The following is a 144,179-nucleotide window of genomic DNA, read 5'->3' as shown; positions in this document are numbered from 1 at the left end:
TATTAAATCTGTTTTCTGAGGCTCATTACAAGCACTGATGACCCGCGAATGTGTTTCTAAATGCGCCTTTTCGATCTCGCTGGAATGCGGGGGAACCTTCTATTGCATGTGTCTGTTCGTACCTTTTTATTCTTCTTTCGCTGCTTGATCCCGACTCAATGGTCCTTCCGATTTCTTTCTCTCCTTCAGCGTCTGTGTCACCGTTCGATTTCCGTGTTTTGGCGTCTTGAGTCCGCGCTTGGCGTTTGACGTGTCTTTTGATTTTTGTTGCGTGTCACGTGGTGTTCTGGATCTCTGGGATTTGTAGTTTCCGGTTGCAAATAGCACTTTTCGCAGCGATTTGTTCTTACATGGCACTGTTAGTTCGTGAGGATAATGGCGATGTGGTGTGAGTCCTCCACTGTCTGTTGTTCTATTTACCTCTTGTTAGTATTCATACAGAAAACGAGCGCTTTTTATTCTTTTGTGTGGTTACCTCTCCCAAATGTTTATCACATGAAGATCTTATGTTTTAGGTGCAATTCGTCAGTTCTGACATCTCATTCAGACCATTTTCTGTTGTTCCCAGATACAAGATGATTTTAGCTTCATATTTAGACATAATATTTTCCACATTATTTCCCACAATGTGTTTCAGTACTGTCCATTTTATCTCTTTTTCTGAGTGTCCCATCTCGATGTAGTGGGAGACCATTGGTGCGTTTGTTGTTTTATACTTGATTCGCGACCGATGTTTTGTGATTCTTTTCTTTATTTGTTGGCTGGTCTTTCCTATATATGCCTTGGAGCATGGGCATACTGCACAGTATATGACATTCTGCGTGTTGCAGTTGGTAAATTCTTCGTGGTAGATGTGTTTTTCCCCTATTGAAATGTTGTACCCTCTATTGTATTGGCACAGGAGACGCAGTTTCCACATTTTTTATGTCCTTTCACAGGTGGTAAAGCCAACATAGACCTCAGTGATACATTTTGTTTTCTTACCGATGTGTTTGCCCTCACAAGTTTCTTTGATGCTTAAATTCTTTTTTAAAGCAAAAATAGGCAGATTATTGAATTGATCTAGACTTTTTACTGTGTTCCAATTTTTTCTGATTATTTTCTGTATTTCATTTGTCACGCCGGAGAAAGTAGTAACACATACCAGCGGTGTGTTAGTATCTTTGCATCTTGGAGTTAGAAAGGTCGCTCTTGGAGTGTACCATGCTCTTTTCATAGCTTTTTTTAGGAGCTTCCTTGGGTAACTTCTCTCTAGCAGTTTTTAAAGAAGCAATGTGGCATTGGCAAAGTCGTCGTTGATTTTGGTACAATTGCGGCGTATTCTTATAAATTGGCTCAGAGGTAAATTTTCTCTCAGATTTCTCTGATGAAAGCTTTTGAAATGGAGGAATGTATTTCTATCTGTATCCTTGGTGTATAGGGTTGTGTATATATGGCCTCCTTCATGTCGGATTAGGAGATCCAAGAAGTTCATCTCTGTTTTGCTCTTATTTGTGGTGAATTGGATGCCTTGGTTTCTATCGTTTAACCATCTTGTGAAGTTTGCTAATTGTTCTTCACTGCCTCGCCACAACATGAAAACGTCATCAATATAACGGTACCACATTTTAATGTGGCCGTCATATGGGTTGTTATAGAAGATCCATCTTTCTTCAAACATTGCCATAAACATTATGGCCATTTCTGGAGCAAAAGGACACCCCATCGCGGTGCCCTTCACTTGGATGTATTTGGTGCCATTAAATGTAAAAAAGTTGTTTTTCAAACATATCTCAGCCAGCTTTAGGAGATAGTCTGTCGGTACGTTCTAAGGGCGTTCTCTTTTTTCTAGAAAAATTTCCATTACTTCTAAGCCTGCTTCTTGTTGGATGTTTGAATACAGGCTTATGATATCTAGTGTGACTAGAAATTCTTGTTCTTCTTCGAATGGATAATCTTCCAAGATTACAATTGCCTGCATTGTATCTTTGATGTAGCTTGTTGTCTCTGCCACTAGAGGTTTCAGGAAAGTGTCGACATATTTAGCTGGACGTTCTAATATGGAGTTCACACCTGATATTATGGGCCTTCCTGGAGAATTCCTTTGATCTTTATGTATTTTAGGTAGTATATACATTAATGGTGTCCGAGGATTTTCATTAATCATGAATTTGGCTTCTTTTTTTAGATAGCCACCCTCCTTCTTCTCCTTTATTTTTGAGTATCTCTAATTGAGATTTGATTTTATTGTTCCAGTCTTCATCAGTCTTCTGATAGTATTGCTCGTCACTCAATTGTCTTATCACTTCTGCTTCATATTGTTCTCGTTGGAGTATCACTAATCCACCACCTTTATCAGCAGGTTTCACAATAATTTTATCATTCTTTTTTAGATTTTCTAGCGCCACTTTTTCTTGTTTGGGCATATTCCATTTTGTGTAGATTCTCTTATTCTCAAGATTAGACAGATCTCGCAGTACATTTTTCTCCAATGTCAACAATTCTATTGGCATATTTGTAGTGTTTGGGTAGAAAGTAGACTGGTTCTTTAATCCCGAGTAGTTCCTTTCTGTATATTCTGGTCGATCTGCAAAGAAAATTTTTAATCTCATTTTTCTAAACAGTTGTATAATTTCCAGTTTGTTAAGTCCTATATCTGGTTTAACTGTTGGAATAAATGAGAGCCCTTTTTGTAGCACGCTTGTTTTCTGGTGTAAGTTCATGATTGGATGAATTATATATAGGATTATTCGCTCTTGTTACCAGCGGTAGACATTCCTTCTCGTGGTTATTTGTCCTTGAAATTGGTTGGATTGCGGGTTGTACCATCTCTAACCTCTTGCTCTGTCCCTGGCTCGGCGATTTCCTCTGTCTAAAAAAGGTGCCGGCTGGTATATTTGCCCATGTTGGTTTGTGGCTGCACTTGCCGAGGGGGTGTTGTCACTTGAACTATCCGATGAAGATGATGCATTTGAGAAGGTCAAAAATTGTCGTCTGCTTCTTCCTCCGTATGTGCGTAACACTCCTGTGTTTTGAGGTTGCTTGAAAAATCTTTATCCAAATAGGGGTATGTCTTTTTTTCTGAGAAATTACTGATATCCTTCTGGAGTTTTAATTTTTTAGCTTCTGTGTTTTTCTTGAAAACGTTGTTTTCTTTTTGTATTTTGAGAAGTAGCGCTTATGCGTTCTCAATAGCTGTGTTGTTCAACAGGGCTTCTTCTAGTTCTTTAATCAACTCGAGTTCTTTTAGGCTCAGACGTTCTGCGGTTTTAATTGAATGGAACATCCAGTCTCTGGAGCACTTTGTTCCTATGTGGCTGAAGCCATCCAGGTATTCTGGTTGGTCTACAAAAATCACTGGAACATTCTTTATTTGTAGAGCAGCTGGTATAGTTCCCGCTTTCAAATGTTCAAAGAGGACTTCCCCATGTAATGCGGTCCTTATCTGTTTCTTTTTTAATCTGGTAATCTTCTCTAGTTCTGATTGATGACTTAGAATGGTGGCTGTGTTTCCTGGATCAAGTGTGGAGGGTCGTTTGAGAAATTCTTCTATATCTTCTTGTCTGAAGCTCAAAGTTTTGGGTTCTGCCATTTACTGTTGGTATATCTAAAGAAATTTTTGTTTTTTGTTAGTACTCTCTTGAATGTGCCCTTGTTTATGTGAAAACTTTGTTTATCTATTTTTGTTTATATAGACTATTCTTGTTTTCGGTCAATTGGACATGTCTTACGACTTCCTCAACCTGGATCTGATTGTCCTGTTGGGAAACGTTAAATTATTTTCGTGCACTTTCCTAAATTCCCTTGTAGACTTGTTGTCTACTCTGAAAAATGGTTTATATAAATGGGGATGATTCCTTAGGGGAACAGGGGCTTGAATCAAAAATATACTTATCACCAAACACAATTGCCCCTGACACCATCGATTACAAAATTCTTTTTATCACAGTAGTCCCTTTTATTGACTCTGTATGTATTCAATGATTTTACTTTTTCTTTTAGTATTCGTTTATCACATTTCCAATTTTCCTCTTCACTTTACATATAATTCATTTACAATATTTACAATATTTATACTGTACATTCATATACGTAGAATTTCAATCTCTTAATGTGCATTTACAAAACACAACTAATTACTGTACACAGTGTCCTACTTGCTTTGGGGAGTCAAGGTATAACTTTTTCTTGATCCTATCTACATTAACTAGTGATGGTCCTAGCTCATATGGTCAAAGCAATATGTCTTTTGATTTAGCTTTTCGTGTTTGTGGCAGAAAAATATATCTCTTTTATATGCCGTACAGCAGTCACAATATCTGACTCTTATTTACACATTATTCAAAAGATCTGGGTGTGAGTGTTTTGATCTTTTGACTGGGTGTGAGTGTCACCCAGATATTTTGCTGGGTGTGAGTGTTACCCAGATCTTTTGACTGGGTGTGAGTGTTACACAGATCTTTTGACTGGGTGTGAGTGTTTGATTGATTCAGATGCTCTGTCCATCACCACTCCCTTTTGTACCGCTTTTGGCCGCCATAAGTGTGGCAGGGTATGCTCAGACGTGAGTCCCTTGCTCACTTTGCCACTGAATTCAAGCAAGCCGGGCTGAAGACGGCTGGAATGCCAGAAACCGGTCCTCGGAAGCTTGTTTCCGGTCCAGGGAAGACATGGCTTGGCAGTTCGGGCTGGACTGTTCCCATGAGGCACAGGGTCAGACTGATTTGCATATAGCCATGTCGGAACTGGGGTGGCAGAGTGGGCTAAAGAACGGTGATGGATTAAACCCAGATCTTTTGACTGGGTGTGAGTGTTTGATTTATTCAGATGCTCCATCCATCACCACCCCCTTTTGTACCGCTCAAAGTGGCAAGTGGCAGCACACCATAGTATTCAAGCATCCTGTTGCGAAACAGTGCTAACTGCTCCAGCTCATTTGCGAAGACAGGACGGACATCCATTTTGCAATAAACAAAACAGTAACAAAAAAACAGCAGCCAGTGCCAGCAAAACAGGAAGTCCACCAAATAGACTGGAGAATATTGAGTGAAGGAAAGCAGGAATAACTCCAAATATTTTCTGGAAAGAAGTCACTAAACCACTGCTTACTACTTTAAAAAAATTAGCCAGCCCCCAAGTGGAGGATGCGTTAAAAATTGTGTGAATCAGCTCACCAAAATGTAAAGGAAGGCAGTATTCAATAAGGCATGCACTTCTGTGCGGGTGTTAGCTACGTGAAGGACAAATGTTTCGCGAGCAGATGTTAGGGCAACTTCTTTTTGTGACAATAAGGCTCTTATTCTGCTCATCTTTTTGAACTCTGACTTCAAGGCCGGAATTCTCGGCCAGATGGAAACATCTTGGTTCCCATGCGGGTGTGGATAAAGCACATTCTTACAGCAAACAACATGCTCATTGACTGTTACAACGTAAGCTATGCCTTTCAATAACCCACAGCAATCCTCATTGTTTAAAAGTAAATAACTCCCGTTAACTAATAAGGTAAAAGTCGGGACTGTAGCAGGCACCGGTGTACCATTCAAAACACATGCTAAATTAGGGCGGTTCTGGTTACATGAACCATGCAATTGGATGTGCCTACACATCAACGAGTGATCTGGTGTTTCTGTACACTCATCTCCATTCAGATATACCTCTTTCCCATCCCTAAGGCATCTATTAGTGAAAGGGAGAGACCAGGCTTCATGCAAGTAGGAGGTACCGAGCCGCTCGTATCTGCCTATGGCAAAACACTTCATGCAATTTGAAAACTGAAAAAGGGCGAAAGGTAGAGTAATTAATCCGTGGATTAGCCATGTTGCAGCTGTGGCTTCTGCCACTGAAAAGGGCACAGACTCTAGCCGTTCAATGTGCAACATCGAAAAAGAAGCATCTCTCATGGAAAGCAAACGTTGTTTCTCAGTCAAATTACAGGGTGCAAACAGACAGGAGACATTAACATAGGTCCAAGGCACTTTTCCATGTTTCAGCGTCTGCAAGGTCCACGCAAACTGCATAACAGAAAGCAATTGATTTTGACCATGGTAAAAAACAGACACTTCATCATGTACAATTTCAACAACAGATGAAACAATATTATCTAATGTGTAAATTTGGGAGGAAAGGGTATTAATGCTGTTGTCCACAACTGCAAGCACTTTTTCTAAATTAGCTTGGTCGATAGCCCTAAGGCGGGTAGCTGCTTTTATCTGTGATGTTTTCCACAGTTCATTATAAATGGCATAGATCCATCTTTTAGATTTACCGTTAGCCGGGCCCTTTATAAAATTATTCAAGTCAACCTCGTCGGTCAGTTTAGATAAATGCAATTTAACTGACTCCAAAGTAGAGTGCTTGAGCCAATTCTGACATAGTTTGCCCACAGAATAAGTGGTAACAGAATGGTCACTCTCAAAACGGGGATCTACTCTGACTTGTGTAAAACCCTCAGCTAGGCCCAAAAAACGATCCTGGCACGAGTCTGCACTTCGGTGCCACATTAACCAACCCTTGGGATCCAAACTGGGAATGTTAAAGGATAAATTTAGCAAAAGGGTTTGTAATTCTCTAATTGAAAATGTAGTTGAGTTTTCCCAACCCAAATATTCTTCCAAATCTGGGATGAAAGGAGAATTTAGGGGCATATTACCAAGCAATAGCGATAATTATCGCTATTGCTTGGTTAGAGACAAAAAAATACCGCTGAGCTGCGGCGATTTTTATCGCAGATAAACCTTGGTATTACCAAGGTTTATCGCAAATGCGAAAAAAATCGGCCGCAATGCATGAATATCGCTAAAAAGTCAGCAATATTCATGCATTACCGAGCTAATGCTCTTAGCCATGTTATCCACCTCCCATTGGATAACATGGCTAAGAACTGCTCAGGGCAGGTGTTAGCTTTTGGAGATATTCGCGCTTAGCGCGAATATCTCCAAAAGTTGGTAATAGGAGATAGCGATGTTAGTGACTGTTTCCAGTCGCTAACATCTTGGCACGCCCACTTTGCATGTCATTAGTGATAAATATCACTTACATGCACAGTGGGGCCCAAGATGGTCGCTATCTCCTACTAGCTGTCGCTAACTGGTGTTAGTGACAGCTAGGTAATAGGGAGATCATTTTATCTCCGCTTTCTTGGCTTTTAAAGCCAAAAAAGCGGAGATAAACCCCCTTGATCATTTGCCCCTTAATTTTTTAGAAGTAGCCAATCCAAAGCATGTTGTCTGTGAGATAGTAGAATTCGAAAAAAACATATGATTTGGGATGAGATATGAATGGTGCAAAGCCTCATTGCATTGTACCTGCCAACTTTTAGAACCTCAAACTGATTTAAGGTCAATAGTTTCCTTCCACAACTCGTAGCCACCAACAGCTAGTCGGTCTAGAAAGGACTTCGAATACAGTAACTTAGAATCAGTAAGTCTAACTTTGGAATTGCATTTGTCTGTCATTTTAAAATAAAACGAAGCGTGATTGGACTGATTAAAATCAGTAAAATATGTATACCTTTTCAAAAATGTGTCTGAGCTGCCTCTTAAAGGAGCAGGACAATGTTCCCACTGGGTATAATTCACAGTACTCCTCCTATAATTAGTTTTGTGCAAGTAGTGATTGCCAAAATGTTGGAAACAAAACAAATCACCATAGTTAGCAGAATCTAAATATAAATCGACAGCATCAAAGGCAGCATAATATTTCAAATCAGCAAAAAAAGCCTCTACGGCCCGAACTTCCCAATCATCAGAACGTATATTTTGTTGAACCACATCCCCCCTATTAACTCTAAGTACAATAGGAACAATAACAACTTCAGTCGGGCCATGGATTTGAAATTTAACTGTAGCCCAGGCTATTCCATCCAGGACAGGCCACGTGGTGATGTTAACAAAGGTCAAGTCTCTCTTCAATCTGTGTGCTGAATGTGATGAGGAGTGAGGAGCTAAAGTTCCATTCAGATGTCTAATGCATGTTCTCTCCTCGACATAATGTCCATTGACAAATCGGAAAAAAAAAAAAAAAAACAATTGACATAAAAATATTGAGAGCAAAAAGCCCCAGCCAAATGTAAGTCCAAGGGGGTATTAAAAAATGTTTTTTAAACAAAGTCGCATAGGCACTCAGCCTTGTGAGCATCTCTGATTCACGTGACACAGTGTCAAATGAAAATCTGGATTCTGTGGCTAAACGAGTTTGCAAATCAGGCATCGACAAGTCAGATGGATAGGTGTCCTATGTATCATCAAGGTGAGCACCAGGCAAAGCAGTCAATAAAGGACTGGAAACTGCAGGCATCTCGAGGGCCATCCCCGGTACACAATCCAAAGCAGAGGTCAAAGCAGAATTTCTCACCATCGAAGGACATGAGACTGCTGGTGTAATGCTAAGAAGAATCGGCCACTCTGTGTATTTTAACATTGTCAATGGAGACCTGGAAGAGGTGGTAAAATGACTGTTCTTGTGCCCTTCACTCCAAGCACGGGAACCGGAGCACGGTACGAGGTAGCAAATTCTTTTTTGTTATCGATCTTCTCCCGAACCTGTTCTCAAACTTGGGCTAGCCAGCCAACTACCGGGATCTGCAAGGCATCATCCGAGGTGGAGGGGAAGTGTTCCTTTGCGAGACTGTCTCTGGTCTGTTGTAGAGTCTGTAAAACATTGCAATGTTCATTTACGTCAAAGGAGACAGCCGAACCGACCGTGTCTAGACGGTCAAGGTCCGGGACATACATTTTGATACCAAAGAGCATTTCGTATGGGGTCCGCCCACCCAGAGACCTTCAAGGGAGATTATTAAGTGCACGCTGCATGCTATTAAGATGGGCCAACCAGTTTCTGCCAGTGCCCATAACTCAAGCTGTCAGTGATTGCTTTAAGTCACAGTTCATTTGTTCTACAACACTATCATCCTCAGGTCAGTATGGAGACGAAAACTTGACTTGGACACCCATCGAAGTCATGGCATCCCTATACGCCTTAAAGGCGAAAGCAGGACCCTGATCCGAATGGAAGGTACCACAGGCAAAAATCCCTACAAAGACACGCAAATCCCTGATGACAGTGCGTGTATCAGCGCTGCGATGAGGCCAGACCCAAACAAAGCGTGTGCATGAATCAACTGCTACTAAGATGTACTTGTACGCAGTATCAGAAAAAAAGGACCGCAGTGATCTAAATAAACACAACCAAACGGTTTATTAGAAATGAACAACTGTGTTTGGGGTGGACGCGCATCAGTTGAAGGCTTATTCTGCTGGCATATGTCACATTGAAGGACATAGTCACGCGTCTGTCTGTGCAGTCCCCGCCACCAAAAACGTTGTTGTAACTGAGACACAGTTGCAGAAATGCCAGCATACGCAGACGCAACCCCTTCATGGGCCGCTGTGATCAGTGCATGTCTGCGATCAGAGTTGGGAATCAATCTCTCCCCAACTTCAGGTATTTTCACATAAGGAAACTTATCGGGACTTAAGTGGTATGTGTACTTCAAAGGGAACCCCGTAGGATATTTATCTCCCTTCTCAGTGGCAGCAACAGCCGCCAAGATGTCATTATCAATCTTACTTTTGGACCGTGTGACTGCTGCAACCAAATATGTTGATACCGCTGACTTCGCTGCTTCATCAGCAAGTGAGTTGCCAACAGCGTGGACTCCCACGCGCTGGTGACCGAGAGTATGAATTACAAACACGAGTGGCAACTGCTCTTTAAGCTCAGCCACTCGGATCCAGATCATTTTATGTTTTATTGTGCTACCCTTGGAATCACGAAAATCCTTCTGAATCCAAAAGAACAAGTTCTCATTGTAAGACTCGACACAGTAATAAGAATCACTTACTATAAGTGTTGTCACACTAGGATCAGCGTAATCCAATGCAAGCATCAGAGCACAAAGCTCAGCTAATTGTGCGGTGCAGTCCCCTAGAGTCTGCTTTTGCACGACTCTGGACTTGAACTCCTCATTCACCATGGCACCTACCACAATGGCGCATGCAGAAACGTAGGCATGTTTAGAACCATGCGCAATCATCAGTGTATATGATACAATGGAAATCCTCCAAAGGCCGCATAGCCAAAGGTGCCGGATGAACAAACTCATATTGCAAAAACTCCTGCGACCGTAAGGAGGCGTAAAAAATGAACGTGACATCTGGAGACGTCAATGATGCCGCCCATTGTATCCACCGAGGGTGCAAAGCTTTAGAATTCGGTACACTAGCTTTCGTAACTGCTTCCAAAGCAGGACACGGGGTAACAACCAACATGCGTTTTCCCTGTGACAGAGCGCGTTCCTTAAGAATCGCCATCTGTACAGCTGTCAAAACCTTCTCCACAGTGGACAATCGCATTTCAGCCAAAGTGTACAAGTGTGAATTGTAAGCAATAGGTACTGTATCTCCCTCGTTAAAAGTAAGGTACGTGAAACCCACAGTCCCAGGGATGATTCTTATCACCAGGTTGGAGTGATTATCACGAGTCAATAAGTATTTAGAAGCGAGCAGATCAGCCCGCAAAGATTGCAGTATAGGCGAGTGTTCAGGCAGCCAGTTTCATTTCGTAAAATTTGGTTGTATCAAAGCATACAAGGGATTGATGCGCTGGGCATTTTCAGGTATGTATGTCCTCCCGAAATTTAAAAATCCCAGCAAAGACTGTAACTTTTTCAGAGTTGTCGGAGCGCGCAATTGTGCACATTTCTCCAAGAAGTGAGGAGCCAATCCTCGACCTTCCTTATTGAGCTCGTAGCCCAGGAACAACACTGTGTACTCTGCAATGTGAGATTTAGCAAAGTTGAATTTGTAACCGAAGTCCGCAAAGCTACAAATCAAGCGGTCAACTCGACACAGATGCTCCCACAGTTCATCATCTGTGAGATAAATGTCATCCACATATGAACAAGCATCCGGGTCAACTCACTCTAAGAGAGAGACTATGCGGGCAGCAAACACTCCAGGACTATTCTTGTAGCCCATCGGTAAACGTTTGACATTTTATTGGACACCGCCACAAGTAAAGGAGGTCCATTGGGAACTAAGACCATCCAAATGGTGGGCATAAAAACCGTTGGAAATGTCAAGCATGGTTTTAAACCGCTCACGCATGAGACTATCCACTAAAGCAGAGCCGTGAGTATTCTGTACTGCACGGGTACGGCAATGCGAGTTTAAATGCTGGTAATCCAATACCAAATGATATGAACCGTCAGGCTTGGTTACAGTAAAAAGAGGGTTATTCATTGGTGACACGCAAGTTTCAATAACACCCTGATATTCCAATTGTTCAAGGATTTCCGCAACGGAAGCCTTTGCTTCACGCTTCAAGGGATATTGAGGTTGAGGGTGAGGCATAGACCGTAAGGGAATATCGTGGTGATGGGCAAATTTATCCCATCCACAGTGAGTACGGTACAGAGCCGGTGCAAGGGCCTTAGCCCACTCTTCTGCAAAATTCAGCGCATGCTCCTTCAAAACTGTGTGCGCGAAACTAGGGAGGATTACCTCCTCCCCTCTCGGAGCTGCGAGCACAAAAGGAGGGGGCCAGTCAGCCTCCGCTAACAAAATGTCATATTTAGTCGTAAGATTCTCCCAAAACACCCCTTCTATTGTACGTTAAATGTCACCCTCAATGAATAAGACTATTTCATAAATCCTGTCAGGGGGAGCTACTCTAGTGTCAGCTGTCTCAACAGCAACATAACGATCAGTCCCTGTCACCTTCAGTAGTGGACGCAGGGCCTCTCGCACTATGGTCATCTCCGCTGCGCTGTCCAGCAAGGTCAAAGCCCATGTCTGATTCCGAAGCTGGGTTCTCACTATCTGTGGCATAACTGTGTGCAGGTAAAGCAGCAACTTTCTTTTTCTGAAACTGGGGTCTCTTCGATGAAGAATCGTCCTGCTTGCCTTTGCCGTCTTGCAGGCGGGGTTGGTCACATCCTTGCTGGCCACCCTGACCCCTGCCGCCTCTTCCACCACCGGTTGAAAGGGCCGATGTATCCTGAAAAGAACGAGGAGAGCGTTGGTCAGGAACCTGAAAACGATCAGGTGACTTTATCATCGCGCGATCGCGCAAGTCATAAACACGTTCTGTGGGCGCAGGCAATGGAGACACAGGACGAGACTCCTGTTTTTGCTGTTGCTGTTGTTTTCCCTGTTTCGGTTTCTTAGGCCAATTTTGTTTTTTGGACTTGGGCTGTTCGTCACTTTCCGACTTCTGCCCTTGGGGTTGTTTTTTCTCTTTAGTAGAAAAAGACTTGAGACCCCTACTATTGCGGCCCACGGTTTTATAAGCCGGCACAATAATTTTTGCCAAATGCCGGGGTTTATCTGCATCGGGAACCGCCTGCAAAGCATTTGGCAACCTGAAAGTTCACCGCATCCCCCTTGACATTAGCAAGTATGAGATCGGAAACCACATCAAAGGAGCCACAGAGGTGCATACCCAATTAAACCGCAGCCTCCGGTCCGTGGTCATCCTGAACACGTTTAAGGACCGTCGGCAGGACAGTCATAGACAGAGTGCCGTAACACCTTGCGTAGACCGCCGCAAATGTTTTACCCCAGGTCTCACAGTCACCAATTTCGGGGGTCAAATCCTTAGGGAAGCTAATTGTCAGAATCCTGTGTTTCTCACCAGGAGAAGTGTTAGGAAATACTGCTTCCAGCTGGTCAAACTTCTCTGCAAGCCAGAAAGGAAAATCATCTTGTTCCTGGGGACGCCTGCCCATCACAGCGTTGACCATAACGGGACTGATCTTCATACCGCCCTGTCCGGCAGGAAGAGCCGCACAACCCTGGGCCCCGCCCGGGAGATTGCGGGTGATGTATTGCACTAACGACCTAATCACGCTAATTGCGACTACATGTAGTCGTCTTATCTCAGCTACGGCACATGCTCCGTGCTGAGGCGTAAATCCAGCCAAAACAGGCCAAGTTGCGCCTGGAATTGACAAAGGACCTAGCCTCGAAGCTGATAATGAATGGGGTAGGGCGCCATTAAACCAAATGCGGTGCTGCCAAGTATCAATAGGAATTTCCTGTGCCCTATACGGAGTATACTCATTTGGCACAGCAGTGGGAGTGTACGTATGGAACACACCTGAAGTTCGGTCCACAGCCGGGAAGGTCACCCACGAATAAAATATTTCGTAAGGGTAAGCCACCTCTGCATTTACCACCATTATTACTGCCATGCCAGCCACGGGAACATTATAATTTTGCAAATGATTTCTCACCGCAATGCGACTATGCTGCGGAATGTCCACCGCAGCAATAGTGACACAGAAAGAAAAAGGTACAAAGTCAACCCTGTAGCACAACTGGGTAGTAATTAAAGGAAACCGTTTAGAAAGATTCAAGCTTGAAAAGACCTATACTAATTTAGGTAGGTTAGTCCGACACCACCGTTAACTGAAAACTACAGTGAAGGAGTTAAGGACTAAATGATGTACTACTCAAGTATCACGCTATAAGACCACCAACGATTGGGCGCCATGTCACAGGGATTCCGTGCTCAGACAGAACTGTGCATAGAGGCTTGGAACCTCAGTGAACTTGGATGTCCCAAAACTAACCTTAGTACCCAAAAATCCTCTACCAGACTAGCAATCAGTGTCTCATTGGTCATCATAAACTCCCATGCTTAGACAAACCAGAACATGAACTTAGTACACCTCAGGTAACGTGGAACACATGAACACTCTTTCTTTATACAATCATTTCAGTCCAGAACAAGGAGTAAAATAGGACAGGTGCATATTTGAAATGTTTATTCACTAATGCTGTGTTCTCAAGCGCAGTATCTTCGCTAATACAAGCAAACATATTATAAGAAACAAAGTAATCAGCATAGTCACTAGTTCATAGAACACAAACGGTGCAAGCATAGTACTATGCTAAAGTGAATAGGGTTTAACAAAACCTTATTTCTAACCCTCCCTAGTTAGTATATTATATTATATCTAAGAAGGCCTCTTGTGGGTTTTAGCAGAGTGGCCCCATACCTCAAGATCCTAGTGGTTAGGGATCACATCATCAGCAACCAGCTCTCTGCATGCGAAGCACCATCAAGTGTGTTTGTATGCTCTTGTGCAAGGCAATATAAAATGCGCCTAAAGCCAGAACTTGGCTGCAGACCTTTACTAGAATGCTAAAATCCCATATGTGGATGGTAGGTGTGCTGTGAGCGCAGCGCAACTGGGCGTGATCGAATGAAATCGCAGTGGTGAACTTAAAACTACCTAGTGGAGGCAAAAAAAATGATTTTAGCTTGCTCGCACTGGTAGGAATAAAAGGCAGTGCAAAGAGTAGTATTGTTTTAATACTACTCTATAAAAAAGGTTGACATGTTTCAGCCTGAGCGATCAAAAACAGTATCTAGGATTTGTTCAGGACCAAAATGAATCAAAAAGTTGCTGCTGCTAGTGCAAAACGTGAGAAAGAAAGAAAACAATACAGATTCAGTAATACTATATGTTGCTGATGGGTATTACTGGAGCTATCCACAACTGTAGGATAAGTAGCCACACCTCTACCTGGCGACAGCACAGTACCTCCATCGGTACCCCATCGTGGTACCTCCGGTCGCAACTCGTGTACCACGACAGGGTGTTCTACTAGTGTTCTCTGGTGACAAGCAGGGGAGCACCCCTGCCCACTGGGTGGAGGGCAACACCCCTAAAGCACGACAACTTCCTCTAAAGTGTGGCATAGTCTAGTCCTAGAAAGCACTATTCTCTCAAAATCCATCATAGCTGAAATTTCAAGCAAGAGATAACTAAACCAAACTCAGAGTATGGCTTAATTCTATAAACTCCACCCATTCACATCTGTGAAATCCTTCCATGAACCTCATATTTGGCAGGCAGAGTGGGTCGCCCTGGCTGACAGGCTTTCTTGACCTGCTTAGTCTTTGAATGATATATTCCACACTCCATAACGTCCACAACATATTCCATATTAGCCTATGAGGCCAACTTTCTTCAATGGGAACAATTTAAATATGACATTTCTTCCACCAGGGTTTATGAAACCTCTTTCATAAAGACACTGCTCACAATTACTGGACCCTGACCCCTGGAACACCTAGGGGAGACATGGGAGTTCCTAATATGCATAAACAATTTGGGTTATTATTTCACAGTGCTCACAGCAACAACGTGAAAATTGTAGTGAATTACCTGCACTGGGGGAGACAATGTGCATCTTTTACTCACCAGTGTTTATAAAACCTATTTTATGGGGACCCTGCTTATAGTTACATGACCCCCCCCCCATCCATGGAACACCTGGGTGATACACTATGTACAATGTACAAATAATGTAGATTATCACTTACAAAGTGCGCATACCACCAAAGTTGAGTTTGCAGTGAATGTTATTTTTAAAAGCAGTTCTGCACCACAGGGTTGCTTTTAAATGCCTCAGGCTCTCAGCAGTGCTCACATGCAAGTGCAACTAAGACTGATGACCTCTAAACTGCCATGCCCTATTATACAGTTTTCATCCCCTGCCCCTATTATGTACTAGGAACTTATAGGGTAGGGCACGCCGCAAATGTTTTACCCCAGGTCTCACAGTCACCAATTTCGGGGGTCAAATCCTTAGTCAAGCTAATTGTCAGAATCCTGTGTTTCTCACCAGGAGAAGTGTTAGGAAATACTGCTTCCAGCTGGTCAAACTTCTCGGCAATCCAGAAAGGAAAATCATCCTGTTCCTGGGGACGCCTGCCCATCACAGCGTTGACCATAACGGGACTGAGCTTCATACCGCCCTGTCCGTCAGGAAGAGCCGCACCACCCGCGGCCCCGCCCGGGAGATTGCGGGTGATGTTTTGCACTAACGACCTAATCACGCTAATTGCGACTACATGTAGTCATCTTATCTCAGCTACGGCACATGCTCTGTGCTGAGGATGAGGAGTAAATCCAGCCAAAACAGGCCAAATTGCGCCTGGAATGGTCAAAGGACCTAACCTCGAAGCTGATAATGAATGGGGTAGGGCGCCATTAAACCAAACGCTGTTCTGCCAAGTATCAATAGGAATTTCCTGTGCCCTATACGGAGTATACTCATTTGGCACAGTAGTGGGAGTGTACTATGGAACACACCTGAAGTTCCGTCCACAGCCGGGAAGGTCACCCACGAATAAAATATTTCGTAAGGGTAAGCCAAATCTGCACTCACCACCATTATTACTGCCATGCCATCCACGGGAACATTATAATTTTGCAAATGATTGCGCACCGCAATGCGACTATGCTGCGGAATGTCCACCGTGGCCATAGTGACACAGAAAGAAAAAGGTACAAAGTCAACCCTGAAGCACAACTGGGTAGTAATTCAAGGAAACCGTTTAGAAAGATTCAAGCTTGAAAAGACCTATACTTATATAGGTAAGTTAGTCCGACACCACCGTTAACCAGAAACAATAGTGACGGTGTTAAGGACTAAATGATGTACTACTCAAGTATCACGCTATAAGACCACCAACGATTGGGCGCCATGCCGCAGGGATTCCGTGCTCAGACAGAACTGTGCATAGAGGCTTGGAACCTCAGTGAATTAGGATGTCCCAAAACTCACCTTAGTACCCAAAAATCCCCTACCAGACTAGCAATCAGTGTCTCATTGGTCATCATAAACTCCCAATGCTTAGACAAACCAGAACATGAACTTAGTACACCTCAGGTAACGTGGAACACATGAACACTCTTTCTTTATACAATCATTTCAGTCCAGAACAAGGAGTAAAAGAGGACACGTGCATATTTGAAATGTTTATTCACTAATGCTGTGTTCTCAAGCGCAGTATCTAAGCTAATACAAGCAAACATATTATAAGAAACAAAGTAATCAGCATATTCACTACTCCATAGAACACAAACGGTGCAAGCATAGTATTATGCTAAAGTGAATAGGGTTTAACAAAACCTAATTCTCACCCTCCCTAGCTAGTATATCATATTATATCTAAGAAGGTATCTTGTGGGTTTTAGTAGACCGGCCCCATACCTCAAGATTCTAGTGGTTAGGGATCACATCATCAGCAACCAGCTCTCTGCATGCAAAGCACCATCAAGTGTGTTTGTATGCTCTTGTGCAAGGCAATATTAAATGCGCCTAAAGCCAGAACTTGGCTGCAGCTGCATGTATGTTATGTCTAGGGACGTGCGAAGATCAGTGCTCATAACAACTACTGTGTTGAGATATCCTTGAAGATTTCAGCCCTCACTGTACAGACCCAGCTCGCCAAGCAAGGCTGATATCAGTGTAACAACATATTGTTCTCGTATGAACCGAAAACATTTTACTAGGATCAAAGGTAAAGCAGCAGATGTGAGTTGTGTGCAATAAGCAGCAGAAAGGAAAAATGGTGTTTAAACTCATAAAAAGCTCATGCTAACTTAACACAGTAATCAGGCTACATCTATCCATATATCAGTATCCCCAACTAAAATACAATTGTAACACAAGAAATCCTCGGGTCTATACTTGCTCACAAGAATGCATCAAAACAATGCGCATCAAAAGAATGAAAGATTGGAGTCTCACAATGTGTCCCATATACACAGGGGGATAATCCCATTCAGGACAAAAACCCTCACCCACCATAGGTGGCATGCTTCATTATATGGGTTTCTCCTCCTAGTGGGAGACTTTGTCCCACTGAAGGCTACAACTCCCTCACTGTGAGGTAGGAGCTCTGGGATGTTTTCAAGATGGTAAAGACCTTTACTAGAATGCTAAAATCCCATATGTGAATGGTAGGTGTGCTGTGAGCGCAGCGCACTGGGCGTGATCGAATGAAATCGCAGTGGTGAACTTAAAACTACCTAGTGGAGGCAAAAAAACGATTTTAGCTTGCTCGCACTGGTAGGAATAAAAGGCATTGCAAAGAGTAGTATTGATTTATTACTACTCTATAAAAAAGTTTGACATGTTTCAGCCTGTGCGATCAAAAACAGTATCTAGGATTTCTTCAGGACCAAAATGAATCAAAAAGTTGCTGCTGCTAGTGCAAAACGTGAGAAAGAAAGAAAACAATACAGAATCAGTAATCCTATATGTTGCTGATGGGTATTACTGGAGCTATCCACAACTGTATGATAAGTAGTTTCTACCTGGTGGCAGCTCAGGAAATGGGGCCCTCTCTCTCCATTGGTATCCCGTCGTGGTACCTCCGGTCGCAACTCGTGTACCACGACAGGGTGTTCTACTAGTGGTCTCTGGTAACAAGCAGGGGAGCACCCCTGCCCAATGGGTGCAGGGCAACACACCTAAAGCACAACAACGTCCTCTAAAGTGAGGCATAGTCTTGTCCTAGAAAGCACTATTCTCTCAAAATCCATCATAGCTGAAATTTCAAGCAAGAGATAACTAAACCAAACTCAGAGTATGGCTTAATTCTATAAACTCCACCCATTCACATCTGTGAAATCCTTCCATGAACCTCATATTTGGCAGGGAGAGTGGGTCGCCCTGGCTGACAGGCTTTCTTGACCTGCTTAGTCTTTGAATGATATATTTCACACTCCATAACGTCCACAACATATTGCCATACCAGCCTTTGAGGCCAACTTTCTTCAATGGGAAAAATTTAAATATGACATTTCTTCCACCAGGGTTTATGAAACCTCTTTCATAAAGCCACTGCTCACAATTACTGGACCCCGACACCTGGAACACCTAGGAGAGACATGGGACTTCCTAATATACATAAACAATTTGGGTTATTATTTCACAGTGCCCACAGCAACAACGTGAAAATTGTAGTGAATTACCTGCACTGGGGGAGACAATGTGCATCTTTTACTCACCAGTGTTTATAAAACCTATTGTATGGGGACCCTGCTTATAGTTACATGACCCCCCCATCCATGGAACACCTGGGTGATACACTATGTACAATGTACAAATAATGTAGATTAACACTTTCAAAGTGCGCATACCACCAAAGTTGAGTTTGCAGTGAATGTTACTTTTGAAAGCAGTTCTGCACCACAGGGTTGCTTTTAAAATGCCCTCAGGCTCTCAGCAGTGCTCACATGCAAGTGCAACTAAGAATGATGACCTCTAAACTGCCATGCCCTATTATACAGTTTTCATCCCCTGCCCCTATTATGTACTAGGAACTTATAGGGTAGGGCATGTCTATCATAAGTGTACCTCAATGTATGTGTTTGTGATTAGCAGAGCCAAGGACACAGTCAGAGTCATCTACCACCATTTTCATTCAGGCCAAAAAGAGTGACTTTCTAAAAGTAAGGAAGCTGAAACGTAGGCTGATAAGTGTTCATTGTCCCTCCCGTAATACTGGGCTTCAGCTTAGGGAAAGGGAAAGAGCTTAGAAAGAAAATCCACGGGAATAGAGGGAGTGAAATATAGATAGAGTGTTTGTGTGTAAAGTAACCATGTACATATATATGTTTGTGCATAAGCCTTAGCTGATGATTCCAGATACTGTGCATTCTTCACAAAGTTCTGACCATCCCTTCCATAATGCTATTAAAGGTATATATGTAGAATGTACCATTGAGGTGGCATCTAGGCAATGATGCTCGATGGTACTCATGTAATCAAAAACAGAATAATTAACAGCTAATTGGATCTTGTATAAGAAACAATTCCCAACAGGTTTCAATTTAAGGCAGTTCATTACATAAGAAAGAAACAAGGAGACTCGTGCAAGTTAAGAGATTGGAATTCACCAATCTAAAAGAAGGGGCGTTTCACATCGGAATACAGTTAAGCAGCACTGTACAGAGGGACTCATGTGACAACCCGAAAGCACTTGGTGAATAGTGATATATCCAATTGGTGAAAAGTGATGATGCAAGTGCTGACCGTGACCAGCGTGAACGGCGCAAGGTGACAAAGAAATATACAGTGATGGCTCAACAAGACTTGGTTTTAGTCACTTTAGTCATGATAACAACATTTTTCAGGAGCCAAAAACGTTAGATGCGCCATAAAGTTGCGCTGCGATGTCGACGGCGTTTCCATCCCCGTGAGTCGGGATCGTCTTCAGGACAGGGTTGTCAGGATCAGGGAGTGCTGCGGGGAGAAAGGGTCAAGTCAGGGAGGCAATGAGGAGGAAAAGGGGTTTTGTAAGGGGGGGGTGTTTAAGTAATCGGACTAGACGGCGGAGAGGCAAGGGAATTAAAGAGCGATGCCTAAACAGAGTATGCATGCATGACCTCACTGGGGAAGTCTAGGGTAAGTTCCGTGAGTGGTGAGGGGAAACAAGTGAGAGATAGGGAGTGACAAACCGGAGGGACAGGAGTCCGCATACCGGATAGCCACGTGAACTGTTGACACATGAGACAGTGAGCGTATAGAAGGTAGTAAAATGGTAGTGAAGGGGGGACGTACCCAATTGCGGCAAGAGGTGAGCGCATTGTGGGCCGAGCGTGGCATGGGGGGCTGAAGCGGAGGTCTGTGGATCAGAGTCCGTATTTACAATGAGTGTGTAGGGGAGCTGCACTCCCCGCATTACGGAGCACATGCCCACACCTGTAGTTACACTGTTCCGGACTCACTGCACGCTTAGGTACCTACACGCTTGATGAATACATTAATAAAAATTCATTAAATATAATGATAATAATACAGAATTGTTAAATAGCACAAATTTACCAAGAGGAAATACATGGTCCCCCCCGCCATCCTAATATGACGGGGGAAATCTAGTTATGATATCGGGCGGATTGCCTCCACCAGCCTGGCGGAGGCAATCTGCCTGATATCATAATGAACCCCTTAGATCCTAGTGTTGCCAGACCTAAATATGAAGGATAGTGGAGGTGCCTCCCAAAAACAAAAAGTACATTGAATTTAGAGCTCTTAATCCAAAAAGGATGTCCAGATCCTCTCAAACTTCTTAAGTTCCCCAATTCATAATGCATAGACTTGTTCGCTTTTTTTGACTACGTTCATTTTTTGGACCCACTCATAAACAGATGGTATAAGATCTGATCGCCATCTTTGAAGCAGAAGTGACCTAGCTAGAGCCATTGCAAAGTACAATAGTTTAACACACTTATCTGGAAGAAGAAGGTCTGGGTCAAAGCCAAGTATTATTAACCAAGTGCTGAATCCTATTACAATACTGCATTCACGTTCCAAATGAAAGAAAATTTCCTTCCAGAACTTCTGGATCAAAGGGCATTGTAATATACTGTGTGCCCAATTGGCTGAAGGGCGGTTAAGGCAGCTGGGGCCAGATGTAGGTAAATTTTATTTTCCGACCTCTTAAATACCGAGTCATACCGACTCGGTATTTCAGAGGTCGGAAAATAAAAGTACCGAGATGTAGGTAAATGCAGATGTGCAATTACCGAATCGGAAACAGTCGGTATTTTCCGATGCGGGAAATACCGACCAGTTAATGCCCATTCATTCCTATGGGCTTTGAAGCCCATAGGATTGATTGGGCATTTACCGGTCGGTATTTACCACATCGGAAAATACCGACTGTCACAAGGGTGCAGGGGGTGTCACTTTGACACCCTCTGGCACCCCCAAAAGAGGCTCGGGTGCCATGTGGCAGGCATACCTGCCCTAAGGGCAGGTCTGCCTGTGCATGCACACCAGAAACGGTATTTTACCATCAAGTAGTATTTGATGGTAAAATACCGATTTTGTACTGCTTGTGGGACTCAGAAGAGTCCCACCTACATACCAATTTACCGGAATCCGTAATGATACCGGCTCGGTATTTTACATACTCGGTAAATTTACCTATCGGTAAATTTACCGAGTCTGTAAAATACAGGGACCTACATGTCAAATTGCTCTAACCGGTCGGTAACGGCCAAATTCAGCCGTTACCACCCGGTAAACGCCTACCTACATCTGGCCCCAGAAGCGCTGCACTGATTGGTTGGTATTATTTTGGATCAAAAAGAGGAGTTCTATGAAGTTTCTATTTACTGAAAAACAACATCCTTTGCCAATTGGCTTCTCTTAACGCACAAAAATTAAGATTGTTAACTGATGACCAGATATTGCAGGAAATTTCCAACCCCTCATGTTGAGCTCATTTTGTAATGGCCTTCTGCTCCAAGTTGATACCGTTGGTTGAGGCGAAACACTTTTTCCTTTCCCCAGTATCTTAAATGCGGTATCACCTAATATTATATATGCTACATGTTTCCGTTCACATGTCTGGGCCAAATCAAGTTTGCTGAGGAATTTACTGAAAATATTGGATGACCCAAGAAGAAAGAAGTAATTGACGGTTAAATGAGACATTTGAGCTATGCTTATCATCTATCATTCGTCCAAAAATCTGAGAATCCAGGAATCCAGCATTGGCCCATTTTTGTTTTGCTACTAAAGATTCTCTGATCTCAGATAATATGATAGGGCCAGATAACAGGGTTGAGGAGTTGATTGCGGGCATGGAATATCTTCTATAAAGAGCCTGCCGCTTTCGGAAATATCACTGTAAACACTTATATCGTACTAATTTAAGTGATTTAACAATTGGGAATGGCCAGTGGATCTGATTTTCCTTGCAAATTAATGTTGTGAATGTATCTAGGACCCTAATTAAATATTCCCGATTCATGCCCTTATGCGGTTATAATAAATCATATCCTTATAAAGGCATAAGAATCATATCCATATTTAGTCATAGCCCATGCAGTCCAAATATGGCAAGGCTACTTCCCTAGACTCCTAGAAAGTACAACACATTCTTTAAACAAACCAAACCTCCAGCAGCCCGGGAATTCCCCCTGCTTTTGTTTTGATTTGTCCTAGAACTCATGAGAGTCCTGAAAGAACTGCCAGTTCTGAGTGACAGTTCTTAGTGACGTCTTATGTCCAACAATACGTCAAACACAGCACCTTCCAGGTACAAATATACCAGCATTTGCCTTAAGCAACACACAGTATTTTGGAGCAGAGCGGCTATCTACTTATCCAAAGCCCAGCTGATGCGAGTGCCGAAGGAAGCCGACCCTCCTATTTGATGCACTGAGAGAGACGCTGTCTTTTCTCCTGCCGAGAAAATCCAGCTCCAGTATTTCCAGTCACCTTTGCGGGTTACTGGGAGATTGAGTCCTGAGAACGAGATACAAGACCTCCTTCATTCTATAACCAAGGTACGGAGCTGATTAGATCCTTAGAGAATTCTTGATTCAGATTCTTGGCAAAAACTAACTTAACTTAAACTGCAGCTAACTTACTCCTTCCCACGTACTAGGCTTAGGTTAGGTACACAGGGGTAGGCGTATTTTAGAAGCACCAGTTGCGTACATTTAGTCAACTTTTATCATTGTATTTATTGTATATAGTTTATCCGTTTTAAGTATCATATGGCTCAGAAAGCATATAAATGATTTTACAGTATTATTTCATAATACTCCTTTTACTGTACGCACTTTACTGCTCAATAAATAACAACTTTTATTGAAAACGCCTGTCTCTCTATTTCTCTGCACTCTGGTGAAACTAAGCATGCATGATTGACTGAGTGAAATAGGTATCTATTGTTTTCACACGACTCTGGAGATATAATCCTTGTTCTAGGGGGAGCAAAGTTGTCATGTTTATGCGGTTGTCAGAAACTAATCCCTTCCTGTCTAATCAGGAAAGTTAACTCCTTCCTGTTCATTCGAGAAAGATTCTAGTGACCTCTGAGCTAGCTGGCATACCTAATTAAGTCTAACATATTCAATAGAGACCTAGTCGACCTCAGTCCTACGTCTAAACTATTGTTTATGTTATTCCAATGCGCAGAGCCTATTGGGAATATAGGAACTACACTACATGGCGCCCAACGTTTGGTAAGGCGATAATCTAACGCAAGATACTAGAGTAACTCAGTCGTGCTTTTCACACAGACCCCTTTTTCCCGTAAAAACTCCAATAGACGTCTGGAGTGGGTAAAAGTTTACTATCCGCCAGAACTTAGTAGGATGAGAATCCTATGTATTGGTTTTTGGTATAGTCAATGTTGAAGGATACAGTGTTCCAAAATATTGTGCACCTAATCTTTGTTTCCTTGAAACTTGCTCTGCAAACTTTCATTAAACAATGTCGGTTAACGGCAACAACAACGAAACCGGTGGAGTTGCAGTAGATGCAAATCAACCAGGTGCAGATGTTACAGGGTTCTATTCCTGGATAACTTTTCCAGCAGCACATGCTGTAACACGCAAGTTCCACTACTACAAAATAGAGGAATCTCCAGAGGCATACTCTCCTTTCGAGGAAGTTGAAATTCCACTAACATACCAAGAGCACCTGCTCTGGTTTAATGGCACGCTAAAACAACAAAATCACATTACCAGGCTCGGTCCACTAGGTAGACCAGGAGCCACGTGGCCGGTTCTAGCCAGCCATACACCACATCCCAACATTGAAAAAATGTCAAGCGGAGAACTTTTAGTTCAGCTAAAACAACTAATTAAAATACATAGACAATTGGTCCAAAATCTCATGTGGACTTCAACAGTCAAACCTGCAATTAAAATTCACAAAACACCCCTCAACAGGGGAAACAAATAAAATTACACCACAGAATATACAATCATGTCTAGGTAAAACACCCGATAAACGGGAACAAATTCCATTCTGGTTAGCTCAAAAAATCACTCAAATAGAGGCAGTATTTCTTAATACTACCCCTCACGAAAAACACAGAATTCTGACTATCTGTCTCCCAATGGGGATCGCACCACATGTGGAGGATTGTGACACTTAGGGTACAGTCTTTGCTTCTTTCTACACAAAAACACATGGTGTTACGTCTATGGCGGTTATACCAGACGTACTAAGACAGATTCAAAATGAATACGGTCCAGAACCTGCTTTAACTCTAGGTATGAAATTACTGAAAGACTTTAAGCAGGTCTCGGCTATATTACTAGCCAACATAAAAGGAGAAGCAGCATCTGTGACGATCCGCCAGAAATTGAAAGAAACAGATATAGCAGACCAACCATTGAACTTGCCAGAATAATTGAAATATCCTATGAAGAATTAGGTAGAGATAGTTTGGGTGGTAAACCAGTAAAACCCCAACTAATTGAAAATCCTGAAAATACTTTCATTAAAAATAATCTCAATTCTCAAAAGAAGAAGTGGGAGGGTAATAAACAAACCTCTCCCAGAGAAAAACAGTTTCAGTCCAGAGGAAGGTCTCCCCAATGAAGAAATAGATCTCCAGAAGGGGGGGGCAAGTCTCCCCAACGGGAGCCCTCTGAAAAAAGATACAACCCTAGAAATAGGGACAATTTGAGAAAACCTGACAGATATCAAGATATTGATACATGTCCCTCTCAATCTTTTCAGACTTCCTCAAAGAAATCGGAAAGAAGAGGACTGTCAGAACATAAAGAAGAGCACGTCAAGTCCAAAGACAAGGAACTGCTCATCAAAGTAAAAAATTACAATTTCCCAGAAAGAAGGTAGCCAGTATTAAAGTAAAACAAGCAGAGAATTCTGAGTACACAACTGAAAAACGGAGAGTGGGCCCATACAGTGCTAGACAACGCAGCAGAAGTGACCCTAGCTCGCAATCCTGATGAATGTTCTGGAGACAGTGGACGCGAATGAATACATTCAAGTGGAAATTACAGACCCTCGATTTAGCGTGCCCCATAAACTATATGAAATAACATTACGTATAGAGGGAGATAAAACTAGGAAAATAAAAGGTCTCTTTTGGGAGAATCTATCTAAAGGCTATGATATCCTTCTAGCAGAAAAAGACTGGCCACCAGAGTTTGTCAGGGAGTGCCCACATGGCGAATAAATGATTAAGCCTGCATTCTCAAATCACATTCCGATTCATAAAAAATACACATTTGCTAGAAAATGGGCGGTGGCCCAAGCCCCTGCATTATATAAAAATCATGTAGGATGGGATGAGGATTCTCCTCACCATAAAATCCAGGTAAAAAATCAACCTACTGCACGAAGGCAGTATCCTGTTAAGCAAGAAGCTAAAATACAAGTCAGAGAGATCTTAGATCAACTCTAATATCAGGGGGTGAATGAAACATGCACCTCACAAATGAACAATCCTTTGTTTCCTGTCTCCAAGCCAGACGATTCATATCGTCTAGTTTTGGACTATAGACACCTAAACTCCTGCTGTAAAACCTTTGCAGTACAAAATTCACACAGTGCAGCACTAATGAATAATATCGTTCGCAAAAAATATAAAACGACATTAGATATTTTAAATGGTTTCTTCTGTCAAAACATAGCACCTGAAAGCAGATATTTGACCACTTTCTCCAGCATGGGGGCCCAAAGCAATTTTGTCGTCTCCCACAGGGATTCAAGAACAGCCCAGGATTATTTTCAGCCAGGGTAACAGAGGTACTATGAATATATATTGAGGCATTATCTTATGTCGATGACATCTATCTTACAGACGATAACCTGGAGACTCACTTGAAAAGAGTGAACACCATAATACATCTAAAGGGTACAAATTCAACTTTGAAAAATCACGAATTGCCCATTTAACTGTCCTATTTTTAGGATATGAATTATCAAGTTAAGGCAAAAGCCTAGCAGACAACTTCTTATTGAAGTGTGCAGTACTCCAAGCTCCAAAAACACTGAAGAACTTACAATCAATTCTAGGTTTCCTGAATTTCGGAAGAACTTACATTCTAAATCATGCAGAGAGGGTTAAACCACTCTATGAATTAATAAAACCTGATTTTAAACCAATTAATTGGACTCAAAAACACACAGAAATTTTAAGATCATTACAAACAGACATGTTAACTAAAACAAAAATACAAACACGAGCAAAAAAACGCAAGCTTGTAATCTGAGTCATCCCAGGAAGATGCGGATTCACATTCCTGACCTCTAATGAGGGAGAAACGGTACCGATAGCTTACAAATTACACTTGTACACACAAGCTGAAATGAAATTCAGTTCTACTGAAAAAATTCTAACTGCGGTTCAAACTGCTGTAGCAAAAGAAAGAGCCCTAGCCCAAGGCAAGAGCATATCTGTTTTAACAGCAGTATTAGCCCTTGAGGCAGTAAGAAGACCAGGCATTCCAAATGCTATAGCTCTAGATCCAAAATGGATACAATGGGTTAATTCTCTTGCTGCACCAGACGTAGTATACGAATTTTATACTAACTTAAAAACACAATAATTTCGCCAATACGAATATGAATGTCCCCTGCCGACCGAAATCCTGCCTCTCGAACATTACGGCTGTATAATATATACAGACGGCTCAGCACAACCCGCAGTTGGGGGTAAACAAGCTTATAGTGCTGCATGCGCGATTGTTAAAGGTTGTTGGCACGAAGGAAAACTGAAACCAATGGTCACTAAAACTGAATCACTCAGAAACTGTACAGCTCAGCGAGCAGAAATAAGATCTCTAAAACTGGCGCTTGAAAATGCTGATCGCGAATTTCCCACACTAATAGTGTGAGATTCGCATTACTGCGCCCCGGTCTTACAATAATTCCATGCAGACCTGGATAAAAAATGGTTACAAAGATTATACAGGTGCCACAATAAAGCATTAAAAACTATGGGAACAAGTAGTTCTCTTGCAGAAAGAAGTACGAAAGACTCACGTGATACATACGCAGAGTGTTCAACGTGATGGCATTCACGTTGCAGGGAATTCATTGGCTAACAGAGCCACAGTGGCAGCTGGTAAACAGGCTTCCGTAGCCACAAAAAAGCGTTCTAAAAAACAAATAGACAGAGAAACGCTACTAGCAGTGAAAGCCTCAATGGAAGGCAATTATACGGTGTTACCTCTAAACTATCCACTCAGACTTTTGTTTGGTACTAGAATGATCATTCAGGATCTGGATTGTCACACTTCAGTGGTGAAAGAAAAAACCTTTGATATCAAAGATCGTTTGGCTGTTTTACAGGACTTAAATGAAACAAGAAGAAGTCTAAGTAACGAAAAACTAAAGCCAACGACCACTGAAGAAAAAACACCTGTCCCAGCAAGACCTGTCTGGATTCCAAAAATTGGGGATCTGGTCAGAGAAAAGATTGCGGGAAGAAGGAATTTGGGCCTTCTTACAGAAAAACAGTACTTGTCTTAGCTGTCAGCGGAACAAGATCAGTAGTACTACCGCCTCTTGCTGGTAAAAAGGACAACGAAGTTGTATCAATCGACCTGGTGAAACCACAACCATGTGGCCAATAATAAGTAGTAGACCCAGTGGACTCCCAAGAAGTAACAGAAGACCAATTCTTGCTACAATCCAAGAGGTTCAAACTGAGAGACTAATCACATTTGATAAACCTGCAGTGAATAAAAAAGGACTATGCAACAAAGCCAAGGCACTTGTGCCTCTTGGAACCCAAATTGCAACAGTTTCTCAAGAAACACCTGTCTACAACGATGTAGCCTCAGACTATACAAATGTAACAAAAGAAAATCCAAAGATCAATGGAAATCCGGAAGCAATTCCACCAATTGACAGAACTGCATCTGGCTACTTTATCAACTTTGATGACTTTTCCAATGATCCAAGTGAACATGGAGACAAGCCAGCAACAAAAACTTTCAAAAAGAAAATCACAGAGCTTCTTCATAAACTCAGAGAAACATATCGAGGGCCTTATTTATGAAGGCCTTGCGTCAGTTTTGCGCCGCCGGTGCGTCGCTTTTTGTGACGCACCAGCGGTGTAAAAATGCGCCTCGTTGCGCCATATTTAAAAAGTGACGCATCTAGGTAGATGCGTCACTTTTTAAACCCCTGCGCCACATTATACCTGCGTCAGGTATAATGTATGCAGAGGGGGCGTTCCCCCGCAAAAAGCCTCGTGATAATGACGCAGTGAAATCTATGAGATTTCACTGCGTCACTTTTAGGACGCTGTTGCGTCAAAATCTTGCGCCTGCCTCACAGCAGGTATAAGACTGACGCAAGCCCTTTCACATGGGGCTTTCCCCATGTGAAAGGACGCATTGCTGTAATTGCGTCACTTTTGTGACACACTCCAGCAATGCGTCACATTTGCGCTTACAGATACGTCAGAAATACTGAGGTATCTGTAACTCCTTGCGACATGATGCGTCATACATTAAATATGACGCATCAGGAATGTCGCAAGGGGTACGTAGCGAAAAGTGACGCATCGCTGTTTTCACGCAGCGATGCATCACTTTTCATAAATGAGGCCCCAAATTTCACCATGGATTAAATTATGGATTGTGTTAGGCATACTTTTCCTCCTTCTCTGGCTCATCTTTGTTTTAAGTTTGGGTAGATTCATTGATGGAAAATATAGTACAATGGACACAGCAAGTCAGAACATCAACTTGGTCCTGAAACCGCACAGATCCTCTTACATCGAAAATAGAGAACTATCATCCGTGAACATCATAGCAATCCCTATACCTGGTGGTATAGCATGGGACAAAACTGACTATGAAATCTATGGCCCGGTTGAGCTCTTGAAATATCCACACCAATTCAAGATCTCCTTAAGTGACTTTGTATCACCTAGTACTTTCTCTGATGATTGGAACTTTGAAAATATTAATAATATGGTGTCAGATTTAGAAATGTCAGCAAAATTTACAGAACATGATTATTTACAGGGTTCATCGAATTATGAAGAAATGTATTGCTACAATCACTTTGGGCATCATTATCTGCATAAATCTGCTAATCCTAGAAATGTATTCAGTTATAATCAGTGGGAACATTGTCCAACTCCACCAAAATGCAGTTCAAAAACATTATATGAGAAATTCCAATACTTCTCATGGTTTAACATCACGGATGCAGAAACGTTTTATTTCAAAATGTTAAATAAGACAGGAATGAAAAACATGTTGACAAATACTAAATTGATTTATTCTGAAAAATGTTATGAAAAAAAGTCTACATTTGGTTTTGAATTTTGGAAAAAGAACATTGAGACAAAAACCATCTGGGGTACAAAAGAGTGGCAGGTACAAGGTTTAGAATCATTATTTAGAGCCTACATGATCCCAGAACAAATAGTGTTCCTGAATGACCCCATTCAGCAAACCACCTGTCTTGGACTAGCCAAGATAAAAGATGTAAACAACCCGTCTAAACCAAAGCCTATGCCTGATAGAAACACCACTATAGATAAGGGGTTAGACGTGTCCTATATTTTAAAACAAAACAGAACAATTCCTGATTGGAAAAAATGGTTGATCTGGCCCACAGACACAAATAACTGTCAAGATAGATTTCTTAACAAAATACAGGGGTTCAAACAGAATGGGCCAGACCCAAGATATTATCAGAGATAACATCCAGGGATAGTTACAACATATAGTGTAGGAAAACTATGCCTCGAATGGCTACAGAGATCCTTAAAGAAGGTGCTGACTTGAGAGATTTCATAATGGAACCTCTCAGACAGCGTCAAAAACGTTTCATATACGCTGGTATATAAGCAGCTTACAATGAAGCTTGGGAATTATAAAAAATTGAAACTGCTGAAAAAATACGAGAAATTGATCGTATTAATTTGGAAAAATCACTTTCTGTAGTGGACAATGGGTTAACGACTCTGTCCTCCAGAATCTATTCACTGGACAGCATTGTATCATCTGCTATTAATATAAAAGAACAGGATATGCTAATGTTACAACATGGCCAACCCCAATTACGTTCTATTGTACAGTTAGACTGGACGTTGCAAAACCTGCGTTCAGGCTATGTGCCATGGCGTCTAATCAACATAACGTCATTATTTACTATCTTTAACCTTACTGATAGACAAATCTCTTTTGCACAAAGAGGGGCAGACTATACGATACTGAGCATTGAAAAACTAGAAAGATTACCATTGACAATGCCAGAAAGACCTGTCAAAGTCAAAAGATCTTTATTCGGATATAAAAACCATCCATAAAAGTACAGGTACATCACAAAAATTCATCCTAATAAAAACAATAAAACAATCATTTAAAAAGCTGATAGGAAGTGGCATAATTAATTTTATAAGATAGGCTTCCAGTACCATTATTTTAAGGTACATTGTATAATATGTTTAGCCAGGCATATACTACAATAGAGGCAATACACAAACTAATTAACTATAATATGTGCAAAAATACAGCCACTAGTGAAAATATACAAGAGTGCAAACTATGCAAAAATACTGCAAACTTTATCAGGCCATATTCATTGTTGCTTGAGAATGAACAGCGGATTGGAAAAATCAGCTAACTCTGAAGATTACATTATCTGTGCCTAGCATCAATAAATCTCCAAATGCTAAGTTAAAATCCATCACGGCATTCTCTCTAAAATATGGGATTAGGTAATATTTAGTATATTTTACATAAAATGTAAAAGGCTTTGTTTACCGCCTAAATTACAGGGACAGCTTAAATTTTCCAAATTTTTATTAAAGCCTAATGGGAAACAGAGTAGATTTTTAATGCTCCCATCCCTGAAGCGAAACAACAAACTCCTATTCCATCTGCCCAATTTTTTCCGCAAGTAGCCCTGGGGCAGATTGTTAGACTTATCAAATGTTTCAAAAAGGGGTATATACTTTATAATAGTAGGCTTTACAAGCTCGGTCCTTTCCCTCTCCTTTCTGTACTGGTCATACAAAGCCCTTTTTACTAGGTTCTTATGGGAGCAGTCAATAGTTAGGGGTGATGAAAATAGATGCCCCTTCTGCACACTTACTAAGCTTTTCTCTACTGCCCTAAGCCTGGGTATGTAATTAGCTCGCTCGCATTTTAAACAGTCCGTTATAATTTCACGGGTTAAAGAGGCAGCGGGATTCCGCCATATTTTCAGCCAAAACAAGGCGGCCCTAGATCTTATAAAATCCTCTACATATGGGAGATTCAATTTCATATGGCAAACATAAGTTGGAGCAGAAATGTCCCCCCCAGAACCTTCCTACAGAATCTGTTCTCTTCGGTCTGTATGTTGGTATAATTCGAATAGCCCCACACCTCTGCACCATAGGTTCCTGTTGGTAGACATTGGGTTTTGTAAATTTGTAGCAGTGGTATTATTACCTCTGCGTGTTTGGGTTGGCGGAGGCTAATAATGGAATTGATGGCTTTGCCCATTTTGTTCCTCCCACTGGCAACATGCGGCTGCCAAGATCCAGAATCTGAGAACAACAGACCTAAGTAAGGCAAAGCGCTAGTGCTTTTTAAAACATTATTCCCTGACACAATATGACAAATTGTATGCTTTTTTTGGCCACAGGACATTATAAAGGATTTACTAAAATTAGTGCATAAACCAAGGTCGGCCATATATAGGACAAAGCCAGTTATTAAAGTGCGTAATGCATTGGGTGTGCGGCCCATAAGGACCGCATCATCCGCGTAAAGAAGTGCGGGAAGTGGTTTTCTATTAATATTCGGGACATCACTAGTCAATTTATACAAAGAGTTACTCAATTCATTTATGTACAAAATAAAAAGCAGGGGGGCCAAGACACAACCTTGTCTGACCCCCCTGCCAATTAAAATGTCCCCTGAGACTTCACTGTAATTATTTATTCGAACGCGGGCTTTCAAGTCACTATGTAAGTGAGCTAAAAAATAAACAAGTGACTCATTTAACCCATAATTTAACAAAACAGACCATAAGCGGGAACGGTTAACGAAATCAAAAGCTGAACTTAAATCCATAAACCCCAAATACAATGGGGATTTTTTGGCAATGGTGTATTTAGCCAATAATAAATTTAAATTTAAGCATTGCTCAACAGTCCCCACATTGCTTCTAAAGCCTAACTGGCATGGATGTAAAATCATCTTTTCCTCTGCCCAGGTCCTGATCTTGTTAAAAATAACCCTTCCTAGAATCTTCAGGGTGTTGTCTATTAAGGATATGGGGCGATAACAGCCAGGATCTAGTCTATCGCCTTTCTTAAAGATTGGCACGATAATGCTGTTTGACCAGGTTGCCGGGACTTGGCTGGTAGATAAATTGTTAAAAATATTGCACAATAAAGGTGACCAAAAGTCAGGTTCTGATTTAATTTGGTCGATGGATAATCCATCGGGACCAGGTGCTTTTTTACTTGCACTATGGGAGATAGCATCTTCCACCTCCATTATTGAGATGTTCAATGCCATAGAGGGGTAATGTATTTCCGTTAATGGGTGTGGTGCAGCGTAAATGCTTGAGAAATGGTTCACCCACCTATCCCCCGATATATTGCAGTTTATGGGGGTGATGTTTGATCCAAATGATCTCAAATTCTTAACCTCACCCCAGAATCCGGCGGCATCTCTCAGTGCCGCCGTGCGTGCAAGGGATTCACAGTGATCTTTTAATAGCTCTTCTGTTCGTGTTTTTACGGTACGCTTGTAACTTGACCTAAGTCTCCTCACCAAAGGCTGGTCCCGTGGATCAGCCATAAGAGCAGCCCGTAAATCACGGTTTGCCTTGGAACATGAAGTGTCGAACCCTTTGGGATTTTTATTAATATTTACTGGGGCGGGTTTAGAAATCCTCTTTTTTATGGCCATACACAACCCTGTAAAAGCCTCGATAATGTCATGTCCAGAATTATCACAAGATAAACAGACAGACACTAACAAAGGGTAGTTTTTAATTGTACGGGCCAAGACCTCCTTATTGCTACCCTAAGTTTGTCCTTTGACGCCACTAGATTTTTTGCCCCAGGTTCCTTACGTTTACACAGTTTTTTTAAAGATTTAAAAGTGAACAGAATAGGGTTATGGTCAATATATATGGTGTTGACAGCCTCAGCCTCCAATAGACAGTCCCCGAGCAGGGAAGATATAAAGACATCATCTATTGTGGTTGAACTCCCACGTCCAATATAGGTGGCCACAGGTCCTGTGTTCACAGTATTATTTAACTTCTCTAAAACATTGACTAAGTCTTGTGTGGCTAGATGACTCAACAGTTCTTCCCCTCTTTTGCAAGGAGTGGTTCGAGAATAGATGTGAACATTAAAATCACCTCTAACACAAATGCCATCAAATTTACCATACTTTTGCCCATCCACAATACCATCAATAAAATCAAACAATCTTATTTGTATTTGGATGTGTTGTGAAATCATTATTATAAAAATTAATTAAACATAACTTTATCCTATTAGTATAAATTAAGGCCTAGAAATTCATGTCATTGGTCTTCAGGGGTTCAATTTTAGCTTCTGATGCGATCTTAACCCAAATAGATAGGCCCCCACTCGGTCCGCCCATGGCTGGAACGGCTGCAGTTTGGTTATGGCAGCTATAACCCTCAAGGAGCAGGGAAGTAGTACACTAAGTTTCTTGGAACATTAAAATATCATAGTTAGTAACCCAATCTAACCAGTCCCTAGATTTCATTTTTGTATTTAAGCCAGCAATGTTCCAACTCAAAATTGCTACTTTGTCAGACAATATAGGGGTGACAATGGCATAAGTGGTTATTTTCGGGTCAGATGGCGAATTAACCTCGATATTACCATTCGACGTCTCTATAGACGATAAGATCATCAGTCCTTCAACGGATCCAGTTGCATTCAGGTAATCACTGCATGCTATATCTGTAGGGATAGCTGGTTGTCAGTCCTGGGTCTCTAACTCAGATAGTATGCTGTATCTGTTAAACAGTGGGTAAGGTGGTGGACCAGGGCCAGGTAATCTCTGTGGGGGCCTGTAAAAATAAACCAGTGGTAGTGGAGTTACAACAGTTGGAGGACTTGGATAGATGTTGTTGCTATTGAGTATGAATCTTGATGTTGAGGGGTGCCTAAAATTAATTACGATGCAATCTCCATTAATGTTCTTAAATAGGGGACCAACCCAGCTCACGCAGAGGACTGACAGAATTTAACTCGCAATATTTGGCCCTAACCCTTTAAGCTTAACCAACCAATCGATGCACTTGTTATTTAGCTGGACCCAGGACTCACCTTGTCCCTCCTTAAGCAAAGGTACACCTGCTAAGATCAGAACATAGGGACAAGCGTCTGGGGGCAAGTGCAGTGCTGGCCTGGGATGTTTTATGGGCCTAGAGTCAGCGACTTGTCCCTTATCTGAACCCATGTTAGTTGTATTCCCCGTCTTTGCTAGGTCCTCCTTTTGCGGTACCAGCAACCGCACTAGCGGGGCAAGGTGGACCAACTGCAGCAGCAGGAGTATGCTGCAATACTGTTACAGATTTACTTTTGCCTGCAGAGGCATCCCTGGGTACAGTATTAGTTACTGGTGTGCTACTCGTGGTAATTGGCCCACCTCCCAAAATGCCCTTACTAGCAGTCTCCAAATCTTTCAATAGCCGTTCTCCCCTCAGTAAATCAAGACTGATTACCCCTTTCCTTTTTGCATCTTCCTTTTTTACCAGATTTTCCAGTCTGTCTAATCTTTTAAAAATTGTATTAAACTGTTTGATCATTTGACTTTCCATTTCTTTAAAAATTGTGTCCACTATAGTCTCAATAAAATTCCCATGTAGCTTTTTTTGAGTAACACTTTCATTTATAGGCTCAGTCTGTGTACAGGCAGAGTTAAGTCCTTCATTAGGGGGAGTTATAGCTATGTCCCCCTCAGCTAATTGCAAAGAGTCATTGTTGTCGGTGCCACCCCCTAATGGCTGTTTCCCTCTATTCCACATACTCTGAGGTGTGGGTTAACTCTTGTTACGTGGAGGTTGTTTCCTTTTATTTAATGGTAGTTTCGCAGGGCCTCTTTCCCTTTTCTCTCCAAAAGTCTTGTTACTCGGGGTCAGGGAAGGGTTAACAGCTGGAGCATCAGAATCCAGCTGTGAGTCAATAATAATGGTTGTACAACTGCCCCCAAGTTGAGCTATCGGTGGAATGGCCGACAAAGAGGGATTAGTAATTATGACCGTAGGAGATAGTGGCACAGCATTGATGGAGCAATCTTGCTGGGGCTGTGAACTCATGAGACCCATTGACATTCTCCTCTCAGTATTAGCAATTTCCGTGCTAACTAAATGGAAGGCATTTTCCAACATGCTCTCAAAGGTGGGTGGAAGAACAGTAGGAACTTCAGGGGCCCGAGTGATGGTGCTGGTGTTTCGTTTCCCCATGATCTGTATATGGGCTCACCTTAATAACGTCTTAGAGGGGTAGCCCGCCCGTCCACTGATGTCCCCTGAGGACCACAGAGGGCCCGCCCTTTGCCCGGGCTTCGTTCGGCGTCCCGCGACGTGGGGGTGTTCGCTGTTTTAATGCGCCTCCTGGCGCTCTCCTCGCACCTCAGGTGCGGTAGTTGGTGGTGTCCGGTGGCGTCTGGACAAGGAATGACTGGCCAGATATGGTACCCCCCTGCGCTGTCTCCAAAGGGTCCCCTGGCGTCTTTCAAGCAGCGTTAGACCTGTCATTGAATGGATAATACATGGCACCATTTCAATCCCGATAACAGCTTTTCAGTTTCAATACAGCAGGCCTGTATGAAAGGTTGGGTAAATGATACACCAAGTCAACCTGGAATTTACCTTATACACATAGATGTTATAGTGAAGGGAAAAAAGAGGTATTTCTTAGTGGTAACAATTGTAAAAAATCACTAAGCGGTACACTTCTGTGTCAAAGAATTAACTTGCATGGAGCAGGCGAAGGTTCATCAAACAACCTTTCATGTCATCTGCATGGCACCCCTGCTACACAGATAGAGCCTTTTTTCAGACAACTTTCCAACGGTAGCTACGTTATAATTAGTGACTACAGCTGTTGTGGCATGAAGCCAGGAAAAGCCTATCTTGTGAGCGTTACTTCCAGGGTTATTTGTTGTATGCAAGTATTGCATCCAAACAGCAATCCAGACATGGAGGCAGCAATATGACCTTATGTGAATATCTCTTCTATTCGAACTGATACTTTAAGCAGAATGAAGTCTATTCTTTTACAGACAACTGTGCCTTTAACCTTGTCCAAAGGGACGTATGATCTGCAAGTTGCAAGGACAGCGGCAGAGATACATACCCTAATATTGACAAATTGCCCCGGCATTTCATAGAAATGTTAAGCCAAATCTTAAACATGTCAGATACCAGTGGCATTGCACATGGATTTAAGACAATTTTTTCGGGACTGTTAGCACCCTTTAAAACAATTCTGGGCATTTTCCCAAATTTTGTGCATTCTCTATTCGGTGGCCTGCCTTTTATTTTGGGACTCGTAGCAGGAAATTTATTTTTGTTCCTTCTGCACCGATATGGCAAGCCTGGTCACAGACAAAACTCAGGCTACGATGGAAGAAACGATCCTAGCAATACGATACCGAGAACGTTATCACTAAAGTCCTCGGATTGGGCCGGCTAAGAGACCTGAATACTACCTGGTTTCTTTCATTCAGACCAATCTGGCAAGATTGCATCTTACCTGTGCTTCGATGTCTGCTATGCGGAGAAGAATGCGTGTTGGACGTCTGTCTTACACTACCATCAGCAGTATCTATGGATATCGATACTTTGCTTGGTTCGGTAACAACTCATGAAACGTGTTGTCCCCAGCGGCTACCTATTCTGATGACGGCATTCGTTGAGACTTCACCATTACAGTTAGGTGGCGGGGAAGTACAAGGTGAAAGCGGCACCAAACAGGTACAACCTTCGGTGAGCATTGCTGATGTAGAAATCGATGATGGCAATGATTCTCACATATGCACTATTTCAGCTTTTTCAAACTTGGTAGAACTTTCACCTACTGTTGTAGACACATTTTTCACCAGCCTATCTGATCCTAACAACGAGAATAACTTTTGAAACAGCGAGCACACAGCATTCCCTGAACTCTGAATTCGGCCTTCAGTTTTTATAAACACTACTGAAAACATTTGGAATTATTTTTTCCCATGAAAGCGAAATTATTTTTTCCCAATTTCCAAAATATTTACCTTTTTTTTGGCACATGGTACTCTGCTTAAAGTAGAACTATTCTTAGAGAACAGAACTTCTATTTTTAGAGACTCTAGAGACAATCTTTTGAATCAGCCTCTAGCACATGTACAATCTTGTATAAATATGTGATGAAATTGTCTCGACCTTGTCTTCTGTATTAAGAGCCATTTCATAAATGTAAATGTCGTGATTCATTCAGTGAAGATTATAATGCACTACATAAATTTTATCTGAATGATACCACTGCTTGAAAACGTACAGTATAATACTAATTATTCGTGTATCTATACCATTTTAAATGCATTTTATGTATTTTGGGTTGGGCTGGAAAACACATGCATACTTATATGTTTATATATTGCTTAGTATTTAGTAATCATGGACATTATACGTGGAGTGGGTGTTGTGAATGTATCTAGGACCCTAATTAAATATTCCCGATTCATGCCCTTATGCGGTTATAACAAATCATATCCTTATAAAGGCATAAGAATCATATCCATGTTTAGTCATAGCCCATGCAGTCCAAATACGGCAAGGCTACTTCCCTAGACACCTAGAAAGTACAACGCGTTCTTTAAACAAACCAAACCTCCAGCAGCCCGGGAATTCCCCCTGCTTTTGTTTTGATTTGTCCTAGATTGCCTGAGAGTCCTGAAAGAACTGCCAGTTCTGAGTGACAGTTCTTAGTGACGTCTTATGTCCAGCCTTACGTCAAACACGGCACCTTCCAGGTATACATATACCAGCATTTGCCTTAAGCAACATACAGTGGTTTGGAGCAGAGTGGCTATCTACTTATCCAAAGCCCAGCTGATGCGAGTGCCGAAGGAAGTCAACCCTCCCATTTGACGCACTGAGAGAGACGCTGTCTTTTCTCCTGCCGAGAAAATCCAGCTCCAGTGTTTCCAGTCACCCTTGCGGGTGACTTGGAAGATCGAGTCCTGGGAACGAGATACAAGACCTCCTTCATTCTATAACCAAGGTACGGAGCTGATTAGATCCTTTGAGAATTCTTGATTCAGATTCTTGGCAAAAACTAACATAACTTAAACTGCAGCTCACTTACTCATTCCCAAGTACTAGGCTTAGGTTAGGTACACCGGGGTAGGCGTATTTTAGAAGCACCAGTTGAGTACGTTTAGTCAACTTTTTTCATTGTATGTATTGTATATATTTTATCCGTTTTAAGTATCATATGGCTCAGAAACCATATAAATGCTTTTACAATATTATTTAATAATACTCCTTTTACTGTACGCATTTTACTTCATGATAAGTACTGCAATTGTGGCAATTCATTTCTCTTGCATGAGGAAGAAGGCGGCTCAATAAATAACAACTTTTATTGAAAACACCTGTCTCTCTATTTCTCTGCACTCTGGTGAAACTAAGCATGCACGATTGACTGAGTGAAATAGCTATCTACTGTTTTCACACAACTCTGGAGATATACTCCTTGTTCTAGGGGGAGCAAAGTTGTAATGTTTATGCGGTTGTCAGAAACTAATCCCTTCTTGTCTAATCAGGAAAGTTAAATCCTTCCTGTTCATTCGAGAAAGTTTCTAGTGACCTCTGAGCTAGCTGGTATACCTAATTAAGTCTAACATAATCAATAGAGACCCAGTCGACCTCAGTCCTACGTCTAAACTATCGTTTATGTTATTCCAACGTAAAGAGCCTTTTGGGAATATAGGAACTACACTACTTTAAATTAATAAAATAGTTAATAAAAATATGCGATTGTTGTTCTGGCTTAAATCTGGATATATATAGGGCCAGAGTTATGGAGTTGATTGCTGGGATGGAATATCTTCGATACAGAGCCTGTCGTTTTTGAAAAAAACATTGTAAACACTTATATCCTAGTAATTTAGGTGATTTAACATTTGTTAATGGGCAGTGGATCTAATTTTCCTTGCAAATTAAATTCATAAAATAGTTAATAAAAATATTCGATTGTTGTTCTGGCTTTAATCTGGATATATATTATATAAAATATGCAAAGTAATAATCCCTGAGATTCGGAAGAGCTAATCCTCCATGTTCCAGCTCTTCGTATAAAGTGCTAATAGCAATTCTAGGGGCCTTCTTTACCCAAGGGAAGGTTGTAAACTTAGACTCTATTTTAATAAAAAAGGAGCTTATTAAAATACATGAAATCACCAAGACGAGGAAATTGAATAGTGGAAGAACAGATATTTTAATCAATGCAACCCTACCCAGTCCTGAACTTTTCATAGAGGTGGGGCAAAATTCAGGTCGTATAAATCAGATATTTGTTATAAATAAACACCCAGATACCTCTTAGGTTTAGTATTTAAGCTGGAAAAAATATTGGGGTGTAAATCCATACACGCAACGCCACACTGTATAATTTCTGGGTTTTTTAATGTTTATTTTAGATCCACCTAATGTCTCAAGTTTCACGAAGATCTTAAAAGTTTTTGCTTGGACCTCCTTCTCAGTCTTTTTAATAAGCATGATATCATCGGCGTATTATTTCAATTGCACCATAGTTGAAAGTGGGGGGCAGATATTAATACTATTCCTAATTGCAATCGCTAACGGTTCGATAAAAAAGGTGAATAATACCGGCGACAGAAGGCACCCTTGTCTAGTTCCCGTTTAACCTTCACCTGGTCAACCTCAGAGGTGTTAATAATTACGTTGGCTTCAGCGCTAAGGTATAAATTCTGAAACAATTCCGCAATTTTAGGTGGTATGCCAAAATTTAGCAGAATGAAAAATAGGGTCTTCCAGACGACTATGTTAAATGCCTTCTCGGCATCTAAAAGGAGGACTAGAGCCAGTATCCTCTGAGTCTCTTAACAGTCCAATGCTTTTGTTAAATAGTCTGTATTTGTGCCAAGCTGTCTGGCAGCGATAAAACTATTTTGTATATATATATATATATATATATATCTTTTGATTAAAACTATTAGCTAAAAAATTGAAGATTATGTTATAGTCAAAATTCAATAACGTAATTGGGTGGTAAGAATTTGGGTCTTCACTATCCTTTCCCTTTTTCAAGAAACTGACTATGTTTCCATTTCCACCTTATAAAATTGAATTAGGGAACAATAAAAAATAATCCAAAATGGCACTACAAACGACTTAAAAACATTTTGTTGGGAAGCCATCCGGCCCGCAGGCTTTTCCACTTGGAAGATTTTTTTGGCATTTTCTCTATATCCAAGAGTGCCGGTAATTCATTTCTCTGACGGAACCCTCTCAGGGATGTGATGTCAACAATCTGTTGATGGCCATACATAGACCTATAATGTTGTAACATTATATCACCTATTTTTACCGGGACATCAGTACTGGAAGAAGTTTAGGGACATTTTAATGCAATTATCTGGTAAGTAGCAGCCTGCTCCCTTGCCTGCCAAGCGTGAAACCTACCACTATAATTAAATTTCTTCATACATTTTTTATCTATGAAACTGGCAAAAGGATTCACTCTTAAGACAGTATCTTTCACTAAGATCCCATTTAGCCTGATCAAGCAGCAGCTGATTAGAAACTGTGGGGCTGCAAAGAAATGCGTCCAGAGTCAGCATCTTTTCCAATGGCCAGCCTTCAAATAAAGGCCTTGAGCGAGTCCCATATCACAATTAATGGTTCAGAGTCATGGTTTCGCGTAAGGAATTCCCTAATCTCTGTTTCAATAAGAAGCACCCAATTCTCTTCTGGTTGATATTGCCTATTTAGCATCCATCTTTTAGGGGTCCTAATATCATTAAACTGTAATTCAAGAATCAACATCACCTGGTCTGGGAATGTGTTCTGAAGGAATCTCTGCTCGGCTGAAACTCAGTCTCCTAGAAGTAAAACATAAATTGATGCGTGATGAGGTAGGAAATCTGCCTAACAGATAAGAATAGTTGATCTTAGTTGGAAAGGCCACCCTCCAAGGATCCAATACGTCTAGAGTCACTGCATAATTTTGTATAATTCTTGGAGTTTTAGGTTTTAGCTGTTTTTTAGACAGAACAGAGATGTCAATTTTAGGATTCATAAAAAATTAAAATCCCCCCCTAGGATCAGCTCACCAGGTACTTGAATTAGGGATTGAAAAAATTCCTCATACAGAGTTGTATTGTCCTCGACTGGGGCATACATGCTGGCGAAGGTTATAATTCTGTGCCCTACGTTGCATGTGACCTATTACTATCCTCCCCTCTGATTATTTGCAAAATTGACAGCTTCCGCCCGAAGTCTTTTACTCAAAAATACTGCTGTACCCCGATGGGATGCTGAAGATGAGGAAAACCCTCTATAAGACCATTATCGTTGAAAGAAGCCTCTTTCAAAATGACCTGTCTAGCCATTGACAATAGAAAAGATAATTAGACGCCTAAGCAGCATTGAATTGCAAACTGATGGAGAGTAATTCTGTTGATATAAAATGGATGTATATGTATATGAATTTGATAAGATGGACTTCAGTATTCCGCTTGTGATCCCGCCCACCCCTAGCAGCCACTATGAACAGAACACTGCCTCTGCTCACATCTGACATGCTTCACCCCTCCCCCTTAACTGGCACTATAACTTGGTGCCTGATGTCCCTGGCATTACAACCTCCCCCTTCCTTCTTCGCTGCCTGAAAGGACGTCAGACATGTATCCTCATGGGTTTGAATGTGGAACATTGATTGCAAAGGCGCCTGAAACTCCTTGAAATTCAGCAGGAGGGAGTAAACAGCTCGAATGCAAGGCTGTGCTGAGAGGCTGTGTTAAGAGGCTATGATCTCCCGTGCGTGTCGGCACTCACTGCCACATTTTTCAGCTGTGTATCATACTGAGCTGGCTTACAGGCTCACAGGCTTATAAATCAATACACTTAGAGGCTGTTCTCGGTGTCTCCTGGCAGCTTCCTCCTGTACCACCACTTGGACTTCTGGGAGCGGTAGTTCTTTCAGGCTTCTGTTCCTGCTTCTAGACCTTTTCAATTCCTTTCTGTTTGATCCAGCAGGTTTCTTGCCAAGAGGGGGTAAGTGCATGTATCATCCTTACCCACCGATGCACAGGAGTCCACCTATGCAGCTTGGCTGAGGGTCGCTGGTGGGGTCTCAGGCAGCTACTTTTTGACTGTTTGAATAAGCAATTTATGCCACAACCACATTATGCAAAATCTTGCTAAAGGGGTCAAAAGCACAACAACAATCCACACAGATTCCCCAAGCCTAGGCCAGAGGGTGAAAAAAAGAGTTGGCCAAGCTGCTGCCACTGCAAACCGTGCGGCGGCCCTTAGGAAGGATCTGAATGTAAAAACTGAAAATGTCAAAATGGCAAACCTAAAGGTTACGGATCAAGTTGATAAAGGGGATCCTCTGCAGATTTGGACTCAAATATCAGCCCTTGTCTATTGCTATCAGACTCAACCAAAGTTAAGACACCAACGCTACCAGCCTAAGTTGGAGCACCCAAAAATCATAAAAAATACCCTTTGTTTTTTGAGTTTATGCATGTCTTGCCATCAATGGAGCAGGCAGTGACAGGGAATGAGCCCCCCTAATAAACAATCCTATAGACAATTCTTTAGACAACTCTATGGCTCTGGACACAGGCAGGAGTCTGAAAGATCCTTTAGATTGTAGTCAATCCCCACCTTCCTCGGCTCTTCAGGGGCTGTTCTCAGAGGGGAGGGTCCTTACCCTCATCGGATCTTCCTACTCTTGTGATCCCTATTTTGTCCATTCCAGTTGAGTCTACATCTTCATCTGGAGGACGTTCTTGTTCAGATCTCTCTGCTCCTGCGGGATATGTCCTGTTTGCCTCAGAAGAATCCATGCTCTCTACTTAGCCTGCACATCCCGAAGACACGTCAGAAGTATCCCAAGACAATCTCATACAGGAAAACTGATCCTTTCCCATGCAATGGGATGCCAAGAGTCTCCTTGATCTGATCTCGGATGCAATACGAGAGCTGAAAACCTCCCAATCTGTTGAGATAGCCGCAATACATCTCCGTTTATCCAAAATTGGGGAAAGCATGGCCCAGGTACTGGCACAGCTTCTTGAAGCCCAAACAAGAATTTCACTGCTGGAGGACTAAGTCTTAACTATGAATAGCAAAGTTGCTACCTTTCAAAGCCAGAAAGCAGCATTGGATCATAAAATTGAGAAATTAGAAATTCATTCCTGGTGCTCTAATCTCCGGATCCTAGGTATTCAGGAAGGCCTTGAGGGGTAGCAGACTCTACAGTGGGCAGACTCATTTATCAAAACAACAGTCCTCCCAGAGTTTAATTGCGATCTCACACTCATTAGAGAACATAGGGCACCTGCCCATCGAATAATAATAATAATAATGAAGCCATTTCTAAAGCGCCTGGCTACACTCCTGTCCCCGCGCTAGATTGCTACTAGTTCCCAAAAGGCAGATGTTAAAGAAAAAGAAAGCCAAGGCCAAAGAGGAGAGGGTGAATTAGATGAATGGAAACAGGTGAGTTTTAAGTTTTGCGCAGAATCTGATTTCTGAAGGTTCCATTTGGATGTCAAGTGGCAGTTCATTCCAGTGTTTAGGAGCCAGATACCTGAAAGAACGACCACCCATCCTGGCTCTGCGGGTACGGGGGAGTTTAAACAGCATAGCTCCGGCCGACCTAAGATTCCGAGTGGGGCAGTGAATTGTGAGAAGCTTTTGCAGATAGCCTGGGCCTTTGCCCTGGGCGATGCGGTGTGTAAAACATAAGGCTTTGAATTTAATGCGTTCCTTGACCGGGAGCCAGTGAAGTTTTGCCAGAGCCGTCTTCCCAGATGCTCTACAAGGCAGGTTAAGTACCAGGCGGGCAGCAGCGTTTTGCACGCACTGCAGTTGGTGCAGGCCTTTTTTACTTAAACCTAGAAGCAGGACATTGCCATAGTCAAGGTGGGGTGTGACTAAGGCGTGGACAAGTGTCTTCCTGGCGTTGATGGGGAGAAGGTCAAGGACTTTACAGAGGGTTTTCAATATGCTGAAACATCTTCCCGTAACTTTACTAACTTGAGATTTGAAAGAGAGGTCAGAGTCAAGCATCACTCCAAGATTTCTGACAGAGTCCGTGGGAGAGGGAATATTGCCCAATTCAGTAGGCCACCACATGTGCGACCAGGCAGAGGGGTATTTACCAACAACCAAAAGTTCTGTTTTTCCGCCGTTCAGGCACAGACAGTTGTTATTCATCCACGTTGCCACTGATGACAAGTATTTGGAAAAGTTAGTAGCATCTTCCGTGTGGTCGAGCGTGAGCTTGATCATCTGTTGGGTATCGTCAGCGTAAGTGACAATATCCATCCCGAAAGCTTCAACTATGTGAGCCAGGGGTTCCATATAGCGATTGAACAAAGTAGGGCTCAGAGTAGAGCCCTGTGGAACCCCATGTCTCAGCTTCCGGGGGGAAGATTTGAAAGGGGGACAGTGCATCTGAAAACTCCTATTTTCCAGGAAAGATTTTAACCAGGCATGGGCAGATCCCTCCACTCCCATATCTGAGAGGCGGGACAGCAGCGTTGTGTGCAGCACGGTGTCAAAAGCTGCACTGAGGTCTAATAGAACCAACGCTGCTGTCTGTCCTTCATCCACCATTTGTCTAAGACACTCAGTGGATTAGAGGACGGCTGACTCCGTAAAGTAGCCGGCTCTGAACCCCGATTGTGTGGGGTGGAGGAGGGATTCCTCCTCCAGATATTTCATGAGTTGCCCATTTGTCACTTTTTCCACTATTTTCATACAGAAGGGAAGAAGGGAGATGGGATGAAGATTTTGAAATTGGGAGATGTGGACATTAGGTTTTTTTTTCAGAGGGATAACCTGGGCTGTTTTCCATACATCAAGCACATGGCATTCTTGGAAAGATAGAGTGACGATATGTGTAATCTGATCGATCATACTCTCCAAGACTCCCTTACAGCGATTGGGAGGACTCACGTCACAGGGGGAGCCAGACTGTATGCTGTTAGCAATGTTCAGCAATTCCTGCCTATCTGGTACTTTAAAGCATGTTAGACGAGGTTTAATGGTAGAGTTGTCTCTTACTTCCACGTGTTTATTCGAAGGATCAACGTCGTCTGTAAAGGTGGCATGGATTTTGTCAACCTTGCCAACAAAATAGTCAGCTATGGAGTCACATAGCTCGCTGGAATAGGTGTCTTGGGCTTCGAGTCTGGTCGGGACCGTTAGTTCTTTATAAATGGTAAAGAGTTCCCTAGTGGGGTTGTCAGCAGATTCTATTCTACCCTTAAAATGAGCGCCTTTAGCTGATCTTACAAGTTTATACATTTTTTTTAGTTCAGTTCTATAATGTGACTTACAATCTGTATTGTAAATTTTCCTCCAGCATCTTTCCAAGTTTTTGCATTTTTCTTTGGCTTCTTTGAGTTCTTTAGAGAACCAAGGGGCAGTTTTGGTCTGTCTTGCGGGAGGTTGAGTGTCCAGGATGCTACAATATCCACCGCATTGGACACCCATTTTTCGTAACTATTCCACGCCTCCACCAAAGTGTTGCTAGAGGGCGGGGGTTTCTCAAGTAGGGCAAATTTAAAGGTCTCCTGCTTGAATTTCTTCCAGTCTCTACGTTACTGGGGTAAGGGTTTGTTAGTTCTAATTTCTGAAGGGATACCTTCTATTTCGAACGGAATGATAAAATGATCAGACCAAATCGTTCCGATCAGGGAGGAGACCTTAACACCCTGCCAGTTAGCAAAGATAGGGTCCAAAAGATGCCCTAATTGGTGCGAGGGGGACCTAGATTGTAGGTTGAGCTCTAGGGATTTCAATGCTTCTGCCACAGCCTGTGCCTCCCCCCATTCAGTATTTTCAAAGTGAAGGTTTAGGTCACCCAAAATAAGAAATTTTTTGTATCGAAGTGCCGGCTGGGTTATCAGTTCTGTTAGTTGGTCACAGAACTGTGCTGCCCCTCTGGGCGGGCGGTATATAAGCAGTCCGTTAATGATGTTTTTGGGTCCTGCTTTTATTGTGAACAAACCACTCTCGCTATTAGGTAGCATAGCCTTCTGTAAGGTACATTCTAAGTCTGTCTAATAGATAAGAGCTAACCCCCACCTCTCTGTATCTGTCTGTCTAATCTGAGCAGGCTATAGCCTGAGGGAATGGCTTTGCGAGCTTCAGGCGACAAAGCTTCCTCTAGCCACGTCTCAGTTAGAAACAGCACATCAAGACCACTCTCCATCAGTAAACCATGTATCTCTGTCTTATGTTTCTTCATGGATCACCAGTTTAGTAGCTACATTTTTAACTTAACTGTCTCCCGCCTTTCCCTCTTCGAGAATTGGGAAGTGTAATTGCAGGTCTCAGAAAAGAGAGGTAAAGAGTCAGCCTGTAAAGTATGGTAGCCGCTATCTTTAAGTTTTGGGCATAGAGATAGTAGTTCCTGTTTAGTATAGTGTGAGCTGTACCTGTTAGTTCCCACCATGTCGAAGGGTACAAATGGTCCAGGGGGTCCAGCCCAGAGCCCCGTCCGGTCGTGGACGGGCGCTGACGGGCTGGACTCTGGCTTGACTCCGGCTCGAGTACGGCGCGCCCGCTGAACGCGTCCGCTGCGCGGAGTCATGGCCGTATGCTTATATAGTGGAGACTAGAGCGCCAGGAGTGGGGAGCCCTACCCAAAATGGCCGCCGCTGATTCACTCAGCCTGGGACCCGTGGAATATTGGCCTTAGAATCGGCCAGTCACCACAGGAAAGAGGAATTTAAAACTGCCAACACAAGGCAGAGTGCAGTGAGTGAGGTTAAAAATTAAGTAAGTCCATTCACCATAAAATCGGTAATGAGGGCCATCTCCATCCTAATTCTAAATTCCCATGAACCATGTTGGATAAATTTGGGGATTATAGGGTTAAGGAACAAATCTTAACCAAGGTAATTAAACAGCGACAATTTACCTCAACAAAAGTTCCACTTTGCCGCATCTTCGCTGACATGTCGGCTTTGGCAGCCAAAAGGCGGAAGGAATTAGTAAAAATCCTAAATCTATTTAAGGAACAGAGGGCACATGCCATGATCTAACTGAGCAAGCTAAAAGTGCTAGTCAAAGGAAAATTCTATGTGTTTTGTGATGTTTCGGAAGCACAGGAACTATTGCAACAAATCTATGTAAGAAATTCCTAAAAGCTTACACTTTTTCCAGTCTAAAGATTTGAGTTTATGTCAATATTAGGCTTTTCAATTTGCTCTCAAATGTTTCTTGTATGTTCTGATTTTGCTGGTCTGAATCCCTATCTGGGGATTTGCCTGTTTCTAGTATATATCTCTGAGGCAGATTTGTCATCTATTGCTTTTTTTTGTCTGGTGGTATTGGTAAAGGTGGTTCCCTTTATCTACTTATCTTAAAAAAGAAACATGTTTTTTTTCTTTTTTGGGGGGTGGGGAAATGGGGCAGATACCTTGGCCTATAGTGTCTTGGAAGATGTGGTAATTACTGCAACAAGTTCAGACTTTACTGACCTGCAAACATTGTTGGGTTGGTATGGCTCGTAATAATTCAATGGTGAAGGGTAGTCTTTAGACTGGAGGTTATTTTTTATCTATGTCCGGCGTTCCCATGACTCTGCTACTATGCTGCTCCGCTTCTCTGTTTTGCTGTAAGCTACCCATCTATAGACATTTGTGATACGCTAAATAGGCTAAATGGGCAGGATATCTTCTTTCTATTTTGTCTGTTTTGTGATTTGCTCTGTTTTTTGTCTTTCATCTTTTCTTTTGCTTTTTCGTGTTCTTTAGAATTTTAGGTGTGTGTTGTGGACTTAATAGTGTTAAAGAATATGTAATCAATTATTGTGTATTATCTTTTTTTATTAATAATATATTTTAAATTCATTATTATTTTATTTATGGAAATTAATTTCAATAAAATGTTGATGCCTTTTTAGGTCTGACCTATCCCATTCTGCAAGGAATGTATAGGGGAGAATTATAGTGGGCAAAATAAGTTCTCAAACCATCGGGCCGATTTCAAAAAGTTCATGTGAACACAAGCACACGCTTTTCCTTCGCTCCCGAGCCGCCTGCCTCCGAGAGCTTCACTTCAAAGGGCTCCGCTCCCCGACCCACTGCTTCACACTTCACGGCCGTGTCTCGCATTTCTCCTCCCCCCCTCCCCACAGCAATGCCAAGAGCTTGTTATGGAGTGCCTCGCTATCCGCTTCTATATCTGCTGCTGCCCGTCACGCCCTGTCTCCGGGAGCCCAGCACAAAAGCCACAGACGGCATGACGAAGGAAAATGTCTTGCGGTTGAAGTAATACAGTGTACCCCAAAAACATGGCAGTGAATATTACTGTACGGTAATAGCCGTACCCGCGCGCCACAGCCATGTCTTCCTTACTCTCTTGTTGTGTAAGTTGCCATCTTGTCCAGGGATGTGATCTGTCCCACTTGACGCTCCCTCCTCGTCAGACTTTGAATGGCACCTTGAGGGTGAAGAACTCCCTGAGGTTGTCCTTTGACTGATTGACTCGGAGTATTCCTTGTCACTGTGTCTCTCCCATTGGTCAGACTTTGAATGACACCTTGAGAGTGAAGAACTCCTTGAGGTTGTCCTTTGACTGATTGACTCAGAGTACTCCTTGTCACTGTGTCTCTCCCGTTGTCTTTTCATTGGTCTGCCTTCCCTCTCCCTCTTTTTTGTTTTGTCTGTTTTCCGAGTTTCATCTGTCCAGGCATCTTGATAATTTGCCTTCAGATTCGGGTCCTTTGATCTGTTTCTTGCCTTGACGTGCACTCCAATTTCAGCCTTCCTGATGATTTCTTCTAGCGACCACTTTCCACGCAAGATCTTGAGCTTTGTGTCGGGGTTTGCGCAGCCTTCAATTATCCGGAGTCGCACTGCGTCCTCATTCGTAAAGGTGTTGAAATGGCAGCCTTGTACCAGGTTTTGCAACCGAGTGATGAAAGTTGGCAAAGGTTCACCTGGTTCCTGCCGAGCTGTGTTGAAAGCGATGCGCTCTTGATCCACTTCCGCTTGTGCGGAGAGACGGGCACATAGCTTCTCTTGGAGTCTTTTATAGATTTCTGTGTCTTCTTTGGAATATGTTTTGATTGGGCATCGGCCCTCAGGACCCACCAAATGGAGGAGCAGCAATAGACATTTCCTCTCTCTTTGTTCACCATTGGCGTCCAGGAAATCACCCAATGTCGCCAGCCATTGGTTCCGTTTGAGACACAGACACCAGGTGTCCGTCTGCACCCCTGGGGGTGGTATTTCAATGCAGGGATTGAACCGTTGTGTTGCCTCTTCCCCCGCCATGAGAGGAGGATTTTGATGGATCATACTTGCAGGGCACGGGCTGTTCACTCGACTTCTCGTCTTCGTAGTTGATCTTCTTTAGTCGAAACCTGTGGTCTGATCATGTGCTGGGACGTTGGTAATGTTTTGCGATCATCACGGTCTGTGCCAGTGGATCACGTGGAGTTCGTGCGTTCCGAAGTGTCCACTACCCAGTTGCACTTTGCTAGACACAAGATTCCTTTTCTTTCGAGTCGCATGCTAGTGGCAGGTAGTTACCAGCTCTTCCGCGGTGATGCTGGGCACGTTTGACATCTTTGTTCGTTCGGCGTTCCCTGTGCACCGACGTAAGTCCTCCAGTCACTTCAGTGAGTGTCGTGCACTTGCCCTCTTCCGAACTCCGTGCGGCTCTGTCCAGCAGCTCTTCTCTTGTACGCTCTTCAGCGTGTATTCACCATCACCTTTACCCGTTGTTTGCGTCTGCTTGTGCTCGTTTTCTTATTATGCTCCTTGCATTTGCTCGTGATTATTGATGTCCATTTGTTGTTGTTACCTGGCTCTTGCATGCATCAGTGCTCGTTTCTTTTCTTCACTTGCGTTGGCCAGTGTTTGTTGCATCACCTTGTAGGTGCTCGTGCTGGTTTGTTGTTTCTCGCCAATGTTTGTTTGCTCGCTTTTCAAATGCTTGTTTGTTTCTTTTCGCCACTGCTTGTTGGTTTCTTTGCCAATGTTTGTTTGGCCTTCGCCACTGCTTGTTTGGCCTTCGCCAATGCTTGTCTGATCTTCGCCAGTGCTTGTTTGGTCTTCGCCAATGCTTGTTTGGTCTTTGCCAATGCTTGTTTGGTCTTCGCCAATGCTTGTTTTGTCTTTGCCAATGCTTGTTTGGTCTTCGCTAATGCTTGTTTGGTTTTCGCCAATGCTTGTTTCTATTATGTTCGCCAATGCTTGTTTGGTTTTCGCCACTGCTTGTTTGGCCTTCACCAATGCTTGTTTTCTTTGCATGTATCAATGCTTGTTTTGCTTTCATGTATCACTGTTTGTCCATTTGCAGGTATCAATGCTCGTTTCTTTGCATGTACCAATGCTTTTATGCTCTTCGCCAGTGTTTGTTTGAATCGTCTTGCCAATGCTTGTTTGTTTGCTTCAACCAATGCTTGCTTATCTCTACTTGCCTGACTTCAAGATGGCCGCTCTATGACAATCAGGGTTTGTCCTGACAAGCGCCTGACTTAAAGATGGCAGCCGTACTCGAAATCTCGTTTTCCGCGAGATTTGGTTTCCTTCACTGTATTCCAGTCCTCGGCCGGCTTCAAACGCTCACCGAGCAGATGAGATCCACGCCGGGTGCTGGGGTCTTCACTGTCCACCGCTTCCTTTAACCTTCTGCCAGGTAGGACCGGCGTGGGCTCCCGCAACGCCCCACCAGGCTCCGCATTCACCCTGCGACCGCGTGCTAATACTCACGCATCGGGGTGAGATTTTCCGACGTCAGAGCCGCTCGAGCTCTGTTGCAGGCTCCGCTTTCGTTGCGCTTGTTGGGGCCTGGCCGCAGGTCCTCTGGGGCACTTTCCTTCCTTCTGGGCACTGTTTCTAGGTGCAAAGCAGAGTCGGGTGGGCACCCGACTTCTGTTCCACTGGGGGCACGTTTATTTACACGCATCCAGCGTGAGTCGCGTTTTGGCGCGAGTGAGCGTTTCCTTTCTTCCGACGCTCGGGCACTCGTTTTTCGGTTCTTTCGAGCCTCCGCAATCCCCTGGCTTTGGGGAAGATAGTTACTCGCTGCTGGCCTCTCTTCCTTAGGCGGCAGCACGGCTCCACACAGCAGCGTCTTGCTTCTTGGGACGCTGCACGGGACAGGGTGCTTTCAGCAGGGTTCTGTGGGCACAGGACATGCCTATCCCACCCTCGTCGCCAGTTGTAGCATCCTGCTACAATAACCACAGACGCTATGGATTACTAATACTGGAGCTTTATTATTATACATCCAGCCTGTCTCCTGTCCCTACTCTAACTAACCCTGGTTCCTGTTCCCCGGCTCCTCCTGTTCCTGCTCCTCCCTCTGACTCCACCCCCCAACCACTAGACTACATCCCACAATACTACAGGCATGTGCAGTTGATTAACCCTTTCTTTCCTCCTTGTTATTAATGTAAAACAGTTAAAACAAGGGTAGAGTCACTGCTCTTATGAAGCAGACCCTATAGTTGTAAATTGACATTCACACGTTTACAAGTATTATTTAGTGATGTCATTGTTGACTATAGATTTGCTTCAAATACGGACTCGTCAGGAGCTCAGAGTAAATATTCGAAGCGCGTCTTTAAATGTAATCGACGGCATAGGACTGTAATGCACACAGCTGTGTTTCAACCCTGGTGTACCCTTACTGCTAGTGAACTTACTAGACTGCATGCAATTGATTTGACTATCAGCAGCGTTCTCTCGTCCACTGTGCGTGTGTGAACCATTTTTTAACTCAGAAGAATGCCACTGCTTTTTCTTTTGTTCAGGTAAGGCTGTTTTTTTATACTTTTTTGTATTGCGTACAGAATTGTACGGTTTGTGTTTAATTATAGTGCACTGTAGTTGCGGTTTGTATTTAATTATAGTGCACTGTAGTTGCATGCTCATGCATTACAGTACCTTGTTGAAGCATTCACTGTGCTGTGTGAAGTCTGTTGTGGGCCTCAGAGATCCCTCCATGCCCAGCCCTGAGCTCTCAGCCTACCCTCCCTCCTTGTGTTTATAAATAATACATTCAAAAACAGAGCATGTTTTCATTATTTCATATTGCCAATGCTTGTTTTCCCTTCGCTTGCCCTGCAATCACTTTAGCAGCGCCCCTTTGATGTTCTCCTTCAAAGACCATCCTTTTAGGGCTGCAACAACCCGCCCGCCCCCCTTACCCCCTTCCACTCCCTCCCTCTCCCTCTCCCCTCTTCCTCGCACAACTCGCGTTATTTTTTTAAAAAATGATTTCATATTGCCAATGCTTGTTGGGCATGCTCCTAAGTGGCCCTTTCCCGCGGCACACATCCGGCTTTGTACTGTTGCAAGGGCTTGCCAGAAAAGCGGTTTGCACCGCTGCTCCATTTGTGAACTCTTTTCAAGGTAATAGCCTGGTGTTTCCCTGCTGACCACCATGACGCAAACCACTGACCGCCTTCCCTTCCCCGTATCTTTCCACCGCTTTTGGCGCCCCTCCTGTCTAGCACTCCACTATTTGAGCACATTCAGGTATTTTTTAATATGTTAATTATAATTGAACACTTAATTCTGGAATCTTGCAAATAAAACGAGCAACCTGGAAGCAAGCCGCCAGTAGCCCCATCGCTCAGAAACAGGGGCTCTGCTAGCACGTGCACAGATAACACCAGTAGTGAGTCCTTGAAACCCTTATCTCAGCTGGCAGTGCGCATTCCAGTCAAGCTGATGGACCAGGCTGTCGGGAGGGGGCAGTTGTGGGTGTAGACAGCAGAGCTGGAAAAGTGCACTGGTCAAATGCAAAAGAATGGCCACAATGTGGTTGGTTACAGTGCTTAATTTGAGTCGGTGGTTTCCGGGGCTCGGCACCGGCTCTTAATTATCAACACCGTAGCTTGTGACAGTCTGCTGCAAGGGGGCACTGTCTTGATAATTTAAAGATGACCACAGCAACAGGTAATCAATAATGTAATCTAAATTAAAAAAATTACCATTAGCCGTTCTTCTAGCTTTGGGGGCCTGAAATAGTCCGAATGATCACACTTGTTGGAGTGTGATGGTTAGTAGTCGTGTTGTTACTATCACCCCTGATGAAAACGTGTGCTGTACCTGAAAACAGGGTCAGTAATAAACCAAGGAAGATGTTTACAATTTTGAAGGTCCTCATTTGACAGGAAGCCACCCCCAAACATGGCTTTGCAGTCACAGCTCAGCAGTACCAATGACATTTAAGCTCTGTGGTGGAGCGGGCGATTGTATTGAAAGACCAAGTGCCTCGTTGAGCAAGTGATAGTCTGTTTGTTTCTCAGGCAGCTGGCCATTATAGGTGCCTGGTGGCAATGGGCTTCCCAGAGGCCCTTAACTATTTGCCAGCTGTGGGCACATAGTTGGACAACGGGAGTCCTTACTTCTCTAGTACTTGGCTCAGACTTTGCACCTCAGTCCAGCCAGGGGGCAGTGGTTCTCTGATCCTGCAGTACTTGATTCTCCTCTGCTCTCTGGTCTTTACATACATATTCTTGAATTATTTCAATAGTGTTTTAATACTGGATTAAAACCAACCGATGGACGATTGCTTGTCTTATCGCCCCATCTCCCTCCTTAATGTGGAGGCGAAACTGTACGCCACGATCCTGGCACTCCGCATGCGCAGGGTGATAACGGGGTTGGTCCATCTGGACCAGACGGGGTTTAGCCCGGAGCGGGCCACAAGATATATTTTGAGGCGGACCCACAACTGGCTCAGGGCAGTAGAGGGTAGGGCTGAGCCCCACTGGTTTCTTTCCCTGGACGCTGAGAAAGCGTTTGCTGCTGTGCATTGGCCGTTTCTGGAGGGTGTGCTGGAACGTATGGGCTTCGGACCCAATTATCGAAGTAAGGTGGGTCTCCTGTATACCGGCCCTAGTGCTAGGGTTAGGGTTAATGGGACGCTATCAAAGGCTTTCCCAATACAAAGGGGCACCAGGCAGCGTTGCTTTTATGTCCCCCCTGTTGTTCGCCCTCTCAATTGAGGTGTTGGCCTGTGCGATATGGCAAAATGTAAGGATCAATGGTTCCGCATAGGACCAGCGGATGAGACTGAGAAGAAGGTGTCACTATACGCCGACGACGTCCTGCTTTATGTCACACACCCTGAAACCACGGTGCCGGCCCTGTTTGAGGAGTTGGACAGATATGGTGATAAGTCAGGGTACCAGATTAATTGGCACAAGTCAACGTTATATGATCCACAGGGTCTGGGGGAGTGGCCCACGCTGCCTGAGAGACTGCTCACAACCCGGGAGGGGTTTATGTACCTAGGGATATTCATCACGACCAATAGTGCCCTATCGTACGACTGTAATATTAACCGGGTCGTGCACGACTTTTTGGAAGACGCCAATAGGTGGCAATTGCTTCCCCTGACGATTCTGGGATGGGTGGCTATGTTTAAAATGGTTACGTTCCCCGGATTTCTGTACGCATTCCAGAATGAATATTTCCCTTTGACGTGTAAGGTGTTCCGTGATATTCACGCGGCACAACGGTCCTATTTATGGCTGGGTAAGCAGCCAAGGGTAGCGCTCTCGAACCTCCAGAGACACCAGTATGATGCTGGAATTTCTCTGCCTGACCTGGAGGCCTATTACTGGGCAGAACACCTGGTGCCCATTAATGAATGGCTGCACATGCCCGCCACACACCCCACTTATGTCTTGGAAAGGCACATGATGGGCACCCACACTTGTCTTTACTACCTGTACGGAGTTGGACAGATATGGTGATAAGTTAGGGCACCAGATTAATTGGCACAAGTCGACGTTATATGAACCACAGGGTCAGGGGGAGTGGCCCACGCTGCCTGAGAGACTGCTCACAACCTGGGAGGGGTTTATGTACCTAGGGATATTCATCACAACCGATAGTGCCCTATCGTACGACCGTAATATTAACCGGGTCGTGCGCGCCTTTTCGGAAGACGCCAGTAGGTGGCAATTGCTTCCCCTGACGATTCTGGGACGGGCGGCTATGTTTAAAATGGTTACGCTCCCCAGATTTCTGTACGCCTTCCAGAATGAATATTTCCCTTTGTCGTGTAAGGTGTTCCGTGATATTCACGCGGCACTACCGTCCTATTTATGGCTGGGTAAGCAGCTAAGGGTAGCGCTCTCGACCCTCCAGTGACACCAGTATGATGGTGGAATTTCTCTGCCTGACCTGGAGGCCTATTACTTTGCAGAACACCTGGTGCCCATTAATGAATGGCTGCACATGCCCGCCACACACCCCACTTATGTCTTGGAAAGGCACATGATGGGCACCCACACCTGTCTTTACTACCTGTACGGAGGGAGGGGACAGATTGGATTACTGCCGGCTACGAGAATCACGCGGGGAGCATGGAAGATGGCGACAAGGGCCATACAATGGGAACACAAACTGACTAAGCAAACTCCACTGTGGCACTGCACCTGGCTGAAGGAATTACACAAACTAAAGGGGTTCCAAGGGTGGGACGCCATAGGCATCTCTACTCTAGGAGACGTAGTCCAAAAGGGGGCACTGCAATCCTTCCCGTCGCTCCAAAAAGAGTATGGGCTCCACCGCTCCCAGTTCTTTAAGTATATGCAACTTAGGCATGCTTGGAGGGCGGAGGGGGCATCGCTAGAGGAACTCCCCGAATATGCCCCGCTCGTGGGCCGCCTCCTGCAGGAACAGATCCCAGTAAGGCAGTGTCCCTCACATATAAAACCATCATGAATAATAGGCCAAACAAATTAGTAGGACTTAGGACCACCTGGGAACGGGAGGTGGGAGATATGGATGATGTAGATTGGGGTGTCGTACTGATGCACCCCAGGGAGGTGGCGATTAAATCACGCCTCCGATTGATCTAGTTTAAGATTTTGCATAGGTCATATTTTGATAGGGTGAGGCTCCATAAACTGGGGAGAATACCGGACCCATGCTGTCAAAGGTGCGGCCTCGACAGGGGGGACTTCTTCCACACTATTTGGTCCTGTCCACAAATTCAAGAGTACTGGAGGGGGGTCCTAGCTGGACTGGGGGAGGTGGTGGAGACGGCCATCCCATTGGACCCGAAGTTAATACTTCTAGGGATGACTAATGATGTAGACCTGGCACGCCCACTCCTGATCTTTCTAGGGCTCGCCCTGGTGGTGGCCAAGGGGGACATAGCCAGGAAATGGGGGGCATCTGATAACCCACAGCTTGAGGAATGGAGGGGGGGCATGGACCTTTACATGGCAGCCAAAAGGGTCACATACAAGGCGAGGGGATGCCTGAAGAAATTTCGCAGAGTATGGGGCAAATGGAGACAATATCATGTTCTTGATGGGGGACTTGGAGAGGTCGCTAATTCTTGATTATTTGCATGGTGGGAGAGGGATGGGCGGCTGGGGTCTGGGACGGATGCTGCAATGGACTCTGCTGAGCGTGGCGGTAGACCACTTGGTTGTTGGACTTTGGGCCTCTATTCGTTGGGAGGGTCGGGGGGTAAGGTGGGGAGGACGTGGGAGTGCTGCTCAAAATTGACATGCTTGTTTTGTGTTTTCTTTGTTGCAAAAGACAACAAAAATGGTTATAATTTTTTTTTTAAATAAAAAAATACTGGATTAAAACCTACAGGTAGGTGCATTAGCTACTTTGTGGATGCTTAATTGAATGTCAGAAGTGTTTCTGTGAAAGCGAGATAGAATCACTAAATATTTGCAAAGGAGCATACATTTGGATAGTCAAAATCTTGCCTCAAGAGAAATCTCTGGACAGTTATGATTGAAAGCATTTCCCTCTTCTCTTCTCTTCTCCCGTGCTGATCTGCTGCTCTCTTCCACCCGCCTCCTTCTTTAACTCCCAGTTTTCTTCTCCTGTGCTGATCTGCTGTTCTCTTCCAACCCGCCTCATTTTTAACTTCCTGTTCTCTTCTCCTGTGCCGATCTGCTGCTCTCTTCCAACCCACCTCCTTCTTTAACTCCATGTTCTCTTCTCCTGTGCTGTTATGCTGCTCTCTTCTACCCACATCCTTCTCCAACTCCCTGTTCTCTTCTCTTCTCCCGAGCTGATCTGCTGTTCTCTTCCACCCACCTCTTTCTCGAAGTCCCTGTTCTCTTCTCCTGTGCCGATCTGCTGTTCTCTTCCACCGCCTCCTTTTTAACTTCCTGTTCCCTTCTCCTGTGCTGATCTGCTGTTCTCTTCCACCGCCTCCTTTTTAACTCACTGTTCTCATCTCCTGTGATGATCTGCTGTTCTCTTCCGCCCCCTCCTTTTTAACCCCCTGTTCTCTTCACTGGGGCCGATCTGCTGCTCTCTTCCACCCCACCTCCTTCTTTAACTCCCTGTTCTCTTCTCTTCTCCTGTGCTGAACTGCTGCTCTCTTCCACCCGCCTCCTTCTTTAGCTCCCTGTTCTCTTCTCCATCGCTGATCTGCTGCTCTTTTCCACCCCCCTTCTCCAACTCCCTGTTCTCTTCTTCTGTGCTGATCTGCTGTTTCCTTTCACCACCTCCTTCTCTAACTCCCTGTTTTCTTCTCCCATGCTGATCTGCTCTTTTCCACCCACCTCTTTTTAATTTGTACCCCTCCACTATTCAATACTTTCCCTACTGTTGCACTCACTTGAGTGGGAATAGTAATTTTTACTCTTCCGCTATCCAGCACTTTCCCTACAGTTGCACTCACTGGAATGTGAATTGTCATTTTGAACCCTCAGTTATCCACCACTTTACCTACTGTGATTTTTAACCCTGGAAATCAAGCACTTTCCCTACTGTTGCACTCACTGGGGTAGGAATAGTCATTTTTACCCCTCTGCTATCCAACACTTTCCCTACTGTTGCACTCACTGGAGTGGGAATAGTCATTTTTACTCTCCGCTATCCAGCACTTTCCCTAGTCTTACATTCACAGGAGTAGGAATAGTATTTTTTACCCCTTTGGAATTCAAAACGTTCCCTACTGTTGCACTCACTGTAGTGGGAATGGTAAGTTTTACCCCTCTGCTATGTAATACTTTCCCTACTTTTGCTCTCACTGGAGTGGGAATAATATGTTTTACCCTTCCTCTATCCAATACTTTCCCTACTGTTGCACCCACTGGAGTGGGAATAGTAATTGTTAGTCTTACACAATCCAGCACTTTCCCTACTGTTGCACTCACTGGAGTGAGAATAGTAATTTTTACCCCTCCACTATCCAATACTTTCCCTACTGTTGCATTCACTGGAGTGTGAATAATAAGTTTTACGCCTCCTCTATCCGACACTTTCCCTAAAGTTGCACTTACTGCAGTTGGAATAGTAAATGTAATTGTTTTGCTATCCAACATTTTCCTTACTGTTGTATTTATTGTGTTGCAAAATGTATGTTTAAATTTTGTTTTAATAGTTTATTGTTTTAATTAATTATAGAACTTTTTTAATTTTAACTTATTGATATTTGTATATATTTTATTGTTATATGATTTAAAAGTTAAAAAATGAAATAAAGATAAGAGTTCATAAATTATTTTAAAGTAAATATATGTATATGTATAAATTATTATGTTTGCGTTTCTTATATTTTTTTAATTAAGTTTACTTTCTATGTTTAGGTAAAATGAATATTAAATGTACTTTATTTTGTTAACGGTAATATTAATATTTTATACTTTTAATATATAGTATTTTACGTTATTAATATTTTTAAATCAATTACATCTATCTTTTTAACTTCAATATTTTTCATTCAATATTTTTGTACATACAGGTTTAAGTATAGGGAGTTGATATTTTAACTGTATATATTTTTTTTCAATATTTTTACTATCGATATTCTATCAGTGAACTGACATTTAGGCATTACTTTGTCAAAGCCAAGGCCCATGCTTGACATTTAGAGACCATTATTGATGTTGTCCTAGTTAGGGCCCGATTCTGATGCGGTTTGGAAAGCTTTCCAACCGAATGTGTGTGGGAATGGTTTCCAAACTAATTGGATTGGGAAAGTCCAACCGACCGAGTAAAATGCATTTGGATACTTACAGATACGATTTGGTTTGGACTCCCATTGACTTAAATTGGAGCCTTTGTTTTGACCAAAAGCTTAGGCTCCCATTGAAGAAAGGGGTGGCTGGAGAAAATATGGCACCCTTTGGCAGGCACCCCCTAGTGCCTGCTGCACTGTACATGGATGGTAAGGGAAGCCCCATGGGTACCCCCACAGGCCCTATTCAGAAGGCTCCATGTGCAGGGGGGCCCACTACGGGCTCCCAAATTATGATTCCAAGTACAGATGCGAGTTGGATGGCACAATTCAGAAAGGCTGTCCAAATCCAGCAACCAACTCGGTTGTTTGTAACCATGGCCAGTAGAGACGTACAATTCTGTTCCGTACAGCTTGTTCATCCCAAGTGCTGTCGTGTTTGGATTGGGATATTCCTAATGCCTAACTTGCATACTTGGCCAGTTGGAAACCTTTCCAAGTTAGTTCGAAAGACACATTCCCGATCCGATTTGTACTGTGTATATGCTTTTAGGAGGCCTTCCTTAACACATAAGCATCAGGTCCTTAGTGATTATTCTTTTTTTTTTTTTAAATCTCTACTGGATTTTTAACGTCTGATATACTTTGGAGTCTAATGTATAATATGAGACAAATATATGATTTTTGCCACCAGAGAATAGCTAATTTTATGAGTTTTAAAAGTGCCATGTGCTAATGTCACTCAAGTAAAAAGGTATTCATTTTGAAATTGGCATATATATTATAAACCATCAAATCTAACTGAAACGTAACCCTGAAACTTGAACTGTTGTTAATAATCCTCTGTGCTATCTTGCCAGCAGATTAAATTCATGCTGGTCATACATAGTTCATTCCTCAAATTGCAAGATACCATCAGGAATGTGCTTGTCACCTATACTTACTGCTATGCAAAGCCCCACATGGCCCCTTTATCTTGTCCCATTCAATGTGCACCTGACAAGCATTATGTTTTATGTATGCTTTAGTGCAGGAAGGTGTTCCTTCCTGTACACAAATAATCCTGCCTGCCATTCAGGTACCAGTTCAGTATTGTGCAAGTGGGCATGCATTGTAACTAGGCAGCCAAAAGTGCTCCAGAACTTGAAAGGAGCAGGAAAGCACCCTATCTTCGTGAACTCGTGTAGTTTGGCCCTCTACAACGTAGAGAAACAGTGTGGCTTGCTGCATTGCATTGCCTGAAAAAATTATACATATGGCTCCTCGTGCATAGCTCCTTCATATGAAAGAAATAGCATGTTTGCGAATATCAAGAATAAAAATGGAATTTCTAGTACAACATTGAAGACATCGAAAAAGCTATTAGATATGGTTTGTAAAAAATATATTAGAATATGTTTATATCAAGTGAGTTTTTAAAATTAAAATAAAGCTGCAGTGGATCACAATGTGTAGAAACATGCAGAAAGATTCCACATTTTTAATTACCTAAGGAGTGAAAAAATAAACATGTTGCGATAAATATGCTTTGCTTGTCAACGTAAGCTAGAAACAGCAGTTCTCACATCAGACCGTCTACTGTAATTCATCATAAAAGGTGACTGGGTACGTCACTACTCACCTAATAACACGAAATTAAAGGCAGGTTTTATACAAGGATTGTAGAATCCCATGTATTACAACACACTTTTGCTTGGCCCCTTTCTTTGCTACTCAGTGTTTGGTTGGTGGATAATGTTTATGGTAGGCGAGATGGGTTGGAGTGCTTTTCTTTTAAAATATTAGGGACTTTTAGAGAGTCTCTACATGCCCCTACTATTCAGAGAATAGCAAAGCCAAAAGTGGATTTATCGTAAACACAGTGGGCTCGATTCACGGAACTAACTTACGACAAAATCCTAAATTTACTACTTTTGTTATTCACAGAAGGCATTTAGTAGTCTTATGGTAAAATGATGTCTTAAATTAGGATTTTATCCTAAATTAAGATTTCATCTTAAATTAGGATTTTGTCTTAAGTTAGGATTGTGTCTTAAATGAGGATTTTTAGGATTTTGTCCTAAATTAGGATTTTGTCTTAAGTTAGGATGTTGTCATAAATTAGGATTTGGTTTTCAATTAGGATTTTGTCCTAAATTAGGATTTTGTCTTAAATTAGGATTATGTCTTAAATTAGTTTTTTTGTCTTAAATCAGGATTTTGTCTTTAGTTAAAATTAACATGCCTGTCCTTTCTCTTGCACTGGTGGCCTTTTGGCAACCCAGCGCAGCCACCCTTGCACCTTCCTGCACAAAATCAATCCTGTGAGGCATATTCCTCTTTTTATGTGTGTTGCAGTGCAGCACACATAGAAAGAGGAGGTAATGATAAGAAATACAGATATTTCTCCTTGTTATGCTTTCTTGGGAAGGTGTAACCTTTTGGAGCATTCCCAGGTTTACTAGACCTTGTAAGTATGACTATGTGTCACAATCCATGGACGTAGCATGGGAACACCCAGGCAACACCCATGGATTGCTTGCCAATGCAGAATAACGCAACACAGAGATTTGCAAAGTCTTGCGTTACTCAAGATTTTTTAAGCCACTCAGAGCCATACAAAGTGGCTTTGCGTGGCTTTAAAAATCTGACTTAGAGGTTTGCGTCACATATGTACCAGGTTGTGTGGTGCAAACATGATGCAATCCTCTCATTCAAACAAGCCAAATTCGTTCTTCACTAATGGAAGAGCAAGGAATACATAGTGCTTTGCTGCCCCCTGGTGGTTAAATTATTTTAATTCTCTCAGGAGAGTAATATTTTGAAAGTGTTAAGACAATACATTTTCCTTTGATAGTCTATGGTGGAAATTGCCTTGGCAGACTGTGCAGGTGAGAAGTCACAGTCTTGTGAGCAGCAGCTGGTTTCCTTAGTGCCCAATCCTCACAGATAAACGTGTTTCACTGAAGGTATTTCTGGTCACCTTTGGATATGACAACCACCAGGACACTGGTCTTGAATTGGATCCAGCCCTGCCAAGTACCACACATCAGAGGTTAGACTAATGCATTTTAGTGTGGTGGTCCTCATCACCGCACTGAAATGCAGTGTTACGCATTTATAGCACCTCCTCAGCTGTCAAGTCGCGCAATCGCTCCTAAGTAGCACCATGCACCGGAAGCTGGCAATCTGGGGTCCACTCTGCTTGCAGCATACTTGGGGGCTTGTTCAGCTCTCTCTGTGCTGGTTTTGGGGGCTACAGTGTGCCAACTTCATCCGCGGCACCTCATTCAGATTCACTTATGTTGCGGGTTGACTGGAGTGATTCAGTATCTGCATGATTTGCCCTGCCCAATGGTTTCTTCCGACAGGCACTGACTAGAAAACACACATTGGCATGCCCAGCACCCCCGGAGGGAGCAGGCAGTGCAACAGTAAGTACAAATTTGGCAGCTGGCACCCTACGTTGTCGTGCCATGAGGCCGTAATGTGATGACAGCCGCAACTCAACCCAGAATGTGGTCACTGCCGGAGCGGCCATACTTTAATTTCAGCAGACAGCTGCACGAGTCATCAAGTCCTGGACAGCAGCACTGTCTGCAGCCCAGGCCATTGGTCCAATTAGTTTTGAACCAGGCATGCCGATGCTAAACCCTGTTCACCCATACCAGACATGCAGTTGAAGCAGCCCTATCATTGCATGCACTCTATCTTAGCTTGCTTAGTTTGGTGATGGGGGCCATAACTCAGGTTGAAGACCCTGAGGATGATAGACCCCCCACCTAGCTGAACGTTTTCCAGATCTGTGGCAGTTAAATAACCAAGGCACACATATTGTTTTCATTGGGATTCATCAGCGCCTCTAAAATTAAAACTGATATCTTACTCGGTTTCAAGAAAATATTTCTTCTTATTCGGTGTTTTTTCCCCCCAAATGCAAAATGAAATCTTTTACACATTTCTTAAAAAATATTTATTTCCACAAAGCATACATTGCAAAACCATGTTTCCCTGTATTTTAGGTGGGTCATGAATGTATTTATCAATTTAAAATTCAGCTGTCTTTTAATCTTATAAGTAGTGTTTAAGTTTAAGCTCCTCTGTGTTGATCACTTTATCATTCCTTCATATTATTTGGCAAGTCTAATGCATATGTTAAGTTTTAATTAAAAATAAAAACAACCAAATGCAATGGAAATTATTCAATAATCCTCATTAGATTTACAAGAAAGAAACAGAAGTATATGTTTGACTCCACTGGGACAAGCAGATATTTGGTGTCAGTCAAAAGCAGTGGACTTAAAGTTACATTCAAATGAGCCAATTTCCCCCCAAAGTAGAGCTGAACAGTAACACATTAACTGTCATCCAATAACATGCTTTGGAAGTGATTTAGTGATGTCACCTGAAAGAAACACATTTTGAGCTGCTCTGCTAACTTACCCCATTGGAGATTTCACAGCTTAACCTCATTTGACAGCTCTGCAGAAACAGTGTAATTGCAGTGTCACAGATGAAGCTAGACAGCAGTACTCTCAACAAAGCTGTCATGGGTGTTCGGTGGTTGGGGCCCTCTCATCACTGTAATGCATTGAAGACTCTATCCTATCACTAAAGTATCCATAAGTAAAAAGGCAGATTTACTGGATATTAAGAGCTCTCAGAGGCAGTTGAGGCTCAGTGAGATGCTGTACCTTGGGATAAGGCTGATCTTAAAAGCATCTATCTCCACAAAGGGCTCCAAGTTTCAAAGGTGCCATGTCCAGGAACTATGTTTTCCACTTCATTTTCACTGGAAAAGTGTGTGAGTTCCTCTCCAGCTATATTTAATTTTACATCATTAAAGGAGTCACTCAAAGGGTCACTCGTAAGGCAATGAAGTGTCCCACATGATCGTAATGCACGCACGGAAATACATTTCACACATATGCAGACAAACTTGGCAGCTATGATCGCCTCCAATGAATCCTAATTTAATTAACTAACTTAGAGCATTTAACCATGTGTCTAAGTTGAGTCATTTGAAAAAACTACAGTGGGGCACCAGGTTTGCAACTTTCTGTTTCTGGTGCTTTACAGTAGTTCTAAGATCTTCTTAGAGATTCTTGTTGCTCAAATGAGTGTAACTTCTGATATTTATATGTTTCTCTCATATGCATTGCTTGGGTAGGCTCAGAAAAAAGTCTTACCCATAGACATTGAATGTCACTCATAATTACACTGAAATTATGAAAATGTCAATCATAAGCAATCTGAAACCTTGGCCGTTATGTGGGTCCCAAGAGCCAGTGCAGAGGCACCACTGCCTCCTGTTGATCTCTGGGTGGTGGTCCTGAACATCGTGCAGAGGACTTCATCTGCTGTGTCTTACCTCGCCTGTGTCACATTTCAGTGTCCCCTCCACTATCTCAGTAGTCACATTCTGAAATGGATCATCTGTTCCAAAACAGACAGCACATGAGTCTTCTGAGGAAGTGCAGGCTTCATGTTGATCTTTGAGTCACAGTTCTAAGCCTCATACAGAAAACTCAGGACGTCACTTACAAGCGGGCTACACCGCAGATCAGTTGCAATGTTCAACACTCCGTCCATCATCCCCTTTGGTTTTGCTTTGTTCGCCCTAAGTTGGCAGGGTATGCCCAAATGTGGGTCTCTTGCTCACTTTACCACTGTATTCAAGCTAGTCGGGCTGATGATGGCTGATTAGCCAGAAACCGGACCCAGGATGATTGTTTCCGATCCAGGGAAGACATGGTTTGGCAGTTCGGGTTGGACTGCTCCCATAAGGCACAGGGTCAGACTGATTTGCATATGACCATGTCTGAACTGGGGTGGTAGAGTGAGCTAAAGAATGACGATGGATTCAACACAGATCAATTGGCTGGGGTTGAATAGTTTGAATGTTCAACACTCTGTCCATCATCCCCTTTGGTTCTGCACCTCTGTTAAGTCACTTTTTTTGACCCTACAGCTGCACAAGAACTTCAATCACACCTATGAGGTGAAGCGAAGCCACTTTGCATGCCTTTGCATGGCCTCATAGATATGGAGTAAGACAAAGCCGCGCAAGTTGCTGCCTTGCCTTACTCTACTTCAAGGAGGCATTCCCTGGGCATTGATGTGGGTTTTCTCATGCAACACCCATGGATTTTGAGGCTGCCCCAGATTTGTTTAATCAAGTCAAACTGCAAAAAAATACACCTCCCCAGAGCAGATGTAACAAGGAAAACATTTTTTACTTCTCGTTTTTTCTGCTTTCCATGTGTTGTGCATTGTGCAGCACACATAGAAAGAGTAAAAAGCCTCTCAAAATGTTTTATGTGGAAAAAATGCTGCACACATATAAAGAGTAAAAAGCCTCTGAGCATGTTGTTTGTGTGTATGTTTTGTGTGGGAAGGTATGCTTTTCCAGCTCAAAAACAATCCCATATTAAATGGAGGCACCCTTGCGCCATGGTGAAAAGGTGCCTACATTGGTGCTAGGCAGCAAATTGTGTGCCACAGGAGGGGGAAAAGGACAGGAACGCACCTTACTTCATAAATACGGTGCATTCCTGCATTGGCGTTGGGAAGCACAGCAAGAAGGCTTGAGGTGCTGCCTTACGTCAATTCCTCATAAATTAGGGCCAGTTGTAGGTAGGCTTTTACCGGTCGGTAACGGCCGAAATCGGCCGTTATTGACCGGTAAAAGCCTTTTCCTATGTAGGAGGCTTATTTACCGATTCGGTAAATTCCGAATTGGTAAATGTTGATTCGGTATTTACCGAATCGGTATTTACGGATTCGGTAAATACCGAATCAACATTTACCAATTCGGAATTTACAGAATCGGTAAATAAGATGTTGGAAGCACTTAACAGAGTGCTTCTGGCCTTTAAGAATTCGTTATTTACCACCAACTACTATTAGTTTGTGGTAAATAAGGAATTCCTATGTAAATGCATAAATGTGCATTTACACCTGTGCCATGTGACAGACATACATGCCCTTAGGGCATGTATGTATGCCACATGTGCACACCAACACTAATCAGGGGTGCAACAGGGTGTCAAAGTGCCACCCTGCCACCCTTGACTAATTCACAATTTTACCGAATCGGTAATTGACCTTCATTCCTTCAGGCCCATAGGAATCAATGGCAAATACCACATCGGTAAATACCAATTCGGTAAATACCGAATCTTACCGATTCGGTATTTGTTACCGAATTTTTATCTACATTGCAATTACTGATTCAAAAATACAAAATCGGTAAAATTCAGTATTGTCGAATCGGTAATTGTAAATTACCTCCATCTAGCCCTTAGTCCCTTAATCTTCCCAAGAAATTCTTAGATTTCATATACACTGGTGAGAAAAAGCTTTAAGTCTTTTTAGACTGAAAATCCATTGGTTAGCGATTTAGCCAGATGTATTATTTGTTGAACATACACCAACTTTATTTCATTGTCCCATCCCACCAAAATACTATTGCATGCTAATTTGAGCCTTGAGAAAGCTCATTGGGTACACACTAGCTCAGTGGCACAATGATTCTAATGCCACACTCTCTATGACACATTCAGCCTCCTATACAACACTCTTAAGCCTAGGCCCATTGATTTCCTCTTGGAAGCTGCTTCTTAGCTTTAAGACACCATAGAAGCCAGCAACTAAATGGTAACATAATGCCTAGTGTTGCTGACACCTCCAGTCAACACTTAATCACACCTGTGTCAGAATTTCAGAAAGGTTGAAGACCTGCTCGACCACTACCCCTTGGCTTCTCCAGGGATCAAGTTCTCTATTCAACAGCCAACCAAATGAGGGCTCTAACCTCCTCAGAGGATCTGCTCTGGAAACAGTTATATGTCACAATATAATTTTTAAAGTATTGGCTCAAAGAAAAAAACAGGAATTTACTCTGATATAGCCCCATTGGGTGTAGCTTTTCTTTATTCAACCCCAAAGAAGTAATATTTTTGTAAAGTACATTTAAGATACAATACTTATGTCAGTCAATATTCTAGTGATGATGTTCTAGGTCCACACCCTGGAATCTTGGTCTGCCAAGTATGAAGCTGGCATTGAATGAATGAATGAAAATTGCACTTGTATAGCGCTAACTACCCGGAGGCCTCGTAGCGCTTAAAGAAGCAGAAGTCTTCTTCCCCTGCACCAAACTGACTTTGTATTAGGACTGACTTTTCATCATCTCCCCACCTGAAAGAAACACATGACTGCTTTCCTATTAATCACAATGTTCTAACCATCTGTGTGTGTCTACATCTTAGTCATGAAGGCAGTGGACCACCGACACACCTTATTGATATCTTTCACCAGACCCACAACAACATGCCTCATCCCTCTTGGGGCAAAGTCATTGTATTAAACTGGATACATGTGGTGCTATCTACTAGTGACATCACAATTAAATTAAATGTGCTGCTTAGTGGTATACCCATTCTAACATTTTTATAGAGGGGAGCACAAGCACTTTTCCACTGGTTAGCAGTAGTAAGTTGTACACAGTCCAAAGGACAGCAAAAACAAATACAGCAAAAGAAGGCAAAAATCTGGGGGAATAACACACAAAATATCAATCAATCTATCAATTAATCATGCCATTTATAAAGCACACTACATACCCGTGAGGGTCTCAAGGCGCTGGCGGGAGGGTGCTGCTAGTGATAAAAGAGTCAGGTCTGGAGGAGTCTTCTGAAGGCTGATAGGTCTTGGGTCTGCCGCAGGTTGGTGGGGAGGGTGTTCCAGGTCTTGGCGGCGAGGTGGGAGAAGGATCTGCAGCCAGCGGGTGTTCTTCGGATGCGGGGAAGACTGGCGAAGGCAAGGCTGATAGAGCGGAGCTGGCGGGTGGGGGAGTAGAAGTTGAGTCGTCTGTTGAGGTATGTTGAGCCGGTCTTGTGGAGACCTTTGTGTGCGTGGATGAGGAGTTTGAAGGTTATCCTCTTGTTGACAGGGGAGCCAGTGCAGGTCTCTCAGGTGAGGTGTGATGTGGCTGCGGTGGGGGATGTTGAGGATCAGACATGCCGAGGCATTCTGGATGCGTCTCAGGAGCTTGGCCGATGTTCCTGCGTAGAGGGCGTTTCCGTAGTCCAGCCTACTGGTGACGAGGGCCCGGGTGATTGTTCTTCTCGTCTCGGTGGGGATCCACTTGAAGATCCTGCGGAGCATTCGGAGGGTGTTAAAGCAGGATGAGGAGAGACGACATTGACCTGTTTAGTCATGGAGAGGGTGGAGTCAAGGATGATCCCCAGGTTGCGTGCGTGGTCGGTGGGTGTCGGGGCTGTTCCTAGAGTTCACGGCCACCAGGAGTCATCCCAGGCTGAGGGGGTGGATCCGAGGATGAGGACCTCTGTTTTGTCCGAGTTCAGCTACAGCCGGCTGCTCCTCATCTATTCTGCGATGGCCTTCATTTCTTCATGGAGGTTAGTTTTGGCGGTGTGAGGGTCTTTGGTGAGAGAGATGATCGGCTGGGTGTCATCGGCGTAGGAGATGATGTTGAGGTTGGGTTGTCGGGCAACATGGGTGAGCGGGGCCATGTAGATGTTGAACATCATCGGGCTGAGGGAGACACCCTGGGGTACTTCGCAGATGATTTTAGTGGCAGTGGAGCGGAGGGGTGATGCGGACGCTCTGGGTTCTGCTGGAGAGGAAGGATGTGGTCCAGACCAGGGCCTTATCTTGGATCCCGGCGTCGTGTATGCGTGTTCGTAGTGTGTGGTTTCAGACTGTGGCGAAGGCTGCTGACAGGTCCAGGAGGATGAGCGCAGCTGTTTCAATGGTGTCCTTGTTGTTGATGTTGGTCCATGAGAGCAGGCGCTTCGTGCAGGTGGTGGTCGGGGGGTGATGGTTGTTGGGGAAGTTGCGGCATTGAAGCTGTTGTGGATGTCGGTGATCTTTCGGTGGAAGAAGGTGGTCTGCGCGTCGCACAGGTCTTGCGAAGGCAGAATGCCGTTGGTGTTGGAGCTAGGGTTGGAGAGTTGAAGAGCTATTTGCTGTTGTGTGCGTTGTTTTCCAGGCGGTGTCTGAATGAGGCCCTTTTGGTGGTTTTGATGAGTTGATGGTGTCTGCGGGTGGCGGTCTTGTGGGCAGTGTAGCTGTCCAGAGTTCGTTCGCGGAGCCATTTCTTCTCCAGTTTTCGGCATGTTCGTTTTGAGGCCTGGAGGTCTTCGGTGAACCAGGTGGCTTTCTTGTGGGGGTGGCTGTTGGAGGGGGTCTTGAGCGCGGTGATGGTGTTGGCGCAGTCGTTGATCCATTGTTTGAGGTTGTTGGCGGTGGTGGCCGGGCCGCAGGGGTCGGTGGGTGAGCTATGGGCAAGGGTGGTGGTTAGGTGGTCTTCTGTGACCTGGCGCTAGCAGCTTCGAGGCATCTGTTGGGTGCATTGGTGCGTGGTAGGCTTCCTGAAGGTGAAGTGGATGCAGTGGTGGTCGGTCCTGTGGGGTTCGGTGGTGTGGTTGAAGGAGACATGGGGGCTTGCGGTTAAGATAAGGTCCAGTGTGTGGCCGGTGGCGTGGGTTGGTGTTGTCACATGATGTTTGAGTCCGAGGTTGGCGAGGTTGTCGATCAGGATGGTGGTGTTGGTGTCGTTGTTGTTCTCGAGGTAGAAGTTCAGGTCCCCGAGGAGGATGTAGTCCGTAGAGGTGAGGGCGTGCGTGCTGATTAGGTTGGCAATGGAGTCGCTGAACTGCGGTCAGGCTCAGGGGTGTCTGTAGAAGAGGGTTCCTCTAAGAGTGGTGTTGGGGTCAGTGTGAATCTGTAAGTGCATGTGTTCAGCAGTGCTGAGGGCATCGTCGGTGTTGGTTGAGACTCTGATGGTGTTCCTGCGGACGATGGCGATTCCTCCTCCTATGCCATTGGTGTGGTCCCTGCGGGGAATGGCTATGGCGATGATGGGAGCAGAGGTGTGGTTAAGCCAGGTCTCCATCAGGAAAGCGATGTCAGAGGAAGTAGATTTGAGGAAGTCCCATAGTTCGACGGCTTGTTTGCAAGCGGAGCGGGTGTTGAGGAGTATGCATCTGAGGTAGTTGGGTCCTTCAGTAGGTGGTTTTGCTGGCCGACTACTGGTGAAGCTGCAGTTCCGGCAGGTGAAGGGTCCTTGGGTGCGCTTCACGGAGGCCTGGTAGAAGGAGTGTTTTCATCTGGAGTGCGTGGAGGATGCTGGCATCATAGTGCTGTCGGTCGTTGTGGTGTTTGGGGGGGCCATGGGTTCTGGTGCTGGGCGCGGTCCAGGGGCGGACGGGTGCAGATGGTCTTGCCTTAGGCAAGCAGCTGCCTCCATATAAGGGGAGCAGGGAGGGAGGAGCAGCTGGGAGGTGGGAGCGGGGCGGTCTACGGGAGAGCGAGGGGGTGGGCCGGAGGGAAGCAGCGGCAGGAGTGGGGGCAGAGCGGGGTGCTGGAAGCAAAAAAGGGGGTCAGGGACTAGTGACAACAAATAGTGGAAGACAAATGGCAGAAGAAAAAAACACTTAACAATTCCAAGGGGTACTCATGAAGGTGCAAATATACATGAAGAAAGCTGCTTCCAATTTCCAAAGCAAAAATGTGTCATGCTGCTATCACCGCAGAAGCCAGGTACAAAAGTATGAAAAGTATCAAAGTCAATTTAATGACAGATTTCTTTGCCTAGGCCGCTTTCCATGTGTTAACTTTTTACCACCCACAAAGCGTGATGTGGTATAGTATGATGGAAAGTCCCACAAATGTAAGTTCATTATGTGTTGCACTGATGGGGAAAATTGGTGTAGGGAGACATTGGCCAGAGGTGGAGCAGAACATGGGGATGATCAGCTACAGAGTTTGAACATCTGCACTTTTCAGAGTACTCTCTCAGAGGTGAGCGGGCCTTTTCTTGCTAGTCGTGGAAAGGAGCTGTTCAAGTTTGGGATGATAATGGGAAGAAAGGGATGGGGTTATCTAGCCATGCAGCCTGCAGCATATTTCAAGGTTTACCAGCAAAATTAATAAGGATCAGCCATGGTAACTGTAGATCATGTAGTTCAGGTAGAAGGATAACGCAAGGCAGGTTTGAATTAGTAAGATGTAGGTTTATTGTAGAGTAAGAAGCTCCCCTCCAGGCAGGGCAACAAGTCAATCACAACTCCAGTTACATTTTCAAACAGTAACATATAAACTCATACCTATCAAGCATTGAGCAAATGCATTGTGACATTACATTCTCCAGTAACTATGACTACAGTAAGATGTCACATGTGTAAGCAGATGCCATAGTATCCCTTTTTCAAATTCTCATTTGACTCAGATACAATGTCTGTAGGACGTTAAACCCCTTTGAAATCTGGTTCATTGGTCAAATCTGCCCACTGAGACCAATTACATCACTAATGTTGTACAATACTAAAACAATATATGCTTAGGTTTTGACTATTCATATACATGTTCACTATAATGTTCATGGTGGTTTATAGCTCTTCAATGTTCATCACTCAGGGCTGTTTCCTTGCTCCAAAAATCCATCTCCTCTTTTTCTGCCCGCTCTGTACTGTCAAAATATGCCATCCACATCACTCTATCTCCTCTCTATTACTGACATACAGAAAGTGGTGCAGTGATTCTACTACAGTCGAAAGGGATCTGCACAAACTCAGGCTAAAGGAATATAAGCAGGCCATTAACGAGGAATAGGTCATTCATTAATCCAAGATGACCGAATCCATTAGATCCCCAAGGGAACTTTTCACTATGATCAACTCCCTTGTAGCTCCCCCGGTCACTGTTAACACAGTGGTTTCACAGGATCTGTGTGATAAAATGCCATGCTTTTTCTATGCCAAAATCAAGGACAAATACTCCTCTCTGGAGAAGTCCAATTCTGGAGGATTTAAGTCAGACCTTCTAGTGGATCCTCTGGTAGCACCTCTGAAGGATTGCTTTCCTTTCCACTTATACTTCAAGAACACACTGAGCTGATGTTAGGTGGAATCAGATCTTGGTCCCCCCTTGAGTCTTGCCCTCTTAAGATTCTGAAATTAGGAAAGGAGGCCATTGCCCCACCTTTGACCTTCATCCATAATACCATCATTACCTCAGGTCAATTTCCCACCGCATGGAAAACTGCGGTGGTTAAACCTCTTTTAAAGAAGCCCTCTCTGGACCCTGCGGATTTAAAGAACTATCGGCCTATTTCCCTGTTACCCGTCCCAGACAAAATTCTGGAAAAACACCAGAACCTCCACCTCATTACTTATCTGGAGGGATACCAACTGCTTGATGGCTCGCAGCATGGGTTCAGAAGTGAACACAGTACGGAGATGGCATTAACCATTGTTTTTGACAACATTCGACAACAGGTTGACGCTGGTCATACCACCTTACTAATCCTTCTGGATGTGACGGCAGCCTTCGATATGATCTCCCCCTATAGATTGGTTGGGAGACTTCGGGAAATAGGGATCACCTTTCATCCTTGCTCCTGAACCGCTCACATAGAGTCAAGATGGGCCATTTTATTTCCGCCCCAAAACAATTGTTATGTGGAGTTCGCCAAGGATCCTCATTGAGTCCTACCCTTTTTAATATTTAGGTAGCCCCGCTGGCCAGCGTGGTAAGGTCTTTTTGCCCAGAAATGTTGTCCTACGCTGATGACACTCAGATCATGATTTCTATCACTGAGAGTATCACAGCGTCAGCAGTATATTTAAAAAACTGCGGGCTGGTGGTGGCTTCATGGATGGTCAAGAACTACCTAAGACTCAATGGGGATAAAACTGAGGTCCTAATTTTTAGAGACAAGAAGGACATTTGTTCGGAGGCCTGGTGGCCTGACATGCTTGGATCCTGCCCTTGCCCTAGCCTCAGCGCCAAAAATCTAGGCATCATCGTGAACTCGTCCCTTTCCCTGGGCGCACAAATAAATAGAACAGTATCTACCTGTTTTGGGATGATACGGATCCTCAAGAAGATCTTCTGATTTCTCTCCCTACCCTCTCGGAAACAGGCACTTGTGGCCCTTGTTGTGTCTCGATTAGACTACTGCAACGCCCTTTTTGTAGGGATAAATAAGGGGCTCCTACACCAACTACAACTTGTGCAGAATGCCGCTGCTAGGCTGGTGATGGGCCTTCCCAAATTCCACTCTGTATCAGTCACCATCAGAAGTCTGCACTGGCTCCCTTTGGGGAGGAGAATTGTGTTTAAAGCCTTATGCCAGGTTCACAAGCCCTTTTATAATATGGGTTCAAAAGGCATTAAAAACAGTTTCGGAGAAATCTCCCCGGCAAGGAGCTGAGATCTGCCAGCAAGAACCGAGTAACCGTGCACAGGATTAGGAAAGCTAGATGGGGGGCGGGGGGGGGGTCTTTTCGTGGACTGGAGCTAACCTGTGGAACTCCCTCCTCAATTTCCTCCTTGGAAATACACTCCTCGTTCCATTAGGCCTTGAATACCTGGTTCTTTGCCTGTCCGGATCTGTAAGCCATATTAACTATGGACATTTCTAATCTTGACCCCCTCTCTACAGCGCCTTGATGCCCCTGGGCTAAGTTTGCGCTTTACAAAGCCTATATTCATTCATTCATTCATTCACATATATATATACATACTTATAATAAATACTTAAGGCGTCAATGTGCCTACAGGTGGAACTTAACCTACAGACAAAGCTGCCCTAATGGAAGTGGGATTAGCCCATAAACAGCATGGTGTCTTTACAATGTGCATCACTTTGCCCTAATTATGTGTAGCCAGGATGGTGATAAGGAGATGTGGTTAGTTCACATTGTGGTCCTGTTTATAAAACCTGACTCTGCATCAGATGGTTCCGGTGGCTACAGTGAATTATTGATGATGCTATCTATGATTAATGAGGCTGAAAAAAAGAATAGATTTTAGACTTCCTGGGACATTTTAAACTTTTTTGGAAGGAGTACACTTTAACATATGATTAAATGTTTTAGATGACAGCATGCTGAGTGGTCCGACTTCACAGGCATCCTTGGTGGCACACCCTCTCATGCTATAACTTTTCTCCAGTTTACCTGAAATACAAAGACAGCACACCTCAGTTTCCTATCATCTAGTGTACTTTGACTGGGTGAGATAGTGTGTGAGTATGAAAAGTTGTACATCACATAAATCTGCATGTTGAATGATTGAACCGTGACTTTTGTTTCTAAAAAAAAGAAGGCAGCAAACAATTCAGTTATTTCTGTTTAGTTATAATACTACGAACATAGTAGGAGGACATAAATGTGCTATTGACTGCACTTGGTGGGAACCTCATACCCAGATGGGTAATTTTCTCAGGGCGAAAATAACACATTTCTAGGATGAACACTTTTTCTGCAATAAGTCACTTCAGTGTTATATTATTTGTTCATTGTACTTCATTCTACATTCTTAAACATTTAAGCTGACACATGTTTTGCTTGGTGTTTGGATTGATCGAATAAGCTTTCTGAAGGCTGAATTGGGCTAAAAAAAAAAAAAAAAAAAAAGTTGAAACAAATAAAGAACCTCATTCCAAAGTTTATGTTATATTTTCTTGTGTATGCAGTAAGTATTTTAGTGGAATTAAGGCATCATGTGCTTGACTATCAATACATTTTAAGAGTGCAACCTTCCCCGGCAATAAGTCAATACGGGTGCTCAACAGCCAGGACACTGACCTATAAGGATAACAGTGATGGATATTTTAGTGAAAAGACATCAGGGGGACTTAGAGGGGTATTAACTTGGTACATGGTCATCAAAGCATAACGTTCCATGTATGTATTGTAATACCATAGCTGCTGTGGCTGTTCATGCTAGCATTTACTGAACCATTTTGCGTTGTTCTGCAGGTTACCTCCATTGTACAAATAAGAACTCAACAACTTTTTATCTTTTTTAGTTAACGGTAAGAAGATGCAAATCTTGGGGAGACCCACTTTGGCTTACCTTGCAATCAAAAATAATAGGAAGTGTACAGAAGACTACATGTTTGGCATTCGCCCATGCCACAGCTGTTCCTACTGGCTACCATATAGCCATTTAAAGTGGTGCGAGTGCAACACCTTGTTCTGATTGGGTGAATGCTTTGTCAAGCTGATTCTTCAACAACATTATCTTTCAACAGTTCTGATTGGGCATGCTTTCAAGCAATTAGAAAATCTATACTAATATAATAAAGAGAGAGCCCAAACCTTTGAGGCGGGTAATCTCAGGAACCACAGCACCAATCACAACACCCAATACAGCGTTGGAAAGGGCAGTTGCAGCAGAAGGACATAGGCTATGCAGACGCCCACCATATACATTTAAAAGGTAAAAGTACTGTGACAGCAAAGTAGTCCCTTTGGGGCGTGTCTGTGTTGTGCTGTGGGCGTGACAAACGCTGGGGGCGTGTGGTACGTTCCACCCTTCATGTCATGTCTCATATCGTGTGCTGTGGGTGTGTGCTGGGGGCGTGGGCGTGTGCAGGCGCGGGATTACAGAAAAAAAAGCGAGTGCTGTGCCCAATATTTCATTGTTTTTTCTTCCCAGGTTCTGTACATTCCAGCTCCTGGTGTGCTTGCCCCACGCTCCCAGTGACGTGCACCTGCTTTACTGTATGGAGGTCAGGCATGGCGCTATTCCCAAGGGCCGGAAGGAGCGCAAACAGGGGCCATTAGGCAGGAAATGTAATCTCGCCTTAACTTCCGGTGACGCCTTAAGCGCACACTGGAGATTTTCCACATCTGTTGCACACATGCCTCGCGCCACACACAAACGGACCCAAGGGCCGCCTCAACGGAAATAGCAAGAAAGGGACTATCCTTCCACGGGGATATGTGATGATATTCTGCAAACCAACATCCCGCATACCATCACTCCCCAATTTTTATAACGAGGGACTATTACTCCGCAAAGACATGATTTATAAAACTTTTACAACGCACATGACTTTATCACGCCTGCCATTATAACGCAAATGCATGTGGGGTAAGGTCATATACATTGTAAAAGTACATTATTAAAACATCAAATATATGTTTGTATATATGTGTATTTATACCAACTGACTGAAGCTGAGATCCTGCAAAGGTATAGACTCCACCCCAAAACCATCCTGGACTTGATCAGGGACCTCCTCCCATATCTGGAACACCCAACCCCAAGAGCACACGCCATCCCACCCCACGTGCAGGTGTTGTGCTGCCTACACCTTCTTGCCTCTGGAAGCTACCAGCATGTGATTGCTGCCGTAGGTGGGGTGTCCCAGAGCTGCCTGTCACGGTTCTTCAGAAAATTCCTTGCCGCCATGATGCAGAGGATAGAACACTACATTGATTTCCCTGACACACCTGCTGAACTAGCAAAGACCAAAACCGATTCCTACCAACTTGCACAGTTCCCACACATCATAGGCTGTATCGATGGGACGCACATCCCACTATGCTCACCTGCAGCAACAGAACACTTATAGAGAAACCGGAAATCTACGCATTCAATCAATGTGCAGGTGATCTGCAACGCTGCCAACATAATAACGGACATTGTAGCAAAATTTCCAGGGAGTACACACGACTCCTACATCTTCCAGAATAGTGGGATATACAGATGCCTTGTGGCAGGTGATTTTGGGGATGGATACCTGCTAGGTAAGTAAGTGTGAGACACCCTGATACTCAATGCAGAAGGATCAATCATGAGTATGTGCCTAATCAAAATTTCATTTTCCACCCAGGTGACAGTGCATATGCCCTGCGTTCATTTGTACTCACCCCCTACCTGAATCCATCCACCAGGAGTGAAAGGCGTTACAACGTGGCACACAGAACAACACGTTGCATGGTGGAACGCACTTTTGGACTGTTTAAAAGCAGATGTAGGTGCCTCCATAGGAGTGGAGGTGCACGGCAGTACACGCCAATGGTCTGTTGCAAAATTATAGCGACCTGCGCCATGCTGCACAATCTTGCCACCAAGGAGGGCACAGATGTAGAACTCACATATCATAAGGACATAGATAATGGGACAGAACAAGCCGATCACAATGCAGCAGGAGCAGCGCCAGCAACAGATGGTAGACTGAGACGCGCGGAAATCACAAACAGATATTTCTAATGGAGTGATGAAACACAGACATGTTTAGTTCTTGAAGCACGCAGTTTAATATGCACTACTGCACTTCACATATTTAAGACCACATTAATCAAATAAAATCCACTTTTCACACTGGGTGGCCAAAGTTCACTTCACTGTTACCTGTCCTGTGTTCTGGATGCAATGTTAATGTTTGCGCTTACGCATGATGTTGTGGAAGCCACCGGGCAGGGGATCAACTTGCGCGGTGGTGGCAGGGTCATCAGCATGGAGCCTGCTGCTCCGACGAACGTCCTGTACAGGCATGCTGGATCCACTCCTGGTTGTGGACTCCTCTGTGTCCCCCACAAACGTGTTACCAGCAGTGGCTGTCTGCTGTGTCAGCAGTACCTCCATAGCAGAGGTCACACTCCCCATCCCCCTGGACAAGTCACTGCAGCAGTGCACAATGTCAGTCTGCATGTTCACTGACCGACGGCATAGCAGTGTGGTTGCAGTTGCCAGACGGTTGATGGACTTATTCAGCTGCTTAACTTCGTGCCTGTTCCTGCGCCTTTCTGTCTGGTCACTCTCCAGCCTGTCACAGAGGGAACCCATGCGCACACCCATGTCCCTCACCCCCTCTGCCATGGACTCCATTCCTTTGGCCATGGACTCCATTCCTAGGGCCATGGAGCATATCCCCCGGTCAATGTTTAACATCCTGCTGTTCAGGATGCGCACCTGTCTGTGCACTGCCATGATCCCTTTGGCCTGCATGCGCTGGATCCCCACCAAAGGGCTTTCCAAACCAGCAAAGACCCCTGCATATCATGCCCCTCGTCTCGCCCACATGCCCTACGACCACGGGCACTTGCACGCCCAGATCCTAATGACCCCTGTTGCCAGCCAGTGCTGGAGTGCTAGGTGTGTGAACCTCCACCTCTTCCTCATCAGAGCTTTCCAGGATCCTGAGTGGTGGTACGTCCTGCCTCCTTGGCCTCAAATGCACAGAGGACCCTGAGCTTGGTGTTGTGGCGCCTGCAGGTGCTGCCGGAGTCTGTGTCTCAAACAGCAGGGGTGACAGTGGCTGTGCTGTGGTGTCTTCTTCCATTGCTGTGGGTGCCTGCATTGTGGGAGTGTCCTCATGGACAGTACTGGGTCCTGCTGTGTCTGTGGGCTTCTCCCTTGCAGCCGTTGTTGGTGCACTTCCCTACCCTCCCCTCCCTGCGCTGCACTGTGCGATTACTCTCCTGTGGGCAGACATGGACAATGATCACCTGTGTCGTTTCATGACACATTCCTATAACACAATTTTCTAAGCCTCAGCTGCTTGTGTATAGGGAGTGTGGCATGGCATACAGTATTCTGTGTTGGCTGCTTTGATGAGTGTTCCTATGACTACGACTACCATGATGCATTGCTGGTGAGTACTGACATGTGTTCTGGATTGTGATTGAGTCCCCACATTGGGGAAGGGGCCAGGGAATGGGTGGGGATTCATGTCCATGCATCTTACCTTTCTTTCTTGCAGCTCTGGCTGAGCTGTCAGCATCCCCAATCCTGTGTATGCTTTCAGGCTCCATGGTGGATTCCACAAGTTGCTCCAGTTCAGTGAGGCTTGGTGCACGGCTCTTCCCTCCACCTCAGGCTGAGGATTTTTTCCTCTGGGTTGCAATCTTCTTTTTGGTGGTGATCCTCGGATCCTACCACCTTTTCTTAATGTCTTCTATTTCACAATGTGTGACCCCTAGGGCATTTACTTTGCTCTGGATCGCCAGCCAGGTGTTCCTTTTGACAGACTCTGCTACTTGCAGGGACTGTCTCCCAAAAAGCTGGCTGTAATGCTGCACTACCTCCTCCACCACCACCTGGAGCTCAGTTGTGCTGAATTTCAGCTTCCATTTTCTGTCAACACCCTCCTTCTGGCCTTCCTGGGGCTCCATGGTGATGCTCTGTTGGGCTCAGTGCAGCCTGCTCCTCTGTCTCCCCTCCAGGTCTTCAAACAGTTCTGTGGCTCTGCACCTGCATGGGTGTGGCCAACTCCAGGTACTGGGTGTGGTACTTTCATCTGATTGGTTGATTTCACAGTTGCTTTGTTGTGGGGTGTGGTGGGTGTCCCTGATTGGTTGACTGGCTCACATGTCTTCCATTCGAATTTTCGAGACCGGATTTTACCGATTCGGTAAATACTGATTCGGTAATCTCCGATTCAGTATCTCCCATTCATTCCTATGGGCCTGGGGGCCCATCGGGTTGAATGGGTGATACCGATTTGGTGATTACCGATTCGGAGATTACCGAATCGGTATTTACCGAGTCAGGATTCCGACTGTTACCGAATCGGTATTGTTTACCGATTACGATTCATAAATACCGATTCGGTATGAATCGGTATTTATGAATCGGTCAAATGAAATTACCTACATCGGGCCCTAATTCTTTTAAATTGCATTATTTATATTATTTTTATTTATTATTTTATTTTATTACCTTATACACCCTGAAAACGAATCCCACCTTGCACCCCATAATCATAACCCACCCTTACTCCTTAAAATACCCCAACAGCCTTAAACACTAACCCATCTTAACCCTATAAATATACCCAGTACCCCAAAACCCAAACCTATCCCTGAATCCTAGAAATACCCCTGTAACCCAAAACCCAAACCTAGCTCTGAACCCTATAAATACCCCTGTACCTCGAAACCCAAACCTACCCCTCAACTCTAAAAATGCCCCTGTACCCCAAAACCCAAACCTAGTCCTGAACCCTAAAAATAACACTGTACCCCAAAACCCAAACCTACCCCTGAACCCTAAAATACCCCGAAACCCCGAAACCCAAACCTAGCCCTGAACACTTAAAATATTCTGTACACCCAAACCTACCCCTGAACTCTAAAAATACCCCTGTACCCCAAAACCCAAACCTAGCCCTGAACCCTTAAAATACCCCTGTACATCAAAACCCAAACCTAGCCCTGAACCCTAAAATTACCCCTGTACCCCAAAACACAAACCTAGCCCTGAACCCTTAAAATACCCCTTTACCCCAAAACCCAAACCCTAAAATACCACTGTACCCCAAAACCCAAACCTAGCCCTGAACCCTTAAAACACCCCTGTACCCCAAAACCCAAACCTACCCCTGAACCCTAAAAATACCCCTGTACCCCAAAACCCAAACCTAGCCCTCCCCCGGCAACATACTCATATTTTTTCACCACCTATTTGAAAAATGCACAGGTCTCTCTCATTGATGGCCAGCACCGACATACACTTTTAGACACACCTCCCATCACAAGTTCTAGAATTGCGAACTTTAGAGCTGGGGAGCTACGTTCGAATCGCGGCATCAGCTCAACATCCTGTGATTCCAGGCAAATAGCTCTGTCTCCCCGTGCCTACCACAAATGAATGTGTTCTTCTGTAATGTAATTTGTGCTCTTGCCAAGTTGTCGAGTTTGCGCTATATATTATTGCAAGGAAAAATAAAGTAGGGAAACTCGAGTTCACACACTACTGAAGGTGCACTCTTAAGTGCATCAGCAGTGCACTGTGAATCGGAGCGTTTCACAGGCCTGTCACAGATAAGAAATGCTATCAAAACGAAATACTACAAAACAATATACTACTGGCCGGCAGCAATTCATACCCGGACAACGTCGGGACGGGCTGCTAGTAGTTCATACAGTTAAGACTATTCTGATCTGGCTGCTATTGTATTTTTGTGTTTGGGTGCAAAAGCATTTTTCTACCTTTCGCTAGCCTGCTCTTGAGGCACATTTGTTTGAAGTTTTATACATTGTGATCTTGGTTCACAAGCAAGGTTCTACAACAGAACCAGACTAAGTTACCTATTTATTTATGTCTTGTCAAGGAGCATAATGCACAGATCTGGATTGGAGGTATCTAGTTGCAGAATAGGTTGAGAAAAGAGAAGCCAAGTAACTGCCAGTGGTGAGGCTGTATATGGCCCAGAAACATAAGACCTTCAATAACCTACACTTGCTCATAGGGAGCCAGTAAAAGAGAGGACGATAGACAGAAATTCTAGTTTTCCTGCTCAGCCCCATAATAAGCACTCTGGTTAAGTTGTAGTTTTTAAAGGAGATAGCCGACAATCCTACAAAAAAGAATTGCAATAGTCTAACCTAGCAATGATAAGGGCATGAAATTGATTGTTTTGCAGCAGCTCTGCAGGAATTGAGTAATTTTTAGTTAAGCATAAAGAAGCAGATGGTAAGCTTCTCAATATATGCCACAAAAGAGTTTGTCATAAAAAAGAATGCAGAAAATTATTAGACAACAACTTGTCTGAGGACAATAATTTGGTAGAACCTCAAAACACCATGTCCATAATCCCTCACCTATACAATATAGTCAAATAGATTCTGGAGAGTTACAAATGCTGCATTGGAATTGAAGGCAGTGCATTCATCACAATTTCAGATGATTTAGTTGAAGCACATGTTTTTTATTTCATTTGGCTATAATGCTGTAGTGTAAACTAGACCTGGTATTTTTTATTCATTTATCACAAAAGTTTACTTCTCCATTATTCTCCTTCATTTAAATGGAAAACAGCATATGTGATTGCATCCAAGTGACTTAATATAAATGTGATACAGTGCTCATGACTTTTATACAGAATATGTCACATACATCAACATTCGGGTCCAATACTCTACTTACAAAATCTCAATACTTCAGTTCCACCATATCTAAAAAAACCACAGGCACAATAGGCAACCTTCAAAAACTGAACACACAATAGGCAACCTTCAAAAACTCTATACACTATCGGAAATCTTCATAGATGAACTACTTCCATTACTTTCTGCAGTATATGTTCTGTTTTGCTTCTCTATAAAACCACAACAGTTAAACATAACTTCTCTTTACACCTATTAACCTTCTCACCTACCCTCTGCCACCCTGTACTACTCTTCATCAGACACTATCTCAATTCTCTATGTCTGCTCACCCTTCTTGAGCTCCATTGCACCCTTTCAGTCCACAACACCCAGAGGGGCATAATTACAAGAAGACATCCCCACCAGGACATTACTTTTAGCAATGCAATGTTCTGGTGGCAATATACCCTTCTCCATATTTACAAAGTGGCACTAAGCTTAAGCCACCTTTTGTGGCTTAACACCGCCTTGTAAATAAGGCCCCTTCACACGCATCATTAGCGTGAAAGGGGCATGCAATGGGTATATCTGTGGGCATTGTACTGCAACATCCATTACTTTTAACGCTGCCCCAGAAGGAGGTGTATTAGAATGGAGAAAAGAGGAGAAATACTTTTATTTCTCTGTGTTTTTGCTTTATCTATGTGTGCTGCATTTTGCAGCAAACAAAGAAATAGCCTCCACATGTATATCAAAAATAGTGAGAAAGAGAACACAATGCATTGTCTGGTAACACTTCTTTTAATTCTGTATGAGGTCCTAAAATTCCTAATCCCCAGGTTTCAGTAAATCCACTTCCTTCTATTGCTTTGGTATGTTGAACAGAAAAATATGACATGCTCAGCCAATTTGGCAACTGGAGGGCAGAACAGGCAGAATCCGTCACAGTCACTAGAGTGACAATTCCATTTGACTGTCAAATAGCAAAAAGGCAAGATCCCCTTGCGATTTTAACATAGAAAGGCTTTACAAGGGTTCAATCTTATCCAAGAATGCTTCCAGATGGTAATCTACTTTGAACTCTAAAAAAGAAACAGTAAGAGACACTGCCATAAGAGGGTATAGAATGTGGTTGTCAGTATAATGCCAATCAGATTTAAAATTAACCTAGCACCTGCAGGGGAAAACCAAAGATTCTTGTACCCAATCTGGCCTAGCTGAGCTTTCGTTATCCAAAGCCAGGCAATCTTACAGGTCATCTATGGCCATATGAAATTTCACAAGCTCTGGGGTAACTCAGAGTCTCAGCCAGCACAAAAGCTGTCTGAACCCAGCTGTTTCATTGATGCGTCTAAAGCCATAATCTAGGTGTAGGGGTACAAGCGTAGCTAGCTGGTAATCTACTTAGGTTCCTCATAAAAATGATGTTCTATAATATCTAAGGGTATAGTGTCTTGGAAGCCCAAAAGCTCTCCACCATACGGAATGGCTCCTAGTGCCTGTCTGTTGTAGGGCTGGAGTCACCTGGTGAAAAAAGGAGCTGAAGTGAGCCCTCAAAATAACCCCACAATGTATTTTGAGTCCTCGCATCTGAATATGGGCTAACCAATCAAATCCATGGTGAGAGTAACACACAGATATTCGAACATCTGAACTCTGTCAAGAGCCACTCCACTGACAGTCTGGTTTGCATGGGTTGAAAACCATTAATTTTCTCTTGCTGAGTTTAATCTTCAGCCTGTTTGCAGAAGGACCCAAAACAATCCAGAAGACTCTAGCCCCCTATAGGGAATTTCAATAATAAAAGGGTATTGGCTACAAACAATAGGGTTGGGATCTTCACCCCGGCAAGGTATGAGGTGTCACTCTCACATTTCAAATGCTGGGATACTAAATCATTAATATATAAGAGAAAGAGGGTTGGAGACAGCACACACCACTGCCTTACTCAATGATTATACAGGATGGAAAGTGTTAAGTCACCCTGAGGTCCACATCTGACCTGGGCATAATTGGTCAAAGGTAGTCTAGTTCAAACTTCTATAAGGTACTGAGGGACTCCCATCTCTGCCAATACCTTCCACAGAGATTCCCTGAGGGTTAGATCAAAAGCAGACTGATGGTCCAACAATAAAACATACATTTCTCCGCCCCCGAACACAAATGAAATTCAAGTATAGCAATTGCAGGGAGAACACCTGGTCAATTCTTCCTAAGCTATCCGCAAATCCTACCTGCAAGGAAGTTAGTACATTCGAATTGGACATCCAGCAGTTCAACCTTTTCAAAATGTACCGACTAAATAGATTTCATGAACTATCAAAGAGGCTTATTGGTCTGTAGTTAGTTTGGATCATTTCACCCCGCCTAAGTGAAAGGTATAGATTCACCGATCACTATAGCATTAAAGAACAGAAGAAAAAAAAAGACCCCATGCAACTCTATAAGACTTGAAAAGATCACCTGGCATCTTATCCAAACCTGGGCCTTTATTTGTTAGAATCAAATCTAATGCTTTAGAAATCTCAATGTTGGAAATACTGTGGGCTGTTTGTGTCACCGACTCAATGGATTGCTCACCCATAAAATTACGGAAGGGGTTAATACTTCCACCCTGGTGACTTGAGTATGAAAGGCAGCCTGAGACAATCCCTGGTCAACAGCTCCCAAATCTGACTGGGAGAAATGCTCAACCCAAGCAGCATCAGAAATGTTACAATCCAATGGGGCATGGATCCTCATTGGTGATGATGCACCCAAAAGAAAGATAATACTTGCATTTGATTGCACTCAGAATAGTGTTCCATTTAGAAGGTTTCTAATCTCTTTTAGAATCAACAATTTATTTTTGTATGGTGACCTGTCCATCCAGATGGGGACTCTACACCCAGTTTGGATGGATCAGGAAAGGCAACACCTGGCCACTCAGCAGGAGTAGCAGGGGGACTTTTTCTCCCGCCATTGGATTGGGCCTAATTTTTATCAAGACTAAGTGGCATATTAACAAGTAACAGGGATAATTAACGGTAAGGGTGCTTAGCAGTAATTTTTTTAACACCTGCTATTGCTGGATAATATTGCCTGGTTATCGCGTATTAACAACGCTAACCACCTAGAAGATTAAAAATCCAGCGATAGCGGCATTTTGGGAGGTTATCACTGGTAATGCAGTGATAAAACTACAAGGATAGGGATGTCCTTGTTGATAGCCCATGGTGGACTTAGCCATGTAATCCATCTCCCGTTGGATTACATGGCTAAGTCTGAAAATTAGAAGAAATAAAAAAGCAGCGTTAACCGTGGTTAGCGCTGCTTTTTTTGTCTCTAAGAGGGTTAGCGTGAAGCTTGATGAGAGGAGAAATGCCGCTTAGCATCATTTCTCCTATTATTTTGCTCAGGAACGCCCACTTTGCATCTCAATAGAGATGCAAAGGGAAGCAAAGTGAAAAGGGTGCTAACATGCGATTTTGCATGTTAGCACCCTGTTGTTGATAGGGCAATATTTTTATCTCTGCTATTTTGGCGTTTAAAGCCAAAAAAGCAGAGATAAATCCCTTGTTAATTTATTTATTTTATTTACGTAGTTTTGTATACCGCTAGCCTGACCGAAGTCTATCGGAGCGCTTCACAACAGTTACAGAGAAGAACAAACAAGAGCAGAACATAATACAATAAGGGAGCAAAAGAGCGCAGAACATATTGCAATAGAGAGAGACATTCTGGATGAGAGTCATAGTAAAGAAGATATTGAAGAGTTCCGTTACAAGGATTTGTTAGTCCCCAGCCAAGAGAGCCAAGAGAGGTTCAGTGTCATTTTCAGCACTCCGACTGTTCCTATCTAATCACTATGGATCAATCGAGGAAAAGGATTTTGAGATGACTTTTGAATTTAGCAAAGGAGGGAAAAGTTCTGATGTTGGGAGGGATAGAGTTCCATATTTTGGGGCCATTTCCGGTGAAGGATCTCGCCGCGTTTTTTGTTTTCGAGGTTTAGGCGGGATAAGAAGTAAGGTATTAGAACTTCTGAGTTTCCTGTTCTGACCTGCTTTTTTGAGTTTGGACACCAGGTATTCGGGTTTGCCTGTGTGGAGGTCTTTGTGGGTGAGGCAGGCCATTCTGAAGGTCGCCCACATTTCTATTGGTAACCAATTAAGTTCATTGAGTGCGGGAGAGTTATGGTCAAATTTCTTTATTCCAGTGACCATTCTGGCAGCTGCATTGAGAGTTGTTTTCAGCAGAGCAAAGTGTGTTTTTGCTATTCCAAAGAGGACTGCGTTTCCATAGTCCAGTTATGACAGCACCAATGCTTGAGTGGCTTGTTTGAGATCTTTGGTTGGAATGAAAGGTTTTATTTTATTTAGTAGCTTCAGATTAAGGAAGGCGCTCTTAGCCGAAATCTTAATGTGTTTGGTCATGTCCAGTTTTGAGTCTAGCGTGATGCCTAATGATTTAACAGAGTCAGCCAGGGTGATGTTCCCGTTGAGCGCATCGATCTCTTTTAGCCACTCGACCATTTGCGGTTCCTCTTCTTTGTTCGAGATGAGGAGTAGTTTGGTTTTGTCCGGGTTCAGTTTTAAGTAGTTGCTTGACAGCCAAGGTTGCACTTCATATCATCAATTATGTTGAGGATTGGGATTTCTTGCTGCACCCTTTCCTAAATCCCGACTGATGGGAGTCGAGGAGGTTGGTAATGTCCAGGTGTTGAGTTAGTTGTTGGTGTACATATCTTTCTAGGATTTTAGACAGAAGAGGAAGGTTGGAGATGGGTCTGAAGTTGTTTAGGTAATTTATGTCCAGGCCTGGTTTTTTCAGCAGCGGGGTGACTTGTCCCACTTTCAAACAATCTGGAGCGATTCCGGATTTTAAGGAGCTGTTTATAATCCTACACCAGAGTGGAGCAGGGAGAGAGTCTAGGGTGTGAGATGAAGGTTTAGAGGTGGAGATGAGGTTGGCTATCTCTTCTTCTGGAATGGGCTGGAAGAGTGACCAGGGTTTAGTGTTGGGAGTGAGAGCACAACTAAGCTCCTCAGCTGGGCTCTTAAGGGGAGGGAAGGAGCAGTTTGTGACCAGAGAGTGCTCGATCTTGAAGTCAGATAAATGTTCCCCAAAAGCTGGGATGTTACCCGTGGGTGATAGAGAAGGTGACTAACTAATGGGCTGTTATCCTTAGTTTTTATGTTGACAGTGAGACATTCAAAGGAGCTATACTTGCAGAAGTCCAATACAGTGATGTCTCTGTCATCTTTATGGATGATGGCTACTCCTCCACCTAGTTGGTCTTTTCAATCTTTATTGATGATGGAGAAGCCTGGGGGCACCAGCATATCAAAGGAAGGAAGGAATACATAAGCTTATACATTTCACTCAATCTCAACAGGAAAGATGAGTCATCCAGGGTTCTAAAATCTGCGGCAACAGCATCCCAGCTAACAGACACTACTTCAAACACTTTTCCTAATGCTTTTACTGATTCTATTAGAAAGCTCCACTTGAGCCTACGCCATCTATTGGTTGGAACCAACCTTCTGTCTAGTGCATCATACAAAGTATTCAGAAGGGTGTTGCCCAGATCGCCTGATATCAGTCCCAGAGCATTAAGATCACTATCGTGCCTGGGGACTACTTCCATGTCTACAAAGGATTTCCACAATCTAATGTCTAATAAGATATAGACAATACGGCTGGTGGACTGTGGGGAATGATACACGTAGTTTTACGCCCAGTTAGAATTGGTCCTCCCATTGCACGCCTGTAGGCAATTGCTATATGTAAAAGCATTTAGCTGTAACACAGCAGCAGACCATCTTTTGACCAGGGGGAGTGTGAGGTCAGGAAATCCCCAGGGCATTCATCCATATCACTGATAGGATCTTCTAGCAAGACAGACAAGGGCTCAAATTTCAAATTAAAAAGTGGCTGCTGTTATTTTAAAAGAAACTGCAGGCAGATCAGCCATATGTGAACCCATCTGTTCAGGGGAGAGGATGTAGCCTTACAGCTACAGCGGTCAACTTTGAAGCTTGGGAACCGGGCTCGAGTCTTGGCAAAGACGCTCAACATCCTGTGATTCTGGGCTGAACACTTAATCTCCCAGTGCCTAACAAAAATTATTGTGTCCCTCTGTAACAAAACTGGTGCTCATGTGATGCGCTCTGATACCTGATATCTTCGGGTCTAGTTTGCGCTGTATAAAACGTAAAAAGAAACAGTTACTTGAAGCACAGCACCAATACCCCCATGCCTGCAGTACACAATATATTATTAATATACAATACCTGTAGGAAAGAGAAACACACTGCGCGTCAGCACTACTCAATTCAAATTCTCTAGTAATGCAGTAAACAGTAGTTCTGATTCAAAGTGACAACGCTCCTGAGGCTCTTCCCTTCCCTGTGGTGTCAGCAGTCAGGTTAAAATTGACAAACCCTGCTGAGTGTCTGGGGCAGCTAACCAAGAGGCAGATTTGATGCCGTGTTTGTGTCACAAAAGTGAAGCATATTGGCGCCAAATCTTTGTGTCTACTTTTCATACCAACGTTAAACTTGTTTAGTGCTGGAAACAATGTGAAAGTATCTCGAAGCAGCGCGTAGCGCTGCTTTGAATTACCTAGTACAATGGGCCTTCCCATGCAACCATACAACATTTCTGACGCTAACCCCAATTTCCTAAATAAAGTAGACAGAGTTAAGCATCAGAAAATAGCTCATTCTTCAAACATGTGCTATGAAGGAGAAATACTTGTTTTCCCTTTACTTTTCTGACTTTGCATGTGTTCAACACTTCACAGAACACATACAAAGTAGGAGAATGTTTAAAATGAGTCTAAACATAGCTATTTGTACTGGAAGTGTATCCTTCCAGTACAAAACCTATGCTTGACTCATGGAGACACTTTTTCTCTATAACACAAAGGCGGCTCCATGGGGTACCGCAGATAATTTCAGCGCCATGCTAGGGAGAGGGTATGAGAGTTCCATATTTCAGTAAATGTGGTGCTCTCCTACTTTCTCCTTCTCACACAGCACAGAACTTGTGGATGTTGCACTGCGCTGCATGATAAATGTGTAAATCTTGGAACAGGTAGATATCAAATGAATCTGTGGAAATACCTCAATCAGGGGACTCAAGTTTTGACACCAAGCCAGCAACATTCCAGGAGACGATCTTACTGAGAATCCAAGGCTATGTGGGATAAAAGAGGAGGCCCAACACAACTAAGTAGGAGCATTCACACTCCAGAAGGAGTAAGGGAAGAATATGGGAGGACTAGGGATGGACAGCTGCACCTAAAGCACAGTGTATCAGCGCACTGTCCAATTATACAATTACACGTTGAACAAAAAGTTAGGGAGGGTCTAAGGGCAGGTTTACCGACCAACCAGATATAAGCCCCGGACTCAATATACAACAACAAATAATATCTGGGGGTCAAAAAGAGAGAGTCAGTAAGTCTAGCAGGAAGGACCACTATACCAAAAGCATGCAAAACAGTACCAGTGAGAAATAATAGTTAGTGAACGGTCAAGTCAAGACTCAAGAGTACATGGAGAAAAATGTATTGTTCCCATCAGAAGCCACACTGTACCGCCCTTGTTGTCATCATTTGGGATCTCCTTACCCAGGAGACAAGACGGCCGGTAAATGATTACCGTGACCGAGATGTGATGTGAGGGCAGAACAGAAGGGTATGATAGTGGCTAATGAAAAAAGCAGTGTATGGTGATTGGAGTGGAAAAGTGAAGGGTAATTATAAAATTAGGTGAATTGGGTGGAAAAAAGAAATTTTATTAATATCCCCCAACCCCTAAGATTAAAAGGCAGGTGTGGGTGCAGGTTTTAAATAATAACCGCACGTAATGGTGGTCGACATGTTTCTGCATTTCACAAAAAAAGATTTTCTAATGCATTCCTCAGGACCTAAAAAGATACACTACTGCTTTGTGAATATAAATAAAATGAATAATAAAGATATCACCTGGACATCCAGGCGTACTCAACCGTATACTGTCAGTGCATAATGGTAAGGGATCCAACATGTAAAACAAACAGACAAACAAACGGAGAAACAAATAGGACACTTAATGTTATACACATTGTTTCTGTTTGTAATCATAATGGCATTGCAATATGTTCATTTATTCTAGGACATCATCTCAAGTATACACTCACCCTTATGTGTAGGTTGAGAGGATTCACCCCTCCTGGCTGCAGCGCAGGTAAAAGGAGCACCGCTCTGGGGATAATCATATTGTATTTGCAGAGCGGTTAGTTATGTGACACTAGACAAAACAAGGTGAAAATAGAGTGTACTTCGAGACGAGAGGTAATCTAGACCTCTTATAAAATAAGGTGGTGACCAGGCTAGGCGTGACCGCCGTAATCTATCACAGTCAGTGGGGATGACCACCCAGCGTTGGTATCTTTTGAGTCTATCGCATTATGTATAAGGGCGAGATGAGGTACTCACTGAGTGCTTAACACAGGCGTAAGAATGAGTCGCTCTAATGATTTGCCTAACACTCGTTAATCGTGGGCTTATTAACACGGAGATCTGGTATGCATGGAAAACGCTCCGTGTGAACATTATTTAAAAGCGCACAAGCAATACGAAGTCAATGCGATACTTGCAACGCTTTCTATCTTTGAGAGCGGAGTGGCCTCTAGCGGCGTGTGTTGCTCCGTATCTGCTCAGGGAAAGAACAAACGCCACGCGCATTGAAAAAGCGGTTCGCGCAGCGTTCACTCACCTCTCCGTCGGTGTCTCCGGGCAGTCTTCAGTACTGCTCGGGGGGGCGCCGATCGCGGAGTGAGGTAATGTTTTGTATGGTTGTAATTCTTCAGACATCACGTGACAAAAGCAGTCACGTGATGCTTGGGATTATGGGAGATGTAGTTCGCTACCCATTTCAGCCTCCAATCGATGGAAAAAATGCTTTAAAGCTGCACAGCAGTGTGTATATATGTACATTGATTAAAACACACTCCGTGGTAATTAAGATCACAACTTCCACGGCATTAGTATCAAAGTGTATGCATACCGTAGCGTGGGTGTTAGATGGCTTTATGACAAGTATTAGTGGACGATGCATAGTGACATTATACAGGGCACCATTCAGAGGGACATTATACAGGGCACCATTCAGAGGGACATCCAGGGTATAGGCTCATTGAGGCCCTCCTTGTCGCTGTTAAGGCGGTATACCCATTTTTGTTCAATCTTGAACAAAAAACGGCTGACATCCGCACATGAATCAGGGATGTGCGGTTGCTCAAGGACTGTCCAGTAAAACTCTTCAGGACCATGACCCTTTTCCAGAAAGTGTGCGGTGAGTCGGGTAGCTTGTTTCCGGCACCGCACTGTGCTTTTATGTTCTTGGATACGTGTCCGTATCTTTCTGGTTGTCATGCCGACGTACTGTAATTGGCATGGACATTTGCTCAAATGTCCATCCCTGATTCATGTGCGGATGTCAGCCGTTTTTTGTTCAAGATTGAACAAAAATGGGTATACCGCCTTAACAGCGACAAGGAGGGCCTCAATGAGCCTATACCCTGGATCACGTGACTGCTTTTGTCACGTGATGTCTGAAGAATTACAACCATACAAAACATTACCTCACTCCGCTTTTTCAATGCGCGTGGCGTTTGTTCTTTCCCTGAGCAGATACGGAGCAACACACGCCGCTAGAGGCCACTCCGCTCTCAAAGATAGAAAGCGTTGCAAGTATCGCATTGACTTCGTATTGCTTGTGCGCTTTTAAATAATGTTCACACGGAGCGTTTTCCATGGATACCAGATCTCCGTGTTAATAAGCCCACGATTAACGAGTGTTAGGCAAATCATTAGAGCGACTCATTCTTACGCCTGTGTTAAGCGCTCAGTGAGTACCTCATCTCGCCCTTATACATAATGCGATAGACTCAAAAGATACCAACGCTGGGTGGTCATCCCCACTGACTGTGATAGATTACGGCGGTCACGCCTAGCCTGGTCACCACCTGATTTTATAAGAGGTCTAGATTACCTCTCGTCTCGAAGTACACTCTATTTTCACCTTGTTTTGTCTAGTGTCACATAACTAACCGCTCTGCAAATACAATATGATTATCCCCAGAGCGGTGCTCCTTTTACCTGCGCTGCAGCCAGGTGGGGTGAAGCCTCTCAACCTACACATAAGGGTGAGTGTATACTTGAGATGATGTCCTAGTATAAATGAACATATTGCAATGCCATTATGATTACAAACAGAAACAATGTGTATAACATTAAGTGTCCTATTTGTTTCTCCGTTTGTTTGTCTGTTTGTTTTACATGTTGGATCCCTTACCATTATGCACTGACAGTATACGGTTGAGTACGCCTGGATGTCCAGGTGATATCTTTATTATTCATTTTATTTATATTCACAAAGCAGTAGTGTATCTTTTTAGGTCCTGAGGAATGCATTAGAAAATCTTTTCTTGTGAAATGCAGAAACATGTCGACCACCATTACGTGCGGTTATTATTTAAAACCTGCACCCACACCTGCCTTTTAATCTTAGGGGTTGGGGGATATTAATGAAATTTCTTTTTTCCACCCAATTCACCTAATTTTATAATTACCCTTCACTTTTCCACTCCAATCACCAAACACTGCTTTTTTCATTAGCCACTATCATACCCTTCTGTTCTGCCCTCACATCACATCTCGGTCACGGTAATCATTTACCGGCCGTCTTGTCTCCTGGGTAAGGAGATCCCAAATGATGACAACAAGGGCGGTACAGTGTGGCTTCTGATGGGAACAATACATTTTTCTCCATGTACTCTTGAGTCTTGACTTGACCGTTCACTAACTATTATTTCTCACTGGTACTGTTTTGCATGCTTTTGGTATAGTGGTCCTTCCTGCTAGACTTACTGACTCTCTCTTTTTGACCCCCAGATATTATTTGCAATTATACAATTATACAACATGATGCACAGCTTTTTACTGGGACCTGTTAATAAGTAATCATATTAAATAATTGATAACAACGATGCATCATCCACTAGGGTTACCTGCGCTGGTGCTTGATCTAGTGTAGTAGGCACACTGGTTCTCCTTGCCTTCACAGAACATGTCCCCGTTAGCTGTGCATCCATCAGAGGAAAGGCCCTTAAAGCACGCTGGACACTTGTATCCATTCGTCGTCACATTTACAGGATACTCTAAAGGAACAAGGAAAATACATCTCAGGATTTTTTCCACTACTTTTGATGAAAACAAAATGTCAGCAGGATATGAGAACCTGTCCTTACATAGACCAAATCACTCCCGGTAAGACTGTCCCAGTTAGCCACCTCCACGAGGTTGCTACTCACTTCTCAAATCTCCCATAGAAATGGAGTCCCAGTGTGCATTCCTGGACAAACATACAGTTTCCAGACAGAGGATAAACAAGTCCATCTGTACAGCTCCTCTACTTGGGACATGCAGCACCAAAGGTCCTACTAGTTTCACCTGCAATGCAAGCTGTCCCAGCATCTTTATCAATGAATGGATTAATATGTTCCCCAGAACATCTGCCCACAACACTGTGACCCGTGGACTCCACAGGATAAACTTTGGAATCAAGCCCATAGTCCTAATATAATGTAGACTGTGAGGCCTTTTCACTCTCTACTGAAGTAGTGGAGTCAAGCCAGTAAGGCTTATTCTTGGAGAAGTATTTAATAGATACTAAGCTATAGCATGATAAAGTAAATAACACCCAAACTCAAGATGGAAAGGGCTTTTATTTACAGGTGTGTTAAAGAGTAAATTAAACACAATACACTGAAAAATCTGAAAGGCCCCTATTAATTCTTGTGTTGAGGAGCAACATAGAGCACTCATATTATTTGCTATAAGATTGGTGTCCCAATGGGCTTTGCTTGATTTGAACCAGGGAACTTTGGGACTTGTCACAAGTGACGCAATGTTACATTATTGCAACAATCTTATGATATTTCTGACTCTGTTCTAATGGCTCTGGCCCGAGAGGACTAGTCTGCTGGTTGAAACTTCAGCTAGTCAATTTTTAGACACAACACTGTTCAAAACCAATTGAGGCTGTAACAGTTTTTTAGTTTGTAGCAACTGAGGGATGTGATAGTGGATTGATACTCACTTTGCAGTCCTCCATTGAATATGGATTGTGTTATCACACTCCCGGTCACAATTGAAATCTTCTAGTTGTAGGGTACACAATCAGTCACCAGGAGAACAGGACTTTACGATGGAGACCCAGCACAAAGAAAAATAGTATCATCTCTTCATTGCGTCCTTGATATGGAGATTGATGACTCTGGGTTGGGCTCTATTCATTGACGCATCCTACCAGGGCCAGATTGGGAATCCAAAGTAGCCCTTGCAAATTTTGTCAGAACCAGCCCCCCAACGGTGCATAGCATGTGCATTTTGAGAGCCTGACCAGTACAGAGGGGGATGTTTGGAAGGGGTTCTCCGGCCGAGAAAATTTTGGGAAAAAATAGTGCAATGTACATTACAATTTTCAATTGATATATTCAATTGTATTCGCTTTAAAGCATAGTAAATGATGACCTTACTGTGCACCAGGATATGACCATCAGGGCCTCTCATCTCTGCACAGCCTCTCTTCCACATGAATTTTATTTGTTTTATACCACCACTCATACATGTGTAGGGTGTTGGAGCACTTAACACACACAGACAACGTATCATACGTGTGTAATAAGACCATAGAACATTTTACATAAGGCAATGGGGACTATAAGATGTAGGATTCACATGCTACTGATACTGGTAGGCAGGCTTTATGAATGCTTGGTCTGGAGAAGCACAAATCCAAGATTCAGAACATAAAACCGTGGTTAGGGATGACTTTACTAATAGGAACTTATTTCTTTCCGTGGGTAATTTAGACATTTCTGACTTTTTGAATCAGTAGTCAGTGCCCCATCACGAGCTGGATGCTACAATGTGGTAGTAATACCAGGCATGTTTTTACCATTACCTGGTGATAATACCTCTTCATTTACAGGCCAGTTCAAGTTTGAGGCCAGGAGTTCTTGACGCATTTCATTTCCATTGTCAGGTAACATTTGTTAAATAAATGGATAGATAGATAGATAGATAGATGGATAGATAGATAGATAGATAGATAGATAGATAGATAGATAGATAGATAGATAGATAGATAGATAGATAGATAGATAGATAGATAGATAGATAGATAGATAGATAGATAGATAGATAGATGGATGGATGGATGGCTGGATGGATGGATGGATGGATGGATGGATGGATGGATGGATGGATGGATGGATGGATGGATGGATGGATGGATGGATGGATGGATGGATGGATGAATGGATAGATAGATAGATAGACTGGGAAAAACAAAACTTTCTGACCTATACCATTCAGCTTGCTTGCAGCTCGTTCATGGCACTTCATTGCTCATAGTGCTAGATTACCATTTCAACTTATGAACTGCACAGTCACAAAAGAATCTCTGTGACAAAATAAATAGCCAAATGAGCCACACATGAAAAACACTGTTTGGTGAAAATGCATGGTACTTGTTATTTGCAGCAGGCTTATTAACCCTCTGCACTACCTTCGATGATTCAATACTGAGACTAGACAAAACACACATATCTCTCCAGCAGGTACTTTAATCACTAGATCAATCTTGACAAGAAACTTGCAGTGCTTTCAAAACCGGCACCAATCTAACAAAACTGCCCCCCCTTTCTGTCCTCCAGGGGAAACAACTGATGCCTTGTATCCTCCATATTCTCCATCCTGCTGAGCCATGTGCTGATCATCCCATTATTAGGGCAGCCTCTATTTTTATAGAGGAATTCAGGGGCATATTATCAAGAAACGGTAATACAATTATCGCCGCTTTAGCGGCAGAAAACTGCAGCTTAAACGACGATAATTGGCTTGATAATATGTCCTTGTGAATTACTATAGCAACCCAGGTTAACACCAGAACCTGGGCTGCTATGGGAATTCACAAGGACATATTATCAAGCCCAATATCGCAGCTTTAGCAGCAGTTTCCTGCTGCTAAAGCGGCATTAATTTTATCGCCATTTTTGATAATATGCCCCTCAGTTCCTTCTGTCATAGAGAAAGTCAGGTTCTGTCAGCTTCTCTACTCCTCACAGGTCACACTAGCCAAGCATATTCTAAGAGTACACATTTTGTTCTCAACCAGGGTAGGAAATAGCAACCCTCCAGAAGTTTGTTTCAAAGTTATACACTTGTTTTGAGCTGGTGCAAAATGTCCAAATGCAAGGGCCTATAGATAGTGTATCCCCCTTTAGTGGTTTAGTGGTCAGGGCAAGAAGTCTGACACAATCAAGTGCTTCTTTATTTTAATAGGCCAGCCTCTTTTTAGTCAGGGTGAAGTAAGTCACATTATTGTGTCTGGGCCCCACAGGCTTTTCCGGTGACCATAGAACAACTTCCTTGTCAGTGCTATAGGTTCAGAGTATCTATCTCACTGGAGGGTATTCCATATTTGCAACGGTTATGTATCCACAGGCTTTCCACTACTGGGCTTGAGCTGGTACATTCTAGTGGAGTTATCGAAAATTCTACTTTGCCGGGACTTTCAACTAACAGCAGTGGCTTATATCCTGGTAGGATCTACTGCTAGCATGTATCTTCCTTCACCATAAAATAAGGCACCTGAGATAGAACTCCTTTCATGCCTAGACCTACCAAGGCAGTTCCATGTCACTTGGTGGAAGCACGCTCCAAGTGGTTTCTTGTGGCAGCTTGTGCTATGGTTAGCACTACCTCCACTTCTAAGACCCTTGGCCAGAAGGCCTTCCATACCTAGACCTTATTTTAGGGCAAGAGTAGCTGCCTGGACTCACCATCCATCTTCATCTCATGAGTTGCAATGATTATGTGCCAACGGATTGTGAGGAAATTCTTTGACTGGTCTACTGTTTATGAAAAATACATAGTTGGACAGGAAGTGGTGATGTTACACATGAGCCAACCTGATGCCCTTTACAAACACATGTTCTAAATATATTCTGTTATTTAAATTAAATCTGAGTCAGTCACAAATAATCAGACTCTCACGTGTCACAAAAGACAACCACAATAAGTACACTTTTAGAGGGACCAAAAGCTATCGTCTTGAGGATGGTCTAAGGGACTGACGCCACACAGACCAAAACGTCGACAGTCCCGTCAACTCCAAGAGAACTTCCAGTCCTTTTAGCAATATTTATCTATATTAAGTTAATATTTGCTTACTATTTTTTCAGGAGCTGATGTAGGTTATGATTTGTATTTATAAATTGATTTATACATCTGTTCATAACTTCTTTTGCTGATATTCATTTTTGTTCCAATGTACCCTTTTCAAAATCAAGATATTTAAATCAGATAACTTCATTTTATACGAACAGGTTTTTCCATGTGCTTTGTTTTTTGTCCCTCTAAAAGTGTACTTATTGTGGTTGTCTTTTGTTACACTTGAGAGTCTGATTATTTAATGTAAATAACAGAATATATTTAGAATAAGTGAAATCCCTTTGTAGACACCTTTTTCTTTGAATTCTTCACTGCCCAAACCTACAAGGGTATATTGGGTTCTCCATTTTTTATAAACTTTACAAACACAGGCTCCTGGTATTCCTGGATGTTGGTTGGGGTTTTAGGTTTGGTACCTGTCCTCCTATCCAAACCATCCACAGCCAGCTCTATTACCTCAGAGAGGCTTTTAGCGCAACTCCGATAAATGTGCTGGACTAAAATCTATACAGGTGGGGAAATATTTGGGACTTTACACCTTAAGTGACCCTGTGCCTCACAGCAATAACACCTATCCCTATTGAGCTGATGTGCATCTTTCCTACCTACGCCATTCAGATTTTTGTGAAACTTAAAAAAGGGAATTGCTGTTTTCATTCTTTATTTATACATCTTTTTATTAAGTAGACAAACAAAGGACCTGGCAGTGCGTCCATTAGCAAATAAGTTTCATACACTGTCAAGGCCATACCACCTTACTGTTTTCATTCTTGACATTCCGGCCTTTTGCCATGTGTTCTTGTCACCAAGGTTGCTTCTTCTGGCTTCCCTGTTCACAACTCATTTATTAGAATGAGCTGTGAATAATGTAATGCAACTGCTCTGTGATCAATCATGACAAAGATTTTCTGATCAGGCGTAGCAAAATTGATTTATGCACATCAAATTAAGGAATCCATGGAAGTTTGTCAGTTTCTTTCCCTTCACATACAACCTAAACTTCTCTCCATAGGACCTTTAAATTGTTTTAATAGTTATTAGGACATTGGAATGTTGGGCGCTCCATTGAAAACAATGAAGTGCCCTGGACTTCTAAAGGCTGGTAGATGCCCTGAGCATCAACATGTTAATGTTTAACAAAGTCCTCATAAATCCCAAGGGGATTTCAACCCCATCGGCTACGTGAGGCCCTTGTTTTACAAATTAGAACATTTGGCCCGCTTCCTTTTTGAAGGCCCTCGCCTTCGGCTTGGGCCTTTGACACTGAAGCAGGCCTTTAATGGCCAAGTAAAGTTCCCAATGGCCAGCTCTCAGGCTATGTTATTGTTCCACCCAAATCCGAAAATGATGGAAACCTTTAGGTGGTTCTACTAGACTCAATTGGAGCCACGATGCCTGAAGGAAAGTGCTTAATAAAGCAGCTATAATTTTTCATCTACACATTACGGAAGCAGGTTAGGTGCCAGTTACAAAAAATCACCTATGAACTTACTGATCATGGAGGGATACTAGTCTGAGATGCATCTCTTCCGGGAAGGAGACACAGTGGCAGTTGGAAGCTCATACTGTCTCAATTCCAGGACATTAGCAAGCTTCATCTCCGGTATCTCCTCTTTCTGCTTAATGTCTTCCTTTCTGTCCCTTTCATTCTGTTTTATCCCATGTGGCTTTACTTATTTTTCGCTAGCAAGCCTTTGCTTATTTATTTGAAACCATATATTCCACTTGCTCTCTTTGAACTTCCACCTTATCTGTCAAAGTGTACGGCCCTATCCATGGGGGCAAGCAATGCTGTGGGATTAGGTATGTGCTCAGTGGGGGAAACTGGGGCCCCAGGAATAGCAAGGGTGGACGGTCAGAATCTGACGAGACTAAACCTACTGTTGCTTCTGTGCTTGTATGACTATATTTTCACTATAGTGTGTACTATTCACGATTAGACTGACCACAGCTAATGTAGACCTCATTTTAATATCTTTAGTGCAGTGTCTGGCTGCTATCTTGTCCCATCATGTTTATCTTTCTTTTTTCAGGAGAAAATGATCCAGCAGTCTCAAATGGTGTCACTTTTGTTTTCTGTTACTATGTGAAAATTTGTGTTTACACAATCTGCTCAGAACACACTAATGAGCATGTGCAGAGTACTTCTTGGACCAAGCATATCTCATTATGTGGTAGATAACCGTAAAACCAAAGTTTGTTTAGAGTTGGATAGAAAAACAAAATGCGGCTGACCACGGTTCAGCACCTCAGTTTCTAAATTTAGAAAAGACAATTAAAGAGTCTGTGCAACAGCTTCCGGAGTTCACCGCACTTCCACTCCACTGGACACGAGATAAATACATTTGTACAAAGTGTAAAGGTGCACCAGAAAGTATTCAATGAGCTAGTCTGTCCAAAAAATATATCCTTTATTATACGTGGGTCAATATATTCCAAGGTTCCATCAGAGTGAATAAAAGACTAGATTTGTAAGTTACAATGATTGTCGAACTATTCAATTCCAATGTCCCACAGTCTTCCAAGAGATGATGGCCCAAAGATTAGCCCAAAATCTCCATGTCCGCTGAAAAAGGCCGAGTCACAAAAAATAATCACTTTCAGTAGTACCGAATTCCAAATGCCAATGTAGCGGCCAATAGTCCTGGTCAGTGTTGACGCGTACCCAATCGATCCCTCATCCAGACTTATGTTTAGAGTTGGATCATTGTGCAGTGGCCTGTGAAAATAATACATTTGTGTTACCTTCATGTACCTTATGGCCCTTTGTGTGGGAATCATGGGTAGGTGTATCAAGTGTTGGAACTGTGTGATTTAAACTAATGCAATGTAGACAGAAATTCAGGTGCATAAAACAGATGTCTTTTCACCTGCCTTTACAGCAGATCCCTTTTTCCTGACATCCTAGCAGGTCCTTTCCCTGACTTAGCAATTTAGGTTGCCCTCGTTATGGTAGAACTGAACTTGCTTAATTTGCCTTTCAGATGTGTAACAGTTGTATGGTCATGATCTTTAATATGCTTTGAATATATTGACACATTTATGAATTAATTAAAAACTAATTCAATGATTTGAGTTTAAAACTTTTCTACCCCTTTGATAAACCTTTCTGGTTTTGAAAATTAACCACTCTTTGTCTAAATTGTGGAGCCAAATGTTTTTCACGTTATTGACTTGTATTGATGTTTGATGCCAGCCTCATTCGTAACTAAACGTTTATCAGAAAGTGCTTTCCGAACCTGAATTTGTACCAGCATTTTCAAGGAGCAAAGCGCTCTATCACTGGTCACACTGTGGGAATCCTGTAAGCTTAAAAAGTCTGGCACAAAAAATTGCCTAATGCAGCCATGCAATTGTCAGCAGCATTCCGCACAGGCTGCTTTCAGCTGATTACTTGTCCTTTAATTGGTGCATGTGCAGTTCTTCTTTGACAGTCTTGTTAAGATTTGCAAATAATTGCAAATTCATCCAATAAAGAGTCTGCGGATTGAACTCCCTCCTCGATTCTTCATCGATGATAGGTGAATGGCTTTCTTTGGGCTTCCAAATAGCAGCCATCTTATATCCAAAAATATGTGTTGGTAATGCTACTATGGTAAATATATAAGTATACATTTTACAACTCAGGTCCCCTTTAAACATTTTTAAACTTTTTTCATTTTCAAGAGTCCGGTCACATGTTGGATCGCAGATCAGGCAAGTTCCTTACCATGAATTTGGTGATTGTTACAGTTGTCTGAATTGCAGCACGTTCGTGTGAGGTGTATTAAAACGCCAGCGCCCCTGATCACAATTTCTTTTCCACAGGTGACCAGTTTGGTGGGTTTTGCGCAACCCTTGAATGCAGTTAAAATACCTCTGGTCCCTACATGAAAAGAACACATTTTATGGTTAAAAGAACAGGGATTTGCAGCATCAAACAGCTTAATGTCTAACACCCACACAAACACAGGCACTATCACCGAATGACACTGCGGAACCCTGGGTGATTTTTAGACTGTATTTAGAATCTCTTCATTCCTTTCTCTAGCCCTTCAGTACATTATGAACTTGCTTCTCCCAGTTCAAAGTGTGTTGTTGAGACCAGCAGCTACGTTTCTGAGTTCTGAGAGCAGCAAAACTTGCTTCTGGCATGGCAAGAAAGTTCTATCAATGTTCCAGAGGTTAAAATGATGACATATTTAATAGAAGAGGGAACAACTGATTGATGTGCAATACAAAAGGAATGCCCATACAATTCAATCTAAATATTGAGCTAGTAGAGTGTGGGTGAGTAACCCACACTTCTCACCCCCATAAATCACAACACATTCATAGCAAATTCAAGACCCTTAGCTGGTCTCCTGCTGCACTGCTCACCAACTTCTTCTAGCATTTTGTAAATGGTCTTTCTAAACTAATTTCCAGAATATCTTCTCAGCTATGCTCTTTAAACCAAGTTCGAATGCATTTAAGTTTAATTGCTATTATTGGACCAGCCCGTCAATACGTTTGACCTGACGCCTCAACAATGTTCCCGTACCTTACCAATATGCTGCCAAATTTGCATCTTCCAGAAATGTTACACCAAATGGGTGCAAAATCCCATATTTGTTATCCCAAAATTATGTGAAATGTCAGAAAATTGTGAAAAATTACAAGTAATGTACACAAAATGCACTTGGGGTTATCTTGAGTGAACAGTAAACATTCTTCACATTCAAAAGTCCCTGACAAAGGGAATGGTTCACAATGGAAATTTTTTGTATGGCACATTTTCTGACAGAATCTATCCCCCACAAGACCTTTTTATGCTTGAACAGCTTCCACATCAGAAAATGTACTAAATTACACAATGGGGTTTCCTTTGACATTTTGCAAAGTATGCACTATGTAAAATTACCAAAATTACACAAGCTTCCAGTAAAATTTGCATTTTCTTACTTTTCACACGCTGTGCTGAACTGTGTCCTGAGCAAATAAGGAAAGTGCGCCATAGTAGAATTAATGTGCTGCCCTCAGAGCAACTGCAAACTTGCGCTGGGGCAGCGCATTCAATTGAAATACGGATCAGATGTTTAACAGATTCCCACGTTTCACAGTGCAGGCGGCAACCCATCTACACTTTTAAGGGAGATTAGAGATCCCCTTGCAGTAGTATGCAGTGAGTGCCTGCACCAGCATTCAGGTTAATGTCGAGGAGGTCCATGGGACCCTATTTCTCCCACCCCCGAGAGGGCTGCTGTTAGGGAGCGCACTGAAAGTGCACTACCTTTTTGTGGCACACTTGCAGTATACCTCTTAATGGCATGTTTGCTTCTCTGCCCGTCGCGGTAATACGTCCCGGGCGCAGAGGCAAAGTGATTCCCTCATTTACATGAAGCCACACCCCCATGCAAATATGGAAACGCCCTCTCATGATAGCACTGGAGCAATCTGTATTACAGGAGGGGACACACAAGCATCTGCCGCTCCTTCTGTAGTACCATTGTGCCTGGGGAGTGCTCGAAGTGGGCGCACAGGCCCATTGCGCCCACTGGGCACAATGTATAAACCGGGCTTGGTTCGACAATGAAGACACAATTCATCCATGCATTCATGGGCACGTACCTACTATTTTTTTCCGCTGCCCACTATTGCAGTGAGTTACTCCTTCGGGGCACAGGTCAAAACTGCCAGAGCAACTGTGTTTGTTGGAGCTAATGCAACTCTCACAAGTGAGGGAACTCCCTGAAAAGAAAAGGATGTTTATATTGTTAGATTTTGTGTGTTGTTAGATTTTCCATTATGCAACTATTTTGCTACTGGGCCCAACATGTTTGTCTGAAACTTATATTTATGATATGTGTTGGCTCTGAGAACGTTTTCAAAGGTACACCCTCGTTTACTGTACAACATATTGTAGAACATATGTGAGTATCTGATTAAACCGTACCTAAATTCCTCTTTTAGACTATTGTCCTGTCTGGGGGACTATGTACATCCAATGATGCTGAGCCACAGACTGTTGAATATTTTTCTAGATTTTATGCACCATATGAATTGGCGTCAGAATGAAATTATATAACTGAAAGTTCCTCTTCTGTCACTGATGTATTTTAGGAACACACTAAGTCATCATGAATGCAGTCTGTTACTCATTCCTGGACTTATATATCCATTCATCCATCCGATTGATCATTCTAGCATGTAGACAATTATCCACACACAATAAAACATACTGACAAATGCCCACATGTACGATAAATAAATGTTGTGCACATAGAAAAATGAAAACATACCACCTCCTGTACTTGGTGAGAAGATTCAAATATGGTATTGAACACAGTGTACAACTGTTTTACATTTTGAAACATGGATGCCACATTAAGTAGCACTGTGTTGGCCACCTTGGAGCAGTGAAAGCAATGACACAATGTGCGCAATACAATCTTAAAATGCTAAAGCCATATTAAGACAAGGTTGCCGACATAACAATTCAAAATATGATGACCATCTTGGAACTATAAACCAATGATACACTATAGACAATACCATTTCAGGATGGGCAACTATTTTAGACATAGTGACAACAGTGGATGCAGCAAAATTAAATTTTGGGGGAAGCCAGCAACCAGGTGGAGAGTGGGTGAGCTGCAGGATGCTCATTAAATAGAATGAATGAAATAAAAGCTAACCAAAGAAATAAAGACACGAAAAACTAATTGATTGGCCACCAACCCAGAGAAAGATGTGCCCTTATTTTCAGATGGATGTTCACGCATGATCAGGACCAATGCTGTTACTCACTACCATTTGCAGAAATTGGCAAAATGATTGTCCCATGCAGTATGCTGTAATGGGGAAAAGCAGAATAAGAATAACAGTGGAACAGATAGAAGAGGCCTGGCCCAAAGGCCCTTTATGTATGTAGGTAAGAAGAGTTTTATTACAAGGACCTGGCAGACAATTCCCCACTTAAGAAGGCCTCACAAGGATTACTGCAATACCAGTCTTCTACTCAAAGGGTTGTCCGAGGCATCTGTGAGATGCCACGTAACAAAAAATCTGTCTACAGCCTTCAATACAGTGTCAAAACAATTCACTCGTTAAGGCCTATTGGAGTATATAAATGTATTTCACAATAAGTCGGCCAGGCCTTCTCCCTTTGTAATGTTTAATAATAATCATGTAGGGCCCGATTCACAGAACTAACTTAAGACAAAATCCATAACTTACTACCATTTACTCGTTTTGGTATTCACAGAAGGCACTTACTCATTTTGGTATTCACAGAAGGCACTTACTCATATGATGCCGCTTTTTGGATCTACTAGCGGGTTTAATGAGATCCAACAACGTCAGAGATAACTTCTTCATTGATAAAATGGTACAGGAAACGGGCTCTCAAATCTCAGTATTTTTGAAAACCTCCAATTTTTTAAATGACAAGTTCCTCCGGGCTACAATACTTGAAAGTAATTGAATGTAAATGTCTCGGCCTCCAGATTCAATCAAGCCATTTGAACAACTGGGAATGTTGCGGGCTATGGGAATTAGGATTTTTTTAATCTAGAATAGGGTGCTCTACTGGCAAGAGGTGTTGCTAAGGGGTGGGAGGCAGAGGAAACCTGCCTTTTACAAATTCTCACAAATTGCTCATTTTGTAAAAAATTTAAATGGTATTCTTAATACACCAAATGAATTTGTGATAGCTCTTTTCGGACTAGAGTAAGCGGCGTAGGGAATTGGTATTGTCTGCTACATAATCAGGGCCATCTCCCATTGATAGAGTACCATTTTGAAAGGGTGGTCCGTGAAACACAATGTACCTTTTCCCCTATTGAATGGGAAGCTTTATGTCATCAAGGTAATAAATCACTGAGAGCAGCCAATTTTAAAAGAATGACTTTCTTATCCCAGTGGCTGGCCTACCTTATCCAGAAGCACTGGAGAAAAGGTATCTGGATGCAAAAATAGGTGCTTCAGATGCCAGGCGGATGGAGAGGGGTGCTGGCTCCATATCTTTTTTATATGCCCTAGGTTGTGGCTTTTTTGGGAGGCAATCTTCTCTTGGCCTGTCAAAGCTCTTGAAGATTCCACACTTGTTTAAGATTTCATTAAGTGACTTTATTACCTCTAGTACCTTTTCGGATGATTTGGACTTCAAGACTGTTAATAACATGATGTCTGATTTAGAAATGTCTGCAGTATTCACAAATCATGAACATTTAGAGGGTTTACCAGACTATAAACAAATGTATTGTTATAACCACTATGGTAATCATTTCTTGCACAAAACTGGATCACCTAGAAATGTATTTATGTATAACCAATGGGAACATTGTACTACACCTTCAAAGGGAAGCTCGAAAACATTTGCAAATAAATTTCCATATTTTTCAAGGTTTAACTTGTCAAATCCAGAAACATTTTTCTGTAAAATTGTGAACAAGACAGAAACGAAAAATATGTAAACCAATACAAAACAGATTTTTTTCTGCAACCTTTATTGCCCAACTGTCTAGACAGGGTTTTGACTTTTGGAAAGACAACATTGAGACACAATCTGTCCGGGGTACAAAAGATTGGCAAGTGCAGGGGGTAGGCACTTTGTTTAGAGCCTGTATCATGTCTGAGAGCATTATGTTTTTGAATGACACTGTTCAACACAGGTCTTGTTTTGGTTTAGCTAAGATCAAAGACATGAACACACCGTCCATACCTACACCTGCAAGTAATAGCACTACACAGGGGAGGTCGACGTACATAATATTTTACATCACAACAGATCAGATCCAGAATGGAACAAATGGTTGCTTTGGCCCACAGACACAAACAACTGTCAATATTGATTCCTGAACAAAACACAGGGTTTCACTATCAATAGGCCAGACCCAGGCTATGTTCAAAAACAGCATCCAGGGATAGTAACAACATACAGTGTAGGACCAAGAAAACTGTGTCAAAAACGTTTCATATATGCCGGTATCTACGCTGCTTATAATGAAATATGGAAGATTACCCAAGCAGAGACTGCAGAAGGAATACAATAAATTGATCGTATTAATTTAGAGAAATCTCTCTCTGTAGTAAACAATGGGTTAACAGCTCTGTTCTCCAGGCTATGTTCATTGGACAGCATATTAACCTATGCCATAGACATCATGGAACACTTGGTCAAGCTGCAACATGGTCAATCTCAATTACGTTCTATCATGCTATTAGACTGGATGCTACAAAACGTTTGTGCAGGCTATGTGCCTTGGATTTTTATCAACACTAGTCACTGTTTTCAGAATTCAATCGCACTGATAAACAGATCAAACTGGCACAAAGTGGAGCAGACTATACGGTGCTGAGCATCAAAAAACTGGAAAAACTACCAGTCACAGTGGCAGAAAAACCAGGTACTGAGTGGATCATACATGTAAAATTACTCTGCCTGTTGCAAGTTTCCTGTTTCAGTTGGGTAACAACTACATCAAGACATCCTGAGATATACCTTACACACACAGATGTTGGAGTGGGGGCGTGAAGTGTTTCTTAGCGGTACAAACTGTGAAAATGCACTAAGCGGTTCTCTCCTATGTCAGGGTATTAGTTTACACAGGCCTGCAATGGTTCCACTATGAACTCATCCTGCCACCAGCAAGGTTTACCAGCTTCACTGATTAGTCCAATTTTTGGATAACTTTCAAATGGAAGTTACCTCATGTTGAAAGATCACAGCATCTGTGGCATGCTGTCAGGTATTCCATATCTAGTAATGGTTACATCTAGGGTCACTTGTTGTATGCAAGTCTTGTTTCCACAAATAAAGACAGTCAGGGAGTAGCCTTTATGACCTTCACAGAACAACTCTTCTATACAAATTAATACTGTAAGCAGAATGAAAATCATTATTTTACAACAAACAGTGCCACTGACCTCAGCCAAAGAAACCTATGATCTACAAGTCGCAAGGACTTCTGCCGGGATACATGACCTCTTGAAAACAAGCTGCCCTATACATTTCTCAGAAATGTTGGAACGTATCTTAAACATGTCTGATACGAGCGGTATTGTACATGTACTGTTGGCACCTTTTCAAGCAGTCCTCGGAATACTTCCCAACTTCGTGCACTCTGTGTTTGGCAGTCTGCCACTACTTCTAGCACTCGTTGCAGGGATCCTATTTTTGCTCCTATTGCTGCAATATGGCAAGCCAAATCACCAGTGTCACTCCAGAGCACCATAGATAGAGCTCTATTAGAGATCAAGTGTTGGATTTACCTCGTCTACGAGAATTAAATACCACATGGTTTCTGTCATTCAGACCAATCTGGCAAGATTGCATCTTACCTGTTCTACGCTGCCTGCTTTGCAGTGAAGAATGCATGCTAGATGTTTGTCTAACACTCCCATCAGTCATGCCTACGGATATCGATACTCTGCTGGACCTGGTAACGGCCCATGCTCTGTGTTGTCCTCAGCGGCTATCAATCCTGATGACGGCATTCATTGAGATCTCACAGACGCAAATTGCTACTGCTGAGGTATGAGGGGAAACAACAGGCACACAGGTAACATCCAATACGAACATTGCTGATGCGACCAATGCTGAAGGCGATGCTTCTCATCTTTGGTAGTCTCTTGAATTTTAAAAATGAGGGTATTGTTCTGACATGGGGAGGAATGGAGTTCCAGATTTTAGGAGCGTTACCAGCAAAGGATTTGGCTGAGGTTCTGTGCTTGCGAGTTTTCGGGGGTTGAGCATTAGAGAGTTGGAGCTCCTGAGGTTCCTGGACTGGCCTGCCCTGGTGAGCTTGGTGGCCAGGTATTCTGGTTTGCCTGTGAGCAGGGCTTTGTGCGTGATGCAGGCTGTTATGAAACTGGCTCGCAGCTCTACTGGGAGCCATCTGAGTTCTCTAAGGGCTGGAGAGATGTGCTCAAATTTCTTAATTCTGGAGACCATTTTCGCTGCTGCGTTGAGTGTCGTCTTTCAGGGGGCAATGTGAGATGTTGCTGTCCCTGTCAGGGTCGCTATCCCGTAGTCTATTCTGGAGAGGACTAATGCTTGGGTGGCTTGTTGAAGGTCATCGGGGGGAGGAAGGGTTTTATTTTGTAAAGTAATTTTGGATTGAGAAAGGGACTTTAAGCAGATCTTGAGAGGTGTTTCTTCATGTCAAGTTTTGAGGCTAAGGTGATCCATAGAGATTTCACCGAGTCTGCCAGGGAGAGGTCGCCATTGAGGGCATCGATGGCTTTGAGCCATTCTTTGATTTGAGGGTTATCATCTTTGTTAGAAATGAGTAGTATTTCTGTCTTGTCTTGTTTTAGTTTCAGGTGATTGGTTGTGAGCCAGTCTTGTACCTTCTTGAGCATATTGTTTAGCCTCTGGATGTCATCAATTGAGGTCGTTTCCAGATAGAGCTGAGTGTTGTCCGCATGTAGATGAAAGGGGATATTGGATTTTCTGAGTAGAGAGGTGAGGGGTTCGATGTAGATGTTGAAGAGCTGTGGGTAGAATACAGCCCCTTGAGGAACACCTTTGATGACCGGGTGAAGGTCAGATTCAAAGTTTTTGATTTTTAATCTCTGTGATCGGTTGTGACGAAAGGAGGAGAACCATTGAAGGACTGTCTCTTGTAAACCGACTCTATCTTGAAGAACCCTTAGGAGCAGGTTGTGGTTGACTGTATCGAATGCAGCCGAATGTTCTAGGAGGACGAGAAGGCAGCATTGATCGCAGTCGAGTGACTTGAGTAGGTCATCTATGACGTTGAGGATTGCCGATTCAGTACTACATCCCTTTCTTAGTCCCGATTGGTGGTGATCTATTAATTTGATGTTTTCAAGGTGAAGGGTTAGCTGGGGGAGCACGCATCTTTCCATGATTTTAGCCAAAAATGGAAGGTTCGAGACCGGTCTGAAATTGTTCAGATCTTCTGTGTCTAGACCTGGTTTCTTTAATAGTGGGCTTACTTGCCCTACCTTGAGGCAGTCTGGAACAGATCCAGAGCTCAAGGAGCTATTGATGATCTTGCACCATATTGGAGCTAGGACTCGCTGTAGGTCTTTGGTCAGGAGAGGGGGTAGTTGGTCCAGGGCTTGAGCTGAGGGTTTGAATGAATGAATGAAAGGCGTTTTATAACGTGCTAAACTTAGCCCCAAGTGGAATCAAGGCGCAAAAACAGACAGACAAAAGTCCAAAACTACCAACTGTAAAATCAAAATACCGCTAGGAGCAGAGCCGCTAATATGCCTGAGAGAAGAGCCAAGTCTTCAGGCATTTCCTAAAAACCACCAAAGAAGACTGACTCCAAAGGGAGGGAGTTTGATGTAATCAATAGGAAGCTGGATCTTCCTTGTTGATTAAGCAAGTTACTTTATTGAATTAAGATGATAAATAATAAGTTATAATGTTAACCCCATCAGGAGCAGCTGTCCTGCTGCTCAGCCCTCACCCAACTGACATTCACAAAGCACTAGAATTCCACTCATCCAACATTCTACATCACATGCATTCCAGCTGAGCAGCAGGGAGACTCAAGATACAACAGAGTTCCAAAGTTTTGGAACCAGGGTGGAAATTGCTCTACCCCGCCATTTAGCCTTCACAAATCTGGGAACTGAAAGCATGTTCTTAGATGCTGAGCGGAGGGTTCTTTGGGGGGTGTAAACACGTAGGAGGGACCTAATATCCTCTGAGCCTGAGCCATGAATTGCCCCATGGCGATGGTACTCTTGTGGATGATTGCAATGCCTCTGCCTCTATTCCCTTGCCTGTCCTTGTTGATCATCAAGAATCCAGGGGGGACTAATATGTCCATAATAGTGAAGGAGAGGTTGTTGAGCCAGGTTTCTGTTATGAATGCTATGTCTATGTCATGGGAGAGTATGGCATACTACACCTAGGTAAGGTACACTGGAGTAGAACTAACTGGAAGCATCAGATGAGTATTCACATTTTAGCCTGTGTTATTTATGTATGTATACTTATATGTCATAGCTACAAACCATGCTATCGCAGTATTATCTAATATTCCTGCTGACACTGTACGTATTATACTTCGCATTCTGTCTTACGATTGTAGCAGTTCATATCTCTTGTATGAGAAATAAGACTGTACAATAAAACCTTTTTATTGAAACGCCTGTCTTCATATTTCTGTGTAAACTCTGTAGAAATGAAGCATGCACGATTGACTGAGTGAAACTTATCTACTGTTTCCACGATTCTGAGACTGTTCTGATTCTAAAGAAAACAAAGTTGTCATGTTTATGCGGTTGTCAGACATTAATCTCTTCTTGTTTATTAGAGAAGTTTCCAGTGACCTCTGAGTTAGCTGGTACACACAAGTGATTAAGTTTAATGTACTCGATAGAGACATACAGAAACTCAGTAATATGTCAAATCTATAGTGTATATTATTCCAATGTGAAGAGCCTAACAGGGATATAGGAACTACACTACATGAGGTTGGGTGATCATACTGGTAGCGCTGAAAACCACTGGGCATGGGCAGAGGTGCACACATGTGGTTAAAAGTAACAGCGTTCCAGAAGATCCACAGCTAATACTACATCAGGAGGAAGGGCCCTTAGTTTCACCGGCTGCAGCCGAACAGTCCTATCAAGCTAAGCTGAGATCGCTGAATAAATTTAGTTATTTAAAAAACACAGTGGGTGAAATATTTTCATACAATAAAGATGTCAAAAGACGGCAAGCTCTCCTCCAGCACACACTATTCCCTTTTATAAATTACAGTTTGAAGGCAACCAGGGCTACTCAGTGCAGAGGATAAAATCGGAAAGCAAAAGAAAATAATCATTTCAAATGGAAGAATTATTTCAGAATCAGAAGAGAAGTGGGCAAGTACATTCAAAGCAAGCCCCCATATGCAGTTCTGGCAGTGACAAGTCTAGGTCACGTGTGTACCCTCGAACCTCAGATGAACAACCCGGGGGGCTATTAAATGGATTCTCCAGTATTAATCAGGCAAATACAAATTCAAAATGAAAAGAAAGAGCATGTAGTGAAAGCCAAAGTACACCATGCTCCAGTATTACCAGCAGCTGTATCGGAGTACGTTAGTGCTCCTCCAGCAAGCAAACCTTGGCCCAAGGAGCATAAGTTTAACTAACCAATAAATGACTCTAGATGGTTGTTGTGCAGGTTGGCCTATTCCACCATTTCATTTGCCTCTACCTTGGAAGCTGGCCCGCAATTGCAAGAAATGAGTGTGGTAGAAATAGGTACAATAGCGTTTACCTTGGTATCATAGGATCCATCTCCAGATCTGGCCGAAACTAGTGTAACAGCAGTATGAAATAGTATCAAATAGATGAAATGCAGGGGATTTGGGGGGTTCCACTAAATTCATTCCAAGCAGCAGTAGGCATTCTAACTTATCAGTCAAACAAAGTAGACCTGCGGGTCAATTTGCATAATACATTGGGAATTTATGTCACTGCAATCAATACCAAAATAGCAGCCGAAATTAATCTGATCCAATGAGCACATGCAGATGCGGCACAATCGTCAGTGGCCTGTACCTGTAGTACATTGATTGACAATTTATCCACCCTTCCTGCATATCTTGATGCGGTACTAAACAAAACAAAAACTCCAGCTTAAGCCAGGAACTGGGCAACTACAAAAAACAAACAATCTACAAATTACCTGCAATGAGGAGCAAGCTGGAGTTCTCCAACAATAGCAAGGTCCACTTTGCAAAATAACTGTAGCATAATAAAAGTGGGTGTGCCTCATCCTTATAGCAAAAAAGAAGTTGCCAAGAGTACATGAGATACAAGCAGAACCGTGGGTTATCCAGAAGGAAACAGGTCCCAGTGACCACCACCAGCAATTAGACAAGTGTGAAAATGCGACCACCCGAAGACACCAAATGGATGGCACGCCAGATCGTAAGTCCTGATCAAAGAGTACTGCAGCTCTAAAAACCATCAGTGCTGGAATGTTTTATACTGACAGTAGAACAAGTCAGGTACCTCAAGACCTACCATGCATCATCTAGTTAACAGAACCAAGTAACGGTGCCATCCTACATGTGACAATAAACTCCCTTCGAATTATGATCCCAGTTTTTTGAAAGCTAAGATCAAGGTCCAGAAGGGTGTGATGGCGCAAAACACCTGTACCTTGCAGAACAAATTATTTTTCACCCAATGTAAATATTCTTTATTTGCTGATTAATTAGAATCCTTAAAAAAGACAGACCAATACAAAATGTAAAACATCTATAACGAATAAGTCACAAATTCAATTGAGGCAGTGTGCTTTTTTGTTGGAAAAAGGAAAATTCATTTTTAAAAATGGTTAAAACTCTCAAGGGGCAGAGAATACTCATAAGGACTAGGAAGCAGTACTTTTGCTTCTAAGTAAAAAACGGTATAGCGGGAGCTTGTCAACTGTCTCTCCGGAATAACTTTCACGGCTGTGATATGTTACCGCCCGCCGGGAGCTTTTAATTCTACACAGCAGCAGTCGCTCCTTACGACTCTTACCAATATGGCCACTTCCCACAACAAGTTGATTGTTCTGGGTGATTTTAACCTCTGGCCTAATGGCAGTCTGGACTCTGCTCTAAACAATCTTTTACTCTCCTGTGAAGGCATGGGACTCTCTCAACTGGTCAGAAAACCCACACACTCTGCTGGAAATCAGCTTGATCTAATTTTTTCCTCCCCCCAGTTAGTTTTCCTGAGCGACATCCTGCCTATGTGCTGGACCGACCATGCCCTTATCAAATTTCACATAGCCAGCGGCAGAGCCAGCAAACCGTCACTCAGCGCCGCACCTGACCCTCTGTACAGAGATTGGAAAGCCTTAGATAAACGGAGACTGGCCGGCCCCGTATTTGAGGTGGAAGACAGCTTCTCCACCGCTCGGTCGGTGGAGGACAATTACATGTCCTTCTGCACCAAGATCACCAATACCTCAGAGCGTCTCGTCCCTCTAAAAAAATGTAAACCAAGGAGAAGAGCAGCCGCCCCTTGGTTTAACGACTCATTGAGAGCCCTTAAACTGGCCTGCAGACAATCAGAGAGAAAGTGGAGGCAAGGCTATCTCGACTCCAATAAAACTCTCTGGAAAGACAACCTTCGGGCGTACAAAACTGCCATTGTCCAGGAAAAGGCTAACTACTACTGTTCTACTATCACCAACGCCACCAACAGTTCAAAAAGTATTTTTCAGATACTTAAAAATCTAACTCACCCAGACTGTGCCACGTCGACGCAGCCTCCCACCCAAGCCCTCTGTGATAATCTGGCAACTTTTTTCATTAATAAAATCAATATCATCATTCAAAATTTGAAGACCCCCCCCTCACTGGGAGATGCCAACACTCAGGGAGCCAGCACTAGCCCTCACGACTTGTCGCCTCGATCCTCCAGCTCGACGGCTAGACTGCGAGAATTCTCCCCGATCTCTGAACCCGAGTTTGAAAGCCTGGCGCTCGGAATCACCTCGGGTTCCCCGCTTGACCCTCTGCCTCCAAAAATCTGGAAAAGCTCTGGAACAGAACTTTTTGGCATCCTGCGCCAAATATGCAACCAGTCTCTGCAATGTGGCTACGTCCCAACTCCGTGGAAACAGGCGCTTGTCACTCCGCTCTTGAAAAAACCCTCCCTGAGCCCAGATTGTCTCTCTAACTATCGACCCATCTCCCTACTGCCTTTCCCTGTGAAGGTAGTGGAACGATGGGTCAGTTCCTGCCTTTCCACTCATCTTGAGCAGAACAACCTTCTAGACGATCTCCAGTTCGGTTTCCGCCCTGCCCACGGCACCGAAACTGCGGTTTTAACAGCCATGGAGGATCTTCGCATGCGTGCAGACAGGGGCCAGCCAGTAGCACTAATACTGCTGGACTTGTCTGCCGCATTCGATACGGTCAACCACAGGACGCTGCTGCTGAGACTCAGGGAAGCTGGTGTGGAAGGCACAGCTTTGCTTTGGTTTCACTCTTACCTGCAGGACAGGAGACAGGCTGTCTCCCTCCCCCCATTCCAATCCGCCTTCTCACCTGTGCCACAGGGAGTTCCCCAGGGATCTTCCATCAGTCCCATCCTTTTTAATGTGTACCTTAAACCGCTGATCACATTAATTAAGTCATTTAGGTTAAAAACAATTAACTACGCAGACGACACCCAGCTCATTCTCTCCTGGGAAGGAGAAGACTCCATCTCTTTGACCTCCTTCCATGAGTGTCTTAGAGAGACGGCTGGATGGCTCCATAGAAACTCTCTCCAATTCAACGCCTCCAAAACAGAGGTTCTGTTTTGTGCTGGCACCAATCTATCTCGCCAGTTCCCGAATGACTTCTGGCCTCTTGAGACAAGGGAGAAACCTAAACCTGTCTCCTCGGTCCGCAACCTGGGGGTCATGCTCAATAACAAGCTGAGTATGGAAACCCAGGTGGCAAAAACAGTGGGGATCTGCACGGCTCTGCTACGCTCCCTGCGAAAAATTATGCCACTTCTCCCTGCACAAGCCCGGGCGTTGGTAGTCAGGTGTACGATTCTCAGTCACCTTGATTACTGCAACGCCCTGCTCCTTGAGTCTCCAGTCACGTTACTGGACCGGCTGCAACGAATTCAATCAGCCGCGGCCAAGCTGGCTCTTGGCTAGTCGAGAAGGTCTTCGGCCACAGCGGCACTGGCCGAACTGCACTGGCTACCCCTAAAGCAGCGTGTGGCCTTCAAGTCCCTCTGCATTGTATTCAAGGCTCTGCATGGACTCGGGCCCAGGCCCCTGCAAGCCCTGTTTCTGTGGTATACTCCTACCAGAGATCTGCGATCATCCTCGGCTTATCTGGTAAGGGTGCCCAGATACAACAAAGCCAGAACTGGGGGTAGATCCTTTAGGGTCGCAGCGGCCAAATTATGGAATAGCCTGCCCATTGACATTCGCCAGATCCCTCAACTTCTTCCATTTAGGAAACGCATCAAGACCTGGCTTTTCCCTTAGACTTCCCCGCCTTTACATACTTTCGGCCTCTTCTTCAGTAGAGTATTCTCCAGCGCCAGGAAGCCTGCAAGGTATCAGCTGCGCTATATAAATAATTAAAAATAAATAAATAAACTTGTGATTGCATTCTCACTGGGCTGTCACTAACAGGAAACAACCTTTACAACGCAACTTTTAAGACGCACTACCATTACAACGAAACTTTTACAACTCAACATCCATTACAACGCATGCCATTACAACGCAACCATTACAACGCATGACACTACACCACATACCACTACAACGCATGTCATTACAACGCAGTCATTACAACGCATACCATTACAACGCATAGCATTACAACGCATAGTACCCTTACACTATCCAACACTTACCCTACTGTTGCACCCCCTGGAGTTAGAATAGTAATTTTTACCCCTACACTATCCAACACTTACCCTACTTTTGCACCCCCTGGAGTTAGAATAGTAATTTTTACCCCTACACTAGCCAACACTTACCCTACTGTTGCACCCCCCTGGAGTTAGAATAGTAATTTTTACCCTTACACTATCCAATACTTACCTTACATGCAATGTAATGTTATGCGCTTTAATGGTATACATTGTAAAGGTAGTATGCGATGTAATGGAATGTGTTGTAAAGGTAGTTTTTAAAAATTTGTTGTAATGGCATGCGTTGTAATGGAATGTGTTGTAATGGATGTTGCGTTGTAAAAAATGCGTTGTAAAGGTATGCGTTGTAAAAGTATGGGTGGTAACGTCATAAACCGTCACACACGGTCCCCACACAGTGCCCCTGCTGCACTTGTAATAGTCTATTACCTTGTAGTAGGAACTGTGTTGCCCTGCAAGAGAGCTGGAGTGACTAACTGTTCAAGAGTATCATCGCGGTGGGGTTGCAAGATCTTGTCTGGAGGGTCTGGAGGGCTGATCGTAACAGTTTCCATCTCAGCTGACTGATGGTTGGGCGAATGCACAAAAAATTTAATCCCATCTGCTCATAAATGCCGCATCAACAACCTGGTTTGTTTTTGGCTAGAACCTGTTCTTTTGATGGGAAGACTCCCAGGCAGATTAAAAGCAGAACATAATGGATTGATGGGGATATATGACTTATGAGGTAGGGTTGTAGGCCCCCAATCTGCGTAGGTTTGCAGAACCATCGATCCGTGCTTTTTTAGCCATCTCGGCTTTGTCGAGTGTCCCGGATTGTAATTTGGTTTTTTTATTAACAATTTGTAGTGGCTTCTCTCACTTTACGCTTCTCGTTGTGGAATACACACCTCTCATGTGTCCTTGCTTGTTTGCATTCCGCAACAGAACCATGAACTTGTTTTTTGAATGTAGAAGTCAGTTATTTTGAGTTGTCTTCTCTGTTGGCTGGTGCAGAGTCTCTGTCACCAATAAAGCTGTTTTGCTGGCACTTACCTGTTTCCAGAGACTTCTTCTCTATGTTTATGGTGTCCACAAGCAGCAGTGGACTGCAGAACCCATAAAGACCTTCGAGATCTGGACAACCATTTTTGTCTATTTTACTTTGGAACTTCTGAAACCTCTCAACCCTCCTGTGGTTTGTTCGACCTACCGCCTTCCTATTGGGACAAGTTTGGTGGCATGTCAGGGGTGGACGTTTCAAGGTACTGTCTCAGCACTTGCCCCCTCCCCTAAGCAGCAGTCCAAGCAACGGCTTCCTTCAAGCTGGAGCCAGGTATTTGCAATGCAACGTCACGTCACCCAAGGCGCCAATTCTTGGTCAGGTGCTCGTGAGGCAGGAGTCAGGCCTTGGAAGAGGGAATATGTGATGTCATTACACACGTTATGCTCGCAGCATCGCCATGGTCGCAACCAATTTGTTTTGGGCATTTTCGACCATGCCTGCCTCTGCAGATTACATGCAGTTTACAGCCGTGACATGTGCACCATGTGGGTCAGCCTGCAGGGCCGGCTCTAGGCTCATGGTGGCCCTGGGCAAGGAGCGTAGGTAGGGGGCCCGGAAGAGGTGGTCCGGGCGGGGCGGAGCGCGCAGGCCAGTAAAGAGGGGAGGGGGTCAGGGTGTTTAGTAGTGGAACAGAGCCGGAGGCCGCCAAATCCCTGCCAGGGGCCACCACGCAAATATGTATCCATCCTCAGAGGATTAATATATTAAGGATATATATTGGTGTGGTGGTCCCTAGGGTTTGGTGGCCCTGTGCAGGTGCCCAGCTTGCACATGCCTAGAGCCGGCCCTGCAGCCTGCATTCCAGGCAGCTTGCCATCTTTTAATCAGACTCAAATTTCAGTGACGCGCACAGCTTGCGCGCCAGTGGCGATTCCCCAGTGACGCAGAGGTCTTGTTATCTCGGTGACAAGCATATCATGGTGTCAATCACAGTTTATCTTTATTTGCGCTTCACAAGCCTGCTTTACACACCTACGGTGACACGCACACCTTGCGTGTCATACTTTGCACTTCCACATGCTGCAACTTATTTTCAGCAACAATTACACTCACACCCTGTGTGTCACTCATTGGGTCCTTCTAACTCAGGCTGTGCATGGACTGCAAGCTGCACATAGGTGACGTGCACACCAGGCGTGTCTGACAGGTACTTTAACTCTGTGCAGATTTTTAACTCTGATAACAATTATGGTGTGAGTTCTTGCTGACGTTGGCACACATTCCTGTTTGTTTTCATTTCCTGTGCATGCATCTGGTGGCACGCACACCTTGAAAATCATTTTATTCTTTGCTATTAAATTCAATTTTTTAGGTTTTCCGCAATAGCTATTGCCTCCGTTCTGGAGGTTGTATTTTACTTATATTGCCTTTTGTGGTGTTGTGTCAGCTAAGTCATCTGTTTCTCCCCCACCCCCCTTTCTGAAGGTGCCTGGAAACCAACCCATAAAATTGACAAATTGGTACAATGCATTTGTGGCTTGCTTGGGAGCTAATGGAGGTCTTGTTACAGTGAGGAAAATAAACAATGTCTCCTGCTTCACTCCTTAGATTTTGAGGGTTCATCAGTATTCAAATACTTGCCATCTTTAGTACAGGCCCTAGAGGAGGAAGACATTGATGAATACATTGAGGCAGTAAAGAAATTGGAATTCGTTTTGACGTACAGCCCAGCTTGGTTGTCATTAGACACAAGTTCTTCAAAAAGGAGCAGCGATTTGGAGGAGATGTTGATGTTTTTGTGTCTGCTCTCCGTAAATAGTGAGCTGATTGTCAGTTTGAGGCATTTGCACAGCAATTGGTCACAGACCGGTACATATATAAGTGTTCCGACAGGATTATGCAGCAGAAACTACGATTTTTCAAAATTTAGTAGTAGTAAAGTTAGGAGTCCTAACTTTACTACTACTAAATTGAGAAAAATCCTAATTTTAAGACTTTCGGTATTCACAGAAGGCATTTAGGCGTCCTAAAGTTAGTAGTCCTTACTTTACTACTACTAAATTGAGAACAATCCTAATTTTAAGACTTTCGGTATTCACAGAAGGCATTTAGGCATCCTAAAGTTAGTAGTCCTAACTTTACTACTACTAAATTGAGAAAAATCCTAATTTTAAGACTTTCGGTATTCACAGAAGGCATTTAGGCGTCCTAAAGTTAGTAGTCCTAACTTCTGTGAATACCGAAATGAGTAAGTTCATTCTGTGAATACCAAAAGTAGTAAGTGCATTCTGTGAATGCCAAAAGTAGTAAGTTCATTCTGTGAATCGGGCCCGTGCAGTGGCCTGAGATGTGACATAGCCCCAAGGCAAGCAGTCCTTATGGAAAACTTCTCCATTTCGCAGTAACATAGATGGGTTGGTAAACTGTGCCTTTCTTCCCTCGGAACATCTCAGCATTCGGAGCGGCTCGCCGAGGCCTCAGACGGATTTCTTTAAAAGGCAGAGTATTTTTAGATTTAACTTGCACTGCTGGCACCGGCTTGAAGGAGACAGAACGCACCCGCCGGTAAACACGGCGCTCCAGGGCGCCTCTGTCCGGGGAGACACTGAGCCAGACTGTCTGCCTTATCTGCGGCTCCCAATCTAGGACACATTTGTTGTCTGAACAAGTGAAAACTCTTCACTTGAGAACTCTCAGCTATTCTGAGGCCTCAGTGTCTCTCTGTGTGTCTTCACTTGACAGCGTACATTGTGGTCTGGGCTGCTGCCCTCTGTCCCCTGGCGTATGAGGCAGGCGCAGCTGGTTTACACACTTATTCAGAGCTTAGGCAGCAATTGATACATTTTTTTATAAACTTACCTTTGCACTATATTCACCACTGAATTTGAAATTGTTAAATATTCCAGCAGAGTGCGTGCATAAAATTGAACAAATTAAACTTTTATTTACAAATAGGCTTTCACATTATGTAATAGCTACCACAGCCTGTGTAGTTAAATAGCATTTTTAATATTGTTACTGCAGGTACACTACAAACCCATCGTATTATTTGGCATGAACCACTTTCACCCATTGTGCCCTGGGGCTTGTGGGTTGCTCCAAGGCACTACTTAGGGGTGATTTGGCCACAACTATAGGCAGTCTTTTCTACATGTCAAAACTGTTACTTTTGACATTGATGGCTTCGGCCATCTACGACTGCATTGGAAGTCATGTTTTCAGAGCCAATTCAAATGGTAATGTACATCTATGCTGCAACACACATGTGACATCTGACCTTTCGGCTACCTCAGCATTTCCTGTTCCATATTACTGTGCACATATTAATGTCAGGTATGCCAAATGCAATTAACCAATGTCGTTTTAAAAGGTCTGAGCCTATGCACAGATAGCTGTTTAGCAGTATAGAGTCCAACAAAAAAGCAAATCCTGTAGAAACAATGGGGGAACGATATGAAGAAAACAAGAAATTATTGTTGATTAGGATGAGTGTGTGAGCTAATGTAGTTGGTGATTTGAAAGGTAGACCTAAAAACTAGGAACCAGTGGCTGTCATCGACCTTTTAACTCTTTGAAGCTCAAGCTAGACTGGACTGCATACAAGACTGAATATTGCTGAAGCCCTTAAGAGTGATAACCTCTTTAAAACCTCTGCAGTTCGGGCCAACACCTGCAGCGTCTATATTATAGTACATTTTTGCCATATCACAGATATACTGTAAGGTTGTAGGAGTGCACAGCTTCAAAGAAATTAGATGAATGATTTCCCCAGCAGCAGGCTAATAGGAATATATAAATAAAATGTATTACAATACAAGTGTGGTAACATTATAACTGCAGGGTATTCCATAAGTATAGCAGTAAAACTCTAAAGGAACTGAAGGTAATACTGAGCTGTAAAATTAGTCCTTCCCCAGATTCAAAACTAAAAACTAAAAAGGTCACCACAAGATTTATACACTTAGATCTCCTGATCACCAAAAGGGAGATATCAATGAGATGGAAGTCTGCCAGCTCCACACATTCCTGCATGTTTCATTTGCTAATAACAATTATTGAAACAAGCATTTGCATTGCAATAGGTCTCGCATTTGAGAGAGTTTAAGCTATTGGCATTGTAAATAACAATGCTATTTATTTATGTTTTAAAAATCAACAAGTAAATAAAAGGCAATGTTATTTACAATGCCAATAGCTCAAACTCTAGTAAATGCGAGACCTATTGCATTGCAAATGCTTTTTATTGTAGGGGATGCATTATAATAATGTGTAGAGCACACTCGCATAAAATCTTACAACTGTGAAAATGTGAGGTGTTACAATGTATTAACATAAGTACATGACGTCTTTTAGGTTATTGAAAAGTAGCATGGAGAATAAATGTAGGAAATGGATGTAACTAACAAAAAACTTTAACAAGAAGAATTCTTGTTTTGAAGTTAACGCCACTCATACTGAAAGTGTTTAACACTGATGTTTCTATAATTTGGTAAATGTGTTAATTAAAACGCAATAAGGTAATGCTTAAATTGAGACATTCTTATGTTAGCTGAAATCGTCAGCCTGAAATGCAAGTTCCTTACAATTCTCGCTTTAGAAATAATACCTTGAATTTCATGTACGCTGTGGAATCTATTCTTTCTCACGTTTTGTATTGCAGGTGAAGAAGCAATCTTTTTAGGCAGAACTATGTCTATGTTTAGTAGCTAGGCAAGGAGAGAAGAAGTTACAATCATGTGACTTGAGTAAATAAAAGGACATTAGGATTCACACAGGAGAAGGCCTGGGAGCCAAGGACGAAATGTTGCCAAGGTTGCACATGGACAGTGCTGTGGAAAAGTATGCTCAGGAGTACCAGACTGGATGGCAGGTGCAAAGTGTATTACGGGAATTATACCTGTGGATAACTGTTTGTTGGTATTGGGGAAAGAGCCCCACTTCTTTCTTGCCTTCAGAAAGAGAGCGTATCAGAACAAGCTCTTACTTTGTGATTGTGGCTTAGTGCTACTTAACTCATGGATGGTGTAGAGACTTCTTAGGAAGACTCCACATATTGACACCTTTCTATTGAAAATTGTTACTTAGGGATCTCACCTTAGCCCTAGAATAGGGATGGGTCTAGTTAATTTCACTTACCAACCCTCAATGCAGAGAAATTAGAACTCATGCTTTCTGATTTTCTGATTTTCTGTATTCTACTTCTTGAATTATTAGTTGAGTTCATGCTGCATCATCCAACTTGGATGTGTAGATTTGGTTCATGCAAATTCCTTTGTATATCCATACCCTCTTGTTTGGTGCCTTCATGTCGAGTTATTTTTGTCTTTGTAATAAACAAACCTTATGCAGTTGTCAGTGGGTTATTATGTTTCAAAGATTTTCATTGGAAAATTAACTGCTGATTAACTACTTTTCTCACCATTTATGCTTTCATTCTGTGAAAAATAACCATTAGAGTGTGTCTTTAGAAAATGTGTAGAACTAATGGGCCCGGCTCTTTCACGCTATTCCCTCTGATGGACAGCTACGATATGACTTGATTCTCTATTTTAGAAGTGCAGATCTGGGCTACAATTTTATTGCAGTTTTCCTACAAGCTTCTCACATCAAGTATGGGTTTTCCTCTCCTCCCTCTGTGCTATCAGGTATCCAGGGCTTGAACCTGGTACAATGGCTGTCCTATTCCCCGGGTTTGCTGCTTCCCCCTTGGTCTTTCCTCTGCGTCTACTTTCCGACAGTCCTTGGCGTCTCCTCCCTTGCTTACATACAGACAACATCTGTCTGATGTTGCCGTTCTTCCTACTCACACTCCAGGTTTTTCCTCCTCTGTAATACTGCTGTCCTCCCTGAACCACAGTGGTCCTTATTTTATGGTGCTGACTCACTCAGGAGGCCATAGGATATCTCTTGAGCGACAGGAGCACTGCAGCTCTCTTATCCTATAATGATGGTGCCAGCCATCTTGGAAGTTCTGCGCTCTGTAGCCGTCTGACTACACTGCCTTTCCAAGAGGAATGGGGCCATTCAGTGATGGGGCAACAGGACAGGAAATCCAGATTATCCTGCAGCTACCAGGTGAGGTGGACATGAACTGTCAAAAGAATAAGGGGATCATTTATGAGCCCCTGCTTCGCTTTTTGCGCCACTGTTGCGTCACTTTTTGTGATGTACTAATGGCGTAAAAAATGTGCCATGTTGCTCCATATTTACGAAGTGACTCATCTAGGTAGATACATTATCCTAACTGATGGACACACCTACAGCACCTAGGACAGGTTTACATACCCTGAATCAAGCGGGGCACACTTTGAATCTGAAGACGACCACCTTTGCCACAGAACACATAGAGGGGGTCATCTGACCATAGCTAAACAAACTCTAGGCCTTTCAAGGGATTTCACGACCCACAACGAAAAAGAAACTTGGCTCTTTTTGAGACTTTTGGGGTACTTTCACAGGTTTGTTCCATAGTTTTCTGAAATTATGCACGTTCTCACTCAGAAGGGGAGAGGTGTGGCGTCGCAGCCAGGGCGACTGACGCTGGAATCTGGGGATCACGGTTCGATCCGCGCCCTAGAAGTGGCGCAGCAAAATCACATAGATTTTGCTGCACCACTCCTACGACCCTTTCTTGAGGGGGTATGCCCAACCTGAATACATTATACCTGGCGCAGGTCCACCCTGCATACTTTATACCTGGCGCAGGTCCACCAGTTAGAATTATTTACCACTGTATAGTCCATGTATGCCAGAGCGTAGGCCTGATGAGCTACAATATGCCCATGAGTCTCTGGAATGTGGGAGGGGCCCCACAAAGGCCAAATGGCAGAACCTTGAAATGACAAATCCCTGAATGGGTCACAAAGGCTGTCTTCTCTCATGCTTCTGTCATAAGGAGTATTTGCCAATATCCCTTTGTGAGTTTATGAGGTCAGTGGTGGACATGACCCCCGCTATTCCTAGCCTCGCTACCAGTTCAACTATCTGGGGCATGGAATAGGTATTGAACCATGATATTGCATTTGTTAGGCAGAAGTTGATACAGAAACAAAGATACCTGTCCCCTTTCGGTACCAACACCATGGGTGAACACCAGGCTCTATGGGAGGGTTCTATTATGTGAGCTCTCGGCATGCCTTCTACTTCCTGTTTTACTGCCTGTCATCTCGCAGCTGGTTTGTGGTATGGAGTAAGCTTAACCACATAGGTCCTATCCGTGATCATGTTGTGGGCACTAGGGACATGTGTCCAGGAACACCCAAAATCATGGTGGAATAATTTAGCTAGCTGTTGTTTTTGCTTGGTAGTTAAGGTATTCCCGATTTTAACTGCCCATCATTGTTGTCTAAAAATGGTTGAAGGGGAATATCAAGCAGGTTGCCTGTATTCACGTAATTATGGAAACATCTTGGTCCATTTGATCCGGAGGTGGCTCCTCTCATGCATTCAAAAGATTTATGTGATACATTTGTCACACCCGCCCTCTATGTGGGATACCCTGTACGTCACTGGTGTCTCTAATTCTAGTACCTGATAAGGACCTTGCCAAGCGACTAGGAGTTTCTTTTTAGGCATGCGTAGTGATATCTGAACTTCTCCCCAAAGTAAACCCCGCTAGCCTTCATATTTTCCACACACAACATTATAGAAATTCAGCAATTATAGTCATAGTTATCTCATGTAACTAAAGCTCTTGCTCCAAGGGAACGCCTGCCTCTGTTATGCACCATTTTCAGACCAATAATTTCACTTCAAATGTTGCAGCGATATTAGCAATGATGTCATAGAAGATTTGTGAGTAATGTAATATGTGGGTAAATTAGCAGTGCATGAGGAGGGTTCAAGTTCTACTTACCTTAGGGCATATGTTATAGTTACTTGAGATTGCTATATATTTGCCCGTGTCCATCTGTGAGTGGGTGATCGAGTCATTCTCTGGATCTCTGAGTGAGTATGTGCGGCTGTATGGGTGTGTCAGTGGGTGTGTGAGTGGTATTCTGGGTCTCTGAGTGGGTGTGCAAATGCCTGTATGCATGTGTGATTGAGTGTGTGGGTACACAACTGGATATGAGTGAGTGTGTGATTGGGTTTGTCCGTGGATCTGCCACAGATTCATATGGTGGGCAGTGCTGAGAACTACGGTAAATCTACTAATTCTAGTGCTCATAAAAATACATATTTTTTATACATTTTTTACCCATGAGGAGTCCCTCACAGACCCTGCCATCAGTCCCATGGGGGTCAGGAATTCTCCCCCGTTAACCATGTCCCCCTTGACAAAATGGTGGTTTTAACTTTTCTCTCAGGTTGTGGCCAGCCAATCACAGCAGCTAGCTCGTGGATGCACAGATCCACAATAGTGTATCTGCGGTGGATCAGCATCTCTATATATCAATAAATCGTTTGTCTTTAATAACTCTAAAGCATCTGAACAGATTTACATCAAATTACAAAAAGTACTTTCTGTACCATGATCCAGCTTTATGCCAAATATGGTGTGCTTTCAGCAGTTCTGGCTGTAGTCGTGTCTAAAATATGGGAAACGGCCACTACAACGCGGACGTTTCCACGAGTAACCATAACTTGCAACGCATGCGTGGTTACACAAAAAGCCTTTACCACGCATACCTTTACTACGAGATACGTAGTAAAGGCATGTGTGCAAAAGGAAACAAAAAGGGGGGAGGGGTTAGGGGGTCTTCCCCCACCACCAAAAAAATAAATTGTGGGTTAAATAAAGGGGGGTTAGGGGGTCTTCCCCCCCCCCCCCAAATTAAACTCACCTGATTCAGAAAGATGAAGAAATGTGGAGGCAATTGGCGTAGTTAGAGGAAACGGAAAACCATTTCCGTTTCCTCTAAACGACGTGAAACGTCACATCGGAAAGGATTGGAAAGAAGAGGACGTGGAGAGGTAAGGAGGAATGAGAGGGTTGTTTCACAGGGGAAAAATATAAGGGTTAATTTACATTGATAGGAGATATCCTTTAACATAAAAATGCCAATACCATACATAGTTTCACAACGAAAATCTTTGTAAAAATGTGCTTGTTAAAGGCATTTTCGTGGTAAAGGAGATGCGTGGAAAAGGAGATGCGTGGAAAAGGAATTCCGTTGTAACGCATGCGTGGTAAAGGCATGCGTTGCAACGGAATTCGTTGTAACATCATACAACCCTAAAATACCTGTGGGAAATTTCATGCAGAAATACGTTTTGGGGTCCACCTTTTTTTCTTACCCACTAGACAAATCACCCTAAAACTTACCGGAAAGCAGCTGAAGAAAGTGGTAAACTAGTTTTGAAAATGTAATAAGGATTTGTCAAACAGCACCAAAGTTATTACCAAAACAAAAACACTTTTCTTGAGGAAACTAGGACCTAACTATAACTACCTACTGGTAATTGCAAGTAGGTAATAATTTTACATATAAAGGTCTACATTCATTTGTCTTGTCACTACACATGGTGCCAAAATATGTGCGGTAGGCCACTTTTGGCCTCTAACCTATAGGTCCTGGGTACTCTTTAGGTACCCTTATATTATAGTTTGGGGTAAGTATGCCAATTAAGGGTATGTCACTGTTACCATGTTGAAAGTGGGTGCACAGGCACTCTACCACTGGATAGGAGTTTACAGCCATCAAAAATAGTCAAGGCAAATATCTGGGGGTAAAGCCGGGAAGAGGTAGTCATTTCCAACAGGTGCATAGGTAAATGTCAGTGTTACACAGTACTATTAGATACTACTGTCTCCCATTACTTTTCAGTTATGTAGGGTCTGGATAATTAATATCAGGTAGGTCCAAATAGTCCAGAAATCAAAGTATCTGCCTTCCCTACTTCATTTTGGAGTCTACTAGAACTGTTGGTGCAAGCCGGGGAACCGTCAATTCAGTCATTAAGGTTGCATGTTATCCTAGGCCTGATAGCCAGCCCTGGTTTCTCAGATTATCATCCAGTTCCATAGTTCTCACTAAAAACTCAACTAGGAGTATATCTGAAGGCCTATGCTTTTCTCTAAGTGTAACATGGCTCTTTCCTGGCTAGCCCAGTCTGCTACTACTTGCAGCCATAAAGCCATAGCAGGAGCATTAGGTGACTTTTTTTTATAGCTGTCCCCCTTTGGGCTAGAACAAAAAGCACGTTCAACAAATTGACAAGCTGATTCTTGGTTGCTAGGATCTGGCATCAAGCTGAAATCACACGATTCACCGGTGTTTAAATGAGTTTTTCAGTTATTTCTGTGAGTTTTCCAGCAAGAACACCCCTCCACTGTGCACAATTCTGGACAAGATGTGTGCATTTTCCTCTTACATTGTGGGCTTTATGCCAGAGGCAATAAATATATATTTGGCCTCCCTTTTCAGAGTTAAACGATATCCTACATAGAATATTGAGTTGGATTAATGTAAACTGGTATTTCTGGGCACCTCTGGTATACAATTCACATTAAGTGTGCAGTCCATGTCTTCGCAGCTCTGTGTCTCTAGAACCATCTCTCCCTTCATCGAGCCAGCATTCTTTTGGTTCAGTCTATTAGAACTGCAAATACATGTGAAACTTCCCTTTACCCAGTTCTTATCATGGTTAATAGATTCCATATTTCATGTGTCAGGGATTTTTTACTTTTGCTGCCCCAAAGCTCTTGTACTACTTTGGGGATTTAATGTGAGTTATGAACTGTCCCCTTGATATACGATAACGCATTCTCATGTGTCATGTGCTTGAGAAACAAGTTGTAGAAGTTTCTCATTTGTAGTTACCCCCCACAAGGTCCAGTATAATAAACTCTGGGACCCATCTATCTACCTATTTCATGGAGGCTCCAGATTGGGCCAACTCAACTTTCTCACTGGGCCTGACCAAGCTCACTGAACAAAGGAGAGTGCCCATACAACTGGAGCCAACCCAGAGGGGGCCATTCTTTGAAATTCTAGTTGGCCATTCCCTGGCAGTGATGTCAGTGAGAGGTGTAGCAGTGAACCACAGGAGCTGTTGTGTCCAGTGCCTCCTGGATGACTCAATTTTGGAGTGTCCCAACATGCTGTGCAGGAAGGTTGGGTCAAGCATGGAGAGATGATCTGGCACCCCAGCTTTGGCCAAGGGTGCCTGTCTCCTAGAACCCTACTCTTCCCTTTAAAAACTCTTGTACAAGGAAGAGACAGTCTCTTGCCTGTGGATTTCTACATATTTTACAGCTGGATCCTAGGAATGCCATGGAGAACTGGCATAAGGAACCATCTGACCCCCACTCAGGACACAGGTCTCTGTACAGTTGACCCCAGGAACAGTGGTTCTCCGCAAGGGCCAGTGAGGCTGGCCCCTTAAAGCCCCCTGAGAACAAGTTGATGATAAATCCTCAATGTTACCACACCCACCAACAAAGAACCAAAAGACAACTGGAGCAGGGGACCAGGAAAAACAGGTATTTGAGGGCTATACCACTCTGGAGTTGAGGAGGATTGCTGCATCTGCCCTTGGTGGATAGAACTCACCACCCGTAGGAAAACGAGTCCAGGATCATCCAAATCTGCCCAACAGGGTATGAGTGGGGCCGGGCACCCCACAATGGAAATCCACTGCATGAAAAAATGAAGAGAAAGAAAAAAGTAACCTGACCGGGCTTTCCAATTGACGCTAAAGAATTCACCTTCTCTAGTAATCTCACCGCATAATGACTTGAGTGCCAGTTATTTCAAAGACTTTTTTTCCCAAGCTAGCCATGTATATTTGTTTCTCGATTACTGGTCTGATTTTGATCATATAGATCGGAACAAACTGCGATGCAAGTTGAACGACAGGAAAATCCCATCTGCCCTTCTGAAACAGCTGGACTTGCTGCATACAGAAGTAGGTACAAGTTAAGGTAGGGCTGGTATGCATCTCTCCAGACGCATTTTAAGAAGAAAAGGCCTGAAGCAGGGTTGCGTTCTTGGCCCCACCCTGTTTTATCTTTTAAGGAGGACCAAAATTGAACTGCTGCAACTGCCATGCTCTGAAGCTGGGGTGGTTGATATTATCAAATCTGTTTATCCTAATGACTTGGTGTTGATAGGCTCGAACACTTGCTTGTTGTAACACAAATTTTCTCGGTCGAGGATGGGTAGATGAACAACTTAGAAAAAAGTAAAAGTCTGATACCAAATCAACGGAAAAAAGAGCCCCATGGGGGTACTTAGCCAACCAACTTCGGGAGACAGTAGCAGAATATAAGTACTTGGAAGTAATAATAGACAACAACTGGTTATTCACTCCCTAGAAAGAAGCACTGAGGAGACGAGTGAGTGCTCTAGCTCTTGCATTAAAAAACCTGAAGAAGACAGTTGCGTGCCACAGTATTGCACCGTTATTCCAGTTGATTCAGGCAAAACTTGTATCAACAGTAACCTGCAGGAGTGAGTCAATGCAGGAAAGAGATGAGATCATAGATGGAATAATTGCGGGTGCATTCAGACTGTTCTTAAGCCTCCCTAAGTACACTTCATCAGCACAGATACAGCTGGTTTGGCCTGCAGAAGCATACACACGTCAGAACGGTAACATATATAAAATGCTAGCTAAAATAAAGACAGCACAATTAAACACCCTCAACACCCACCTTAGTATAGAGTTAACAACCAAAGACAACTCTCCTGCAATAGCCTACCTCAATGAGTCAATAAAACAATTGGGCCTACAGGACCTGTAGGAAATACCTGTAACCTGCAACTGTGGCAAATGAGAAGACCATCTACCAGACCTCACTAATAGAGGATAAAGTATCTCTGCAGCCCTAGCTGCTTTATACATCTGGGTGGAGAAACCTGTCTATGTCTGAGCACTGAACTGAGGTGGTCAGACCAATCCCAGTACTGCTCACATGCTGAGATTAGTATTCCCAGCATGTGTGAAGCTTTGGGATTGGGAGCCTGCGCTGTGTCCAGCAGTTCCTGGATCTCACAGCTGCGAGGATCGGAGGAAAGTGGCGGCTGTTGGGTCACTCTACCACTAAATTCAAAATAGCCTGGCTGATGAGGATCATGAATCCGAAACCGGTCCCAGGATGCTTGTTTCCGGACCAGGGAAGACAAGGCTTGGCAGTTCGTGCTGTACTGTTCCCATGAGGCACACGGTCAGACTGATTTGCATATGGCCATGTCTGAACTGGGGTGGTGGAGTGATCTAAAGAAAGGTGATGGATTAAACCAGATCAGTTGACTGGGGGTGAGTGTTTGATTTGCTCAAACGATCCATCCAATATTCCCTTTGGTATTGCTTTGTTCGCCCTAAGTTTGCAGGGTATGCCCAGACATAGGTCCCTTGCTCACTCTACCACTGGATTCAAGATAGCCTGGCTGATGAGGATTATGAATACGAAACCGGTCCTGAGATTCTTGTTTCCGGTCCAGGGAAGACATGGCTTGGCAATTCGGGCTGGACTGTTCCCATGAGGCACAGGATCAGACTGATTTGCATATGGCCATGTCTGAACTGGGGTGGTGGAGTGATCTAAAGAAAAGTGATGGATTAAACCAGATCAGTTGACTGGGGGTGAGTGTTTGATTTGCTCAAACGATCCGTCCATTATTCCCTTTGGTATTGCTTTGTTCGCCCTAAGTTTGCAGGGTATGCCCAGACGTGGGTCCCTTGCTCACTCTACAACTGGATTCAAGATATCCTGGCTGATGAGGATTATGAATCAGAAACCAGTCCCAGGATGCTTGTTTCCGGTCCAGGGAAGACATGGCTTGGCAATTCGGGCTGGACTGTTCCCATGAGGCACAGGGTCAGACTTATTTGCAAATGGCAATGTCAGAACTGGGGTGGTGGAGTGAGCTAAAGAATGGTGATGGATTAAACCCAGATCAGTTGACTGGGAGTGAGTGTTTGATTTGCTCAAACAGTCCGTCCATCATCCATTTTGGAATCGCTTTGTTCGCGCTAAATTGGCAGCGTGTGCCGAGATGTGCTCACTCTACCACTGTATTCAAGATAGCCTGGCTGATGAGGATTATGAATCCAAAACCGATACCTGGATGCTTGTTTCTGGTCCAGGGAAGACATGGCTTGGCAGGTCGGGGTGAACTGTTCCCATGAGGCACAGGGTCAGACTGATTTGCATATAGCCATGTCTGAACTGGGGTGGTGGAGTGAGCTAAAGAATGGTGATGGATTAAACACAGATCAGTTGACTGGGGGTGAGTGTTTGATTTGCTCAAACACTCTGTCCATCATCCCCTTTGGTATTGCTTTGCTCCCCCTTAGTTGGCAGGGTATGCCCAGACATGGGTCCCTTGCTCACTCTACCACTGGATTCAAGATAGCCAAGCTAATGAGGATTATTAATCCGAAGCCGGTCCCAGGATGCTTGTTTCCGGTCCAGGGAAGACATGGCTAGGCAGTTCGGGATGGACTGTTCCCAAGAGGCACATGGTCAGACTGATTTGCATATGGCCATGTCTGATCCAGGGTGGTGGAGTGAGCTAAAGAATGGTGATGGATAAAACCCAGATTAGTTGAGTTGACTGGGCGTGAGTGTTTGATTTGCTCAAACGCTCCGTCCATCATCACCTTTGGTATCGTTAACTTCAGAGACAGACATGCAAAGCATTTAAAAACATCAATTCAGTGAATAATTAAGACACAACACACAATACAAATCTAACAACAATTTATAAAATAAGAAGTATGTTATACTAATAGGACAAATATTTATCTTCAAAATGACACCAATACAAAACCAATCCAATGCAGCGAACCTGTGATTTAAATTTTGAAAGAATTAGCACTATATAGTACATAGAAACCTGGAGCACTTATTGGGACGTTTGGTCATGCTAGACTGGGACAAAGACAAAGTTTCAGGCTGTCCGTGATGAAGTCTTGTGCGGCTACATCTTGCCATAGTCCTCTGTCAAAGTTTTACCTTCAGCTTTAAAAACTTTTCTGCAACTTTTTCTACTGGGAGACCCTTGGTGCTTCACCAGTCCAGGTTAGGTGAGGGTTCGCCGGCTTGGTTTTCAAGGAGCTAACGGTCAAACTCTGAAAGTCAAACCTCCATGCTGAGGAATCTTAGTGATGGTCCAGGTGAGCTCTGTTAACCTGTAGCTTGTAGAGAGTCCACTCTTTGTTCTTTTTGAAGCAAGTTAGGTCCACTGGGCTGTAGTTCCAGACTGTGCAGCAGCCGCAGTCAGCCAGACTGCAGGGTCTTGTTGGTGCAATTTAAACTTCCAGCATGAACCCTTCTTCTTCTTTTAGTTTTAAGCAGCAGATCTGATAGGCTCTGCCCCTGTCAAATGCGTATTCAATTTTCTCTGGAGTCAAGCAGGAGGGCACTACTTTTCCAGTGAGGTGCAGGGCAACACCGCAGAACATGACCGCTTCTTCCAAAGTGTGGCATAATGGTTCCCAGTGAGCACTATACCTCCAAAATTCAATATGGATGAAATCTCATCAGAGGAGCAACCTCAAGTATCGTTCATTTACATAGCTCCCCTCCCCTAACATCTGCAAATTAATTCCTTAAGCCTGAAATTAGAGGGGATGCGGTAGATGGACCTAGCCTTTTCTGCTAGCCCCTTTTTCCTTTGAAGAACATGGTTTAAAAACCCTCCCTTCTGCTCTGGCATTCATGTATAGCAATGACTTCTCCTGCTAGATAGCATTCTTCCTTGGTGCAACTTATCACCTCATCAAAGCAGCCTGGCTAATCGTGTTAACTCTAACCAATCTGGGGAAACCACAGAAAGTTCTGGCTTACAGGCATTTGTTGGATTTAGCAATACCATTCTCCAAAATCCTTGAATAATATTTTTGTGTAATCCCTAGCGTTATTAGTGATTTCTTAAACTATTCCAATGTTAACCTATGTGGCTGAGGATCTACAATAGGGAAAATGAAATGTCAACTTTCACCAACACCAGGGCTTATAAAACATATTATATAATGACCCTGCTTAAAGCTACATGACTCCCCATCCCTGGGATACCAGGGGAGACTTTAAGGGCTCTGGATATTTGAACATAATATAGTTTCTCACTGCACAGGGCTCCTAGCACAAAAGTCTATTTTGGGAACCACTTCACTACAATGGGGGAAGTGAAATTTGCAATTACTCTATCTCCAGGACATACAAATCAAATTTTATAAGTGTCCTCCCTGTACGTACAGGGGGCATCTAAAATGGCAAAATATCTTAGTTTATTCATATTTAAGTGCCCCTACCACCAAAGTCAATTGTGGGCACAATGTACATTTAAAAGCAGTCCTGTAACACATGGTTGCTTTTAAAATGACCTCAGGCTCGCAGCAGTGCACACATGCAAGTGCAGAAAGGGCTGCTGGCCCCTAAACTTCCATGCCCTATTAAGTACTACAGGCTTATAGAATAGGCCATGTCAATCGTAGGTTACCCTAACACATAATGTACCCTAATGTGTGTGTGTTTGTTTATGTTATCACTGTATTTTCATCATAGCACTGGAGCTGGGCCTAGTTAGGTTCTTGGTATCAAATACCTAAGAATTACACAACCACAGGATTTAATTCTCATAAAGGCTTTATTAGTTACTAGCAGCCCGTTCCGACGTTGTCCGGGAGCAAAAGGCTGCTTCAGGGCCCCCGCCCGCCCCGCAGAAGAGTTGTCTGTGCAAGTTCTGGCCCGGTTCAACTGATTTGGCCCACTTGTTTTATTTTTTTAATTCATATATATTGTTTTCCGCGTTTTATGTTTTCCGCAAGATGTGAGGAAAGTGTTGTGTCACCTGTTTAATGTTTTTTTTTCTTTCGAAGGCTCTTTCCGTGTGTTCGTTTTTGTATCCCTTCAAAGAAGTTTCCCTTTCATTTTTTCAATTGTGTGGTGAAGTCTTGGCAGTGCTAGAGTGATTATGGGCAGTTGTGTTATTTTCGTTATTCGTATGTCTTATTGTAAGCGTTTTACCTTGTCCGTAAGATGTGAGGAAAGTCTTGTGAATGCGCAGTCGATTGCGTTTCTCCGTTAAGAAATGTCGGCTTTTTATGTTCGTGTTTACCCCCTTGTGACGTCGTTGGTCAATGGCCAATGGTTAAAGACTTTTTTTTTGGTAAACCAAAGTCGTGTGTGTGTGTTTTCTTTAGTGCATTGTGATTGGTGTAGTATGCGATTATTCCTGCCCCCTGTGTGGCGTCATTTGACACTCCTCGTCGATGGAAGGCCCGTCTGGTTTTTTATGCGAAGGCGTCAATGTTGTCTGGGTAACTGCAACGAATATGTGTATATTTCTTATAACGCGCACCTCTGCTGTTTTTGTATATTGGTGTTACTGCGCTGTATGTGTGAATTTAAATTAATTGAAAACGCATTTCCGCTGTATGTGTTGGGATTTGCAAATATTTGTTAGAAATTCATTGAAAGCGCATTTCCGCTCTATGTCTGCATATTGTGCGTTCTAAATTCAGTGAAAGCGCATTTCCGCTCTATGTGTGCATATGTAAGTGTGTTGTGAAGTCGCTTGGCCTATGTTTGTTATTTGCACTTGGCACGGCCCTGTAAACGCCCACATTTGTTGTTTGAGACGCCCATGGCCACGACCACGCCCCCAAGGGACTACTTTACCACTTTTGGCATTTTTGCTTTTTTAATGTATATGGTGTACATATCTATAGCCTATGTCCTTCTGCTACATCTCCCCTTTCAAATGGTGTATTAGGTGTAGAGATTGCAGCATTACTTTTGTAGTTTATCTGGCTCAAAGGTTTGTGTTCTCTCTTTATAATAGTAGTATAGATTGGTACAGCATAATGATTGCACATATTGTATAGGTTCACTATTATGATAAATAATTATTTGTTGATCACTGCAATAATGACAATGATTCCAGCTAAAGGTATCTTAATTTGGTTTATTATGAAAGAACATGATTAAACTCACTTGGTATGTGTGGGCAACCCCTCTAGAAGATCACCAGTGATTATATAATGTCATCTATTGTATATTCTATCTGCTAATGTGTAGATTTGTGAATTACTGCACAGTATATACTAGTGTGTGTGTGTGTGTGTAATAAATGTACTTTGCCTTTTTCTCATGAAAAAGTACTGACTGGACAATGATTTCTTCGGTGTTAATTGTGTGTGCCAATGATTGGTGATTACAAGCCCACATCACCTCCCTTGCATAGGCCTTAGACTGCTATGCTTTGCTACCCTGTAACCTTCAATCGCTACAATGAGGTGAGAACAATTGTGGACCTATTACTTGTGATGGCCGCACAACTAATAGTCATAATAACAAAAGAGTTTCCTTTGGAGAAAATGTTAAGGCTAATACTGCTTACTATATGTCCTGCTAGACACCAAGCTCATACACATTCAAACTAACATCACTCATGGAGGGAACAGCATAACTAAACGCCCAAAACCATCACCTGTAAGTCAACAAAAACTGTTTCATAAAAAAATATCACTTTATTCATCTATTTTATCCAGGTATATCATTTTTTTTTTAAAGAAGGGCATAAACTTTGTAATATATTAAAAATAAATACTTCTTTTGTGATCATAACATCATTTCCATAATAAAAACACCAGTTGCATACAAGTTAATTTTTAAAATGTATAACACATTAAAAAGGGAGAGTATATATAGCAGACAAAAGGACTGTGTCATTAATTGGCCCTCATTCGTGATTACTCAATTTTAGGGCTGGGACCCGATATATAAAGTACTTAAAGGTCCCAGTCTCTTCACAGATTGTGTTCCTTTAGTAAAGCGTCAACGCGTTTCGATGGAAAGTTTAAATGGCCATCTTTATCAAGACTAATAGCCCATTTTCCAACAAATTTGCTTCTATGTATTCCGTGCATACAATTTTTTGTAGGATTGCCACTGGAAACATGCGATTGTCTGGCCACAACAATTTCCGAATTATTATACTTTGGATGTATTTGCTACACAATCCTTCATCTGCCACATATTCTGCGGGTTTTAACAAAAAAATGTTTTTCTAGTTCAAATGATTCAAATGTTACTATAAATGCAATGACACATGTTGCGGCACAGCGGAAGGCAGTTTGCAAATCTGGACAGGTAACCTTTCGGTTGCCTATTACCATAGTTGGGGGTTAAACTGGTACTATTGAGGTGCAACCAATGCCCAGTTAGTATTACCAAGTTTAGAAATGACAAAATAATGACGTACTTCAATTACAAACTGTGCTTCACTATGCAGCAAAATTTGGCCCTCGCCTGCTGCATAATTCCATTTCATTGCACAAAGGAATGGCAGCTAATAGTATTGCAGGCTTTCTCAAAGTCTATCGACATATCAATGATTGGAGGTCTGAAATGGGGGCTGTCTCCAGAATGTGAAAGAGCTGTGTACCTATGGGCTGCAATTACGAGTTGGTGGGTGTTTAGCTCATCTGATAATTATTAAATGTGTAAAATACCTCAATCTTTGTTACATTTTTGGCAGGTCAAACCTGCCGAAACCTAATGGGGTAACAGCATACAATATTTACTTCCATGCCATGTGCACTCCCTAAGTGCCCATATGTGTTTGGCCGGCCGTTTCAGGCTGACTGAAAAACACAAGCGCACTTAGGTTTCTCTAGCCCAGCAGTATTGAACACCCGGGTTAGATAAACCCCACAGACCCCCATCGCTAATTTCACCACTCTTTTGTATGTGGCGGTCGCCACTGTGTATCATGCGGATCTTGGTGTGTTAAACACCAAAATCCATAAGTAATTCCCGACCCCATGTAGTAATAGTTGTTATTTTTTCACCCTAAATATAACGTGCCCCGTGATTTTGTTATTTATCAGGTGTGATAAATAGCACCTACATTCGTAATTTGCCCTTAGTGGTGCTGAACACTAGTGCAGACCTTTTCCGAGAGCCCACCCACATTGCACAATCACCTTCAGACTGTGAGCACCCACTTTCTACAATCACCTTCAGTCTACGGGCCCCCATATTCTAAAGTCACCTTCGGACTATGAGCATCCACATTCCAAAATCATCTTCAGACTCGGTCATTACCTCATACTGTCTGCTTTTGGTCTTGATTTCACCTAAATTTAATGTTAAAATTTCAGTCTGAAAATCCAGGTTCAAGCTACATTATATGTCCTCTTTCAATCTGATTAGCGGCTGATTAGGCTCCCCATTTAATGTTTTTTATTTTCTGAAAATTTCACTTGCATGTATTTTTTATCATTTTCTATGAATCTTTTGTTCCGTGCAAGAAAAGAAACACGTTTTCTTTAACATTTATTTGTCCTGTCATGTACAATTTCACAAGACCAACCTCAAGCCATTTACAATATATTATTTCTTTAGTTATTGTTAATTTTTAGTTCTTTTTAAAGCACCCAAAGCCCCGACAGCGTGATGAGAAATAGTCAAACACTGCAAAGGAGGTGCCATACGGTTGGGCACGAATGAACACCTGACGTAGAAAAGGTGAAATGTTAATTTTGTCTAAAGTGATAGACACAACCTTTTTCTGATGAACTTAGGTATCTGCCTGACAACTGGATGTAAACGATTTATGTTCTTCATTCAGGGAAACTGCATAGCTGCTGGAAGACCCAGGAGGTAGCATTTTAAAAGCCTAGTTTCCATGTTTGCCATTTTTATAGATGTTTACAAACCGAGAACATAATTTGTTTCTGTAAATAGGTGAAACAAATCTTCACAAATGGAAAACATTCAGTTAGTTAAGATGCATGATGATTGGAAATACCTGTCTCTTGAAAAACATCTATGTAAAACTTTGGAAAGCAATCAGTTAGTTGAAATCCTTCACCCCTCATTCACCTGCACCCACAGAGAAGCAAAGCAGTCTGCTGCAACCCCATTATTGAATGTATTCATAATTGAATAAATTCCCTGTGTATTCTCATTGTCAAACACACACAGGGAGAGGGTTCCCTGCCCATTGCTTGTATGATGCTAGGATGAGATGGCATGTATCTCACTGGTAGGGTTGTTTAGCACTCTGATACATGTTGTAAGTATGTATTATTTTGCCTTTTCTAGTTGTGTCACTGGTAGAAAACTTTAAAGTTTCTCTTTTGGACTATGTGATCCTGAGTTCTATGAAGTGAACTAAAAATATTGAGCATCAGCTGATGTCTCACCTTTGGTGATCACAGAAGCGAGAAAGATGGCGGAGGTGAGGAACACACGCATGGTTTTGGAGTAAGATGGAGCTGGGAAATGCAGAAAATCAGGTTCTGAGCAATTCTTCAGGCCTTCTCCACATCTAATTTTCTGGCCATTGTATTTATTAAGTTTCAGTGGATGGAGGGGAGGTCCTGCCTGAGCTCTGACGTAGTGGCCTCGTTATTTTCCGCTGGTCAAGTGATTGGGCAAGTGCCTAAAGCATCACTCCACCCAATACATTATTAAAAGAACAGGATGTCCTGAAGTAATGCACTTTTCTCTACCACCAGTTTCATAGGGCAATGTATTATGTCCACTGTCAAGCCCTTTGTGAGATTTAATTTTGTGCATCTTGACTTTGGTCAGCTTCCAATGCAGTTTCTGAGCAGCTCAGGCAGGTTCCTCGGTAAATCGCAATAGAATTGAATACATTTTTTTTACATATAAAACACAATCAATTACATCACCTTCATGATCTTGTGTGACCTTCCTAACTTAATCATAAATAAAAGGATCTAAAGGTTAATTGGACTTTAACGTTTGGGTTGCATATATGTCGACGTTTCGACACCTTAAAGAAATGTGAAATTGGTAACCATTGCTACGGGGTCTTCATCAGGACAAGGGACCAAATTGTGCGATGACTGTCAACAAAAGAATTAAGTCTACTTTAGAAAGTGATGTGGGAGAATTAGGTGTGTTGAATTAATCATACTCAAACTGAAACACAAGACCTGCTTGATGCTCACCATGTTCCTCAAATTAAGCAGCCTCACTTTGAAGGTATTCTCTGTAAACAATCTAAAGTCGAGGGGCACAGTGTGTTCCCTTCAAATTCTGTAAACCGTATTAAAAAAAACAGTATCATTAATATGGTGTATTAGTTACTTTATTACCACATTAGGAGGCTGTACAAGGACTCACCTTCAGAGTCAGGCGTTGAAGAGTCAATAGACGAAAATACATGACATGTGTCAACAAACGGGGCCATTGCCTCCATTGCCAAAGAAAAGGAGGTTTCAAATGCCTACCTATTGGGGGCCAAACATGAGTGCATAACATTAATGAAGTATCACTTGAGGGATAAATGATTCAAAACAAGAGAACAATGTCAACACTTACCTATGGTTACTATGCTCAGAGAATAAAGAGAAACAATCCCTGATTATTTTAAGGACAGATTATAATTGTGTCCAACTGGTGCCTACTGCTCCCGTGTGCCCCAATGAGTCACGAGCAGAATTGCTGCCTTGAGTGCTGTAAAAGATACAACATAAAAATATTTACATTTGTCAGTGCATTGATACGCCAGGGTACGCACAAAAACCTAATGCTATGAATGACTCTGACTGTGTCTTACCTCCGGCATTTCATGATTGGAGTCAAATGCTCACTTTGCCACTGGATACAAGCAAGCCTGGCTGAAGACAGCTGTAATGCCAGAGACCGGTCCTTGGAAGCTTGAATCCGTTCCAGGGAAGGCATGGTTAGGCAGTTCAGGCTGAACTGTTCCCACATGCACAGGGTCAGCCTGATTTGCATATGGCCATGTCTGAACTGGGGTGGCAGAGTGGGCTAAAGAACAGTGATGGATTAAACCCAGATCTGTTGACTGGGTGTGAGTGTTTGATTAGTTCAGATGCTCCGTCCATCACCACCCCCTTTTGTACCGCTGTGTTTGCCATTAGTTGGCAGGGTATGCTCAGACTTGAATCCCTTGCTCACTTTGCCACTGGATTCAAGCAAGCCTGGCTGAAGACAACTGCAATGCCAGAAACCGGTCCTAGGAAGCTTGAATCCGGTCCAGGGAAGGCATGGCTTGGCAGTTCGGGCTAGACTGTTCCCATGAGGCACAGGGTCAGACTGATTTGCATATGGCCATGTATGAACTGGGGTGGGAGAGTGGGCTAAAGAACGGTGATGGATTAAACCCAGATCTGTTGACTGGGTGTGAGTGTTTGATTTGTTCAGATGCTCCGTCCATCACCACCCCCTTTCGTACCGCTTTGTTCGCCATAAGTTGGCAGGGTATGCTCAGACGTGAGTCCCTTGCTCACTTTGCCACTGGATTTAAGCAAGCCTGACTGAAGACGGCTGTAATGCCAGAAACCGGTCCTAGGAAGCTTGAATCCGGCCCAGGGAAGGAATGGTTCGCAGTTCAGGCTGGACTGTTCCCATGCAGTGGTGTGGCTCACTGGTTAGAGGCGGCAGACCCGGAAGCAGAGGAGGGCCCGGGACCAGTGTTCAATTCCCGACGCGGCAGGGTCGTGGACCAGGGTCAGCGGACTTGATAATTCTCACCTCGGTGCCTACTCTAACCAGGGATCACACTCGGCAGCTCTGGGCATTAGCTTGCCTCATCTCCACAACGGCCCCCCACATACACCGGGGATGCCTGGTTTCACCTTGGGGATACCCAGTAGGGACCATCTCACAGGGAAAGCCAGGACGGGTTCCCAAGCGGTCTACAGTGCGGAGAAACCCCATGTGGGGTGATTCATGCGCTTTACAAGACATCATTACATTACATTACATGTAAGACGGCTGTAATGCCAGAAACCGGTCCTAGGAAGCTTGAGTCCGGTCCAGGGAAGGCATGGCTTGGCAGTTCGGGCTGGACCGTTCCCATGAGGCACAGGGTCAGACTGATTTGCATATGGCCATGTCTGAACTGGCATGGCAGAGTGGGCTAAAGAACCGTGATGGATTAAAGCCAGATCTGTTGACTGGGTGTGAGTGTTTGATTAGTTCAGATGCGCCGTCCAGCACCACCCCCTTTTGTACCGCTTTGTTTGCCATACGTATGATAAGACGTGAGTCCCTTGCTCACTTTGCCACTGGATTCAAGCAAGCCTGGGTGAAGACGGCTGTAATGCCAGAAACCGGTCCGAGGAAGCTTGAATCCGGTCCAGGGAAGGCATGGATTGGCAGTTCGGGCTGAACTGTTTCCTTGAGGCACAGGGTCAGACTGATTTGCATATGGCATGTCTGAACTGGGGTGACAGAGTTGGCTAAAGAACGGTGATGGATTAAACCCTGATCTGTTGACTGGGTGTGAGTGTTTGATTAGTTCAGATGCTCTGTCCATCACCACCCCCTTTTCTACCGCTTTATGTAAAAGGGGCATGTAATAAGGCAACATGATTCTCTATCTGAGCTCTAAATTAAAGGCGCCAGATTCAAACTGGGACCCAGAGGGTACTGCCTCTAGGGCTAAATTAAAAAATTGCCAACCTGATCAATGTGTTGTTAAAATTCATTTCGACTTAACATAGATTATAGGTATTTTAATAAATGTGTGTAATGCAGCATTACTGTCACATGTACGATAGTGCCTCAAATCCTAACTAGAGGTGCATACTTACAATAATTTGGGTGCATGGGAGCGGTCTGCGCTGGTTGGACACAATTATATTCTGTCCTGAAACAAATCAGAGATTTCTTCTCTTTATTCTCCGAGCATAGTAGCAGGAGGTAAGTGTTGACCTTGTTCTCTTGTTTTGAATCATTCACCCCTCAGGGGATATTTCATTAGTGTTATGGATTCATGTTTGGCCCCAACTTGGTATGCATTCGAAACTACCTTTTCTTTGGCAACGGAGGCAATAGGCCCGTTTGTTGACACAGGATGTCACCTTTTTAAGTCTATTGACTCCTCGATGCCTAACGCTGTAGGTGTTTCCTTGTACCGCCTACTAATCTTTTAATAAGTAACTAATATCTGTACCAAATTATTGACAGGGGTTCTTTTTTAAATGGTTTCCAGAACTCAAAGGAGCACACTGTGCCCCTCCACTTTAGATTGTTTACAGAGATGACCTTTAAAGCGTGGCTGCCTGAATTTGAGGAACATGGTGAGCATCAAGCAAGTCTTGTGTTTCAGTTTAAGTATGATTAAGTCAACACACTTAATTCTCCCATGTCACTTTCTAAAGTAGACTTTATTCTTTTTTATGCAGACTTCACACAATGTGGTCCTTAGTCCTGATGAAGCACCGTAGCAACGGTTACCAATTTCACACTTCTTTAAGGGGTCGAAACATCAACATATATGGTAATCAAACGTTATAGCCCAATTAAACTTTAGGTCCGTCAATTACGTTTCTATGTTTAATTTAAGATGGTCACACAAGATTATTGACGTTGATGTATTGATTGTATTATTATGTAAAAAAAAATTTGTTTCAATTATATTGTGATTTATGTGTATAATTGTTTGTATTTATGTACTGTAATTTCATTACGTTTTTTTGTGTAGTAACCTCTGAATAGTCCTTTGTGTGCTTATATGTCATGCCTTTTATAATTTAACTAGCAGCCCATCCCGACGTTGTCCGGGTATGAATTGCTGCCGGCCAGTAGTATATTGTTTTGTAGGATTTCGTTTTGATAGCATTTCTTATCTGTGACAGGCCTGTGAAATGCTCAGTTTCACAGTGCACTGCTGATGAACTTAAGAGCGCGCGTTCAGTAGTGTGTGAACTCGAGTTTCCCTACTTTATTTTTCCTTGCAATATTAAAGAGCGCGAACTCGACAACATGGCATGAGCACAATTTACATTACAGAAGAACACATTCATTTGTGGTAGGCACGGGAAGACAAAGCCATTCGCCTGGAATCACAGGATGTTGAGCTGATGCCGAGATTCGAAGGTAGCTCCCCAGCTCTAAAGTTCGCAATTCCAGAACTTGTGGCGGGAGGTGTGTCTAAAAGTGTATGTCGGTGCTGGCCATCAATGAGAGAGACCTGTGCATGTTTCAAATGGGTGGTGAAAAAATATAAGTATGTTGCTCGAGATGTGGACCGCCGTGCCACCAATGTACTTACCGGGGGAAGGTGAACACACATTATTCCGCAACTTTCTTTCCACATACCATCACTCCGCATACTGTCATTATGAAAGTACCATGATTATGCAATGCCATTATAACCCATGGCATTACATTTTATATGCTTTTACCGCACATAAATTCGTTGTAAATGCATGAATGGTAAAAGCATGTTTTTTTTTATGTTTGGATAAGGTAAGTATGGGTATAGGGGTATATGTGTTGGGGTACTGAGGTATATGTTTTGGGGTGTTTGGGTATTTTAAGGGTTCAGATATAGTTTTGGGTTATGGGGTACAGGGGTAGTTTTAGGGTTTAGGGATAGGTATGGGTTTTGGGGTACAGGGGTATTTTTAGGGTTCAGGGCTAGGTTTGGGTTTTGGGGTACAGGGGTATTTTAAGGGTTCAGGGCTAGGTTTGGGTTTTGAGGTACAGTAGTATTTTAGGGTTCAGGGGTAGGTTTGGGATTTGGGGTACAGGGGTATTTTTAGAGTTCAGGGCTAGGTTTGGGTTTTGGGGTGCAGGGGTATTTTTAGGGTTCAGGGGTAGGTTTGGGTTTTGGGGGACAGGGGTATTTTAAGGGTTCAGGGCTAGGTTTGGGTTTTGGGGTACAGGGTCTTTTTAGGGTTTAGGGATAGGTTTGGGTTTTGGGGTACAGGGTATATCTGTAGGGTTAAGATGGGTTAGTGTTTTAGGGTGTTGGGGTATTTTAAGGAGTAAGGGTGGGTTATGATTATGGGGTGCAGGGGTATTTAAAGGGAGCAGGGTGGGATTAGTTTTTAGGGTGTAAAGGGTAATAAAATAAAATAATAAATAAAAATAATATAAAGAATGCAATTTAAAAGAATAAATGTTTTAATTAAATAAAAAAATGTGTGTATATATATATATATATATATATATATATATATATATATATATATATATATATATATATATATATAAATACACATATATACAAACATATTTTTGATGTTTTAATAATGTACTTTTACAATGTATATGACTTTACCACACATGCATTTGCGTTATAATGGCATGCGTGATAAAGTCATATGCGTTGTAAAAGTTTTAGAAATGATGTCTTTGCGGAGTAATAGACCAGCGTTATAAAAATTGCGGAGTGATGGTATGCGGGATGCTGGTTTGCGGAATATCATCACATATTCTCAGGGGAGGGATAGACCCTTTCTTGCTATTTCCGTGGAGGTGGGCCTGGTGTCCGGATGTGCGTGGCGCGAGGCCTGTGTGTAGAAAATCTCCAGTGTGCGCTTCAGGCGTCTCCGGAAGTTAAGGCGAG

The 144,179-nt window shown here is 43.1% G+C and overlaps 1 protein-coding gene across 1 annotated transcript; it reads right to left on the bottom strand.

Annotated features, from left to right (window-relative positions):
• Positions 1 to 74,546: 74,546 nt before the first annotated feature.
• LOC147701142 (urokinase plasminogen activator surface receptor-like) lies at positions 74,547 to 139,040 on the bottom strand. The gene is made up of 5 exons (XM_086929308.1): positions 138,974 to 139,040; positions 103,191 to 103,310; positions 101,311 to 101,466; positions 93,371 to 93,520; positions 74,547 to 74,677 (listed from the first exon to the last, which is right to left on the bottom strand). The coding sequence occupies exons 1-5, from the start codon at positions 139,038 to 139,040 to the stop codon at positions 74,547 to 74,549; spliced, it is 624 nt and encodes a 207-aa protein (XP_086785434.1).
• Between the last annotated feature and the right edge of the window lie 5,139 nt (positions 139,041 to 144,179).

The sequence above is a fragment of the Lissotriton vulgaris genome, chromosome 7 (assembly GCF_964263255.1).
Source record: "Lissotriton vulgaris chromosome 7, aLisVul1.2, whole genome shotgun sequence".
Lineage (NCBI taxonomy): Eukaryota > Metazoa > Chordata > Amphibia > Caudata > Salamandridae > Lissotriton > Lissotriton vulgaris.
This window is presented reverse-complemented; position numbering and strand designations above follow the sequence as displayed.

Excerpts from the sequence above, each read along its gene's own strand:
- LOC147701142 (XM_086929308.1), bottom strand. The coding sequence starts at position 139,040 with ATGGCCCCGTTTGTTGACACATGTCATGTATTTTCGTCTATTGACTCT. Across the intron at positions 101,467-103,190 it reads GCAGCGGAAAAAAATAGTAG|GGACCAGAGGTATTTTAACT; the intron begins GTACGTGCCCAT and ends CTTTTCATGTAG. Across the intron at positions 93,521-101,310 it reads TAACAATCACCAAATTCATG|AGTATCCTGTAAATGTGACG; the intron begins GTAAGGAACTTG and ends TTGTTCCTTTAG.